At 41.8% G+C, this 122,940-nt stretch overlaps 1 protein-coding gene across 1 annotated transcript; it reads right to left on the bottom strand.

The window, feature by feature from the left end:
• Positions 1–19,523: 19,523 nt before the first annotated feature.
• Positions 19,524–101,108, bottom strand: SCEL (sciellin). The gene is made up of 21 exons (XM_043534320.1): positions 100,944–101,108; positions 78,556–78,628; positions 73,385–73,505; positions 72,613–72,675; positions 72,176–72,244; positions 68,492–68,560; positions 66,535–66,597; positions 65,055–65,120; positions 62,961–63,014; positions 58,071–58,106; positions 56,439–56,510; positions 44,301–44,369; positions 40,768–40,824; positions 34,920–34,976; positions 34,366–34,425; positions 31,393–31,476; positions 29,425–29,517; positions 27,592–27,666; positions 25,326–25,434; positions 24,063–24,165; positions 19,524–23,343 (listed from the first exon to the last, which is right to left on the bottom strand). The coding sequence occupies exons 2-21, from the start codon at positions 78,596–78,598 to the stop codon at positions 23,327–23,329; spliced, it is 1,380 nt and encodes a 459-aa protein (XP_043390255.1). The 5' UTR covers positions 78,599–78,628; positions 100,944–101,108; the 3' UTR covers positions 19,524–23,326.
• Positions 101,109–122,940: the final 21,832 nt, after the last annotated feature.

The raw sequence follows: 122,940 nt of genomic DNA, 5'->3' as shown, positions 1-122,940 counted from the left end.
ATTTTAATCTGCATGTTCACAGTGCCAACTCCCTACCTGGGATTTGACCTGAAGAGAAGATTAACCCTAATTTCCCTGTCCAGAATCCAAGTAGACTTTGGACTCATTCAGTCCAGCACCATTTTGTCTTGTCTATTTAGATTCTTTGGAGCCAGACTGTCTTAATTTATGCTTGTACAGCGCCTAGCACAGTTGGCCTCAGATCTTGTTTTGGGCTCCTAGGCACAATTGTTATTTGCATCACAATAACAGTAACTGTAATTGAGTGGAAGGGAAGATATGACAGGTTCTGAATGTTTTTGACTTCCAGATACTGTAAGTTTTCTCATTGTAGGATTAATACAATGCCCAATGTAGGGGATAGTACCAAGATCCCCTTTAAAAAAAGCAAATGAAAAGGGTTTTTTTTCCCTGTACTCTCTACCCATTACATAAAGGACATTTCAAAATATTAATAGAATAAAAAATTACTGAGGCCCCAATTCTGCCATCTTTACTCACAGTGAATAATACATTCCAGTTTTCTCAGCTACTGATAGGTACAATCATTATTCCAGTTAGGTGAAGAAGAATAAGCTCCTACATATCTGCCTATGCATAGATGCAAGCCCTAGGCAAATTGCTGATCTCTCATTATACTGCAATAGATTTTATCTTTGATTTTCTCATTTATCTTCAAGTAATCTATCCACCGGTTGCTATCTAATTCTAAAAGGCAAATTGTATATTGTTTCTATTTTTTCTGAAATCTCACATATGACGGTCTTTCATTCTCATCCACTTTATACTGTCATGAACTTTGCTCCTAACTTTTAGATACTTTTGAACTGGTCTGACAGTTAACAAATTTCATCATCTTAAAGCTTGAGGTTGGAGAGGTAGGGAGTTTAAACCAATTCTTCAAAGACTGAATTGCTTTAATAAAATCCCTGCAGCATTTAGGGTCCAAATCATAAAATCAACATCAGTGAAAACACAATCCTATCTGGAAAAGCAGGTGTTAATATTACTAAGGCCAGAATGTCAAAGTAATTTACTAAATTACTAAGAAATTATCAACACATTTTCATAAATTTGCTAAAAGTGTTAACTAGCCATTTTTAGTATGAGAACCAAAGCAAGCACCTCTTTGTTTATAATACTTGCTATTATTCTTTGTTCTACACTAGCTCAAAAAGTAACATTAAAATTGTTCAGTTATGCATGCACTTCTATGAGAAGCAGAAATGGAAATATATTCAAGGACAAAGGAACGCACCAATTGCCATTAGGTATTTAACCACTAACAAAAGCAGTAAGCACTAACATTCAGAAATATGCATGTGTTAACCTAGTAGGATTTATCACAAGACAACCAGAAGTGTATGTGAGTCAATGGCGAACACTAAATGTCAGTGTTAACATCAGCGGTGCACACACAGGAAGGTGTGTGTGTGTGGATAGAGATACTGAAATAGAAAATGAACTTTGCTCCTTGAACCAGACAACGAAAGCAATTTAGTCAATTAGTGAGAATAGGTTATTGGATACCTGACTACCTTAGCTCTTTTCTGCATTAGACGTTTTCTAAATTTTCCAACCATTTTTACCACTAGTTCAGCTACAAGGAGAGGTACTAGTATGGACATGACACCAATTGTCCCCCTTGGACTGGACTAATGCTGTCACCATTGCAGACAGAGCCTCGAAGATGCCTTCTCATGTGACACCACAGCGAGAGGCAATGGAGGTAAAAGCCCCCAAGTTTAAACAGAAGGAGCGTTGTGGCAGGTTCTTTTCCAGGAAGGGTCCTCAAGTTTGGAATTCATTGTCCTACCCTTTCCCCTTGCTTGGACGGAGCTTGAATTTGTTGACCATTAAGGAATATTACTGAGCCAGCCTATTTATTTTCCCAGGCATTCCTTAAAGGGGTGCATTGAGTAAGGAAGAGGTTCTTCTCTTTTGTGACCATTCTTTTAAATTTGCCTGTATTTTTAATAATATTGTACATGCGCTCAGAGCTCTGGATGGGCACATTTTTATTAACAAAAATAAATGCATGTGCTAGAGCAGGGGTTATGGTGGCTTCAGTGCTTGTCTATGCATGTCCTTGTCTACACTCATGACAAAATCATATTTACCGTCATGTTTTTTAACAGTGCAGTTAACACATTTTCTACCCTGACACATTTTTTCAGTGTTGACGTGACTAATGTCTCAACAGGGATCAACAGCTTTGGTCATCGACTCAATATTTGCCAACAAGGTTGGGCAACAGAAAAAACGTTACCAGCTAGTTACATACCACAATGAAGTCCTTGTCATTTCATATTTCCTCCCTTTTTATTTATTGATCAATCTGTCTGATTCAAACTTATAATATTGTAACATGTGCTTGCCACCTGCTACTCCCAATCCTGAAAGAGTAAGCTAGCCCAAAGGGTGTCAAAACATTGGTCGAGTTAAACTACTTAGGTCTTCATGTAGTATTGTACAAATCTTTAAATCAAAACACATGCCAATAGACACCCACTGCAGAGAACAAAGCAGCAGGGGGACTGAATCCCATCTGCCCATCCCTGATAATAAGCATGTTGCTCTCTTCCGTAATAGCTGCAGGCTGAAGCTGCTTCTTAGGCAACCCAAGATAGAAGGCACAGCAGTAATCCAGCCTTAATTACACAAAGGGATGTGTTGCATTAAAGACAGAACATAGAAGGTAAGACCAAGGTCTGCTGATATTCTTAAAGTACAGTTCCACTGTGAAAAGTTATTGCAATAATGGATTATTGGGAGTTCTAGTTTGTCTCATCAATTCCATATCAAATTTTAAAATAATTTCTTTAACCTCCCACCCGCCCCCTAAATGCTACAACTGAAAACTAAAATTCTAAAATTCACAGAGGGTTGTTTCCTTCTCATGCATCATCGTCATCACCACCAATAATAAAGACTGTACAAGCCAAATTACGCTCTCAGGGCCACTTGTGCAGCTGCATTTTCCTTCATGTACACCTGTAAATGAGGGCATAATTTGACCCACAGAGCCTGTATCACAGATGCATGAAAAGTAAAGAACACAATCCTCCAGGTGTGCCTTTTGGGGACAGATGGGTTTACAGCTTATCATTAATGACCTGATACTGTTAGAGTATCCATGTTTAAGATTATGCATGATCTATCATGACAATGAACCAACCCATACAGCCTACCTCTGGAGAGAGAGACTTAAAGAGAGAGATTTAAAGCCCAGGCATTTTGCCTTTAAACCAGATTTCAGCCTGACTTAACCCTACACCACAGCCTCTGCTTAACCAAAAGACGTGCTCATCATGATGTAAAATATCACTACATACAACTCACGGTGATAGTTTTTCTTCCCTGTTTTCTCCTTTTCTGTCTTCCTTTTTATTTCTTTGTCTGTGTTTGGTTAGGAAAGCTGATTTAATAAAATCAACATATTTGTTATTAAGCTGAGAACAATTTTGATAGCAACTATGTCAGCACCTCCTCCATTCAGATAAATATACCTAGTTTTATAATTTGCAGTTTTCCTGTGAATTTAGGGTAATAGAATTGAATGCTAACTAACCTTCATGTATTTAGAAATTAAAACTTAGACTGTGAAGAAGAACCCAGTATTTAGCATTGGCCACATGATGCATCAAGATGTGACGAGTTCCTTCTGGGGTGCCATCTGGAACTGGTTTACCACTGAGGCCCCCCCCCCAACCCACCAGGTTGGGCTCCCTTTACACTCTATTGCTCTGACGAACTCTCTCCAGGCTCCAGCCTGCATTTTCACCAGCACCCATACAGGCAGGTGTATACCCAGCTGCAGTTACATGCAGACACTGTGATCAGCCCTGCATGGGAAGGCTCCAACTAGGGAACTTCCCAGCTACTCAGGCACGCACCCTATCTGGAATGTAAACCCAAAATTATACCGTCTTGTGCTGCACAGGGAACTGCACAGTGTAATGAAATGTGCCTCCTCCCTCAATGTGAAGAGGAATATACAACAGCTTTTTATCCCAAGTTATGACTCCCACACACTGGTTTTAGACAAAACAAAAACAAATTTCTTAACTACAAAAGATAGATTTTAAGTGATTATAAGGAATAGCAAACAGATCAAAGCAGATTATCTAGCAAATAAACAAAACACAGAGACTAAGCTTAATATATAGATCAGATATGAATAGCAAAGTCTCACCCTAAGTGATGATACAAGCAGGCTGCAGATTCTTAAGGGGCAAGCTGCACTTGCTTACAGCTTGGAATCCCCAGGTGTTCCATTCACAGACTCAAAATACTTTTAGCCTGGGTCTAGTATTTCCCCCAATTCTGTCTTTGTTCCCCAGGTGCTTCCAGGAGTCTCTTTGGGTGGGGAGTCAGTGAAGAATCAAGATGATGTCACTCCCCTGCCTTATATAGCTTTTGCATATGGCAGGAACCCTTTGTTTCAAAGCTTGGCTCCCATGCCAGTCAGTGGAAAAATATTGGATATCCCAAGATGGAGTCCAGCACCAGGTGACCTGGTCACATGTCTCTGTAGTGTCACAGCAGCCATTACTCAGAGGCTGTTTGTAGCCTCCTCAGAAAGGCCCCCGGGTAGGAGATAAGCTTCTTCTAAGGTCTATTGTTTTCTCTAATGGCCCTTCCCCACCCAGATTTTCAGAATGAAAGCATCTTGTTTGGTGGGCGTGCCCCATGTATAAACACATTTGTAATACAGATACATAGTCAATATTCCTAACTTCAGATACAAAAATCATATATGCATACAAATAGGATATCATATTCAGTAAATCATAATCTTTTCAATGATATCTCACATGACCTATCTTGCATAAAATACATCATAACTATGTCATAATCATATCATGATATCACTGTGAAGAATATGGGGTGCAGTGTCACACAAGGAACATCTGAATAATTCACACATCACATCAGTCCCTATAGTAGATTTGTTTCCTGAGAAGGAAAAGATTGAAGGACAAGGTGAAAAAACAGGATACTGTGATTGAATAAAACCCCAAAGAACATCGTATGTTAGGTTGGATGTCCTTTTCTTGCTGTAAAACTGTATAAGCATATTATTGGGAATTGTTTAAGACTACTTTACTAGGCGCCCCAAAAGCCACAATTCTACAGTCAAGGAAGAAGGCCATACTGGTTTAAAGATGACGTGATTTAAAAGGGGAGTGAAGGTAGCTATAAAAATATATATATAACAAGTGGAAGAAAGTAGAAGTTAATAGTAATTAATATAAATCAGAATCTAGCAATGGTAGAAAATAGATAAGAGAAGCAAAGGGGCACACGGAGAAATCTATGGCCAGCACAGTTAAGAGCAATAAGAAGGCATTTTCAAGTATATTAGGAACAAAAAGAATCCTAATAATGGTATTGGTCCATTACTAGATGGAAATGGTGGAATTATCCATAATAATGCAGAAAAGGCAGAAGTGTTCAACAAATCTGTTCTGTATTTGTGAAAGAACAGATGATGTAGTCATTCATATGATGGTGACAATGCTCTTTCCACTCCACTAGTATCTCTGGAGGATGTTAATCAGAAGCTACTAAGTTAGACATTTTAAAATCAGCAGGTCCAGTTAACTTGCATCCAAGAGTTTTAAAAGAGATGGCTGAGGAGTTCACTGGACCATTAATGTTGAATGTCAGTAAGTCTTGGAACACTGGGGAAGTTCCAGGAGACTGGAAGAAAGTTAATTTATGCCAATAGTGTAAAAAGAATGAACCAGGTAATTATAGTCAGTCTTATATTGAGCCTGGACAACGTAATGGAATGGCTGATATGGGACTTGATTAATAAAGAACTAAAGGAGAGTAATATAGAATGCCAATCAACATGGGTTTATGGCAAATAGAACCTGTCAAACTAATTTAATTTTTTTAATGAGATTACAAGTTTGGTTGATAAAAGCAATAGCGTAGCTAAAATACAGTTAGACTTCAGTATGGCATTTAAATTGACACCACAGGTATATAATTAACATGGCACACATGAAATGGCTTAAAAACTGCCTACCTGATAGGTCCCATAATACAACTGAAAAACAAGGAATCAACCATACAAGGCCTAAGGCCTTTGTCTGCAACCATATTAGGAGAGCAGCAGCCATTAGCCAAGAAGCAGAAAGTCACAACCTCACATTCCATTTAAATTACATTAAAACAATGTAATATCAGGCTGTTAAGAAGGTGATCCTGTCCTAATAGCATCCATCATCACCAGATAAAGAAACAGATCTTAAGATGGTTAAAGAAAACTTAGTTTGATAGCATTCTGTCTGGCAAGAAATCACTTATCAATAGTTGTGTTGTGAAATCCTCATTTCTTTATTGTTTTGTCTTTATGGTCCCCACTTCTTTATTGTTTATCTGTATGGTCTCTGTCTGGTTCTTGATTCTTTCTGTCTGTTACATAATTAATTTTTCTGGTGTAAATCAATTAAGGTGATGGGGTATAATTGGTTAAAGGATTGTTTTACAGTCTGTTAGGATTGGTTAGAAAATTGTTTAGTAATATTTTAGTAAAATGATTTGTTAAGGTACAGCTAAGGAAGACTTAAGTTTCACTATATAAACTGGGGTCCAAAAGGAAGTGCTTGGGAACCAACTCCAGGACACAGCCTCAAGATCAGAGCTGCCAGATCTCAACATCCTACCAACCACACTGTGAAGAAGTGCCTGGGATCTACCTGAGAGGAGGGCTGCATTAGGGAGGCTGTGTTGGTAAGTATCTGAGTGTCTGTTGTGGGGACAGTTTGACCGTGTGCTTGACTGGTTGTTTGAAAAGTGTGAATTGGGAGTGCTTTGTTCCGGGTGAGCCTTGAGTGGGCCTGACTGTTATAAAAAGCCAGTCAGCTGCGAACCAGCTGAGCAGCGAACAGCAGAGAGGCTAACAGAGGGAGTTTGCCTGGGGAGAGCCCACTGAGGCTTACATCTTGCCAGCTTCTCTGAGTCGTCACTACAACTCCTGAGGAAGCTCATAGGAGGATGGTAATATGGATGGGGAGTGTTCAGCTGTTGTGACCTGCACTGGATGTGCCATGTTTGTCTTTCTTCCACAGGACAGAAGCGACTTTGTCTGTACAAAGTGCAAGCTGGTCTCCATATTGGACGAGAATGTTCAAGGTCTGGAGAAACAAATATCGACCCTGCATTGCATAAGAGAAACTGAAAATTTCCTGGACAGATGTCAGGATATGCTTCTACTGTCACAATGTTCTGAAGATTCAGAGCAGGCTGCACTGCGGGGACAGGAGGATGGTGAAGAAATTTGGCAGCATGTGACCTCCAGAAGAAGAAAGGGGAGCGTCCATGTACCAGCAATGCAGATACAGGTAAGCAACCATTTTCATGTTCTCTCCACAGGTACTAATGCGGAGAGTGAACTAGATGATACATCTGAGGGAAGGGAACAGAAGGAGACTCCACCGATTGGAAGGCATGAAATGCACTGTCCTAGGGATGGGGGTTCCACGACCACTGCTCCCAAGAGAAGGAGGCGGGTGGTGTTGGTCGGGGACTCTCTCCTCAGGGGGACTGAGTCATCTATCTGCTGCTCCGACCGGGAAAACCGAGAAGTCTGCTGCTTGCCAGGAGCTAGGATACACAATGTGACGGAGAGACTGCCGAGACTCATCAAGCCCTCAGATCGCTACCCCTTCCTGCTTCTCCACGTGGGCACCAATGATACTGCCAAGAATGACCTTGAGCGGATCACTGCAGACTACGTGGCTCTGGGAAGAAGGATAAAGGAGTTTGAGGTGCAAGTGGTGTTCTCGTCCATCCTCCCCGTGGAAGGAAAAGGCCTGCGTAGAGACTGTCGAATCGTGGAAGTCAATGAACGGCTATGCAGGTGGTGTTGGAGAGAAGGCTTTGGATTCTTTGACCATGGGATGGTGTTCCAAGAAGGAGGAGTGCTAGGCAGAGTCAGGCTCCACCTAACGAAGAGAGGGAAGAGCATCTTCGCAAGCAGGCTGGCTAACCTAATGAGGAGGGCTTTAAACTAGGTTCACCAGGGGAAGGAGACCAAAGCCCTGAGGTAAGTGGGGAAGTGGGATACCAGGAGGAAGCGCGAGCAGGAGAGCGCAAGAGGGATAGCTCCTGCCTCATACTGAGAAAGCGGGACGATCAGCAAGTTATCTCAAGTGCCTATACACAAATGCACGAAGCCTGGGAAACAAGCAGGGAGAACTGGAAGTCTTGGCACAGTCAAGGAGTTATGATGTGATTGGAATAACAGAGACTTGGTGGGATAACTCACATGACTGGAGTACTGTCATGGATGGATATAAGCTGTTCAGGAAGGACAGGCAGGGCAGAAAAGGTGGGGGAGTTGCACTGTATGTAAGAGAGCAGTATGACTGCTCAGAGCTCCGGTATGAAACTGCAGAAAAACCTGAGAGTCTCTGGATTAAGTTTAGAAGTGTGAGCAACAAGGGTGATGTTGTGGTGGGAGTCTGCTATCGACCACCAGACCAGGGGGATGAGGTGGACGAGGCTTTCTTCCGGCAACTAATGGAAGTTATTAGATCGCAGGCCCTGGTTCTCATGGGAGACTTCAATCACCCTGATATCTGCTGGGAGAGCAATACAGAGGTGCACAGACAATCCAGGAAGTTTTTGGAAAATGTAGGGGACAATTTCCTGGTGCAAGCACTGGAGGAACCAACTAGGGGCAGAGCTCTTCTTGACCTGCTGATCACAAACCAAGAAGAATTCATAGGGGAAGCAAAAGTGGATGGGAACCTGGGAGGCAGTGACCATGAGAGTTCAGGATCCTGACACAAGGAAGAAAGGAGAGCAGCAGAATACAGACCCTGGACTTCAGAAAAGCAGACTTTGACACCCTCAGGGAACTAATGGGCAGGATCCCCTGGGAGAATAACATGAGGCAGAAAAGAGTCCAGGAGAGCTGGCTGTATTTTAAAGAATCCTTATTGAGGTTACAGGGTCAAAACATCCTGATGTGTAGAAAGAATAGTAAATATGGCAGGCGACCAGCTTGGCTTAACAGTGAAATCCTTGCTGATCTTAAACACAAAAAAGAAACTTAAAAGAAGAGGAAGATTGGACAAATGACCAGGGAAGAGTATAAAAATATTGCTCGGGCATGCAGGAGTGAAATCAGGATGGCCAAATCACACTTGGAGTTGCAGCTAGCAAGAGATGTTAAGAGTAACAAGAAGGGTTTCTTCAGGTATGTCAGCAACAAGAAGAAAGTCAAGGAAAGAGTGGGCCCCTTACTGAATGAGGGAGGCAACCTAGTGACAGAGGATGTGGAAATAGCTAAGGTACTCAATGCTTTTTTTGCCTCTGTCTTCACAAACAAGCTCAGCTCCCAGACTACTGCACTGGGCAGCACAGCATGGGGAGGAGGTGACCTGCCCTCTGTGGAGAAAGAAGTGGTTCGAGACTATTTAGAAAAGCTGGACGAGCACAAGTCCATGGGGCTGAATGCGCTGCATCCGAGAGTGCTAAAGGAGTTGGCAGTTGTGATTGCAGAGCCATTGGCCATTATCTTTGAAAACTCATGGCAATTGGGGGAGGTCCCGGACTACTGGAAAAAGGCTAATGTAATGCCCATCTCTAAAAAAGGGAAGAAGGAGGATCCTGGGAACTACAGGCCAGAAAGCCTCACCTCAGTCCCTGGAAAAATCATGGAGCAGGTCCTCAAGGAATCAATTCTGAAGCACTTAGAGGAGAGGAAAGTGATCAGGAACAGTCAGCATGGATTCACCAAGGGCAAGTCATGCCTGACTAATCTAACTGCCTTCTATGACGAGATAACTGGCTTTGTGGATGAGGGGAAAGCAGTGGACGTGTTGTTCCTTGACTTTAACAAAGCTTTTGACACACTCTTCCACAGTATTCTTGCCAGCAAGTTAAAGAAGTATGGGCTGGATGAATGGACTATAAGGTGGATAGAAAGCTGGCTAAACTGTCGGGCTCAACGGGTAGTGATCAATGGCTCCATGTTTAGTTGGCAGCCGGTATCAAGTGGAGTGCCCCAACGGTCACTCCTCGGGCCCCTCGGTTTTGTTCAATATCTTCGTTAATGATCTGGAGGATGGCGTGGATTGCACCCTCAGCAAGTTTGCAGATGACTCTAAACTGGGAGGAGAGGTAGATACACTGGAGGGTAGAGATAGGATACAGAGGGACCTAGACAAATTAGAGGATTGGGCCAAAAGAAATCTGATGAGGTTCAACAAGGACAAGTGCAGAGTCCTGCACTTAGGATGGAAGAATCCCATGCACCGCTACAGACTAGGGACCAAATGGCTCGGCAGCAGTTCTGCAGAAAAGGACCTAGGGGTTACAGTGGACGAGAAGCTGGATATGAGTCAACAGTGTGCCCTTGTTACCAAGAAGGCCAATGGCATTTTGGGATGTATAAGTAGGGGCATTGCCAGCAGATCGAGGGACGTGATCGTTCCCCTCTATTCGACATTGGTGAGGCCTCATCTGGAGTACTGTGTCCAGTTTTGGGCCCCACACTACAAGAAGGATGTGGAAAAATTGGAAAACGTCCAGCAGAGGGCAACAAAAATGATTAGGGGACTGGAACACATGACTTATGAGGAGAGACTGAGGGAACTGGGATTGTTTAGTCTGCGGAAGAGAAGAATGAGGGGGGATTTGATAGCTGCTTTCAACTACCTGAAAGGGGGTTCCAAAGAGGATGGCTCTAGACTGTTCTCAGTGGTAGCAGATGACAGAACAAGGAGTAATGGTCTCAAGTTGCAGTGGGGGAGGTTTAGGTTGGATATTAGGAAAAAAAAATTTCACTAGGAGGGTGGTGAAGCACTGGAATGTGTTACCTAGGGAGGTGGTGGAATCTCCTTCCTTAGAAGTTTTTAAGGTCAGGCTTGACAAAGCCCTGGCTGGGATGATTTAGTTGGGGATTGGTCCTGCTTTGAGCAGGGGGTTGGACTAGATTACCTCATAAGGTCCCTTCCAACCCTGATATTCTATGATTCTATGAAGCTGGAGTCTCCCAGATGACCTGATCCTGATTGGCCCTCAAGAAAAGTTCATCTGCCTTACTGCAGTGAGCATTGTATGTTTAGCATGTGCATTCTGTTTTGCTAATTGTTAATAAATAGAGGTTAGGTAGGATATTACTGTGTAAGGCTCTTTCACTGGTAAAAGACCCTGCAAACTCGCAGAGCATAAGGTCATGCCTGAGCCCGAGGAATGGGGTAAGGGTGAGTGCCCCTAGAGTGTGTGTGTGAAATATAATTTTGTGCGGGTAACTGCAGGTGTATTTCCGGCAGCAACGGGCAGGGATTGGTTCTTTGGTCTTATGCTATTTATCATCTTTATTAATAACATGGAAGAAAACATCACTGATAAAGTTTGCAGAGAACACAAGTATTGGGGGAGTGATAAATAATGTAAAGGATAAATCAATGATACAGAGCGATCTGAATCACTTCGTACGATGGACAAAAGCAAATTATATGAGTTTCAGTATGGCTATATTTAAATGAATACATCTAGGAACAAAGAATGTACGCCATACTTACAGGATGGGGACTCTATCCTGTGAAGCAGTGACTCTGAAAAACATGTGGGAGTGGATTATCACTGAACAAGAGCTCCCAGTCCAATGCTGAGGCCAAAAGGGGCTAACACAATCCTGCGATGCATAAACGAGAATCTCGAGTAGGTTATTTTATCTCTGTATTTGGCACTGGTATGACCGCTGCTGGAATATTGCATCCAGTTCTGGTGTCCAAAAATTAGAAAGGATGTTGATAAATCGAAGAGGATTCAAAGAAGAGCCACAAGAATTGGATTAAGAAACATGCCTTATAGTAATAGACTCAAGGAGCTCAATGTATTTAGCTTAACAAAAATGAGGTTACAAGGTGACTTGACTACTTGACTACCTATATGAGGAACAAATATTTGATAACGGGCTTTTCAGTCTAGCAGAGAAAGGTATAACATAATCCAATGGGTGGCATAAATGGGAATAAAACATAAACGAATATATAAATTCAGACTGGACATAAGATATACATTTTTAACAGTGAAGGTAATTAACCACTGGAACAATTGACCAAGGGTTGTGGTGGCAATTTTTAAATCAAAATTGTATGTTTTTCTAAAAGGAATTATTTTGGGAAAGTTATATGGTCTGAGTTATACAGGAGATCAGACTAGATGATCACAATGGTCTCTTCTGGCCTTCGAATCTATGAGTCTATATTAAGGGACCGATGGTTAAAAAATAAACCACATAAACTTTCTTTCAAAATTCAAATTGGACCAGGCACAAAACTTTTCTGAATTTCCAGAAATGTTTGTGTAATGTATTTTTATGAACCACTACACTTCCTGAATCTAGATGGGATTAGAACAGGAACTACCACACAAATAACTCTTCCTGCACCATTTCCGACCCATCTTTGTGAGAATTCCCATACACTTTCTCAACAGAGATTTAGATAAGGATGCAACAATTTGAATTCTTATGTAAACCAAGCATCTCACCTTTAAAGTTTTTTGCTCATCACTAGATGTATTATAATCAAAGACTGAATTACCAAAAAAAAGAAAAAAAAAGTGACGGTCAGTCTATGGAAACTCAAAAAGATAGGGTGTCTCAACCATCGTTCCAGTGCTGCTCTCTCAAGGGACACCAGACTGTTGTGATGGGCTCCAACTTCTGAATTCCACATTCTGCTAAGCCCCCTAGGTCTGGGTTGTGACTGATCACTGAGCCTCGCTCAGGGTCTCTCAGGTGCACAACACGGGTGCAGACCCTCTGTCTGACACCACTCGTGAGCAGTAGGATCACACAGTCTGGCCACCTAGACCCCAGAACCAGTGCCTCAGCCCACCCAAGCCCCCAGTTTGTTCAGACACCTTCCTCCCAGAGATCACCTAGCTATGGGGAGTGCTGTTTTCTAGTTAACACCTTCAGGCACAACATAACAGTACAGCAAGGAACACAGTCTTATCAAAAAAAGAAAAGAATTACTTGTGGCACCTTAGAGACTAACCAATGCCACAAGTACTCCTTTTCTTTTTGCGAATACAGACTAACACGGCTGTTACTCTGAAACCAGTCTTATCAAAGGAACTTCTTAAACAAACACACTTTGCTCCTAAAAAGCACAGGATTGTTACAGATCTATGGAAAACAACAAACTCCTGAACGTAACCTCCTTAGTCAGACCTTACACCCTTTTGTGAGTGCTGAGTTTGATCCAAGTCCTTTAGGGGAGGCAAAAATCTCTCCTGCTTCCAGTCACTCCAGTTGTGTCTACTGTTCTTGGCTATGAAAGGGATTCCCTGGCTTAGAAAGCAGCTACCTTTTGAAACTGTCCCTTGCCATCTTTGGATAGGTGGTCAAGCAGAGAAACTGTCAGTGTCCCAGCCATGTATTTAAACTTGGGAGAAGCAGGGGCAAATGCAGCTCTCTCCAACTCCCTTCTACCCTAACAGGCTACAGTGAAGAGTCCATTCAAAGGCCAAGGCTCTGCCAACAGAAACTCCATTGTTCAAGCAAAGGAGAGTGGTTCAATGTTGTTCACCTGTGATTGCTCTATAACAGCTTTCCAGATATAGTCTCCTCACTCCATATTAAATCACTGTTATAAAATGGATGGTGTAATCCATAATGATGGCTGCAATTACAAATGACATTAATAAAACCAGATGAAATGCTTTACTGGGCACATACATGTTCCCCAAACTATCACAGTGGGGGTAAGAGGCTTGACTGAATGAGAAGTGTAAACTAAGGCTGTCAAATGATTTAAAAAAGTAATCGTGATAAAAAAAATTAATCACGATTAATCACACTGTTAAACAATAATAGAATACCATTTATTTAAATCTTTTTAAACATATTGATTTGAACTGCAACACAGAATACAAAATACAACACAGAATACACAGTGCTCACTTTATATTATTATTTTTGATTACCAGTATTTGCTCTGTGAAAAAACAAAAGAAATAGTATTCTTCAATTCACCTAGTACAAGTACTGTAGTGCAATCTCTTTATCATGAAAGTTGAACTTACAAATGTAGAATTACGTACAAAAATAACTGCATTCAAAAATAAAACAACATAAAACTTTAGAGCCCACAAGTCCATTCAGTCCTACTTCTTGTTCAGCCAATCACTCAGACAAACAAGTTTGTTTACATTTGCAGGAGATAATGCTGCCTGTTTCTTGTTTACAATATTACCTGAAAGTGAGAACAGGCGTTCGCATGGCACTGTTGTAGCCATTGTCGCAAGATATTTATGTGCCAGATGCACTAAAGATTCATATGTCCCTTCATGCTTCAACCACCATTCCAGGGGACATGCGTCCATGCTGATAACGGGTTCTGCTCAATAACCATCCAAAGCAGTGCAGACTGAAGCGAGTTCATTTTCATTATCTGAGTCAGAAGCCACCAGCAGAAGGTTGATTTTCTTTTTTGGTGTTTCGGGTTCTGTAGTTTCCGCATCAGACTGTTGCTCTTTTAAGACTTCTGAAAGCATGCTCCACACCTCATCCCCCTCAGATTTTGGAAGGCACTTCAGATTCTTAAACCTTGAGTTGAGTGATGTAGCTATCTTTAGAAATCTCACATTGGTACCTTCTTTGTTTTTTTGTGAAGTCTGCAGTGAAAGTGTTCTTAGAGTGAACAACATGTGTTGGATCATCATCTGAGACTGTTATAACGAAATATATGGCAGAATGTGGGTAAAATAAAGTAGGAGACATACAATTCTCCCCCAAGGAGTTAAGTCACAATTTTATTTATGCATCATTTTTTTAACAAGCATCATCAGCATGGAAGCATGTCCTCTGGAAGGGTGGCCAAAGCATGAAGGGACATACAAATGTTTAGCATATCTGGTACATAAATACCTTGCAATGCTGGCTACAAAAGTGCCATGCAAATGCCAGTTCTCACTTTCAGGTGACATTGTAAATAAGCGAGCAGCATTATCTCCCGGAAATGTAAACAAACTTGTTTGTCTTAGCGATTGGCTGAACAAGAAGTAGGACTGAGTGGACTTGTAGGCTCTAAAGTTTTACATTGTTTTGTTTTTGAGTGCAGATATGTAAGAAAAAAATCTACGATAAAGAGATTGCACTACAGCACTTGTATGAGGTGAATTGAAAAATACTATTTCTTTTGTTTGCCATTTTTACAGTGCAAATATTTGTAATAAAAATAATAATATAAAGTGAGCACTGTCCACTTTGTATACTGTGTTGTAATTGAAATCAGTATATTTTAAAATGCAGAAAAACAGCCAAAATATTTAATAAATTTCAATTGCTTTTCTATTGTTTAACAGTGCAATTAAAACGGTGACTAATTGTGATTAATTTTTTAATCGCAATTAATTTTTTAAAGTTAATTGCGAGTTAACTTTTTAAATTGCGATTAATCGACAGCCCTAGTGTAAACTGCTATAACTACACCAATGTAAACACATGGGCACAAAACCCTAATCTAGACACACTTGCCAATGCAGAATAGGGCTTGAACCTGTAAGCACCATGTAATATGGGAATATACACATTGCTAACATAGGAGTATGAATACACACCACCTTCACTTGTAAATAGCTTTATCTCCTAACTCCCTGCAGTAAAGTAAAATGCAAGCACCAATTACACTACTTTGTACACCTTCAAAACACTTTATAATTCAAAATATTTGATGGTTTTAAATCATAATAATAGAACTTCAGTACAGCTAGTTGTTTCCTAGCCTCAGTTCTTGATTCCAAAACTTGGGCCATGCACAGAAAGGGAATAGATTGAAATTCAATAGATGCCAGCTCCCTACAGAGACAATGGTATAGAATGGGGTGGGCAAATTTTTTGGTTTGAGGGCCACATTTGGGTATAGAAATTGTATGGCAGGCCGTGAATGCTTACGAAATTGGGAGTTGGGGTGTGGGAGGGGATGAGGGCTCTGGCTGGGGGTGCGGACTCTGGGGTGGGTCCAAAAATGAGAAGTTCAGGGTGCAGGAGGGGACTCCGGACTGGGGCAGGGGGTTGGGGTGCGGGTGGGGGGAATGAGGGCTCCGGCTCAGGGTGCAGGCTCTGGGGTGCAGGAGGGTGGGACCGAGGGGTTCGGAGGGCAGGAGGGGGATCAGGGCTGGGGCAAAGGAGGGGGTCAGGGGTGCAGGCTCTGGGCAGCACTTACCTCAAGCATCTCCCAGAAGCAGCAGCATGTCCCCGCTCTGGCTCCTACATGGAGGTGTGGCCAGGCAGCTCTGCGCACTGCCCTGTCCGCAGGCGCCACCCCTGCACTTCCCATTGGCCCCTTTTGCTGGCCAATGGGAGCTACGGGGGCAGCGCTTGGGGCGGGGCAGCATACAGAGCCCCCTGGCTGCCCCTACATGTAGGAGCCAGAGGGGGGATGTGCCACTGCTTTTGGGAGCCACGCAGAGCAAGCCCTTGACCCCACTCCCTGGCAGGACCTTGAGGGCCAGATTAAAACGTCTGAAGGACCAGATGTGGCCCCCGGGCTGTACTTTGCCCACAAGGATAAAACAAATGTTTGCAAGGACCCCAGTTTTAAACACAAAAGATTGGAGCCTGCTTCTGTTGAAATCACTGGAAGTTTTACCATTAACTTCAGTGGCAACAGAATATATGCCAACACTCCATGAATGGACATGTCCTGAGATTGTATGCTTATTATTGCTTTCCAAATTCTCATCCTCCACTTTTAAAAGCTCTGCGTCTACTTGTCCTTAACCTTTTTCTTTAAAGTTCTGCCTCTAATCTGTCGCCTCCTCCTGTCTCTTTTGTGCTTCTTTTGAATATTTTGGTATAAAAGTACTTTCATGAACATCAGTTGCAGATTAGCAAAAATTCCTTGTTCCACATTAGGAGATATATTGGCTTGAACTTTTTCTCAGAAACAATTCAGATCTTGTGTTGTTGTCTTGGTAGGTGATTTTAAGTTCTGGATGCCCTTTTTTTAAACTCACTAACTGGCTGATTACTTTGAAAATAGGTGTCCGTTGAATGCATAATAGTGTCATGACTGACCCATGGGTTGTCTGCATGATTTAAACTCTGATATTGACTTTTATAGCACAAAACCAAGTAATTGCAAGTCTTGGTGTAGAGAATGAGAATGTAGCTGTTAATGTATAATTGTGATACGGCACTGAAGCTCCTAGCCAGTTATTAAAACTACAAGGTAGTTAGTTTGAGGAAGATGTTCTGCTTTTGTCATGATCCATACACATAGTTATGAATTATGTTTTGATATGGTAGTAGTGCAGAGAGGCCCCAATCAGAATTGGGGCCCCATTGTGCTAGGCACTGCACCAAGATGTACAAGATAAAGTCCCTGCCCTAAATAGCTCACAGTCTAGGAAGACAAGTGCATATTAAGGTTGAGAAAAGAGAAATTCAGTCAAATTAGTACAATTGTTACATATATTTGTATTTCAATAGTTGTAAATATTTATTATATTATTAATAATGATGAATTATCTATAAATAAAGTGCTAACTAAACTGCCTGTGCCCTGAAAACCATCACTGGCTGAGTTCTTAAAGGCACCACAACAGACGTGGGTCTTAAAGAGAGATCTTAAGAACAACACAGTGGCCTTACGAATCATGTAAGAGTTAGCATTAAAAGAGGCATGCAGGTGATTGTCAGAGAAACAGATGATTGGGTTAGCAGGGCTGGCACTGCTGGCAAGAGGGAGGGAGGCAGCAGGGATGATGAGGCAAGGAATAAGAGCAGACCAGTAAGGAGAGGGGTTGCAAAGAGTCTCGAAGGTTAGAATGAGAAGTGGGATCTCAATGTGGTGCCATTGCTATTAATCTTTGGTTTTGTTACAAAAAAGTCAACAAAAACCTCCGTTTTAGTCCTGAGCCACTTGTCACTGTCCTTTTAGCAGTAGAGATAAAAGGAGAGAGGGGGAATTTACACAGAAAAGAACCACAAGGCCAAGAACTGACCCTGGGGGAGGCCCACAGAAAAGAGGGCTCAGATATCACATTGATGTCCAGGAGAATGAGGAGGGAAGAGCCTGTGCTTGGTGCAGCTGAAGAGTGGGCAATATGGTGCTACCTTTCCATTCTCCTGACCTTGCACCAAAACAACCCCTGGTGTAACTTACAGCAGCTTTAAGATTTCTCTAAATGATGCTGCCTGCAGACAGTGCCTGAGGCAGCAGTATCAGAGTATCACTCTATCCCACCCACCCTGCTTCTGGCACATATCATAAGGCACATGCTAGGGATGAGTGGTGAGACAGGTAACATAGGAGGCTTTGCATATATTGATATAGGAATGATTATTCACGGCTCTGCACCTTGTGTAGTCATTGACATCTATGCAGATTGGGGTAAAATGCGACCGTTCCAATTTGGTATGTTCCATACCCACTTTGCATTCAGCTTTGAATCGCTGTAAATGATTTCACAAGGTGCAGGGAAATGGGGAATCCGCTTTCTTCTCCACTCACACCTTTATAAATCAGGAGTCACTCCACGGATGTCAATAGATTTACACTGATTTTACATCACGGTAAGTAAGAGCAAAATCAGACCTGTGGTGGGGGGTATATAGAGATTTAATAAGTAAGCAGAAAAATGATATATATTAGAGAGTGAGAAAAGTTAGCCTCCGGTGCCTCCCCTTGTGCCCAGTCCTGCCCCTTCCCATCTGCCCCCCCCACGCCTGCAGGAGCCAATATCACCCCCACCCTGGCCCCCGGCCTCAGCGCTGGGCAGCCAGGGGGTGAGGCCTCAGCCCTGATGTGCCAGGCAGCAGTGCTCCTGGCCCCGGTGCTCCGGGAGGCGTGCCCAGCCCCCATGCTCCAGGCGGCATGGCCCCAGCACCAGCCGCCCTGACTTCATGTAGGAAGCAGGCCAGCCAGCCCCAGCCAGCCTGGGCCAGCCAAGCAGTGCACTTTGGAAACCGCAGAAGGGGACCTGGCCTGGGGGTGGAGCATGGGCAGGGCCATGCTAGGTTGTTTGGGAAGGTACAGCCTACCCTTGCCTTTGATACCTGCCGCCCAAGCACACAACGTAGGGAGCCAAGAACAAATCACTGGGGAGGGAAGAGGCCTAAGAAGCAGGTAAAGTGACCAGATTATGTTAGAAGTGTCAGGAGAGCAAGGATGAGGGAGCAGAGACTAAAGAACCAGATCCAGATATCTATATAGAGTCCAAGTAAATGGGCTGCGCACAAGGGAACTACTCAGTCTATGAAAGGTGTAATAAAGTGGCCATGACATTTTGCTATGGCTCAGAGGTCTGACTACAAGCATAAGGTTTCACCCTGGCTTTCTTCAGCCAAGTTACTCCTTGCAGAGTGCCCTCAACAACACCTTCTGGTCCCAAGTCTCCCCAAATCTGTGTCCCAGAATTCTTAACTACCAGACACTTGGGCTTTTCCCCTCTGGTTCATCACCCCAATGGCATGAAACCTGCCCCAAATATCAGTTCTCTTTGGCCCACACACAGTCTGCACACTAGAGACCTGCTTGGGGTAAAAATAAACAAAAAGTTTATTTAATAGAAAAATCACAGATTCAAAGATGGAAATAGTAAGGAAAAGCGAAAACACACAAGTTACTCAGAAAATAACCATAAAGACGCATCATCAGGCATTGTACGTCTATATTAGCTAAATTCCCTTTTCTAATACAAATTAACCACTGCCTCTGAACAGTTTCCCAGCATGCCCTCTGTCTGAAAGGGGATCCAGTGTTTCACAGACAGCATCCCACTTAGATGTTGGCCCTCTGTTTCGATACACGTCACTTCAAAATCCTCCCTTCCTTTGTAACAGGGTTTGCAGGGTTTTATCCTCTTTCTTTCAGACAATAGTAACACAGAGCAGGGGAAGCTTCCTCCTCCTTAGTCTTCTAAGGCCAGGTCTATACTACAAATTGAACCTTATGTCGACTTAACGCTGTGTCTACACTACAGCACAATGCAGCCACTATAAGTCCCCCACTACACTGACCTAATAACTCTACCTCCACAAGAGGAGTAGTGCTTAGGTTGATGTAGTTAGGACAATGCAGTGTCTATGTAGACCCTGCATTATTTACATTGCCTGTCAGTGCCATGCAGGCTGTCAGCACTGGTCAGCGGGGCTTTGTGCAGAGCCAACAGCCCAAGCTGTCAGCACCAGGCAGTGGGGCTCTGCAGAGAGCCGACAGCCCGGGCTATCAGCATCCAACAGTGGAACTCCCAGCTGAGGGATTCATGCAGAGTCTACAGAACTGGGCTGTCAGCGCCTCACACTGCCACACTTAAGTCGGTGCAAGCGCTTGTGGTGAGGATTAGCACCACTGGCAGGGGAACTGTAGTGTGGACATGAAAAACCAAAGTAATTAGTGCGATGGCTGTACGTCTGTTATGTCAACTTAATTGTGTAGTGTAGACAAGGCCTTAGAATGGTGTTTCCTTTTCAGTGTCAATGTCTTTCCATTAACATTAATGGTCCATCATTGATTTTTTCTGGGTTGTAAAATGCTAGGTGCTGGGAGTTTTGTGTAAACAACTAGCCTGGAAGGTCCCCCAATTGCAATTGCCATTTTCTACACACATATATATGCATACATTCATAAACATAACCTGCATACATATCTCCTAATGACTCTTAAGTTCAGAACATTACAAGCTTTCAGCAGAGACTTTACGAGACATATTTATACATAACATTATATACAAGCTGTTGATTCAGTTGCTTGTTCTTTGGGGTTTCAGACACCCTTTTCTCCATTTGGGGTGTCTGGACCCTGATTGTCACACCTGTGTTATTCAGTAAGTGAGTAATCCTCAAGTAAACTACATCTTTGAAACATATTAATATCTACTTTCCCATTCTATAAAGATTATTTCTCTCTCCATGCTTGTATTATTTTTTCCTTATTGCTTGATTCCTCCCCTTCTTTGGAGCTGTGCCCCTGCTTTGTAAAATGAAGTATCCATTACATGTCGAGAAAATGGTCTTGATGAATCACAAAAACCCACATAATTTACTATAGCATCCCTCAATGCAGCTTTTCAGTCTAATTTAAGGCATTATTGAAGATAAAGGATTCATTAAAACAGCTGCCTGCAAAACTGTTCCTTTGGATGTTTCCATGAAGCACCAGTCAAAGAAAAATTAAACATTATACGCTAATGATATGCAAAAAGGATGCAAAAGAGATTTAGTTTTGCTACATGAGCATTGAGATGTTAATATGATATTTTTAAATAGATACTGCTGTCCAGTCCTTTTATGTGCTAAACTTCAAGCGCCAAAAAACTGTTATTACTTTTCAGCACATATATACATATAATAAAAACAACAATAAAACATATGGCACAATTACCATGACTGCTTATCAAGTATGAATTCATGAGCACAGAATTATGTATTATTATTTTTATATTGCTGCTTCCCAGCCACTAAACATTTTTATTATGGATGGGCCTGAATCAAATCCCCAGATCTAAATGCCTCCACATTTGTTTAGATTTTCTACTGGCCCCTAACCTTTGCAATGGACTGAAACAAAATATCAGATGTGGACAACCCTGGCCTCTAGATCCCAGTGCTATGTTTCTAATTCATAGTTTCTTCTGTAATCACACACAGCCAATCTCAGTTGGCCCAGGTGCAGGCTTCCACCAGGACTGAATATGTATCCTCTAGTGTTAAATATTTTGGACCAACTCTCTCCACGTCATTGTGGACATTGTTCCCTTATGAAGCAGAGAAGTCCCAGCACTCTTTAACTGGAAAGTATTTGTCAGCAGTTGGCTCAAACCAGGATTCATATTTACAATAACATGTTTATTAAAGTTGCTTTAATTAATTCACAAGAAGGTTTCATAAAAACCAGTAGGCCAAATCATCTTTTATGTAAGGGCTGCCTTGCCCCACACAATCTGCCTGTGAAGCCATCTTAACTAGCCCCTGGAAGAGGGTAGAGCTGAGGGACTTTCATGCCTATTACCCCTACTGCTACAGATTTGACAGGAAAGACAGGGGCGGGCATGTCTGAAGGAAGGAAGTATGGACAGGACACCCTGCACTATGCTAATCTTCTCTGTTTTTAGCCCCTTGTGACCATTGCAACTCTGCTTAAATTGCAGCAGCCCTCACACTGCAGGGGGACTGAACTGCACAGAATAGTAGCAAGATCATAGGACTGGAAAGGTGAACTTTAAGCCACACCCCTGCACAGACTATACATGACGTGCACTCCATGCTGCTTGACCACATTGCAAGATCTAGCCCATTAAGTTTAACATTTCTTCAAATAAATTGTTTTAATCTGCGTTACCCAGTTGTCTTCTAAGTAACAGCAGAGAAGGAATAAGAAATACCCAGGTAGTTCTTTCAACTAAACACTCCTTTCACCGGTAGGTTTTTGTCTGGGAATCAGTTGATTTCCACATGCATTTTTTTTTTTTTACCCCTTTGAAAAAAAAGTATTCTTTCATAGTCACACTTGATCAATGATTTTTTGCTGAGATACAAAGGAGAAAAAATTAATGTTAATAATGTCAAATAATGTTAATGATGTAAAAGATCAAGCAAAGATCCCAAGACAGAATGCAGGAGCCAAAACCTATCACTGTAGCTCAATAAATCACTGAACTACTTTATGACTCTCAGTGAATAATGCAGAATATTGCTGACTCTTTGTGAACAGATGCATTGTGACAAATAATGAACAGTTCTTTTCATTTCTTTAATATATTTTCTATGCCAAGAAAAGTGCTTTTTATGTTCTTTATAATTAGCAGTCACAAGGTGTTTGCATAACCACCTTGCAAAAGTGTATACTGTATATAAGAAAGTAATGTCATGTAGAGTATACATTTTATAACTGTACTGGATAACCATAAGACCACTGGTTTTCAAAAACACATTGATTACAAATGTATCAATGTTAAAAACATAGCATATAAAGATAACAACTCTTTATTTGTTACCAGGCATATTTTGGATAAACAGAAAACAGGTCCTTCAAAACTCACAGGCAGAGATATGTCCTTCCATATGATACATTTCTACTTTTGCTAAATCACATGTAGAAATAACTTTCACACATCTGATGGACATACTGAACCATACATTCTGTTGTTTTCTGGAAGTATTTATAGTCATTTTAAGTCTCATAGACTATGTTCCTATAGTGACTATTTAGTAATATTATATTTAGAATATGTCAGTCTTAACAAAAAAAAATTAAACATTTTACATAGGTTTAATTATTAGGAAGATGTATTTAACTAAATACTGGTGTATCTTTATCCTAGTTTCTGGAAGCCAAAACTAGTAGATCCATTTTTCTGCAAGACAAAGAAAAGACTGAGTAGAAGCATCACAGCAAATAGACAATCAACACTTTCTAAACACACAAAAATGAAGGCAATTGAATTGTTGTAAAGAGATATTGGGACCAGATACTTAGTGGTCAGATACTATGGGTAGGCATCCCCGTGCTAGGGTTGGGCTTCCTATGGGTAGGCATCCCCACCCCAGCATTAGAGTTCTTATGGGTAGGCATCTCCTCCCTAGCATTAGGGTTTCTATGGGTAGGGGACTTTGGGCTAGGCTTACCGTTCCTATGGGTAGCAGTCCTGGCCCAAGTTTTAGGGTAACGTAAGATCGAAACAATGTTAAGTGAGAGGATGTTAAGTGGAGAGTTACTGTATCACTAAGTCCAGCTTGCATGGGTGGCAAGATAGACTGGACTGCCCAACAGGACTGTCTGTGACTCCATGGTAAGATTGTTCTAATGCTTAGAAATTCACACTTGTTACTGGGTTGTTGCAATCTCATTATAGAACATATAACTAGTTTGGGGTCTCTGCCCTGCTTCTTGACAGTCTGCCCTGATGTTAGCACTCACGGCTGTGAGCCACTCTAGACAGTGTGACAGATGTCACCAGAAACCGTCACTGAAACAAAAATGGTATTGCATTTTGTGAAAGATACTTTGGAAATTTGAGAGAGAAAACAGAGCATTTAATCCAATCTGCTACAGTGTAATCTTCCTGCAACTTACCTTTAATTTTGAAATAGCAGGGTTCACAATGCACAGTATTTCTGTAAATCCAAATGCTGTCTCCTGCTTTCAGATCTTCCAGAGGTCTTTTGCACACTTCACACTTTAACACATAATTATATGCACAGTCTTATGTAAAAACACATCCAAAAATCTGTCTAATATTTATTTAAGTTTCAGCATGTAAGCATCCAAGGACAGAATTGTGGCCAGTAGTATTTCAGTGTCACTGAACACAATCTGTCCAAGGAATAGCAATCCTAATCAGCATAGTCAAATTATTATTTTCATGCGGTGCCCAAGGTTCAGTACCTTCTTCCTTGCAAACTGTAGATTTTCCTCCCCAATATTCTTAATTCCCTTTTCCACTAAGGTGGTTCAGATAAGTGTGCTGTTTAACAATCTTGACCTTTATGAAATAGATAGCTGAAACAACAGGATTCACTTCCCAAAACACAGGCCATGCAAGACTGGTACAGAAACTGAGCTCTGAGTGCGAGAGCGAGGGTGAAGGTGCATTCAGAAACACCACAAAAGGAGACCAAAAAAGGCAGCAAGGAAGAACCAGACACAGAAGCACTGATAGTTTGCCACTGAGAAAAAACTAAAAGCATTGACTAGAAAAGAGCTTGGAACTGTGAGCAGTGAAATTGTCTCTTGCTTGATTCTTACTGTATTCAATGAAATGGGACTTCACATACATTCTAAATAAACATGATTACGTGAAAGAAATATCTGATTCCACCATCAATTTCTCTCCTAATAGAGACAACCCACAAGATTCTACATTTTGGCTAACTGTTCACATCCAAAGGGGTAACTTTACCTATGCTGTACTGCCCAGCCTCACTAACTCCTACTAGTCCCTGGAAAATACAGCTCCTTCATCAGATTTCCAGAGCATCCTAACAATTAATGTCCCCTGAACTCCTCCTAGAAAGGAGTGCTAGGAGGGTTCTGTGACATGTAGGGGATAAGACTGCAAGTCAATACAACTGAAGGCTTCTCTTGCAGGATTAGTGGGTGGGAAAATCTGAAGCAGCCCTGCTGGTTCCCTCACCACCCACAGGACCGGAAGAGGGGAAAAAGAGGTGCATGGTGCCAAGGCAAAAACTTCCCTCTCCCAGTGCAGGCTCTGTTCTGCTCCTGGAGGGAGAGGTGCTAAGGCCTACACATTGTTTTATGATATATGTAATATAATTCATGTTGTTCAGGATATATTTTTATTTATATTTCATGGCAGGAAGTGAAACCCCTTCTTACCTTGAAGCAAGTTGAGTGACAGCAAATCTGTAAGGCATCTAAGATCATTTTGGAATCTATGCCCAATGGCTTCCGGCAGTATGTACACATATCTTTTTCAATTATACTCCTGTGTGTACATAATATAACATCAACTGTCAGAAAAGCAGCCCCCATTGAAATCAAGCGGGAGAACTGATTAATTTAGTGTATTACTGTGGAAGGCCATTAGTATACAGCACATCAGTCAGGAATGCAATAATGATGCATCGATATTCCATGTTCTAATTAATGGTAGTGATGTATGCACTGCAGGGATGGGCAACCTGATTAATACATTTACCAGGTAGCAAGAATACTGGCCTTATTTGGTGAGCTGAATGATTTTAAATAGCAGTCAGAACGTATTAAGTTGCTGGCTACCTGGGAGTGTACACAGTAAGGTACGCTAGCGTACCCAGTAGCTGGGAGGGTGTTGCTCAGCACAGGTAGACAGTATCTCTGCTCCAGATAGCACACTAAAATAGCAGTGTGGCTGCAACAGCATGGGTGGTGGGTCAGGCTAGCTGCCTGAATATGTACCTGGAGGGGTCACACAAACGAGATGGTACTCGGATAGCTGGCCTGAGCCACCATCCATGCCACTACAGCCACACGGCTATTTTTAGCACACTGGCTCAAGAAGTTGCTGTACAGACATACCTTAAGTGGAGGGAGCAGGGATGGAAGCTAGTGATTAGGAGAACTTAATGTCTCAGAGAAGCATTCCCAGCAACTTGATGGTTGGATTTAGACTCTCAGTCAAGTGCCCAATCTTGCACTGAGTTTTGGTGCAGAAGCAGCCGGAAGCAGTTTCCTGCTCTCATTGCCGTCAAATTAACATGTGTACTGTTTGGATCATAGATTCATAGATATTACGGTCAGAAGGGACCATTATGATCATCTAGTCTGACCTCCTGCACAATGCAGGCCACAGAATCTCACCCACCCACTCCTGCGATAAACCTCTCACCTATGTCTGAGCTATCGAAGTCCTCAAATTGTGGTTTAAAGACTTCAAGGAGCAGAGAATCCTCCAGCAAGTGACCTGTGCCCCATGCTACAGAGGAAGGCGAAAAACCTCCAGGGCCTCTTCCAATCTGCCCTGGAGGAAAACTCCTTCCCGACCCCAAATATGGCAATCAGCTAAACCCTGAGCATATGGGCAAGATTCACCAGCCAGATACCCAGGAAAGAATTTTCTGTAGTAACTCATCCTCTCAGTTCTCTCGACCTTTTTTTGTCATATTGTCCCCAATCTTTTCTCTAGACATCCTCATCTGCTGCTGCTGTGCTGGCTGCATAAATTGAACTAATTTTGCTCACACCCACACACTGTTATGCTCCTGTATCCATTCCCATTTACTGCTGCTGCTTGCTCTATAAGACTATCCATACCTACACCCCTAAACATTCACATTTTAGCCCTATTTTCATTATGAGTTTTTCTGAATGTGATTATTCCCAAATAATGGGAATGTGAATATTATCTGAATTTAAAATAGTGGGCACAGTTAAAAAATTATTTTTATTGATAGGTGAGGTATTACTGATTTAACCAGGTATTCCCTCTGTACTTGGAAATATCTTACCTACTGTTACAAATAAAACTTTTAAGTGCACACCACCTCCCACCCCCCACATCAGCCTATTTATCCATCTCTGTGGTCTAAACATTTATTCATTACAGACTCTGTCTCCACTATAGCAAAGAGAATTGTCCAAAACCAACATCTGCCAAAAGTAGATATATACAGAAGCTCAGAGCCAACTCTATCACCTAAAGCACTGGCCATTGTTTTATTAAAGATTGTAAATGTCAGCACTGGCAATACTAAGGGCATGGCTATATGAACAGTTAGTGCATGGCAGGCTGGGGTATAAATCTACTTCGTGTTTGTCTGCCGCGCACTAACTGTCTGTGTGGATCTGTTGATCAAAGGGCACTAGGGAACATTTAGTGCATGGCAGGAGGATCTACACAAACAGTTAGTTTGAGGTAGATTTGCACCCCAGCTTGTCGCAAACTGACTGTTTGTACAGACAAGCCCTAACGTAATGTAACTTATAATGCAGAGCACAAGGCCATGGAAATGGCAAGCTTCCATTGAAAGGCAGGCCTGTCTGACTAGACAGTCTGATCATGATTGTGGTGGCTTCCACTCTGCTTGTTTGTCTGTAGATATGGGTGCTACTGTAAAATGTCAGTGTTCCTCGATAGCACACTGCACTATTCATAGATACTTACCGATCAGAAGTAGAGTAAACAGTTTTGATAGACTTTCCAGCGACATTTTCTTCATATGCATCATTGGGTGATTTGCTGTAATGTAGTGAATGATTCGTAGTTAGCAAGCAATACTTTTGGCTTTTCAAGGCTTTCCTGAAATAAGGAAAATGTGCACTTCATAAATGCTAACATATACCCGAACCAGTGGTCACATGGTAAAAATAAATTGAGAGATGAGTTTTGTCATTTTTTGTTTTAACACTCAATTGAGAAAATAAATCTCAGTTTAATGTAAATTAAAACTAAATGCCAAGTTTTATGCTGTGCTGTTTTATAATTCCTTAGCATTTCAAACTGAAATCACAAACCCATCAAGGAAAATCTGAAAAATGATATTCTTACTGCATGTGATCTAAATGTTATAGATTGATCAGTTATAAGGTCAGAAGAGATCACTATGATCATCTAGTCTGACCTCCTGTATTACCCAGGCCAGAGGACTCCCCTGAATTAATTCCTGTTTGAACTGAAGCATATCTGTTAGAAAAAGCATCAGGACCCAGAGAAACGCCATGTTTTTCTACCAGCTAGAAGAGCTGCCCTTTGAGTACTGGCCAATCATTTTTTGCTAAAATTGTGATGTATCCCTAGAAGTACAGTGAGCACCATTAAAATATAAAGTTGTTTATTACAGAATGGTATGTCTAGTTACCACAGTAATTGTAAAGCTCCTTATACTGAGAACAGGAAATACGGTAGTAAATTTAACTATTTGGGGAGCTAAATGTTCAGTTTTTTAACAGAGCTTGTTCTGGCTACTTTATTGTCAAGAATAATTTCATTGAGCACACCAATAACCATCAGTTGGGAGGCAGGTAAGAAAGTCAACCTGCCAAGGAAATTCACAGCTTTTGAACTTTTCTGAACTTATTTAATAACCCTATTTCCTTAGGACTACATTGGTATTACCATAAAGTAATAATTACATAGTTTGTATCACCATTTTATAATACAGTTAAAAATAAGTTTACAGTAGTGGTTACTTGTCTTAGATGCCTTCTTTCAGAGAGTGTAAGGGTGGTTTTGTGATTAAGGAACTAATTGGGACTCAGGAAATCCTGATTCCATGCCTAGCTGTGCCACAGACTTCCAGACTCTCATGGGAGTTCCACCATGGCAGGACATCTCTAATTTTCACTAGAAAACTCCACAGTAGTCCAGGTGGCAGAGGCTGCCCCACAGGGATACAATGAACTGCATCCCACAGTCTGCATGACCATAACACTTCACGCATCTAGTGCTACCTACTTTTCAGGTTGTGTTGGCTTTTGAGGGGAGGCTGTGGTCGCATTGCATCATTGCAACCTCTTTCCAGTGAGTGTCCCTCTGCTGAGAAACCTGTACCCTGGCTTTACACCAAGCCACCACAAACCAGTTCTGAATTTAGCTTGCCATGGTCTTTACTTTAATCACAAGTGGCCAAGTCAGAGAGGTTGCTATGCATGTGTAAACATCCATATAAGTCAGAGTCTCCTGTTCATCTCTGCATTTTTATATCTGTATTTTTCAGTTGTACCTGGCCTCTCTGAACTTCTCTTTGCTGTTCCAATTGTTTCTCTCCAGTCTGCTCTCCAACTGCCTTACATTAAGCTGCCCTATCTGATATTGGGATGTTATGATAGTTCAAACTTTAAAACTAAATCAGGGATGGAGATGTCATTATATGTACTATGCATCCAGCACTCAACATAATTTTCATATTGGGTGCACTATGCCTGAAAATAACATTGTTCGTGCTTAAACTAATATTTTCAGAACTATTGCATAAATAAAAACTATAGAGAAAAATACCTGGACGAATCTTTCCCGTACCTAGTTTCCTCGTATGTCCTTGTGTACACAACTTTATTCTTTGGACTTGAGTAACTGGTTGAAGTATTATTTCTGAAATACACAAACACATGTATAACTACATCTTTAAAAAAAGATTAATTATACTATATACAAAACAATTATGAGAGGCTGTAAATAATAACAAGGATAATTCCTAAACCTGAATTTCACTGATTATTTTAGGCTCCAATCTTGCCCTCACAAAGTTCCGGGGAGCCTGGGCCCTCAGTCAGCAACTGAGTGCATGTTGTTTCATATGATAGCAGGAAACTATTCACTACATATAATAGAGATGTACAAAAATAATTAACATTGGGATGAAATCTAATCCTCCTTCCCCTGGAAATTCCATATTCTGAAGAATTGTTTTTAATTTCAATCCTGCCACTCTCCCCTTAATTTGCCATGTTGCTACCTAGTCTAGTACCTATAGCAAAGTACTTAGCACTCTTCTGATGAATTAACTATGTAAAAATAGATAGAACAACATATGAGGACATTTCATTTCATTTCAATACTTTTAATGAATTAATCTGGTTTTCTAGGCCCAGTAAAGGGTACATATTCTGTCAAGCTTAAAGGGAACACTACATGCTGCAGCTCACTCTTTGCCTGCTTATTATGGTTTTATTTCCATTACACTACTCAAAGCTAGTCACAATGTTACAAAAGCCATGACAACTGAGAAACCGTACGCCGGCTGCAAAATGTTGATGAATGTGTGTGTTGAATATTTATTCTGAGTCCTGAAGTTATGTTTCCTTTCACTCTTGGCCAAATTGTCGCCCAGGCCTATGTGGCAATGCACAAGTGTAAGAGTAAGCAAGAACCCTCAGCATCCTGTTGCAGATGTAGGAAGAAGAGCAGGGATTGTACACCTGGTTCTTTCTTCCCCTCTAAGCAAGAGGCAGGGAGTGGGTGGAGAGGGCAGGGATGGGTGGAGCCTTGGCTCCAGCTGACACAATGCACGTCCCATTCCTCAGGACTGAATGGCATCTTGAACTGCTTTGGATAAAGGTCAGTAGCAGAATTCTTCCACGCTCCTCCCTGACAAGGAGCAAGTGAGGAGGAGTGAAGGAATTATGGTTCAAAGTCACAGTTTCTTCCCTTTACTCCTCCTAGGTACGTGAAGTTATGGACTGCCACTTACACAGGACTGTGCTTAAAGGCACAGTCTAGCCCTGTGTTAGTAATATGGTTGTGCTGTTTGCTCTTGAAGAGTGACTATACTCATTTTCATGTTTAAACAGAAATGTCACTGAGGCTTTCAATTCCTCATCCAGAATGTTCTTTCATTCAGGCAGAATGATATACTGTTTATTTGTTGTCAAAAGGTTTTTAATCATTTGATAATACTGTTATGACTTTGTGCAGAAAAACATATTATTTCTTATTTTCACCTGCTTTCCTGCTACCCGTCAATAAGTGGCAAGTTGGTACTTTTTCCAGGCATCCAGCATATAAATTTGGTCAATTTTCACTGAGATTTACAATATAAGTGTCTGTAGTTACAGATTCTAGCTAAAGGAAGAGACTCCAGCACTGAAAGGGAAGCATCTTTTAAAAAAATCTATTTTGCTTCAGTCTGTGCATGGCCTGTAAGGCAGAAAACTCAGTACAGTTCTGCTGAGAAAGGTGAGAGATGACACACGGTGTCTCTGCCCACCATATGCCTTGGAGCAGTGTGACCTGGAGGTTCTGTCCATAGCAGCATGGAAGGAGGTTTCTGGGTGGGGCAGAGAGTGTAAGGGCACAACCCCAGTAAATATATCCTTTGTTTTCCTTGCCACTCCACAGGCTGGTGGGAGGATTCCAGTCTCTATGGAACTTCTGCACATAAAGCCTGTTCACCTGGATTTTGTGTAAGGAAGAGTGCTTGAGGCATTATTTATTTATTTAAACTTTGTAACTCATTGACTACAGCACCTGGATCCTCTGTTGTCATAAAAGTAGTTTGTGTCAGATCGGTTATTTGGAGCATTAGCAGAATCAGAGGGTTGCTCAGTTGTCCTCAAATAAACCAAGGACAAGACAAAGATTTATGACACAAAGTATATTTTTAAATCATGCACAGTTAGACCACTTTCAGTGACGCCTGAATGTGGCCCTGTGTTACTAACATTAGAAAGTGAACAGGAGACGTTTTCTCTTTCCTTTTTTTTAAAAAAGGGTGTGAATTTAGAAGCCATGAAATATGGCAGATTGGCAGTCCAGCAGACTAAATCATTCTACGTGCCCCCAGACATCTCAAGCTGTGGGGGCAGCAACCATGCAAGTTTTCTCATATAGCTTCTATGGTGACCTGGAGGGACCATCTCTAGGTTGTGAGCCAATTGTTCAGTGTCCATCCCCAAACAGTCCCTGGCAACTCTAATGAGAGTGGTGACAAGGTTGCCAATTAGTGCCTTGTGGTGGTGGTTTTGTGATGTGGACATTTACCAATTGGCAACTGGACCAAGACCTCCAAATAAAGGATGGTCAAAACAAGAACCATTTTATTCAACTCCTAAACTTTGGAAAGAGCTATTCAGCTGAAGACGACCCACATCCAAACTGATCTTAGTAGTTCGGGTCTAATTTCTGTCTGGAGCTAGTACTGGCTCTAGTTTGGTCATCACACACCTCCATCCTTTTGTCCAAGCCCACTCCCTGGCACATCCACTCTCGCCACCTGTCCAACGCCCAGTGATGTCACTTACCTGGGGAAGGAGCTTGGTGGCTTTTACCAACTGCTCCTCCTTGATAACTTCAGGGAGTCCTTATCAGCCATTTCAGGTGGCTCACTGAATGCTCCCTAATCCTTGAAGAAGCTAATAAGGAGCTACTACCTAGCCCTCTTGCCCTGAAGACACCAGGAGGGTGAAAGCTATAAAGACCACTACCCACACAAAAACAAGACATCTGCAGGTATGCGGTCAGCAAGTATAGGGGCAAGAAGAATCCCTTGTGGGTCTGTGAATGAGGATAACAGGGAAAGAGGGAGAGAGCTGGGGAGGGTGGGGGGATAAAGAGGCTGTGCTTCCACCAGACAGGGTGCACAAATACACACACAGAATCTGAAAATGAGGCCACTAAAGACACCAAAAGGCCATAGAACCTCATGCCAAGATGACAACAGCAGCTAGTTTGATATGGAGATGTTGAAAAGGAAGGTTTATCACAAGACCTGTTCTGGCAAGGGGATTGTGTGGGGATACAAGGCTATGGGTCTTGTTGGGGACCTCTGTAGACTTGGATACATGTCCAAATTTTAAATGTTTTTCTCATTAATTGAATGCCAAACTCTGTAAGGTTCCCATTAATAGTTTTCATTTCTACTGTCAAATTGCTGTGTTGATTGTGGGGTTTTTATATGTTACCTGTATTTTTGCAATGTTGGCAATGGATTTTTGGATACATATTACATTTTAAATGGGGACTTTAAAAATACCAGCACAGAACAGATACACAGATTTTTAACAACAAAAAATAAGGAATCAATATTGGGGTTAATTTTTTTTAAAACTAGAGTTTTATTTCAGTTCAGGAACAAGCCACATGGAAAATAGGGTCCAAAGAACATGTTTTGGTGTAATACGGTGATGGGTGCATTAGAAATGACTAGCTAGCTGCTAGATAGACACACAAAGCAGCACCAGGATTCCTGTATACATATCCCAGTTTCCTAGAGTTTTCATGGCTGTAAACAGGACATTCTACAGAGCATAAACTTAACCTCATCAACCTAATGCAGTGATTTAAATAGGAAATACTAACAATATTCGTGATTTTTTTTAAACAGTGAAGCTCAAACAAAAGGCGACTATAACTGTATGTCAAAAGCTACAGCTCTGCCAAAAGTTAAATTCAGAGAGAAAGTGATAACCAGGAGCCTGAACACTGGTTATTTTGCCTGCTGTTTGATTTGTTGCAGTGAGATTGCCAAGGTCTGGATTCTCCACTAAATGAATCTTCCTCCATTTCAGTGTTTTACATGCACAGCATGTAGCATGAAGCAGTACCCTCCATTGTGCCTCAACCTTGATGTGGCAGAACTACTTTAAGAGCTGAGAGAGAAGTTGATTCTCTATATACTTTCAGTCTTTGCCTCTCTGATGAGACTGCTAGCCAGGGTAGTATCTTGATAGGGACTTTTGTGATGTGAACACCTCTATTTTAAGAAAAGGATTGAAATTATTAATTTACTGAAATGACTAATTCTTCTTAAATATTTAGAGTGGGAGGGGGTTCCATTCAGATATAAAGTTTAATGAAGGATTCTCTCTAAATGAAGACAAAGTACCATGAATGTTTTCCCTGAAAGACTGACTGCTAAATTTAGTTACATTAAATGAATCAAGCATCAGAGGGGTCGCCGTGTTAGTCTGGATCTGTAAAAGCGGCAAAGAGTCCTGTGGCACCTTATAGACTAACAGACATATTGGAGCATAAGCTTTCGTGGGTGAATACCCACTTCGTTGGATGCACACCCACGAAAGCTTATGCTCCAATATGACTGTTAGTCTATAAGGTGCCACAGGACTCTTTGCCGCTTTTAAATGAATCAAGACTTCAACAGCTCAAGTGACCAGGAACCCTAGAAGCACTGATGTATGCTTTAAACTATCAAACACCTTAATACACCTACAAGTACTTCTTTGTGACACCAAGACATTTGCATGCACTAAGGGAGTAATGTGTTCTGACTTTTAAAAAAAATAAATAAATACAGCTATATATTAATTATATTAGGCAAATTTATAAATAAATTCATATGTCTTTCTAAAGATCTGAAACTTTGACATGCTTACATTGGTAAGGAACATTCCCATGCAGAATACTGCACAGGAAAATGCTCCACCACTACAAACCATTTTAATTTTCAAGGACTGTAAGACCACGCTATGAATTAAGTCTTACCGATTTTTATTTTGCTCCACAGGAGCCTTTACTTCAATGCAATCGTCAAGATCTTGGCCTCTGTGAAAATGAAATATACCTCAGTGTTAGTCAAAATTTTCAATTCAACTATAAATTAGCTATAAGGATGGACTTGCATTTTAAAAAGGAAAAAGCATAGAATTTTTCCACAAGTAAGAGATTGCTGACTACACTGCACCATTGTCCTGGTTGCCTGACAAACACTGCTTTCCAGGAGAGAGTCCCCCATCTTTATTATTTATTAAAGTAGATGTATGCTGAGCAGTTTGAGTTTCAATAATAGAAAATAAAATCCTCTGTAATATTTACATTGAATTATTTCCGTTTACTATCTTGTATTTATTTGGAAGTTAAAAAGAAATTAACATGGGTTTTACTTTAATAACCTAGACCAAGTCAATTAATTGTTGTTAGTTTTGACGCCTGTAACCACATTTACTGAAATAAACCCTCAGTAACAAGACTCACACTTAAGCAGCTACCCAACTACAAACCCTTTTACAATATGCGAGAAACCTCACTACAGGCCTTGCCTCTTATTTTTCTGTGCAGCAGTATTTACAGCAGTGAGATCATCAAGGTCTTTTCCTCTGTGAAACAACAAAAATAGAGTGATGTTAAAATATTCTGCTTGATTATAAAATTGGATATAAGTAGGATTTCTGTTTAAAAAATGAAGAAAAACATGCACATTCCCCAGGAAATAATGCATACTGAATAAGTTTGTTAATAGTTCACAAATAGTTATGCCAAATTGTTACTGATAGTCACAAAAATATGCTTAATTTTCCATTTGCAAGAGGAAAAATTCTGATGCTTCCCACAGAAGTGTTCCCTTTTGTGGATCTAAATATATAAAAACTACCAAATGATTTAGATTCCTACTCTACATTATATGTGCCAGTGAAAAAAGAAATGAAGTTTCTGAAGAATTCTGACATTAATTCACAATCTTCTAGGGCATAGATTTCTGTTTCTAGCATTAGTTCACAAAGATGAGAAATATTATGAACACTAAAACTAAGGAAGCTTGCATTCTGCTAAGGAACTTCTGAATAAATATACATTTGTCCAGTTAGTGTGTTTTTTGGAATGACAGAAGTGATCTACTGTCATATATGATGACTGAGGCTTTATTTAAATTTCCATCCTTGGACTAAAAATGTAAGCATTTAAATACTAACAAAAATAGAATTAAAAACATTAATTTTTTCCACTTATTCTACTAAATTATTATACCAATAAATTATGGTAGATTTAAAGCTGTGCTAATCATCTTATGTTGTGAAGTATTTTAATACCACCTTCCTTAAATTAATATGAAGAATTAAGCGATAACACATGACTGTATTACAAATACAACACAATTACAGTTTAAATATAGAGAAACACTTTCACTTTTACAAGTAAGATTAAACAAGTAGCTGAATTTTAATACAGAACTTTATTTTGACTTTAAATAACTCTCTCTTTCTCTACTGACTTGAAAAAAATGGAACAATGTGTAATCAGTTGTAACCTGTACAACAAAAGGATAGATCCTTTCTAGGGTTGCAGGTGGGGAGTAAAACCATAAAGTTAACTTCACTCCAACTAGCCAGTTAGCTCTGACTACAAACTTCTTTTTTAGCTTGTTTTTTAAAGTTGTTCTTTGTGGACCAAGAAGATGCTAGTATGGATTTCACTTTGATGTGGAGGTCTCTCACACAGTTCAGCCTGCAAAGGGGAACATAGTTAACTGAGTCTACTCATAGTAGTTTAATCCTACAAAAAGATGGATGCTTCCTAAGAGTCACTGAGCACCTCAACTTCCAGTTGTGTCAGTGACATGCAGGCCCAGATCCACAAAGGGACTTAGGTATTGTGATGCTGTGGATATTCACTGTGAACAAATAATTAGTTACTGGTCCAGAGACAGAATGTCCAGTAGTTGTTGGGGCACCCACCTGGGAGACAGGAGACCTAGTGTCCAGTCCTCCTGCTCCAATGACTTTTTACCCACAGAGGAACAGCTTCAACTGGAGAGACTGAGGGAACCCCACATCAGAATATCCCACCTCTCAGTGGTTAGAGCACTCACCTGAGAGGTGGGAGATCCCTGTTCAAATCCTGTGTCTCCCTCTGCTGGGCAGGAGAGGGGGAATTAAACCGGGGCCTCCCACATCCTAGGTGAGTGCTCTAACCACTAAGCTAAACATTATAAGGTGAGCATCATGACCTCCATCTCCTTCTAGATTTTGAATGGGACTTGATCCAGTAGGCAGCCTCTGAGCACACCTACCAGATTGGGCCCTGCACACAAATTAGGTGGAGGATGCCTATCTTTCCCCAGTTCGTGGATCGCTCTGAGGCTTAGGTGGGCGATGGTATCTGGGTACCTAGAGAGAAGTGGCAGTGTGCATGCCAAAAGGCAGAAATCTTCTACCCTGAAAATTTAGGCACTGAGCAAGTTTAGGCATCTACAGGGTTCAGCAGGAGTTTTGTGGATCACTGTGGAGCTTAAAACTGGAATTTAAACACTTAAGTACCTTTGTAGTTCCAGGCCTCAGTGTCTCTCAGACTCTGGCTCAATGTGAAAGCTACATTTCCCTTTAAATTAAAATTTGGACTGGATATGGTAGCACTGATGCTCAGGGAGTTATAACTATGCCCAGACTGTGGGGGAAGGGGAGTAAAATAATGGGAGTGGTATGGAATGGAAATCTATCAACTTCATGAAAAAACTCATACAGATACAGACAGACATCTTCCTCTCCAAATGCAAACAGATGGACATCACACCAAAAGGACTGAAGGTAAAAAATCCATTACAATCTACATACCACACAGACTATTCTGACAGCTTGTGCCACACGCTCTCAAAGAAACTACGGAATCACTTGATCAACATCCTCTACAGCAAACAGGGAAAGATTAAAAATGAGCTCTCAAAACTGGATACTCTCATAAAAAACCAACCTTCCACACAAACTTCCTCGTGGCTGGACTTTACAAAAACTAGACAAGCCATTTACAACACACACTTTGCTTCTCTACAAAAGAAAAAGGACACTAAATTATCTAAACTACTACATGCCACAAGAGGCCACAACAGTGGTTCTCTTAACCCACCCAGCAATATTGTTAATCTATCCAACTATCTTAACCCAGCAGAAGAATCTGTCCTATCTCGGGGCCTCTCCTTCTGCCCCTCCACCCCCATGAACATGATACAGTTCTGTGGTGACCTAGAATCCTATTTTCGACGTCTCCGACTCAAGGAGTATTTCCAACACACCTCTGAACAACATACTAATCCACAGAGACCTTCCTACCAAGACTACAAAAAGAAGGATTCTGGGTGGACTCCTCCTGAAGGTCAAAACAACAGACTGGACTTCTACATAGAGTGCTTCCGCCGACGTGCACGGGCTGAAATTGTGGAAAAGCAGCATCACTTGCCCCATAACCTCAGCCATGCAGAACACAATGCCATTCACAGCCTCAGAAACAACATCATAATCAAAAAGGCTGACAAAGGAGGTGGCGTCGTCATCATGAATAGGTCGGAATATGAACAAGAGGCTGCTAGGCAGCTCTCCAATACCACTTTCTACAAGCCATTACCCTCTGATCCCACTGAGAGTTCCAAAAGAAACTACAGCATTTGCTCAAGAAACTCCCTGAAAAAGCACAAGAACAAATCCGCACAGACACACCCCTGGAACCCCGACCTGGGGTATTCTATCTGCTACCCAAGATCCATAAACCTGGAAATCCTGGAAGCCCCATCATCTCAGGCATTGGCACCCTGACAGCAGGATTGTCTGGCTACATAGACTCCCTCCTCAGGCCCTACGCTACCAGCACGCCCAGCTATCTTCGAGATGCCACTGACTTCCTGAGGAAACTACAATCCATCGGTGATCTTCCTGAAAACACCATCCTGACCACTATGGATGTAGAAGTCCTCTACACCAACATTCCACACAAAGATGGACTACAAGCCGTCAGGAACAGTATCCCCGACAATGTCACGGCAAACCTGGTGGCTGAACTTGTGACTTTGTCCTCACCCATAACTATTTCACATTTGGGGACAATGTATACCTTCAAATCAGCGGCACTGCTATGGGTACCCACATGGCCCCACAGTATGCCAACGTTTTTATGGTTGACTTAGAACAATGCTTCCCCAGCTCTTGTCCCCTAATGCCCCTACTCTACTTGCACTACATTGATGACATCTTCATCATCTGGACCCATGGAAAAGAAGCCCTTGAGGAATTCCACCATGATTTCAACAATTTCCATCCCACCATCAACCTCAGCCTGGACCAGTCCACGCAAGAGATCCACTTCCTGGACACTACCGTGCTAATAAGCGATGGTCACATAAACACCACCCTATACCGGAAACCTACTGACCGCTATTCCTACCTACATGCCTCCAGCTTACATCCAGATCACACCACATGATCCATTGTCTACAGCCAAGCTCTACGATACAACCGCATTTGCTCCCACCCCTCAGACAGAGACAAACACCTACAAGATCTCTATCAAGCATTCTTACAACTACAATACCCACCTGCTGAAGTGAAGAAACAGATTGACAGAGCCAGAAGAGTACCCAGAAGTCACCTACTACAGGACAGGCCCAAAAAAGAAAATAACAGAACGCCACTAGCCATCACCTTCAGCCCCCAACTAAAACCTCTCCAACTCATCCTCAAGGCTCTACAACCTATCCTGAAGGACGACCCATCACTCTCACAGAACTTGGGAGACAGGCCAGTCCTTGCTTACAGACAGCCCCCCAACCTGAAGCAAATACTCACCAGCAACCACACACCACACAACAGAACCACTAACCCAGGAACCTATCCTAGCAACAAAGCCCGTTGCCAACTGTGTCCACATATCTATTCAGGGAACACCACCATAGGGCCTAATCACATCAGCCACACTATCAGAGGCTCATTCACCTGCACATCCACCAATGGGATATATGCCATCATGTGCCAGCAATGCCCCTCTGCCATATACATTGGCCAAACTGGACAGTCTCTACGTAAAAGAATAAATGGACACAAATCAGACGTCAAGAATTATAACATTCAAAAACCAGTCGGAGAACACTTCAATCTCTCTGGTCACTCGATTAGAGACCTAAAAGTGACAATTCTTCAACAAAAAAACTTCAAAAACAGACTCCAACGAGAAACTGCTGAATTGGAATTAATTTGCAAACTGGATACAATTAACTTAGGCTTGAATAGAGACTGGGAGTGGATGCGTCATTACAGAAAGTAAAACTATTTCCCCGTGTTTATTTCACACACCCCCGCCCCCACCGTTCCTTAGACGTTCTTGTCAACTGCTGGAAATGGCCCACCTTGATTATCACTGCAAAAGGCTCCAGCTCCCACCCCACCCCCTGCTCTCCTGCTGGTATTAGCTCATCTTAAATGATCACCCTCCTTACAGTGTGTATGGTAATACCCATTGTTTCATGTTCTCTGTGTAAATAAATCTCCTCACTGTATTTTCCACTGAATGCATCCGATGAAGTGAGCTGTAGCTCATGAAAGCTTATGCTCAAATAAATTTGTTAGTCTCTAAGGTGCCACAAGTACTCCTTTTCTTTTTGCGAATACAGACTAACACGGCTGCTACTCTGAAACTGGTCCTAAGTGTGGAGATCATTGTGTAGCTCCTACTAGCAAAGTAGTGTGGCAGCTTCCTGCTTTAGCTCATTCCTAAAACGGTTTATGGACAACAAGGACCTTGGTCTGAATCTCTCTCTATTGACATTGAGGTCCAACACACAAGTCAGTCCCTTTAGAATGTGGGGCAATTTAGTAACTGCTTAACTCTGCTGTGTCTCTGGCAAACACAGCTATTCTGAGTTCTTCAAAATTTTGTTTAATCCCCTACAAAATATATTTAAAGTTACATAGGAAGTTGTACTGGACACTGATGAACTCTGAGGCAGCTATAAATGTGCATGGAGATTGCCAATGATTCTCACACACACACACACACACACAGCCTCCTGGGCTGGGGTGCTGGAAAAATTTGTGTAGTGAGGGTGCTGAGAGCCATTGAACCAAACTGTAAACCCTATATATAATGGAAACCACTTCAAGCCGGGGATACGGCAGAACCCCCATCATCCCTAGTTCCAGCACCTGGGTGCTGACTGATTAGTTAATAGTGGATAAGTGTTATTTCATCATTGCTATTATTTTCATTCTAATGCCATCCTGTACTTCTGAACAGCCGGTGCTACTTTTTAGTCCTTTAAGGACTTTAATATTAGTCTTTTTTCAAACTCCAGTAGTTATACACTACCACCTGCATCAGAAAAATAGAAACCGAGATGCTTCCAAGACTTACCCCTTGTCATCTGTGTGAGTTGTGGGATTTTTTTTTAGATTATCAAGATCTTGGCTCCTATAAAAGATAAAGCAAAACCAGAGCAGGTCACAGTCAGTACATACAACTGTCCATTAGCTAAAATTAAGGACTTGCTTAAAGTAAAGAGGTTATTGACACGTTTTTCAAGAAAGATGGAGTTAAATTGATGGCAAAGTTGAAAGCCTACATTGCTAATTCAATGATATACAACCTGTAAATATATACCCATTCAGGTATTTCCATTTGACCCAAGCAACACCTGATTATGTTTTAGAAACAACCAACTACACCTAACATATGCGACAAAAGGGTAAATGCCTTCTTAGCATTCATAATCATGATTTTAAAACCCCTACTTCAATAACTTTAAAAAAAATTGCATGCCTTTTAGCCAGCAATGAACTTTAAACCATGAGATTACTGAATCATAAAATCAGCAGAATATTACTATGATGTATGAAGAATGAGTCCCCACTGAGAAAAAAAAACATCGCACAAACTAGAAGAAGCTAATCAGCAGGAAGAATCTTCTTGGCTTGTATTGACCAGTCACCCCTCTGGACCACCAGGATTCTGATTTAATTCTCACTGTGTTGGTGGGACAGCATGCCCAGCTATGAACTGGGAGGCATGTTTCTTGGATAAACCCACTCATTCTAGACCCTCTAGTCTCTAGCTGGCAGACAACACTTCCATTGTCTGACATTTCACAATTTAAGTTTGCTCTCCATAAAATTACAGCTGGTTGGAAAACAGAATTTCTGTTCCATGGAAAATTGTCACTTGTCAAAATGTATTTTCATTCCAAATCAGAAAGAAAAGCTGAAAATTTTAATATTTATTGCAGAATGAAAATTCCAAACAAATTCTGATTACAGAGCTATTCAAATATTTAGTTTCAGTAGCACTGAATCACTTCATTTCAAAAATGTTGAAGCAATATAAAATAATGTAATATATGATAATAATAAATTATGGTAATAATAAATGTTGAAATGAAATGAGTCAAAATGAAACATTTTTACCTTATTATAATTTCCTATTTCAACATGTGTTTGCAAAAATGTTTCCATTTCAGTAAACTGCATTTTCTAATGTAAAATTTTTGGTCAAAAACTTTTTCAACCAGCTCTACCTAAAAATCAGTCCTAACATTGCCTGTACACTTTAATTAGGTTAATATCTTGTATCATTGATTTGTGAAGTAAATGAGAGTTGGGTTGGAAGTATAAAGCTGTTCTTAAATAGAGGACAACAAGAAAACAGCAATTCCCACTACAGTACCACTCTGACTACCTGTAGAGCGCAGTCTCATTCTCCTAGTGCACAGTGTTGCATGTGTCTTATTACTTGAAATTCCAATAGCTGCACATTAAACAGTTCTATCTTCAAACACACATTTAGTGAAAGATAAAGACAAAGGGCTCTGCAAGATTTCCCCTTGTCATTTGTCAGCTGTGGGATTCACTTTGGGATTACCAAGATCTTCTCTTCTCTAAGGATCAAACAAAATTAGCATGAGGGAGTCAGAGGACATTCAACATCAATTGTCTAACATTACGTAAGAGCTATTAATAAATATGTAGTCTACATATTCTTCTAAAATCACGGATAAGTTTAAATTTGTTATGTTTGTAATTCTGATATATTTGTGGCCACTAACACAGTGTTGCCAACTCTCACTATGTTATCACAAGTCTCATGGTATTTAATGTTTTTCTTAAAGCTCCAGATCCTGGATTCATTTGATTATGTGAGAATCTCAGCTTTCATTAAAAGAAAAGTAAGTTTCTAGCCCCTGGTTGTAGAGAAATGCTTGAAAACAAACCTTAAGGCTCAAAAAAGAAGGCGGATTAAAAGAATCCAAAATTTATTATTTTTAAGCCTATCTCATGATGATGCTCTCCCGCCCACATAGCTGCCGCTGCTCATTTGAGATGGTTTAATTACGCTGATAGCGTGCCGCTGTAAGTCTCCAGTGTACACATAGCCCTAGTTGTTTCTAACTCACCTGGGGCCTGATCCAAAGCCTATTGCAGTCAATGGGAGTCAGGCACCTGTTACATCTTGTCTTAATTAAACCCTGATCCTGGAATTGAAGACATGTCAAGTGTCACAGATCTCATGTGACACTAATGTATGTAGGCAGACCTTCACACATTCCTGCATCCCAGAATGAATGTTACACATTCACTTGGGCTCTAGAAAGCAGGAGGGCTTGGACTGCTGCCACTACAGGGGCTGCTGTGGTGCCTGATGAAGCATGCAGGTGCAAGATGAAGACCTCTCTGCCTTCCCCTTTGGCTGCTTTCAAATTGCCCTGCAGTTTCTCAGACACAAGGAGCAACAGAAAGGGGAAGAGGTAGCATTGGTGACATGACATGAGTGCTCCACAGGCAGGAAAGGTGAGGGGCTTCTGGGGATGTGTGAAGTGACAGGAATCATGGGGGCAGTTGGGAAACAAGGCAGGACCTACTGGAGGGTGGGGAGATAGGGGACAGGGTACTGGGGAGGACAAGGGAGACCAGAACTACAAGGGGACAGGAAGTAAGGGAGGAGCAGGAGCTGCTGAAGGGAGGAAGAGCAAATGGGGAAACAGAGTGGGTGGACAGAATAGGGACGGGAGCCTGCAGGAGGAAAGCAGCTAATAGTGCTAGTGCCGCCAGGTTGCCAACTCATGATTCTATCTGCATCTCCTGATATTTGGTGTTTTTCTTAAAGCTGCAGCTCCTGGAGTCATGAGATTACACATGAAACTCAGTTTATCCTCACCATTGCTTTGTGACGTAATCCCTAAAGACAGAGCATTGGATGGTGGGGTTTTGGGTTTTTTTTTTTAAAGTATTCAAGAATATAGTGTGGTGGGGTGGGGGGGCAGGGAATAGGATATATATGACTATTATTTTCCATATAGCAGTGATTCTTAAACTATTCTCCAGGAAGAGCTTGCTGGTCACATGATTCCAACTCTCCTGCTTGTTTCAAAAGGCTAAGTAACATAAAAAGCCATCTAAAAGCAAGATTAAATACTTTCTATTACTTTTCCATGTAATTACTTTAGTTGCCACACAAATGTTATTTGCTCATCAGTAAGAGACAAGTTGGTCTGAGCAATCAGGGATGTTCCAAGAGACAGTCTCACTATTAAGATGAAAGATAAAGTTTTCAATAGTGCCTAAGTAACTTAGGATCCTAAGTCCCGTTGACTTTTAAAGAGACTTAGAGCTTGTCTACACAGTGCTGCGGAGTGCTCTACAAGGGGTATGAACTGCAAAGTGCTCTACCATGTTGTGCTCTAACTGCCCTATATAGACCTGGCTGGCATATCCTACTGTTAATTGGCGCCAACTAAAAAGGTGCCTAGTTCACGTTGGTGTGATCCCATTCGGAGCCTCACTCACTTAGAGGTTTTTGAAAAATTGTACCCAAAGTCTGCAATAAAAAAAATTTTGGCCACTCCTGCCTTATAAAAATTGTGTCACAATTTACAATTAACGGTATGTCGGCCCTACCTTGTTGTTCTTTCTGTTGTGATTCTTCTTTCAGCAACAAATATGCCAGGTTTTGTTGGAGATACCTGTCTATAAAAAAATTAAATGCTATTAATATAGTTATATGTTTTTATATAAATATATACAAGCACCTGCTCCAACAAAGTTCAATCTAACACCCAAACTGCTACAGCTCTTCCTGTGTTAAATTAGAGTCAAATGTTAAAAAGAATCCAGTGTTTTCCTACCAAATATTGCATAATAGGTACGGAAGTTAAAAATACAAACAAAATAGATTGAAATATTAAATTAATACATATTCAAGAAATCTCTATCTTAGGTACTTATAGAGCTCAAATTGCTATATTGTCTGAGTATCATAATGCAGTATTTAAGAATAGCACAAAAGTATAATCAAAGTGGGCTTTGTTGTTGCTATTCTAAGGGCTGGCCATGTATAAACTGAGGGGGGGTTTTCTTGAAGTCACAGCTTTTCTATCTTTGAGTGTTTTCCCTAGTGGCTGACATTTCTCTGTTAATGGGGAAGAAAGAAACTGCATTAAAAACACTTCCGATTTTCAACCCTGGTTTAGGTAAATTTCAATATGTATTTTAAAATTCTTTCCAGGTAAACAGTTTATTTTAGCTAACTTGTACTCCCAGACAGTGTCCAGAAATTTCAGATAAAGAAGAATTCCTTCAGAAAAATCTATCCTTTATTCTTCACCAATGCTCCCTTAGAAATCTTCACCCTAGTATACTCAGAGCAGAGGGTAGGTGAGATCAGGCCGCAGGGTGAGGAGGAGGATGTTTGCAGGGGAATCGTAGTCTGGGCTAAGAAAAGAAACAGATCACAGATATGCCATTTCTCTGGCAGGGCGAGTTATTTATTTTCATCTGGAAATCATGACAATAAAATAAAACCCAAACTTATGGCAACTCTCAGACAACATCCAATGTTTTAAATTAATCTTAAATTTTCTCTGCTGTTCATATTTTAATTAATACCTCCTCAGCTAACTGCATTTTTTTCCTTATAAGCTATTCTCAGTACACTGGGGAATAGAGTGTTGATTGGCTTGGGGAGGAGGGTGTAATTTCATTGCCTGTCTAAAGGGACATGAACAAAAAAGAGATACTTCTTCTGTAATAAAATATGAGTTCTACACTGTATTTACCCACCCTGTCAATTACTCTGATTTATAGAACAAAGTTGAATAATCCTAATAAATTATATATGTTGTGATCTACATTCTGATGTGACTGATCTGTTTGGCTATGCTTTATGGTTCTCCCGGAACAAACACTTCTTCCATAAAATGTAACCTGGATGATATATTAAAGTTTACACAGGTAACACTTCCTTAGTTCTCTCTCTCTCTCTCACATGCAGCATCTGCTTGGCAGGATTAAAGTAAGTGATCAAGACTGACGTGTTGCAAATTCCTTCAGTTAGGGCAACTGGCTGGCTGAAGGGAGTGGTAATAGGCTATAGATCCTTTAGGTCACTGGTTCAAATACCGCTCAGGTTAAAAACAACTACAGTTAAGATTTGATGGTTATTTATAAAGACACATAGCATAATGACTTCAATGGGATTACCTGCAGGACTAGTTAGATGAATCAGCATTTGCAAGACCCAGTCTGTCTGCAGTGAGCTTTCTCTTAAAAACGCCTACAGTTGCCTGATGAAGCTACACCTATGGTAGCAAAAATGTACTGTAAAGTATCTGCCAGTGTTCATGCCACTGTCTAATCTAATCTCTCTCAGAACAGGTCTGGCAGCTATTTACTGTAGTGCTTTCACCATTTCTACCACCAGTGTAGCTCCAGCAGTGGTGTATAACAGTGAGAGACTGAGAAAAACCTCAGTGTAAACACTGCTTAAATTAAGATGTAACTTGCTGAGTGATGATTGCAAGAGCTGAGGCATTCCCTTCCTGAAGTTCCCAGCCAGCTTTGCTCTTCTTCTGAGCTGTCTCTGCTCTAGGACTCTAGACACTCAGGACTCTGAACTTTCTATCCTTTGGGCTCTCTCCCATTACTAACTCCCAATGGCAGTTCCTCTGTCCTAATTACACCATACTAGGGCACCCCTGGACTGGAACAAGAGAGCCAGCCCGACTTTAATTTAATAAGTCAGCTACCCTCTTAAACCCACAAAGAGAGCAGGAGTGTTTGTGGCCAGAGCTCCCAACCCCCTCTGTATCAGTTCATGGGGGACAACGACTGCACCTGTAGAAGTCTGGCAGAACCCATCCAAATGGTGTGTGCTGCTGCATAGTTCCCAAAGGCATTCTCACGGAGTTACCCAGAAGGCCACCATGAATTCTTATGGCTGCACAGCCCTTTTGCACAACACCCGCAAATAGGCTGTGGCTTTAAATATTACAGTACTATTTTTTTTTACCGCTTCCACAGTGGGAAAGCTCTGCTTGTGTTTGCACATCCATTAATACAAAGGTGAAAACTATTCTACAAGAGATATGGCTTTCCGGTCCAGCAAGCCAACAGCCACAATAATTTTAGAAGACTTGCGGTCATTCTATTTAAATAATGACTTGCGGTCATTAAGAGATAAGCCCCTCAGGTCTTAAGTCAGTCACTATACAACCAAGAAAAGGTTGACAAAACCCTTGAATACACTGACACTTCAATAATGAAGTTGAACTAAAACCTCAAAAGACATCTCAGTCCTAATAACATCAGCATTGACAAGGGCAGTTTCAGGTTACAAAAACAATTACAAATTGCCAGCTGGAACATCCAAATTCTGGATCAAAAGGAACCGCACCCTGAAACGTAGTAAGTAATTCAGGATTTTCATGAGACAAAGATTGACATAACAGGCCTTTCTGAGCATTGATTGACTGTCTAGGGCCCCTTCAACACTCCTGTAACAGACTTTGTGATGTGTAAATGAGAAAGAAAAAGTAAGTCGAGAAAGGAACAGCATTTATTCTGAATTAGCCTGCGTTTTCATTCCTGTTGCGATCCAGACTAATCAATGCCAGGTTTCTTTCAAAGGAGCCCTCATTTAAGCCTTGCACCAACAGAAGCCAAGGATGATGAAATTGAAGAGGTCTGCAGCCGACTGTGAAAACCCATTTATACAGTGCCAAAACACAATGTGCTGCATAGCACAGAGAATTTCAGAGCTAAATGCAGAGGAAAAGTTGTTTAGAATGTTTTGAGGGGATGTGGACTGGGAAAGATCACTGAATAAAGGACAGCAATTCATTCAGTTCTGCTTTGAGGAGAAGTATGACCTTGTAAACACTACAAGAAATAATGCATTTGTATCTCTTCACAGCAGCTCTGCAATGGTAAATCATTTATATCATTGAACAGAAGAGATGCAAACCAGCACTTCTAACTTTAAAACTATCGGGTGCCATGTATACTAGAAATGAGGTGCAGAATCTCTCACTCAGTATAAAGGCAGTTAACATGGGGCCTTTTTCGTATTTTGCTTTGGTGCAAAAATTGGTGCACCAGAAATTTGTGTGTTAATTTTCAGAAGAAAAAGCAGTCTTGAAAGTCAAAAGCTACTTTTTATAACAACAATCAGCTTTTTCAGCCAAGCCCAGATGTGACAGCAGTTATTAGCACCATACACTCTACACCTGCTCCAAGATCAATCCTACTTTTTTAGTAACTAGGTACCCAACAGTCTTGTGGGTGAGTGAGTGGTGTCCCATGTCACATTCTAGTAGTCTGCCCAAATATATTACCTAGAAAGGGAAGAAAAATTAGGAAGACATCAAAGTGAGGCAGCCAGAAAGGAAGACCTAGTGATGTGTAAGTGGGGTACTTAAGCAGGGTGAGAGGCTAGATTAGACACAACTGAAAGATTCTTATTTATATATAGGAATAGAGTTTACTAAAGGCTTCAGGCCAGGGATAATTACCATCAAGTACAAATACTAGGAAAAAAGCAGACGAGCACAAGAAATAGCTAACTTTTTTATAGAGGATCTCAGTGTAAGTATTTGTATTGTACATATGTCAGAGATAGGTGTGGGGTTTTTTTGTTTGACCAAAAATAGTGATACAACTTTTCATATGGAAGCAGTTATGCCAGTATAAGACACACTTATACCAGGATAGTTTATTCCTTTTCCCATATGAGTATAAGCTACACCAGTATTAGCATTTTTATACCAACATAATTGCACCCACATTAGGAAAGTTGTACCACCTTAACTATACCAGTATATTTGAAGCAGTACAACTTGTATGTTTAGACAAGACCATAGACTCTCAATTCCATCAGCTTGGAAGAACTCCAAGCTATTGTTGATTTCATAATAATCATTTGAAAAATTAGGGTGTCTGACTTTGCAGAAAGGTTAAAAAAATTCCTATTGTCAAAGTTGTGGCATGTTGGTAATATTCCATATATTATATGTTCTCACAAAATACACCACCATTACAAGAGGGAGTGAATGTGTTGTTCTTTTTATGAATTACTTTTATTTTTTTAAATGAAAGTTGGCAATGCATCTTAATTCCCAAACAAGAATATTACAAAAATGCAATATATAGATATACACAGGTACCATCTAAATTTGTTATTGCCTGACAGGAGTATTTACCTCACGTTCCCTGAAGGAGACCCCAATGCCCCTCCAGAAGTACTAACATTCAGGTGACCATATGTCAGTATTAATGGAGAAAGAAATTCTCAATATGATTCAGCCTATGTTGAAAGTGAAAAGGTTAATCTCTCATCTACCTGAGGCCCACATTTAAATCAGGCAAAGAGCTCTCACCACGTACTATTAACTAAAATGTAACTACGCAAATTTAGGCCACTTACTCAAAAACATAGCTCAGAACCATAAGTCACTATCTAAGTACATGTGCTGTTATAAATAGACAGTGGGAAGGACACATACATCAGTGTGGAAAAGCTACACTTTTGCGTTGTAAGAACTGAGGCATAGGTCATAATGGTATCCACTCTCCATATATGCTGTTTGCATGTAATTGGAACATCACCCTTTGCAAACATATTTTGCGTAGCAGCACATCCCTGCCCAAGTATTGCCCTATCCAGGGCAGCTTCAACCTCCACCTTAAAAACAGCAGAAGGCTCTAGAAATGGCAGCAGTCAATGAAAAAGCAGAAAGTCACTTTTACATTTTTTCATTGTTTCACTGGATTTTTTTTAAATTACAACTTTCATCTCATATTAAATGGGATGACTATGGGAATGATCATTAGCTAGACAGAATCAAACCCCATGATTTCTGAAATTGTGGCATTTCATTTCCTTTTGAAAAGCAGTGGTTAGGGCAGCTTGAACAATGAAGGATGCTGAAAACACCTGCATAAAATAGACAATGGAAAGCTGGAGCTTGGTCTCTTCCCCTCCACCCCCATCTCCTTCCAAGACAAAAGTTACTTAGTAAGACTACTCTTTGTAGACTTGCTCTCAAAGTACCCCCCTTCATTCACATACACACCACTGAAACATCTTACTCAACCCGCGTTTACTACACAGCCTGCAAAAAAGACAGGCTTAACACCTCTGCAGTGTTTACAGTACTCCTACAGTCTGACATTAAAGTTCAAGGCAGCAGCCAGCAGGACTAGAGGCAATTTGGCAGCTGAGTAAGATCTCTATCCAAGTTTTATAAGGCTCTCATGACCATAGTGTCTGAGCGCCTTCTCAAATACTCCAAAACAGCTTGTGAATTTTAGAACTGATTAATAATTGAAGTTATTCTGTTATTGATTCATTATATTCTATTTAAATTCTTTGTGGCAATCCCTTCATTAATTATTTTAAACATACTGGCACAAATTCGTTCCTGGTGTAATTCAGATTAAGTCAGCGGAGGTGCATTAGAGTTGCATCTGGCCCAGTGTATCCAATACGGACAGATGCTTTTAGATAGGTTTCACTGTGTGTGGACTTTACGTATAGTCTTTACCTAACCTAAGACACCTACGTTGCTTGCCTATTGAAGGAGATCATTAATAGACAGTTGAATAAAATTATACTGGGAACCTTAAGGATGATTTATAATGGACAAACTGTATTACCTGTGGAACTTACTGGTTAATGCAGGTTTTGAGATATTTGCAATGAACAAAAAAGTAACTATTATCATAGGTACTACAATTATCTAATATCATAAAGTTATTGCTCAAGGCAAAGGGCAAAATAACCCTCTCAGCGCATCATTGAAAGGGGAACATCACATAACAAACAGGCACAGGATAGTGATAACACAGCATGAATAAGATCCATCACACAGATCTGAAGGAAAAAGTGTGTCTATATATATTTCCTTTAATATTTATATACCATCATATGGGTATAAGATGGTAAGGCCCCTGCCCTGAGGAGCCTACTGTCTAAATTATACATAATACACACAAATAAGTTTTAGACACAATGAGGGAAAATAAAGGTGGGGAAGAAATGCAACATAAAAGAATATATGACTAGAAAGGTTAGTTTTCAGTTTTAATTTTTCAGTGTTAAAATATATATAATTTTAAAATGATATATCTAAATTGAAATTACTTACTTTAGTCATGTCAAGCACACGCTGAATGAATGTGAGAGTTAAGGAAATGTTACTAATGTGCCAGATGCTTCAGAGGAAACTCCCTGAAAAAGCACAAGAACAAATCCGCACAGACACACCCCTGGAACCCAGACCAGGGGTATTCTATCTGCTATCCAAGATCCATAAACCTGGAAATCCTGGACGCCCCATCATCTCAGGCATTGGCACCCTGACAGAAGGATGGTCTGGCTATATAGACTCCCTCCTCAGGCCCTACGCTACCAGCATGCCCAGCTATCTTTGAGGCACCACTGATTTCTTGAGGAAACTACAATCTATCGGTGATCTTCCTGAAAACACCATCCTATCCACTATTGATGTAGAAGCCCTCTACACCAACATTCCAAACAAAGATGGACTACAAGCCATCAGGAACAGTATCCCCGATAATGTCACGGCAAACCTGGTGGCTGAACTTTGTGACTTTGTCCTCACCCATAACTATTTCACATTTGCGGACAATGTATACCTTCAAATCAGCGGCACTGCTATGGGTACCCGCATGGCCCCACAGTATGCCAACATTTTTATGGCTGACTTAGAACAATGTTTCCTCAGCTCTCGTCCCCTAATGCCCCTACTCTGCTTGTGCTACATTGATGACATCTTCATCATCTAGACCCATGGAAAAGAAGCCCTTGAGGAATTCCACCATGATTTCAACAATTTCCATCCCATCATCAACCTCAGCCTGGTCCAGTCCACACAAGAGATCCACTTCCTGGACACTAAAGTGCTAATAAACGATGGTCACATAAACACCACCCTATACCGGAAACCTACTGACCGCTATGCCTACCTACATGCCTCCAGCTTTCACCCAGATCACACCACACGATCCATCGTCTACAGCCAAGCTCTGCGATACAACCGCATTTGCTCCAACCCCTCAGACAGAGATAAACACCTACAAGATCTCTACCAAGCATTCTTACAACTACAATACCCACCTGCTGAAGTGAAGAAACAGATTGACAGAGCCAGAAGAGTACCTAGAAGTTACCTACTACAGGACAGGCCCAACAAAGAAAAGAACATAACGCCACTAGCCATCACCTTCAGCCCCCAACTAAAACCTCTCCAACGCATCCTCAAGGATCTACAACCTATCCTGAAGGACGACCCATCACTCTCACAGATCTTGGGAGACAGGCCAGTCCTTGCTTACAGACAGCCCCCCAACCTGAAGCAAATACTCACCAGCAACCACACACCACACTACAGAACCACTAACCCAGGAACCTATCCTTGCAACAAAGCCCGTTGCCAACTGTGTCCACATATCTATTCAGGGAACACCATCATAGGGCCTAATTACATCAGCCACACTGTCAGAGGCTCATTCACTTGCACACCTACCAATGTGATATATGCCATCATGTGCCAGCAATGCCCCTCTGCCATGTACATTGACCAAACTGGACAGTCTCTACGTAAAAGAATAAATGGACACAAATCAGACGTCAAGAATTATAACATTCAAAAACCAGTCGGAGAACACTTCAATCTCTTTTGTCACTCGACTACAGACCTAAAAGTGACAATTCTTCAACAAAAAAACTTCAAAAACAGACTCCAACGAGAGACTGCTGAATTGGAATTAATTTGCAAACTGGATACAATTAATTTAGGCTTGAATAGAGACTGGGAGAGGATGGGTCATTACACAAAGTAAAACTATTTCCCCATATTTATTTCCCCCCACCCCCCACTGTTCCTCAGACATTCTTGTTAACTGCTGGAAATGGCCCACCTTGATTATCACTACAAAAGGTTTTCTTCCCCCTTCCCCCCCGCCCCCGGCTCTCCTGCTGGTAATAGCTCACCTTACCTAATCACTCTCATTACAGTGTATATGGTAACACCCATTGTTTCATGTTCTCTGTGTATATAAATCTCCCCACTGTATTTTCCACCAAATGCATCCAATGAAGTGAGCTGTAGCTCACAAAAGCTTATGCTCAAATAAATTTGTTAGTCTCTAAGGTGCCACAAGTCCTCCTTTTCTTTTTTTAGGGAGATTAATGAAACCCCAGGACTCTGCATGTCCTTTCCAAGAAATAGAGGGGCCAACATACACACAAGCCCAGTGACGAACTCATTTCCAACTATACCAAAAAGTCATGTTTGGCCCTTTGGCCCAGATCCACAAAGGGACTTAAGTCCCAATTTTAGGCACCACTGTGATCCACAAAAACCCAACTCAGCTGCTGCCTAACCGTGTAGGTGCCTACATTTTTGCTGCAAAAGTTTCCTAAACTGTGGCCTCTGAGCATGGGCACTGCTGCCCCACTCTAGAGATCTGGATGCCGAAGCCCCAATGCAATACTCAAACTGGGGGGAGATAGGTGGAGGAGCGCCTATCTTGCATGCAGGGCCCAATTCAGTACCCTCAGTGCATGCCTACTAGATCAGGACCCATTCAAAATCATCCTTCTGCTCCAAGTGACCAGAAACTTTTAGCATAGTGGTTAGTGCACTCATCTGGGATGTGGGAAACTCGGATTCAATTCTCCTCTCTGTCTGACAGGGAGAAATTATTTGGACAGAGGTCTCCCACCTCTCAGGAGAGTGCCCTAACCACTGAGCTATGCAATATTCTGAAGGAGGAGGATGGGTGTCTCTCTCAGTCTCTCCTGTTGACACTGTTTCACTTTGAACAACTGCTTCAAACAGTCACTGAACCAGAGAGAGAGAATGACTCTGTAGCCTGGGAGCTCCAGATTCCAGTCCCCCTGCTCCAAAGACTCTTGCATGATAAACTGCCCTGTGGACTTAACATTCTTTGCACCTTACAGCCATCTCAGCTAATCTCCCTCCAAATGATGCTCCTGCTAGCAATGACAGCTTCCACAGTGAGTCAGTTACAGTTCTCCTCAAAAGGGGTGATTTACCACAACTTGGATCCTATGGGGATGGCAAAGAAAATCAAGGATTGATTTGCCATAAAATGTAAACTGTAGTATCCAATAGCATACTTGTCTGTTCCAGTTATATGTTTTTGCTCGCTAATACAGCCCTCTCAAAATGAAGAGGATTTGATAGCTATCGTGCCCTCATAAATATTAATAAGAATCCATATTTAACCCAATCACATAAGAATGAATAGAATGCTGTACTTTTGTACCCTACAGAAGACAAGGCAGGTGAATTAAGTATCATGGTCCGGTCATTTTAAATGGGGATTAATTCATTAATACTTTCACATCTCTCCAGAGAAAAAACAAAATCCAAATAAATATGTATCTTTAAAAATGCATTTAAATGTTACAGTTCTGAGTAAAATTACATGACAGTAAAGTATTTCACACTGAAGCTAAAATATTACCTTAATATTATTTTAGTGAACTTCATCATTATTAGACAATAGATTTACTGTTAATTTTCCTTGGTGTGGAATAAATATTTTTTGCCAAAATTATAGCATTAATGTAGCATTTTTAACAGAAAATGATGTTTCTGTTGAGCACTATTGGATATGTACATTTAGCAGAATTTGTAGGTTCATGAAACTGTAGGATTGGTTACATCAGGGATAAAGGGATAAATTTAGCCCTCTGTTTTCCAGGCTACTTATAGTTTACATAGTGACACAAATAACTACAGAGCAAGGTTACCATAGTAACATAGTAGATCAGTCAAATACTGTTCCTACAGCTCTCCTCCAATGGAGGAACTGGAATATAAAGCTTGATATGTTAATGAGAACCACTAGGGGAGGATGGATCTGAACTGAATCAGAATGGGGATTAAGGAAGACTTTAAGAAGCCTTTATAGTGGGGAATAGCTGTAACATCCCTAGTTAATGAACTGGTATATTTTATTCTGCAAAATCTCCAAGATTTGTGGGTAGGAATGTTTCACTGAAGCATTGCTTTCTTCCTGGAGAATTACACTGCCAGACATCTTTGGTGTGTTTTCCTTGATTTTGTACTGTTCTAATGTACTGTAGAATTTATTGGAGAATACAAGGTAACATATGCTATGGCTCCAGATCTCCAAAAATTATACTTTGTTAATCAAATCAATTAAATTGAGCTAATTTAAACTGACTTAAAATCTGTAGCCTTTCCTATTAAAAATAGCAAATTGTGAGCTACTATAATTCTCAGTACATCTCTAAAAGTATCTTTATTTTAATGAATTCACAGTTTTAACCATGTAGCTGAATTGCATAGTCAGGGCACTATATTACAGGCAAGGGCACAGAGTCAATGTTAGTGCACAGTTATTACTGAATACATTGAAAAAATTTACCATTTCCATACTGACAAGCCTCCCAATTTGCCTGGATTTTAAATAATCAACATTTTCACATTCTTCATTGACAACTTTTATAATTGATTAATATTATCTATGTGTATTTCAAAATACAGTACCACATACACTAACTCTTAAAAACACATTTTAATATTTGTCACATTAAATTGTGTTTACATTTTTCTCTCTAACACTAACATGGCTCTTTTACCCACATAGCACTGTGCAGACATTAACTATATGCTGCCTGTGAGTTGTGTTAAGCAGGTATAAACTACTATCATCCAGCCTCTTGCCCTTTAATGTGCCCCCTTGTGGCCAAACCTTTGAAAAAAAGGCAGCCCGTGCCCCAGTTTCCTTTTTGGTATCCGCTCCAAAATGTGGCCTGTAGTGCTCAGCCTCTTTTAATAACTCCACCCTGTGGCTGGGTCATTTGAGTCCCTCCCCTTTCAAGGCAGTAAGGGGTCTCACCCCAAGATCCTAAAGGTCCTGTGATGGGCTTCCAACCACCAGCCCTGACACCCAATATCCCTATCTCTCTTCTTCATCAGGGAGGAACAAAGAAAGTTAAAACAGGAACAAATATAAAGTCCAATAGTCTTAAGTTAGGGCTGCCAGCCTGAATCTGGAGCTTCAGCAGTCCCTTCCTCCTTCTGTCCAGAAGGCTGTAGGAGGACCCAAGCTCACCTCTCCTCTGGGTCTCAGCATTAGGCAGGCAAGGACTGTTTGTTTAGGTCCCCTGCTGCCACCCTGGGCTGCTTATTACATACAGCCTTTGCAGTCATTTTCCATATGAACCTTTTCCTGGATCCTTCTGCCCGGAAGTTGCTCTCTCTAGATAGCTTTCCCCCATCTGATACTGTAGAACTTCTCCCTGGTGGCTCCCAACTTCTCCAGCAGCCACCCTGCTCTGTCTGGGTTGCAAATTTTTATCCCAGCTGTTACAAACTAGCCATTCAGCAGCACCTGGGGAGTGATTGCTCTCTTCATTAACCCTTTAGTATCTGCTGCTGCCTGTGGGGGGGGGGGGGGGTCTTTACTTCCCACCACACTACTCCCATTTGACAGCTGTGGAAATTGAAGCACAAAAGGTGTAATGACTTCTCCAAGATAATGCAGCAAATCACTGACAGAACCAAGGTTAGCACTCATGGAGTTCCTGGCTTCTAGTCCTAAACTTGGTCCACACTGCTTCCCCTCATCCACAGAACCCACGTAACCCATCAAATATTGAGGTCTAATAAATCTATTACAGTATATTTCTCTATCCCATTCTGTACAAATCATTCTGATTATGTCTATTTGTAATACCTTGTTCTGGTTTGATTGTCTACAGCAGTTTTTGATCTCTCAGGTGTAGTTTGTTCTGATGAATAAATAGTCCTGCAATACAATGTTAAATATATATTTAATCCATGAGTAACATGCCTGAGTTATATAAATCTCATTCCATATATATAAGTTATAATAGTACCCATCATTGTATCTCTTATGTTTATAATATAGTAATGAGTCAGGGTTTTTTTGAGAAAGGACAACTACTTTCCACAGATTTTTTATAATTACATATATACCCACACATACAACACTTCTTTGCACATCAGTGCTGTGACCCATTCAGCTTTGTGAAAAACTGGTGTTTCCGGATTGGTTGTTTTAACATTATGGATTTAGTAATAAATTGTGGTTTGTTTAAGGTTTGAAAATACTTGTAGTAAAAAAATCCCTGAAGATCTGATATGAACTTTTGCATATGAAGAGTAATGTGAGCAGAGTACTGGTTGATTTTTCTTAATTTTTTAAGATTATTTTTCTCTCTCACCAAAATAATAATTGCAACACCTTTAGCAGACTAAGGCCTTGATACTGCAAACACTTATGCACTTGAATAACTTTCCCATGAGTCAACAGGGCTACTTGTGAAAGTAAAGTTAAGCATGTGCAAAAGTGTTAGTAGGATCAAGAACTAACTAGACATTTTATTGTGCAGCAATGAATAGATGTAATGTGAATGTCAAAAAGATCTGAGACCAGTGACTCTCAAACTGCTGTGTGGAACTTTTGTAATTAGTCCAAAGAGAGCAGGCTGTATATAGATCTAAGGGCTAAATCACATTAAAAGACAGCTAAAATACCTTAAATCATGCATAATATTAATTATTAATCATAATAATTAATATTATTGTTAATAAGTGGGGTTGTCTCTACAGGGATGTTATAAGATCATAAATGAGAGGGAAGGTGAGCTATCGGATTGGGAATAGGAGTGTGTGGTCAAAGAGACAATCTGTCTATTAAAATGGAATCTATACTATAACAAAGTTTGAGAACTGCTGTAGTAGGTAGACCCAATCCATGAAATTACAGGTCAGTTAAGTGTTCTCTATGTGTGAATATTTTACTTATTTAACTAATAGGTTTAGAAACTGATTTAGTTAAATTGGCACAGGTCCTCTGTGTGGGCGCTCTTAAATTGGTCAGAGGGCCTTATATGGATTTAGCTTAAGTTAAGTCTTTACCTTAAATAATACCTTCATTTACCATTTCCCCTCCCATTATTTTGCTCTTTCCCTCATTTACTCTTCTTCCATTTATTGATTGCCTCCAAAGAGTCAGTTCAACATTGAGGGACATTAGTTGTGGTAATAACGACAACTGTGGAATTAAAATCAGGGAACAGTTTGGGGGTGTGGGGGAGAGGGGTTGTTTGTTTTTTAAATGCTGAGCTCTGTACACTGAAATGCTCTAAACTATTTGAAGGATAAGGAGATTTATACTGGGTGGGATGTCCTCTTTGCTTGCTCCTGTGTGATCAGGAAAATCTCAGATAAATTATATATTCATTCTGTTATAAGCAAGTACACAACAATACGCACAGAACTGTGCTGTATTTCCAAGCTTAAGAGCTTTACAAGCGTAATATTTAAAATACCACAAACTTACATCTTTGGTCCTTCTGAATTTTCTGAAGAAGCAATTCTGTAGAAAGAGAACCATAAGCGCTTCAGATGTGAAGCAGCAAACACTAGTATTGGAGCACCTCACAAGTATTTAAAAATCTAACAGTCCATCTTACTTTTCCTTCCTTATAAGACAATGTTTTCTTAGTGTATGAATAAAGCATAAATCAATATAGATAACATACTGAAAATAAAATACTAAGACATTTCTATCATATTTTTACATACTGTTTTTACTTTAGACAATCATGCCTCAATTAACTATTCTCCAAAGTACATACTCAGATCAATGCATCTTTGATTTCAGCACTCAATTGACAGCCAAAAGCTCAATTATAGTGGAACTGATAAGATACTTAACATGGATTGCACGTTTCTTTTAAGTGTCCTGTAATTAGTGCTTAACTAACATGGAATTGAAATGGGACACCATAGAAATTCATGTCATGCTTGGACATAGTGAGTTCAAAAAAATTCAGAGCAGTTCTTTGGCTCATAAGACTACCTGAAAACTAGTGACAGCTTTCTTTGAAGTCAGACCATGTTTGGTTAACTCCCTTCCTGAAGATATCAGGACAACCTTGTATCTCACTGCTTTCAGATCCAAAGGAATGATTCATCTCTACGCTCTAGCTTTCTCTTAATAGCAATAATACAAATTTTAATTTTAAAAATCTGATGTCTAGCAAATTACCCTTTGCTACCACAGCAATGGGCCACCTGCTTATTATCTGAATGACTTCCAAGAAACCATAGTAATGAACATGGGATAGACAGACAGGGTCTTTTTCCTAGAATTAAGCTAGTGGTGCTCTGACTCTCCACTCTTGGCCATGTTATGATAGTCCTGCTTACGTAGTTTCCACATCTCTCTGTTTGCTTCTGATTTTAATCTTATTGCAACTCTGCTCAACACGCCACTTCATGGCCTTCGTGCTTCAAGCAAAGTGGGAAGCTCTCCTTTGATTGGTGGCTATTATTAGCTATAATAATACTGAGCACTGAAAAATAGCATGTACATCTTCAAAGCGTTTTACAAATATGAACAACTGATCACTTCACTCCCATCTTTGATGGCGAAGTACAGGGTGGCAACACCAATCAGAGGTAGGGTGACCATATTTCCCAAAGGGAAATCAGAACGCCGCGTGGGGCTGGCCTGAGCCACTCACCTGAGCCCTGCCTCCCTCCCTCCCCCTCCCCCGCTACATGTGGAGCTGGCCCCTTCCCTCCTCCCGCCACACATGGGGCTAGCCCCAGCCCTGCCCCCCTCGCTCCCCATGTAAGCCCTCATCCAAGCCCAGCCTGCTCCCCATGTGGGGCTGGTGTCACTCATTGTTCGAGCCCTGCTGCCCCCCACACCCTGTGTGGGTCTGGCATTGCCTAAGCCTGGGCTGTCCCCCTGCTTGGCTGGTGTTGCTGCTCGCCAAAACCCTGTCTCCCCACAGATTGCCGGAGCCCTTTCTCTTCCCCCCGGCCCCAAGAGCTGGCATTGCCACTCCCCCGCTCCTGCATGTTCCTCTGCGCCCACCTAAGGATGTGTGCCCCACTTTTTTTTGGCAAAAGTGGGCATTTGTCCTGTTTGTTCTTGCCAACTGATGATCAATTGGCAAAAGCAAATGGGACAAATGCCCACTTTTGCCAAAAAAGTTAGGACAGCCAGGACAGGTCTTAATAAAGGGACAGTCCTGGCCAAAACAGGACATATGGTCACCATAATCAGAGGTGCTCCAGGAATGAATTGTGTCACGAAAGTCTCATGAGGACAATGCCTGCCTTGCGGGGCAATTGTGTGTGTATGGGGTATGCACTGTGGGAGAAGAGAAGTAATGAAGGCAGGGGAATATACTAGCAGTGGGAAGGCCAGCACAAGGGGGAAAGAAGAAAGGAGGCCAAGGAATAGAATCATATCAATTTTGTCCAAAACAGGTTGTTATAAACATACAGCTATGGGTAGCATAAAATCCCTCCTTTACCTGTAAGGGGTTAAAAAGCTCACATAACCTGGTTGGCACCTTACCAAAAGAACCAATAAGGAAAAAAGATACTTTCAAATCTGGGGGTTGCGGGGGAAGGTTTTGTTTGTGCTCTCTTTGTTGTTCCCTCTCAGGACAAAGAGAAAGACCAAGCAGGTAACCCAGCTCCTACTGAAATGATACAGTTAAAATTACAAAACTTGTAAGTAATAGCAAAAAAATGCGTTAGATTATCTTTTGTTTTAGCTTGTAAATTTTCCCTATGCTAAAAGGGAGGTTTATTCCTGTTTTTGTAACTTTAAAGTTAAGCCTAGAGGGAAATCTTCTGTGTTTTAAATCTTTTTATTACCCTGTAAAATTACCTTCCATCCTAATTTTACAGAGGTGCTTCTTTTACTTTTTTCTTTACAATAAAGTTCTTCTTTTAAAAACCTGATTGGTTTTTAGTGTCCTAAAAACCCAAGAGTATGGTCTGTGCTCACTTTGTTAACCTATTCGTTGGTCTATTATTCTCAAGCCTCCCCAGGAAAGGGGGTGAAGGGGTTTGGGGTGATATTTTGGGGAAATAGCAACTCCAAGTGGTCCTTTTCCTAAATCTTTGTCTAAATCACTTGGTGGTGACAGCAATGCCGTCCAAGGACAAGGAAAGAATTTGTGCTTTGGGGAAGTTTTTAACCTAAGATGGTAGAAATAAGCTTAAGGGGTCTTTCATATGGGTCCCCACATCTGTACCCCAAAGTTCAGAGTGGGAAGGAACCCTAACACAGGTAAAACTCTCTACTCCTCCCTTGCTCAATACTTGGTGGTTGTCTGCTGGGAAGACATTACCAGTCATTCTGCAGTTCTCTTACTTGGGATACTTCTACAATTGCCATGACAGTAGTGAGATATTGAAATTAATCCAAAATAAATGCATTATGATCAGCATTTCTAAAAAAAATCCATCATTTTGATGAGAATGGGGGCAGCAAGCAATGATGTAACAGAAACTAAACTTCGGCATCAGGTGCCGTACTTCTATTGAGCAGTGATTTTGAATCTTGGTTAAACAGATAGACGGTAGCAAACTAAGAAGGTTAAAATAATTGCAATGCTTACATCTTTATTTGACTCAAAACAGTCCTTGTATAGCAGGTTGGATAAAACCATAAAAGAAATATTATATGCTATGTGTATACAGTAGAAATACCTCTCACCATCTTTAAAAATTAAAATATGTTATGGTAAAACAAACAAAAAAAGAGTTGGAGTAATAAGAAGTGTCATAGTTCAACTCCTCTTTTTGCCAGTAGGCATAGCTGCAGTCATCTAAAATTATATAGTGGGCTAGATCATATGAAAATGACAGTGGCAGAAGATTAAATCAGCATAAAAACCCATATAGACAAAGACAGAAATTTCCTTATAAAATGCCATAAGCTGTTTGTTGGGGGCGGAGGGGGAGGGCGATGGTTTATGCAGTATGTGTTTGTGTATTTGGTTGTTGGGTTTTGTAGTTGTTATTGTTGTTTTTTGCTTTCTTGTTTGCAACTTTCTATGGGCACAATCGTGCCATCTCCACTGTAAAAGGAGGGAAAAGTGGGGAGCCTTTCCTCCCACAAAGCAAATAGCAGGGCATGATTAATACATTGCACACAGATGTGGACTGCTGTGAGATCAAAACAGCTAATGCTCATGTCTATGCATCATATCCCCAAGAGGACTTAATCTGCTGCGTACAGAACAGGACTCTTCCACCTATGTTGGCTGGTGCATGTCCTCTCTCAACAGCAAGCACTAGATGGCAGATGACGGGATGCAGGTTGCTTCCACTCACAGGAGCAGCAAAATGCACCCCACATCATGGAGCTGCAGCCCTCTGATGGAATCCTGCCCTGCCAGGATAACTATAGCAGACAACACCCCAGATTCCATTTCTGCTCTCCCCACAATTACACTAGCCAGGGTATGAGTTAGTCATAAATCTTAGATACATACCCTACACTACAGCAAGAAAACAGTTTTGTATAGAAGGGTATGAAATTGGCTGTAAGGTAATTTCCAGAAAAGCCCTAAAAGTCTTATGCATATAGACAGTTACTGAAGCTACATTAATCGCATCCATGCTGAATTCTAACTTCCTGCAACTGCTGACTCTATGAACAGGGATCTGGTGGGTGAGGTAATATCTTTTATTGAATCAACTTCTGTTAGTGAAAGAAGTTTTTGAGCTCCACAGAACTCCCTGTCTCTTTCATATCTTGAGATCAACACAGCTACAACAACTCTATGGATACACACATAGTAAAGAAAATGAAAGGGGGAAAAAGAAAAAGAGCACAAGTGTTCAGGAAAATGCCAGGATACAAATTGCTTTTGAAATCAAAAGCAAAAGGAAGCAGAAGTATTGCATCTCCTTATCCATTTGGAAGTTTATCCATTGGCAAAAGACCTCCAGAGAATACTCAGGATTATCACAGAGTTACTACTCTGTAGTGCAGTGGTTCCCAAACTTGTTCCACCGCTTGTGCAGGCCAGTTTGTTTACCCGCGTCCACAGGTTCGGCCGATCGCGGCTCCCAGTGGCCGCGGTTCGCTGCTCCAGGCCAATGGGAGCTGCTGGAAGCGGCGCAGCCCGAGGGACGTACTGGCCGCCGCTTCCAGCAGCTCCCATTGGCCTGGAGCAGCGAACCGCAGCCAATGGGAGTCACGATCAGCCAAACCTGCGGACATGGCAGGTAAACAAATCAGCCCGGCCCACCAGGGGCTTTTCCCGCACAAGCGGCGCAATAAGTTTGGGAAGCACTGCTGTAGTGAGCTAAATGGCTTGAAAGGAACTGTACTGCAGCACAGAAAAAAACTCACTTCTACAGTATGTTTCAGAATTAATTATAATATAAACAGTGTGTTCATTCTTACCGTTTAGTATCATCTATGGTTGTGGTGGTTGTGTCTGGTAGGGTTCTGGACTGCCTGTATTAAAATATGCAATGAAAAGAATCTAAGCATTTTTCTTTAAGAAGAAAATTTATTTGCTAATTTACCATTTAGAAAGAGGTTCGAGAGGTGCAATAGAATACTGAGAATGGTGAAATTAGTGTGCTCCTTCACAAAAAGCTATACATTCATTTGATATTACAGAAATATGCATAGCCACTCCACAGTAAAATTGGAAAGAGCATTCCAATGAAAGGCCAGTTTTCAGACTTCCACCCCCACAACTCCCAACAACTTAGTAAAAACAAAACAAAAGCAGTTGAAATTTGTCCGTATTGCATCCTACCATAAGAGAGTTAGTGGGTTTGTTTGTTTGTTTCTTTGACTGTTTGTTTCTTTGTTTGTTTGTGGCTTTTTGTTTTAATAAATTTTTGGGTAAATCAGATATCACATTTCAAGTTATGTAGGTATAAATTTTTTGACAGGCTGAAGATTTATTCAGCCTTATACATATAAAACTCCACATTTTATATACATACTTTTTATGCATAATTTGTATGTGCAAAGTTTTTCTTTTTACTGAGAAAAGTGCACTTGCTCAATATATGCAAGAATATATTTAAACAATTATAAGCAGTTCAACAATGGGCCCATGTGGTCATATAACCTTTCTCGTTTGGATACAACTTGGCCAAGTTTGGGTGGATTTTCATAGGAAAAAGGCTTATCCCTGACATAGGGCAACCCCCTATCAAATTTCAATGCCTTGCTCCAAAGCATAGACTTGCGAGAACGTCTCAGCAAAACATCTGTAGGAATTTTTTACATGAGCTAAGCAACATTTTCCCCCTAATTTTTTGTTTGTTTTAATTCTGCAGTCTGAGGCAGAACCTGACATAGGAAGTTTCAGCCCAGATGGTTAAAAGTTTGCAAACTGAAAACAGAGTCTTATAGTGGAAAGTGTCGGAAAGCACCGCCTATAACATATAAACAGATATCTACAAATAAAGCTTATGTACACATTTCTAACCACCATACTATCCTTCCTCATTCACTTCCCTGCAACAAAAGTCATGCTCTGTGTCACTAAGAGGTAATGCTTTTAGGCCTCAGTGGGGCCCGCAGGCATCACAAGTGAATTAGTGGCTAGCTCACTACAGCTTCAGAGGAGGTAGTGTAATCTGTCATTAGTCACCCACAGGTGGAAGCTGTGAAGAAAAAGACCAGGGCCCAAAAATTAAGAGACTGTGAAACCTTCTCTCTTGAACCACTCTAAGCTTTCAATAAATCAGTCCTTATGATGCTTCAGAAAATGGAGTGAGTGAAAGCCACCAATATACTCCTGACTAGTACATCCACCCCTGTCCTTATTTCACTGGGGAAGAAGAGAGAGGGAAATGTAATCTTTACTAGACTACCCGCAGTATCGCAATGCAATAATTCTCCAACACTGTTGAAATTCATTGTAGTCTTTTTGCTTGTTTGTGTTTTTCCTCTCATAACTTTTTTAAATTGTATTTCTTTTTCAAAACAAACATTCTGGGCCAAATTCCCCACCACTTGTACAGCTACACACACTTCAGGGAGAATTTTACACACATAGCTGAGAGCAGAACTGCCATTTAGGCCCCAATCCTGCAAATATGTATGCACCTGCTTAAATTTATACATGTGAGTAGTCCAACTAAGTTCAATTAATATAATTTTGCTTCTGTAAATACAATTTCACTTAGAAACACTGAGATCACAAAGCAATTTTTCACTAGTATGAATAATAAAGATAACACCCACATCTTATGTGTGCATATATACACATTTTCAATAATTCATCCATATTTAACATTGAGATGTGAGCAGTTTCATTATTCATCAGACAGAAAGCAGATGCAGCTGTAGCATTAAAAACTAAACATTCACTTCTTACATAACTGCAGCTAATTTTAGCACAAGTTTTTCTGAATTTCCTAAACATCTGTTACTGAGAGCTGATTCAGTGGAAATTAAGGGTCCTCAGCACCTTGCAGGATCAGGTATAATAATAATAATAAACACCTAAATGCTATTTTTAGTTCTTACCCTTTGTTTTCCACAGTAACTGTGGTGTTCTTATAACCAGAGACTGGTGGTGGCATCCAAGACTGCCTGTTAAGTATTAATGAATAATTCAATTATAGAGTATGAGCATGTAGCATTTAGTGGATGAACAGCAATTTAATTCTATTTATCTCTACAATATTTGGAAAGGAGAATATTAGAATATCAGAGGTAACATAGAAAATGCTTATAACATTTCCTAAATTATTTTTCTTCTCTTAAACTTATTTTCCAGTGCCTTCATAGCAACCACCATCTTGACACACCATTCTGTTCACTCTGTTAGAGCATTTTTATGGAAATTTAATGCAAGTGGACATAAAGCGAAACCTTTAATTATAATGGTGCCACCAATGTACAAAATACAATCTTTGGTCCAAGGTCTTCTTTGATGCAGGCCAAGTGAAGTAAGAATTTAGCCCCTTGTGCCAATAAAACAGGTCTCATGAGGGACAACCGGATGGGTGAAACACCCAAGCCCAGCTGACAGATCTGGACAGCTTGATGTATTTATGTGGCCTCCATAACACATTCAGATTCTGCAGAATCTAAGTTTTCATTTGAACAAAAGTAAGTTTGTAGCCATCATTGCTGTGAAGAGAAACCTTCCAAATGTGAACCAAGTATAATTCATGCAGTGGTGTCTTCCCAAGTCTGCAGACAGCCTAAGGAAAATGACTGAGGGGAGTAAACTGTCTGCCCTCCATTAATCTCATTAGGGATGTTAATGCTAGCGCAACAACAATACTTTAATTTCAATGGCAACAATTTAATTGCTGATCATGTTAATATATGGAATGGAGATGGAACCGGAGCAAAGCCAGAAGGGACGGAATTTGGGAGCTGCTTCCAGGAAGGAAACGCACAAGAAAATGGGTATCCACCAGCAGCCTATTTTTAGTTAATAATTCAGTTCTCTGCTAGGGGTGCCCCCTGGGCAGCTTTTCCCAGAATCTCCCCTTTCTGAGGTAACTTTCCTGGGAAATCTGTAAGGGTACTCAGTACACACTGCCAGTTGTCCAGTTTTATCGACTCAGGATCCAACTGGGTGTCCCGGTGTTCTGAACCTTACAGGTGGCAACTCTGTTCTCTATTCCATAGCCAATTCTCTCCATCTCCCAGCTAATGCCATTGAAATCAAACAAGTTTCTAATCCTCGTTTTTATCCATTATAGAAGACAGTACCATTATTGTTCATTGGTAGTGCAGTAGTGTGTAGCGGCTCTAATCAAGAATCAGTGGTAGACCGCACCCAAATAGGCAGTAAAAAGAATGTCCCTGCCCTCACAGTGGTCCAGTGGGGAATAGCCAGATAATGATAATTTTCAGGAGCAGAATTCTTTTTAAAAGAATTCAAAACTTGTTAGAGGAAGTCATTGTTCCAATATATCTTAACACATTACTGATGCACAACAGTACTGTATATATCCTTGGAGAGCAAAACAAAGGTGACCTTGAATACCTTTTGTGCTTCACAGGAGATGTAGTGGTGGTGGCTGATGTATTAGAAGGAGTGCAGGACTGTCTGTTAACGAAAGAGACTTAGTTTGCTCATTGTTCTTCAGTGAAGTTATGATTTTAATTGATAAACTAAGGAATGGGATCTTTACTATCACAGCACTCTTTAAAGAATGGAATTATAAACACCAATTGGTACAATTATAGCTACATATGTTGGCTAAGATTTTCAAAAGTGATTAGTGATTTCAGGAGCCTCAGTTTTGGATGCCCAATTTAAGATACCTTGAAAGGTCCTTATATTCAGAGAGTATTCTGAAAAATCAGAGTACTTTAAAGTGTCTCAAATTGGGCACCCAAAATCATCAGCCACTTGTAACAATCTTGACCATTATATCCATCCATGTCACCACACTACATTTTATAGCCACCAAAACATTTAAAAAATCTCTTGTTTTCACATTTTGAATTGTATGTTTCTTAATCAGATATTATTATTGTGGCAATGCTGTACATTCTCGATTCCCTTCATCTTCATCTGTAACCAAAGCCAGCAACCACCTCCATGAGCACTGGTTTCGTTTCAGCTGCTTTCTTAGTACAGTCTTATTATTAGGATGGAAGTTCAACAAAGTTCAACATTTACTGAGGAATGCCGCTCTAGGGTCAGCGATCACGTAGTCACCAAAAGCTTTGGAGCTGTAATAAGATCACCAATGATGGCCATGGGCTGAACATCCAGCCAGACCATCTTAAGAACCTAACTAGAGATCAATCTGGGTGGCGCATGATTTACAAGGAGACTACATCCCTTTGGGAGTTGCCATGATGGATGATGATGGATGATGAATGGTGTATATTTAAGTACATGCCTACAAGATTATTTGACATTCTACCCTATAGTGATTTCCTCATAAGAGTTTTGCATTTCATAAGTCCTATTGTCCTACTGTCTCAACTTTTGAACTAGTGAGGATAAATATAGTATGGAATCTATCACAATTCTTGTTATGAACACTCATCAGGGGAACATGGGTAGAGGGCTAGTGCAAATCCTATGTACCATTTAAGTTCCACATGAGTCCTCTTTTGAATTTTCCTCTAGGCATATTCAGAATTATCTTCAGCCACAATGTAAAACCCAGTTTATATAATATTTCACATATCATTACCATACTGATTTACAACAAAGTTGTGAGAAATCTTAATACGAAAGCACAGTCTCACTTGTACGTGTCATAGTCACTCAGTTTCACTTTAGAGTTATCTCACCACTTCCCAGGGTTACACTTACGTGTACTGTTTGGTTATCATAACCAACTATATTGGACATAATTTAGCACTGATATAACTGACTTCGATGAAGTTGGACCAGCAGGGAATTTAACCAATTGCATTTATAAATATAATAGCTGAGCTTTTATGACCTTTATCTTCTTAAATGGAGACTTAAATTACTCATGTGCCAACAGTAATATAGAAGGTATGTTTTCAGTATTGTTCAGTCATCCCAGTATATATTTAATGTGGTCATCCCTGACTCAACAAAAAACCTAGAACAGGTCAAAACTTTTTGGAATGGAAAATTGGGTTTGACGAAATGAAAATTTTCACAGAAAGTGTCTGGTTTCCTCAAAACTTTTCGATATATTTCTCTGAAAAACTAAAAACCTCCAACCCATTTTTTTTTAGTTTTTTTTTTAGTTTTCAGCTGCCAAAAATGCTTTCAGTTTTTCAGTTTTCATTTGTTCAACAAAGTCAAAGTTTTCTGCTGAAAAGTTTCATGAAAAAGTTTTTCACCCAAATTAAAAAAAAATTCTGACCAACTCTGAAATCTTTGTCACTTCACACACCATTGTTTATGTTCTCTATTCGTCCTTGATATATGCATCACTAATAAAATAAAAGCAATAAGAATGTATAAGGATCTTTTTAAGGGTTAGCAGGTCTCAGGCCCTTACCTGTCAGTTGTCCTATTTTCTGAGCGTGGGGAATTATTTGCTTTATCAGCATCTCTTGTGTCTGAAATTCTGTACAGAAATACAGAACAAAATACATTTTCATAAAACTTTAGATTAGAATCAAGTCTTTAAAAATACACTAAGAATAAAATGGCAACATCAACTATTACCTGGTGAGGCTGCATAGCTTATGACAGCCAGTACATCAGATGTTGATGAGTAAGAACAGTATATATAGCATATAATTTCAATGCATACATGTGTCTGAAAAAAAGGTTATAAACTGTGTCCAAATTCTGAATGGTTAAATATTCTGTAACTACCACAGTCGTCATTAAAATGAAATGATTAGAATTTTTCCTTTAAAGTGGCTGTGACTACTATTAAGATCAAACTGTTAGAAAGTCTTTTGATGAGGCAGTACTGTATATTTACAATCAAACCCCTCTTTCAGTGTCCCATGAGAGGTACAATATTCTTTCATGATGGCTTTTAGAGATCAATGTGATTTGAAGAAACTCTAGTACAAAATCAGTGATGGAACAGACGTGAGACCTTCAGGGGTAACATCAGCCAAAAAGGTTAGATCAGTGGTTCCAAACTTGTTCCACCGCTTGTGGGGGGAAAGCCCCTGGTGGGCTGGGCCAGATTGTTTACCAGCCAGCTCCTCAGGTTCAGCCGATCGCGGCTCCCACTGGCCGCGGTTCACTGCTCCAGGCCAATGGGAGCTGCTGGAAGTGGCGACCAGTAAGTCCCTCAGCCCGCGCCGCTTCCAGCCGCTCCCATTGGCCTGGAGCAGAGAACCGCGGCCACTGGGAGCCGCGATCGGCCGAACCTGCGGAAGCAGCAGGTAAACAAACCAGCCCAGCCCACCAGGGGCTTTCCCTGCACAAGCGGCGGAACAAGTTTGGAAACCACTGGGTTAGATTATTTGTACTTAATATTGATTTTATTCAGCCATTAGATTTGCATTAAGGATCAAGCACATGACTTTTCATGCCTTTTATCAATTTTATAGTCATTGCCTAAAACTTTTCCAAACTGTTAGTGAATTTTCACTATTAGGATAAGATAGCATTTTTATCTTTCATTAAAGTCTGAGTATCACAAATATTCTAGCAGAACTGGTAACACTTACCCAGTTCTATCCTCGTTCCATGTGTGGAACTCCCATTGGTATCAATAGGAGTTCTGCACAAAGATCAAGTGTACAATATATACTTTAAGGTTGATTATGACTACTAAGTTGGGGTTGTTTATCTTAAATGTGCTTAAATAACTGAAAGCATTTGAAGAGCTCTGAAGAAAAAAAAAATACCTGAAGAAGAGCTATGTGGCACACAAAAGCTTCTTTCTTTCACCCACAGAAGTTGGTCCAATAAAACAAGGGTTCCCAACTTTTCCTTTCTGAAGCCCCCCCCAAAATATTATTAAAAACGCCACGGCCCACCTGTGTCACAATAACTGGTTTTCTGCATCTAAAAGCCAGGGCCGGCATTACAGGGTAGCAAGCAGGGCAATTGCCTGGGGCCTTACGTCACAGGAGCCCCCACAGAGCTACATTGCTCTGCTTCAAGCTCGGGTGGGGGAGCTTAGGGCCCGGGCTTCAGCCCCATATGGCAAGGCTTTGGCTTTCTGCCCTGGGCCCCAGCAAGTCTCATGCTGGCCCTGGTTGGTGGCCTCCCTGAATCCTGCTCGTGGGCCCCCAGGACGCCTTGGACCCCTGGTGAGAATCACTGCAATAAAAGATATTATCTCACCCACTTGTCTCTGAAAAATGGTTGTCAGTCAAGACCCATTTATTTAAATACAAAAATGAGAATAATTCCAGTATTTTTTTTTATAAAAGGGTGCCTATCCAGTGCAATAGACACAGAACAATAATTAGCCATAGGACCACTAATCAGATGTCACTGACTGAAACAAAGAATTACATATTCTGCCTTCAGATACGCACGTATGCATAGCCATTCCAGGGCTCAGTTTGTGCAATGTGTTTTCTAGATTTTTTTTTTTTTGAATTCTTAAAATTAGATATGTAAGCAGTTCAAGTTGCTCATGCCCCAGGCAGTTTGTGACTGTAGCCAGCAGTTATTCAGCAGACCACTAGAGGTCTCACTAAGCTTGCTCACATTACAGGGGCCACAGGGATGAAAATTTCTTGAAGTACCGATAATTCTCAACCAGCGGTTATTCACTATCAGACTTCAACACTTGTCCTTCATTCTGCTTTTTATTGAGGACATTGCAGAAAAATCCAATTCTACATCTTTAATTTCCCTAGTGTTACTGTCCCAGCACCTCAGCCTCTCATGCCAACAATGGAGTGGAAGACTGAGGTTGGCGTGAGTGTTCTTTTTATTTACTTCAGTCGCCTTTTTCAAGACTCAGATATCATAGAAGGCAATTGTTAGTGTTTATTCTTCACCGCATCAGTTTTGGAGTCAGTAATATTTTGTACAAAGAAATAAAAGCATAAAGATCATCATGATGACTAGCTCATTTTAAGGCATGTCTTCCACCTCTTCCCCACATATCTAATTAGCTCTCAGTAAGAAGGGAGAAAAAATCTGGGTTAAAATAAGACACGTCCCCTTCCCCTACACTTCTCATAAATAAAGTAGGGGTTTATGATCCATTGTGGGAGGGAAGTGTAGGGACTTGGAAGGAATGAGAAACTTGGGTGAGGCTTCCTCAATGTGAACGTTTTGAGGTTGGCCACATACATGACAGAGACTGTATTTGCTGGCAGAAATGTTGTATATATTTATATTATATACAGAGGACCCAATTCACCACTCACTTACATGAGAGTAAATCTGAAGGAATTCCATTTACAATACTACTTTTTATAGGAGAACCTATTCAGTGCTACAGACACAGAATAATAAAAATAGGAACTCCCTTTTGAACGTGCATACAAGTCTAAGCATCAACATAAGCTCATGTGCAAACTGGGTACACCATTCTGCTATCTGAATGCTTTCTGGACACAGAACTATGCAACCAATATATCCCTCCTCACAAAGGCGCTGATTCCATGGGAGCTCTGGGGCTGGAGAAAATGGAAAAAATATAGAGGGTGCTCAGCACCCACCGGCAGTCCCGCTGATCAGCGCCTCCCTCCCCCCTCCCCCCACGCCTCCCATATGCCACAAATCAGCTGTTCAGCAGCATGCAGGAGGTGCTGGGAGGGAAGGGGAGGAGCAGGGCAGGAAGAGGTGGGGGACGGAGTGGAAAGAGGCAGGGCAGGGGCGGAGTGGAGGCGGGAAGGGGTGGGGCAGGGGTGAGGGCTTGGGGGACGGGTGGAGTGGGGGCAGGACCCAGGGCAGAGCAAGGGTGGGGCCTGGGGAAGAGCGGGGGCGGGAAGAGGTGAGGCAGGGGTGGGGCTTGAGGGAAGAGGTGGAGTCGGGGTGCGGGCTGGGGCGGAGCAGGGGTTGAGTGCCCCCCAGGAACAGAGGAAGTCAGCGCCTATGCCTCCTCAAGACAAAAGATCTTGGAGGGAAAAATACATGTACAGTATTTTTAAAAAATAAATAAATCAAACTACCGTGGTATAAATGCAAAAGTTAATATGCCACTTACGTCATTTTACTTGTTAATACTTTTCCTTTTGCAGACAAAACAGATACAAAACACCACTTGCATGACAATGACAAAATACTGTATATAAGAATATGCTACCTGTTTAAAATAGTATCAGATCTGTATCGGCCAAGTAAAACTTTCTGATCTTCCTTTTCATTCAAGTTACTGGTATAAAGAAAAATTAGTTAGACGTAATTAAAAACAGACTATTTTTAAAGTTTGCATTTGTTTGCAAAAATGACATTTTATTCTAAATAAGCATATATACATTTTTATTCATTTGATTAAAATGAAAACAATATGCAAATATTGATATACGACATTATGCAGTACTCCAATATATTCAGAGTTAAAGGCCAGATCCTGTTCCCATTGAAGTCGATAGGAGGTAAGTAATTAATGATAATGGGAGAAAGAGCACTGTCAAATTGAACAAAACAGGTTCTTTGCATAAACAGGACTTTAGTGTGTGTATTTTCCTTTATCTGTGGCAATACCATTTGACAGACGTAAAGACATACTGCTTACTGTACCTGTTTAAGCTATCTTGAGATTTGTATTGGTTAAGCACAACTCTGCCATAGTTTTCATTAGTACTGCAATTAAAAAAAAGTCAGATCTTTGGTGAAAATCAAATTAGTTAAACAAAGACCAATTTCTTGACAAAAATGTATATCTTGACTCAGATCTAACACCAGTTTTAAACTATTTTAACTCCACTGACAGCAGCTCTTGTCTGTAAGCTCTTTGGAACGGGGACTATCTCTTACTATGTATTTGTTTGGTGCTTAGCACAATGGATGCCTGAACTTGGTTGGGGTTTCTAGGCATTATTGTATCACCAATCATAATAATAGGGCACCATAATAGGTTAAAGTATTGGTCCTGACGCAATTAAGTTCCTTAAATGAATGTGTCAATATTAAATGATTGGCATTTTTTCAGACATGAAAAATTAGGTATTCCAGTAATCAAAGCATAAGGGAATGTCATCTTGAGCCCATCCTGTGAGGTGCTGAGCATATCTGGCAAGATGCTGTGCACCCCAAGCTCCCACTGAGGTAACAGCTGAAGTTAAGGATGTTCACAGCTTGCAGGAGGCGTTCAGCAGCACCTCAGGGTTGGGCCAATAGAGATCTTACAGTGAAATAAATGCAAACCCACTTGCTAAAGAATTACTCTTGCAAAAAATTAGATAATAGAACAAATTTTTAAAAAAAACGGAAGAGTATGTTAACCTGCAGTCAGGGAAAATATGCTGCATATGATCTTTACTGCCTGAACTGAAATCAATTCTTTCCTTACCTCTCCTCCTCAGGTCTTTTCTTTATCCAGCTGCTATCCTGCAACAGGGTCCTTCGCTTGCTGTTGTCATCATGAACAACCTGTTGTCTGTTTTTCCCTGTAAGAGTGGGACTCTTTGTATCTATCAATGCAGAAACACAGCTATTGAAAATAATATGCGATAAAGGTCTAAAACTTAGAGTAGCATTAGAAATCCTTGTTTTTCTGAGAAAGTTTGCAATATACCTAGATATATTTATGGCACAAACTGAATCTTTAGATATTATACCCAAGATCAAGACTTCTGTAATACCAGTCTGTTAAGCCACACCTGCGATCATTCAGCAGGGTCATCTGGGTGTTAGAAATTACCTTCCTACGGGTCCCGTGTTTTACCGATAAATAACCTGCAGTGCAGCAACCCGTGTACAAGTCCCTGAATCCCACTTTACCAGTTTGAATTCACAATTTCAGCTTAAATATCAACAGCTTGATTTACTTTTGAACGAACACAAGGAGAGTAGATTTGATGAGCGAATTAGAAAATGTCCAGGAATGTGTTGCAAACATGCAAAATAACCTTAACAAACAGTCTTAATGCCTGGTACACTGAAGAATATTATTTCACATGATCCATGAGAACATATTTTCAGTGCACGAGACAGCTGGTGAATAATTGTGCTTTTAGTGGTAGTTTGGCCCCATGAGCAAAGCCTCCCCGTTCATTCTTAAGCCTATTACGGCTCTACCCTTTTCTCCCCATCTGAGCTCCCTACCATCACTTTGTTTTCTACCATTACTGCACCTTTCCTTTAATTGTGTGTTCAGCTGCAGTGGAGGCTCAATCCTGCAGTCATGACACATGGAAACTCCTTTTGAAGCCAAGTTGGAGGTGACAAATTAGACATATGACATTTACATATGAGACCCTCATTAAGGACATCCACTTACTCAATAAATTGGAGTGCTAAGAAACAATGGGTTCGGCACCCTTTCTTTTGGGAAGCCTATTGGATTATCTCTATAATGTGCCTAGCCTCTGAGCACCACAGAAAAAAACTTCAAACTCCTTGCTTCACTCAAAATGGATTTGAGCAGATAGAACTAAATGTCATTCAGATAGAAAGTATATGGTTATGCTCTTCGTGTTTGGAAAGACATATCACTTCATAAACAGAGTATACACAGTCAGTATTGTGTTCATTTGTCACACTGGTACTTTGGTCTGACTCATAAAAAGAGGAAACCAAGTTCCTTTTATCCATGAAATTCACGTGTAGTGACAAGTATGAAGAACCACAAATACATAGGCCAGATAGAGGAAGGGAAACACAGCAAAGGGGCTGATAGTTTGTTTTAAGGGAGAGTGCCTAGAGTACATTCTTCAGAAATATTTTCTTTCGTAAAAAAACAATGTCAGAGTACAAAGATGGAATTCTGTATTACATTTAAAATCAGTAAAAGACTGCAAGCCATAACGTGTCCTCTACCATTTTCTGTGGTTCCCTGTGGGACGACTGGGATGTTCACATGCAGACCAAGTACAGATTTTTGTCACTGGACCAGTGATGTTACCAATATTTTAATATGAGCTTCCAAAAATGTCTCCCTAATTTCTCCTTCTCTTAAGCTGTGATATAGCCTTTGTACCAGGCACATGCGCACATAGATTTTTAAGGCCAGAAGGAGTCATTATAATCATCTAGTCTGACTGCCTCCTAACCCAAGCCAAAGAACCTTGCCCAATAATTTCTGCAGCAAGCCCATAACTTCTGTTTGAGCTATAGCATATCTTTTAGTAAGATCGCCACTTTTCATTTAAAAACTTCAAGTGATAGAGAATCCAGTGCATTCCTACATAAGTTGTTCCAATGGTTAACTACCCTCACTGTTAAAAATCTACACCTTAATTCTTGCAGACTGGAGGGGTGAAGGAGTGGGAAAAGTATTCATTTCTCTTTCCATTTAAACATTTTTTTTCTTGTAGTTACAGTCAAAGATGGAGAGAGCACCAATTAGCAAACAAACCTATATTAAATGCACTTGCTATAAAATGTATACTTTGCTCAGTGTATTGATAATATATCACAGTATTCAATAGTATAGTAATGGACATGGAATAACAATAACAATAGGCAGGCAGACAAATAGAACTTCCAACATTTGACAACTGAGGATGGAGGTTTGAAGACTTTGTAAAGGGAACTGTACGCTCCCCCCGAGTAATTTTGTTTAATACCTTACATCTGGTGCAAAATGTTTGCTCTTCAAAATTACTTTTATGAGCCCCAAGCATAAAAGCCATCTTCAGCAAGAATGGTTTAGCAGTATCCAAAAGGAAGAACTCCATCGGAAGCAAGGAAATCTTCCCAGCACTCACTTCATATTGATAACATCTTCTTAAGCAAAGAACTCCTGCAAACCCTTTCCAACACATTTAAGGTTCTGCTCTAAAGTCAGTTACATTCTCGCACGTCTCTAAAAATCTGCTATTATGCATAAGCACAAGCATAGATGTGGTGTTTTCAAGATGCACATCAATATATACCCAAGAGTACATCAAGCCTATTGTGGGGAACATTCATTTCTCCCCAATGGCATATCATGAAAGTGAAATCACTCCAAAAGTCCATTTTGGATTTTTTAATCATAATCATAATTCTTAATTTAAATAATCCAATTAACTTGAAATGAAGCCCCATCTAGAGGCAGCAGCTAAACAATATGCATTTAATGTTTGCTTGTAATTCTGTAGTTCAAAGAGTTTACTGTTAATGTGCGTTTCTACTTTATGTGTGGCCCTGTCTGCAACAAACAGTATCTGTACTGATTAAGTCAAGGATGAAATATATTAATGTGCTTATACAGATTTAATGTATATATTTTGCTGCAGCTTGTCCTTAGTCCTCGAACAAGTAGAAAAGGGAGGAGAGGGAAACAAGGAGCAACCTTTAATGCATGGGCAAAACTGAGCTGTAAGCTTTACATGGCACCGAGCACATGCAGCCATTTCAAGGGTGTAACGGTGGCTTTGCTCCACAAGAATTCCTGCTTGAGACATTCTCCTTTGTGTAGTGAGGTTCCTTGCTATGGCTGCTCTGTGGTAATGAAACAACTAACAAAGCCTCATATTACTGTCATTAAAAATGGCAATATAAATATATTTGCTTAAAACCAAGGAAAACATTTTAATTAGGGTTGTCAATTGATCGCAGTTAACTCAAAGCAAATTAACGTGATTAAAAAAATTAATCGTGATTAATTGCAGTTTTAAGTGCACTTTTAAACAATAATAGAATGCCAATTGAAATTTATTATAAATAGTTTTGGATGTTTTTCTACACTTTCCAATATGTTGATTTCAATTAGAACACAGAATACAAAGTGTACATTGTTACATTGTTTTGTTTTTGAGTGCAGTTATGTAACAAAAACAATCTACATTTGTAAATTACACTTTCACAATAAAGAGATTGCACTACGGTACTTTTAAGAGGTGAAGTGAAAAACACTACTTCTTTTCTTTATCTTTTTTACAGTGCAAATATTTGTAATAAAAATAATAATATAAAGTGAGCACTGTACACTTTGTATTCTGTACTGTAACTGAAATAATTATACTTGAAAATGTAGAAAAACATACAAAATATTTAAACGAATGGTATTCTATTACTGTTTAACAGTTTGATTAAAACTGTGATTAACCATGATTTTTTTTATCTCACGATTAATCATGATTAATTTTTTTAACCATTTGACAGTCCTAATTTTAATAGATCAGGTGAAGTAAGAAGCCCGTTTAGCCTTTTCTTGTTTTGGAGCTGGTGTTGAACGAAGCCTTTTCTGAGGTTCTCTAATGTTCAGCTATGAGTCTTTCCATAGCTGGGTCCTGATCCTGCTTTCAATGTAGTCAGTGGTAAAATTGTAACTGACTTTCATTTTCGTAGGAGAGGACTCTTGGTGTCCAGCCAAAACCAGAACCTGAAAGGCTTGAAATCTTTTAAGATTTTTAACACACTTGTGTCAAATGCAGATGAATAGGTGTCATTAGGCTTCTAATAAACATCTGGACATTTATCCAAGCAGAACCCAAACTCCCAACCTTTTGCCATCAGTCTTTTCCTAATCACCATCCATATTTCTCCTTTCTAAGGCATTGTTACAGACAGGGTTGACAGTAACAAAAATCTTGCCTGATAACCACCAATCAGTTACATTTTCTTTCCCTGTGTCCTGTCTTCCCAAGTCCTCTTTCCCCAGTCTCTCCCTCTCCAACAATCTCAAATTACAGGGTGTATTGGGGAGAGGACAATGTTGCAGGGAATAAGCCCGCCCCTTCCTTTCTCTCTCTGCAAAGCCTTAGCCTGCTCTGCTCATGCTGCCTGTTCTCTCTGCTTCCCTCAACAGCTGCTGGCCATGTCCCCCACTAGTCTCCAGGCTAACCACAGGCACTAATGCGAGCAGAAGCCATGCTCTATCCCCGCTGTTTCCCTCCCCCACTCCTCCCTTGTGTGGTGCTGGCATTCCCAGTGCTTCAGCCAGAATGAAAATGCTGATAAGGATCAAGCAGTACTGCTGCCTCTGCCTCCCAAACCGGTCCTTACATGCATTGCCTAGACAAATAACTAGTCCGCCATTGTTCCAGGGTGGGCAGCATGCAGTCTGATTTGAAACTGTGTTAAAACAAGAATATGGAGGCAGAGGTGAAAGTAAGCCGGTATACCGTACCAGACCGGCTTCTCCAAGCAGCAATTTAAAGGGCCTGGGGCTCCACTGCGGCAGCAGCGGCTGGGAGCCCCTGGCCCTTTAAATCACCGCCAGAGCCCCGCCGCCACTACCCCAGGGCTCTGGCAGCAGGGCTCAGGTGGCAATTTAAAGGGCCCGGGGCTCCGGCCACCGCTACCGCCCCAGGCCCTTTAAAATTGCTGCTGGAGCCCCACCGCCACTACCCCACGGCTCCGGCAGCATGGCTCAGACGGCGATTTAAAGGTTGAGGCCACACCCCTTCCGTTTAGGCCCCACCCCCTGCTCAGGACTCCAGCGTACCGGTAAGTCCTTTAAATTACTTTCGCCCCTGTATGGAGGGCACAATGGCACCTGGATTAGGTTCACATACTGCACACATGCAATGAAAAGGGCTTGTTGTTTCCCCCTATGCTTTAAATACCCTGAAAGTAACAGCATCAACATACCACTTTGATTAGGGGATGATTTTCCTACAGTGAAAGTCGACATTTTATTCAGGGATGTATCCTCCTTTGGGATCTAAAAGAAAAAAACATTAAAGAACAACACTGTGGTGAGATTAAGAATTAGCCACAAAGACAGTTAGAAATGTGAAACATTCTGTCTCTTGGAGAGTTTTAGCAGGTTGTAGTATTAATAGCTAGATTTCAGAATTTAAAAGCATCTTAATAAATACTCACTACAAATCAGAACCTGACCAAGAAATACTTGAGGTCTTCAAGGAGTCATGAAAGCCTCTCGAAGTCAATGATATCAGTAGAATGTGAACTGTCCAAATCTTAATACAACAGTCTGATACATGAATTCACACAAACAAAAAAAATCAAATCCAAAATATTGGGCTGCTGCAATACTTCAAATTGTTTAATACTTTGAGACGTAATTTATTTAAAACTAAGCTAGCTTTCTAGAGCAACCAGCTGTAGAGTGAAGAAAATAAGATGCTTGTCCAAAAGGAGAAGGGTTCACAGGATTCACAGGATATTAGGATTCACAGGATATTTTATTAGTAAGTGGGGCCGGGTCAGGGTAGTTTGTGCAGGAGGATTTGGATGCTGGAGAAGAGAGAAAAACTACCATTCCCTTCTGTTACATGTTCTATGTTTTAAGATTTTGGCTTGTTTTTCTTCCCCTTTCTCCTCTCCTTTTCCCTTTGCTTCAGCCTTCACTTTCTTTCCTCTTCCCTCTCCAGCTCTCACCTTTATAGCCTTTCCTCATTCTCTCTATCACATTCATACACTCTCTCAGTCCTTTGTCTTCCCCTTGATCCCTTCCGCTCTGTGTACCTGATCCATCACTCGCTTATGCCGGTTTTACACTGATGTAAGCAAGTAGTGAATCAGGGCCTATATTTGGAGGGGATGTTTGCTGGAGGACTTTATTAGAGGTCTGGTGGCAACATTTTTGTTCTTCAACATATTCATTAATGATCTGGATGATGGGGTGGATTGCACTGCTAAGGCTAGGGACCAACTGGCTAAGTGGCAGTTCTGCAGAAAAGGACCTGGGGAGTACAGTGGATGAGAAGCTGGATATGAGTCAGCAGTGTGCCCTTCTTGCCAACTAACTAACGGCATATTGGGCTGCGTTAGTAGGAGCATTGCCAGCAGATCGAGGGAAGTGATTATTCTCCTCTATTCAGCACTGGTGAGGCCACATCTGGAGTATTGTGTCCAGTTTTGGGCCCCCTACTACAGAAAGGATGTGGACAAATTGGAGAGAGTCCAACGGAGGGCAACAAAAATGATTAGGGGTCTGGGGCACATGACTTATGAGGAGAGGCTGAGGGAACTGGGGTTATTTAGTCTGCAGAAGAGAAGAGTGAGGGGCAATTTGATAGCCGCCTTCAACTACCTGAAGGGGGGTTCCAAAGAGGATGGTGCTAGGCTGTTCTCAGTGGTGGCAGATGACAGAACAAGGAGTAATGGTCTCAAGTTTCAGTGGGGAAGGTCTAGGTTGGATATTAGGAAAAACTTTTTCACTAGGAGGGTGGTGAAACACAGGAATGCGTTAACGAGGGAGGTGGTGGAATCTCCATCCTTAGAGGTTTTTAAGGCCCAGCTTGACAAAGCCCTGGCTGGGATGATTTAGTTGGGGTTGGTCCTGCTTTGAGCAAAGGGTTGGACTAGATGACCTCCTGAGGTCTCTTCCAACCCTAATCATCTATGATTCTATGAACATTATATTAGAACATTCTCTGGGATGACCCCCAAGGGTATGCCTACACAGTTGTTGGGAGCGTGTCTCGCAGCTCCGGTCGACAGACTTGCACTAGCGGGGCTCGGGTTAGTGCGCTAAAAATAGCTGTGTAGATGTTGCTTAGACATTTGGACTCGGGCTGGAGCTCAAGCTCTGAAGCTCACCCCACTCCTTAGGCTTCAGAGTCCTAGCTCCAGCCCAAGCCGGAATGCCCACATTGCTATTTTCAGTGCTGTAGCACAAGTCTGTCCATCCAGGCTGGAAGACTCACTCCCAATAGCTGTGTAGACATGCCCCCTGGAGCTCATCAGCAGGCCTGCAGTTACTTCAGGTGTCCAGTCTGCTAGAGCTTACAAAAACCAGGGCAAAACAGTTGTCTGTAAGAATGACAAAGAAATTCCCTGAAAATAGTGACATATGGTTACCCTATTTATTTATACTATTTGAAATTGATGTGATTGAACAATATAAGGCAGAGTGATGTGAGAATGACAGGCAAGAGTCTGGGCCAGGGGAAGGAACAGACTTTGCGGGGAGGTGGTGGGTGACAAAAAGTTCCTCAATCTTGGAAAAAAATACTAAGGGCAGCCCTGCCAGTGTATTATCTAAAATTCACGAAAACTAGCACTGACAAGAAATTGCATTTTTACTGCATTTTTACTTATTTAATTGAGCTTTGCAAAGTCATTCAGTGAAAACGCTTAAGATTCCTGACATCATCATAATAATTGAAACAGCCAAGACTCTGATTAAAGCAAATGGGAATATTTAACAAGGTATTTCTAAAGACAAAAATCAGGTCTGAGTCAGAAAATCTTTAAAACTTTCCTACACCCTTAATATCTCACAGTTTAATAAGGAATCTAAATTCCAACATGTTGATATTAAATCACTAACAACACCCTTTCCCTGTTGACTTGTCTATTGGTACAAAGCACGCACTGGCACTGTGTAATGTACAAAACATGTGATTGCATTATTTAGTTCCCACCCAATAAAAATATGTTCAAGGCTCTGGTAAACCTATCTGACTCTGTAATAACACATAAACTACCCTTTAAAAATTCTGCCAACACATTAAGCAGAGATATCTGAATTATTCCAAAGACATTCAGTGTAAGTTATCATACAGGCATCTCTAGTTAGCAATGAGTTTTGTCGCATAATTTAGGGTACCTAAATTGCTATAATCACATGAAAAGCAAGAAGACCAGACAGTCTCTGATCTAAAAAAAACCACAACAGCACACCATGGCAACAGCTGACCATCTAGTTGCTCTTCATTTCATCCAGTACTTGAATAATAGTAGGAAGTTTGACATTTTGACAAGTTTAACAAGCAATCAACTCTGGCACTGCTTCATCTGCGATAGCCCCATTGTTTCTACAGAAAGGGATTGGGTTTATTTTCCAGTAAAGACTTTGATTTTTTTTTTAAAGGGCAGTTTTCTTAGGGAAGTGATTCCCAAACATTTGAAAGCTGAGCACCTCTTTAGGAAAATGAAATCAGCTATGGCCCCAACAATCTCAACATGATTTTGGAAAGGCCTACCCTTCTTAATTTTATAGATCTTCTATGATGTCAGGGTAATGCTGATGTAGGTCTTCATAATATCATACCCTTTCCTTTCCTACATGCTTTATAAGCAGTGAAATAGTTAACAATGTTGACTCTTAGAGTAGCATTATTGTTATCTGTATAGAATGAATGGGGCTATTCATTTCAGAACTGTTGTTTCAAGCTCTCTGCAAACTCAGACAGACACCACTGCATTGGCTATTTACATTTTATGTTTTGAACGTTTTCTTTGCAAAAGTAACAGCTACAAATAATTTTTTTAAAATGAAAGCTGAGATTCTGGAGAACAATTTAAAGATCTGGTTGCAGTCTTTCCCGTGGATAGGCCTCCACTTTAAGAAACCTGCTTTAGGATTAGCACCTTCAGCATGCTCCAAAAGGCCAAGTATTGCGAAATTACAATTCCAAGATATTTTTCTAGTGTTTCAGTCTTACAGTGTATGATCACATTGTCCTTAAAGTTCCATTTAAGTTTTGGTATACTCAAAGGTATATCCATTAAAGCAGTTGTGGGCAACCTGTGGCCCGCAGGCGGCCCATCAGGGTAATCTGACTGCGGGCCGCGAGATATTTTGTTGACGTTGACCGTCTCCAGGCACGGCCTCCCACAGCTCCCAGTGGCTGCGGTTTGCCGTTCCCAGCAATGGGAGCTGTGGGAAGCAGCAGCCAGCACATCCCTGTGGCAAACCGAGGCCACTGGGAGCTGCAGGAGGCCATGCCTGCAGGTGGTCAGCATCAGCAAAATGTCTCGCGGCCCACAATCAGATTACCCTGATGGGCCACATGTGGCCTGCAGACTTCAGGTTGCCCACCACTGCATTAAAGGTTTAAATGCAATATAAGATTTCCTGCTCTGCTCTCCAGCATAGTCAATCAGGAACACAGGAGTCAGTTATTGGGTACAGCTACATTTCAAGTAGAAGGTGTAGTTTCCAGCTCCATACCATGCTAGCTTTGATCGAGCTAGTGCACTAAAAACAAAAGTGTAGTTGTGGCAGCATGGGTGGTGGCATGGGCTAGTTGCCCAAGAAAGTACCTATGGTGCTGGGAGGAATTATACTCAGGAGGCTAGCCCAAGCTGCAGCCCACGCTGCCACAGCTACACTCCTATTTTTAGCACCCTAGCTCCATCAAAGCTAATGTACATACACCTACTCTGTTTCATTCCCAACAAGTGAAGAGGAATGCAAATTAATTTGAACAAGTGAACCTTTATTAGACCCTGTGGACTACTCTGCCCATGTGGCTGAGTTCCTCCCAGCATTACTCTTTGGTGTTCCCTTTTCCATTCGTGTCTGTCAATAACCATCTCTCCAGGGAACATTGACCCTCTGACTTCATGACACACCTTCCCTCTTTCAAAACATTTTAACATAAACACTAAAAACAAATAATTGATGCCCAGGCTCCACCCCATGTCCCTTCAGTGAGATGTTGCTAGCACACTGCCAAGTTGGTGTCTTGTCTTTACCACAGACTCAGCTGGTTACAGAGTCTTTAAGATAGCTTGGTCTCCTCAACAGACAACCCCACTGGAAGAGAGCTATCTCTGTCTTTGTCACCTGTCTCCGAGTCTGGCCAACTCTATCTCTCTGAGGAGTCTCCTCCCTCCTTGTGGGATTGGCTTCGGGATGGTTCTCTGTCTCTCCATTCAGTGACGATCTCTGTATCTCTGCAGGCTCTCTCTGGGTGTTGTATCTGCTGACTTATAAGAGTCTTCTGTTCCTTGAGATCACCTATCCCTCTTGCATAGTTGCCTCATATGACCTGGGTGCCTCTGCAGTCCTCACAACTTCTTTAGTCCACTCCTTCTGGTGTCTCTCTAATGGTTAGATCTTCACAGGAGTCTCTGGGGCCAGTAGGTCCTTGGCTGACCTGCCATACTCTACTGCCAGCTTTAATTGATTATTGGTCATCTACTCTCTGAGGTATATCCATCCTTCTGGCTGCAATAGGTAGCAGGGTTTTGGTCCTTCATCCCATCAGTGCTTGTGCAGGACTTTTTTGGCCATCTTGCCATTCCTCTGTGGGTATTTTAGGGAAGAATTGTGGTGGTCAAACTCCCGTATGAGCACAAACTCCATGAATTCTTCCAAGGCAAATTGGGGTCTGGTATCAATGACTACAGTGTCTGGAATGCCATATCTTTCAAAGTGGGCCTTCAGTTTGCCAATCACTGACTTGCTTCTTTTATCAGGCAGTGCACTGATCTCCGAGAAGTTTGAGTAGAATCTACTGTAATCAAGTACTGGTTTTCTTTGAAGGTAAATAAGTCCACTCCCACCTTCTCCTATGGTCAGGTGGGCAGCTCACATGGTCTCTTTCTACTGGTGGTTATCACACAGCTGATAGGTATCATACCCTACTAACAAGGAGTTCAGTTGTGTATTCATTAATGGCCAGTAAATATGCTTTCATGCCCATCTAAAATAGCTGTCAGTGTCCAGGTGTGAGATATGAATTTTTTCCACAACACCCTTTTGTAATGAGGCAAGAAAAACAACTCTCTGCCCTCGAAATATGATTCCATTCTGCTCACTCAGCACATCTTTATTTTGAAAATATGGTTCTGCTCTGAGAATAAATTGAGCAACTGTCTTGTCAAGCTTGAACGAAATAGAAGTATTGCAAATGTTAGGCCTCAAACTTCCGTATACTTCAAAATGTAAGCCTTGCAAAAACAAAGCTTAAGCTTGTGGCCAGGACGCACTGCAACCAAATAACAATTTATGCTAACTCTTATGTACTTATCAACCCCAAATTACCCACATTCAAGATCTAATTGGCTACAGAAAATAAATAGGCCTAAATTATACGAACAACTAACAATTGGACATAAAAATTAAATACGCATCAATTATACAACTAGGGCAACCACATAAACAATGTGGCCCACCCTGATTGGTTGGTCTGTTCTAAAACACTGCCATCAGACCAGATAGAAAGAACGAAGGCACGGGACTCTGTGTGTGTGTGTTTTTGGTAAACCTGACCCACACCCCCTGAACCGAAGGGACATGCACTTCTCAACTGTTTGTACCTGGCCAGTGCGGAAAGTGGCCAACTGAAGGGTAACGTATTTTCGGACGAATGCAGGGTAAGTCTATGGAGTAAAGAAGTTTGGTCGCTCGAGCCAAATTGATCATAGTTATATCGATACTGTAGCATAAAATCAATAGTAGATGGCTGATGCATAATAGCTTTGCATGTATTTGTGCTTGTCTTTTAAGTAGTCCAAGCGGATGCATGTCGTGCTGTCATTCATCAGCTTTATGTTGCCTTTGAAATAGTTTGTCACCAGGAATATAGAGCTGGTGAATAATAGCTTTACTTATGCTTGTCTTTGGGGCTTTTATTATGACTTGCCAGGCCCAGCATATTAGAGTCACTGTTCAGGAACTCGCAAATGGTCCACAATATTACCTGTACTTGCGCTTGTCTTCAATATGATCTGCCTTTTGTATTAATCCTTATTCAGTGCTGGTCTTTGGTTTTCCTTTTCTTGTTTTGTTTATGCTGTTATTGTAGTCGGAAATCATTAAAAGCCTTTCTTGAGGAATAATTAGTAATTCTTACTTATTCTATACGGACACCACTTCACCTCATTACATCTGTGTTGGGTGGTGGGAAGTAGCAAACACCCCAGGGTGAAATAGGGCCCCAACGCGTGCCTCCTTCTTCCTTTATCTCCCCATGCTCCTACCAGTACTTGACTTTTGTCTTCTGGCCAGCCTCATAATATTGCTTTCTTGACTGCCTGTACTCATAGATGTCCTTTCCCATAGCTTCTTTGATTCCCATCAGCTTTGCCATTGAAATTGGGCATTAGTGGGAGCTAGAATATTAATGGATTCAGTACCCTCATCCCTTTCCCCCCAACTCACTCGTGCTGGGTATATATGCACTGCTCAAGGTGTCAGCTAATGTCAATAATTGTCCTGGACAATATCTGATCTCTACCTGGCAGCGCTACAGGTGCCTCAACATGCACTGCAATCTCTATGGAGCACTGAGAAGGGGCTTTGTGATGATTGTCTCTAGGAGTTTGTAGTTTGATTGCACTATTACTAGCTGACCACAGAAGTACTGATATAATCGCTCCACCAAATACCACAGCCAGAAGCTCTTTTTCTATTTGGGTGTGCCCCTATTCAGTCTCACAGGGCTCTGCTGGCAAAAGAGACTGGCTTCTCCTGCAAAGGAGCTACATCCAAAACTTTCTCCGATACATCACTGTGGTGCGGTGGGGTTCTAGCCAGTCCAGTAATCGCCTGCCCTGTAGCTCTGGCTGTTTGTTCTGGGCAGCTGTGGCTCAGAGTCCTGATACCAGCAGCCTGCTCACAGCACAATGGCCTCACCCTGGCTTCCACCAGCCTGGTTACTCCTTTGCAGGGTTACACAAACAGCCCCTCCAGCCCCGAGTTTCCCCAGAACCATCTCCCCTGTAGTGTCCAGTCCTCTCACTGGAACACACCAAACCTTACCAGTTCACTGCTCCTTTAAAGAGACAGTACACAGTACCAGTCTGTTAATTTGGCTTCACTTTTCCATTTGAAACACTAAACTGAGGTAGTTACTGAGATGAAGTTTATTAACAAAGAACAGATATGTAAGTAATACCAAGTAGAAGTAATTTGGATAGAAATAGTTACAAACAAAAGTAAAAATATGCTTCTAAGACTAAAACCTCACTTAGCAAACTGGAGTCTTTTGTTTACAGCAATTTTCTCACCACAGTCCTTCTCCCAGTATGGCTGGCCAGTCCTTAGCCAGGATCCAACATGCAGAGCACAAAGCAGTTGGTTTCTTTGTCTCCTCACATGAAGGATGCCAAAATTGCTCTCTCTCTCTCCTTATATCTACCACAGTTCAATGACCTTGTTTCAGGAGGCAGGAAGGTTTCCTGGAGCTGCAGCTTCCATTCCGCGCCCCCCTTCCCCGCTCCCCCCCCCCCCCGCCTCCTTGAGAGTGTTAAGTGGCCCTCCCCCACCCTGGTTTGCCAGATGGCTTTGTCTACCTTGCATATAAATGTAATTTCGTTGTCTCTTCTTGCTTAATTTACATTGGAGACACATTCAAGCAGGCAGAACCACATTCCTTCGTCTAGGATGGGTAACTTAAGACCACCCTGCCTTACACCTTTTAAGAACATGTGAAAAATTATAAATGTGTGCTGGAAACTTCACCCATACATACACTACACAATAATATTAATAACCAGCCAGATTGCCTATGATATCTTAACATGACAGAGGATAGCAGTGAGTTGGGGTACACTGAGCTGATCTGGCCAGCTGTGGCTCACTACTACATACCGAAGAGCCCCTTCCCCTCTGGCATTGGGATGCTATTAGGGTCAGAAGTACACTGGAGTATCAGTGGCTCTCCCGGCTGGTAGTAGTTCTGGACAGGGACATCCATTATCATTTGTTTCAGCGTGCCAAATGCTTCCTGTTGGGGACCTACTCAGTCCCTCTCAACATCCTGCCTTGTGAGCTGACGTATGGGTTCTGTTACTGCAGCCACATGTGGACAGAACTTGGACAGAAAATTTATCATTTCCATAAAGTGCTGTATCTCTTTCACATCCACTGGAGCTGGCATGTCTCTGACTGCCTTGATCTTGTTGGGATCTGTTTTCACTTCCTCCGCTGTGAGCACATGTCCAATGTATGCCACCTCATGCTGTTTGAGTTGCATTATTTCTGTATTGAATTTTATGCTCTTGTCCCTGTATCAGTCTAGAAAACCTTGTAATTTTCTGTCTTTTCAATGCCTGGTTCAGTGACTCAGGGTCTGTGCAGATGGATAATTTGCCCGACTGTCATCTCCAGGTGCTATGATACCCCTGCTGTGCAAACTTTTGAGCTTTTTGTGTACTGGTTTTCATAGTACCACTGGAATTTCCTTAGTGGTAAGCACATAGGTTTGACTGTCGGGTTGACTTCCCATCACAGCTTTCCTTTGAGGCACCTGTCACCTTTGAAAACATCCCCATATGCTTTTAAAAAATGGTCTCCATTGTCCATGGAACTCCCTTTTGGTTCTTGCACTACAGCATCCTGATCAGATCCATGGCACGTATGGCCAAGAGGGATCTGTGGTGCTTACTATCCACCACCACAAACTTCAGTCAGTACTGCCTGTTATTTTTCAAGTTAGTTACTATGAGGTCACATTTTCCTATGGACTGCATTATGCTCTCATTGTACATTATTAGATTGTGCCTGAGCAATCACATTGCAGGAGGCCCTGCTGTCCAGCTGAAATCACATGGGGGATTTCCCTATTAATATTGTTGCAAGCACAATAGTGTTGTCCCTTGTTGCTTCCCTGTTCCATTAGTCTGAACCTGTTATACTCTCAGACTCAAGATGTCATCACCACTGTCTAATGTGCCATCCCTATCTTGTACAAGTCTGACTGAATCATGCTGGGACCTTCCTCTGCTTTTAAACACACTGCTAAAATGGTTCAACTTTCCACATTCCTTCCAATGCTGTCCTTCCCCAATGGAACTTCCTATGGATATGGAACCGTGGCTCCTCTCCTTTGCTGTCATCTCCCTGCATGCATTTCTGGGCTTTCATCCTCTCTCTTGAGGCTTCCGCTGTATGCCCCACGTCTAGGCATCTGTCTAATGTGAGATCGCCTTCCCGGAGTAGCTGCTCCTTAAGGTGGTGATCCCACGTGCCACAGACTACCTTGCCCCAAATCAGGGAGTCTGTCAAGTTCCCAAAATGGTATGTAGCAGCCAGTGTCCATAAAGCAGTAGCACAGAGGTGTATGCCTTCCTCTTCAGATTGGTGTCTAGTGAAAAACCAGTGTCACTCCATAGTTTCCTTCTGCTTTGGGGAGCAATATTTCCTCATGGCTCCTAGCACTATTGTGAGGCTTGAGACTATGGTGAGCTTCAAAGTGCTGCAGATCTCTCTGCCTTTTTTCCCAATAAGGTAAAGTAAGAGTTTTATTTTCCTGCTGTTGCCATCCTCTTGTACGGCCAGATGTAGATCCCACCTTGTTCCACCAGGTCCATTGCTGGGCTAGGTTTCTGTCTTAAAAATCAAGCATTCCAGGGGGCTTCAGACAAAGTTCCATGACTTATGCTGCCAGCTGCTGCACTTCAGAAAACTCCCAGCTCAGATACTGCCACCATGTTTCATTTGCAATGAGTGAAGCTAAATGCAGGTTAAGTTGAACAAGTGAAACTTTAATAAATCCTGTGGATTATTCTATTCATGTCATAAGTTGCTCCCAGCCTAACTCTCTGCATTCCCTGTTCCATTGATGTCTCATCAATAACAGTTCCTCCAGGGAACATCGACCCTCTGACTTCAATTCCACTGATCATGATACATACCCAAGCTGGAAATTACACCTCCAGCTCCAGGATAGAATCCAGACTCTTAATAGTGTGGAGGAGATCGAGCCTAAAGAGACAGTGTATGCCACAGAGAGACTATTCTACTTGTCCTTCACCAATGTGAACCATAGATGGTGCAAGTGAGGGACGCTAAAGTCCCCCTTTAGTCTCCCACTTCCAGGGCTGAAAAATTGGAGACATCACATTACTCTGAAGTAATTCTATGAGTCTTCTGAGCATTGTTTAGAGAACTGCTCAAGATAGTTAAGACCAAAGCAGACTGTGAAGAACTTCAAAAAGATCTCACAAAACTAAGTGATTGGGCAACAAAACGGCAAATGAAATTTAATGTGGATAAATGTAAAGTAATGCACACTGGAAAAAATAACCCCAACTATACATAGAATATGATGGGACTAATTTAGCTACAACTAATCAGGAGAAAGATCTTGGCGTCATCGTGGATAGTTCTCTGAAGACGTCCCCGCAGTGTGCAGCGGCAGTCAAAAAAGCAAACAGGATGTTAGGAATCATTAAAAAAGGGATCGAGAATAAGACAGAATATCTTATTGCCCTTATATAAATCCATGGTACGCCCACATCTTGAATACTGCATACAAATGTGGTCCCTTCATCTCAAAAAAGATATACTGGTATTAGAAAAGGTTCAGAAAAAAGGCAAGTAAAATGATTAGGGGTTTGGAATGGGTCCCATATGAGGAAAGATTAAAGAGGCTAGGACTTTTCAGCTTGGAAAAGAGGAGACTAAGGGGGGATATGATAGAGATATATAAAGTCATGAGTGGTGTGGAAAAAGTGAATAAGGAAAAGTTATTTACTTAAATCTATAATATAAGAACTAGGGGCCACCAAATGAAATTAATAGGTAGCAGTTTAAAACAAATAAAAGGAAGTTCTTCTTTACTCAGCGCACAGTCAACCTGTGGAACTCCTTGCCTGATGAGGTTGTGAAGGCTAGGACTATAACAGGGTTTAAAAGAGAACTGGATAAATTCATGGAGGTTAAGTCCATTAATGGCTATTAGCCAGGATGGGTAAGGAATGGTGTCCCTAGCCTCTGTTTGTCAGAGGGTAGAGATGGATGGCAGGAGAGAGATTACTAGATCATTACCTATTAGGTTCACTCCCTCTGGGGCACCTGGGCCACTGTCGGTAGACAGGATACTGGGCTGGATGGATCTTTGGTCTGACCCATTATGGCCATTCTTATGTTCTTGACATCAGAAAGAATTTTTGAAAAACTAAGTTAAAGTGAGAAAAAGAAGTTTGGCTCAATTTCAGTGTAGCAGTAAATTAAGTATCAGATGTTCACAATAAGATTTCAACCAGCAGAGCAGAACTACTCAAACAGGAAAAACACCAGCACTACACAAACAAACTGGAATGCTGTTCCAATGAAATTCAAGCTTAAAAACAACTCCAGGATACTTTAAATGAAAATGAAAACAGCCCCAGACAGGCCAATGAGCAGCCTCCAACAAATTTTTAAAAAAAGGTACTGCTGGACTCAGAAACCCTCAAAATACTTAGAAATATCTCTCTCTTCCTCCTCACCCCCCAATAAAATCCCAAAGAAATGCAGGCAAAACTTCAAAATGACCCCACCTAGTACAAAATCAGCCATAGCAAAGCCCAAAAGCCACTCCAAGCTGCTAAGTGATCACTCTCAGACCAGGGGCAACAAACTGCCCTCTGCTGCAACCCTTCAGGCAGCATAGAGGCCCTGATACTTCCACATCTGCTCCCCACGGAGGGTGGAATCTGCCCTAGTGCAGACAGCCAATAGAAGGCTTGTGCACCACTTTAGCCCTCAAAATAGGGCTTAAGCGATTCCTAGGCCTCCTCTACACACAGGGCTGAATTTCAGCTGGTGTGAACAAAGCCAGCTTCCAATTCAGAATATGGATAGTCAAGTTTTCTTGCACATAAACAAATGTAACCATACATCATGTGTATGCAACACTTATCCAAATCCCACATTTGAAAATATTCATAATACAAGTAATCTAAATCAGGTTCACATTTCTCCATGTCAAATTGTACTTACTCACAAGAAAGTTTCTCTATTCTTTAGCATCTAGATATGACAATGATTAAGTGCTTATTTATAAATACTTAGATTAGAGATACTTTTTTTTTTTTTTTTGCTTTTAATGGACAAGTTTTCAATTTCCATCTTTAAGGTACTGCACATCAATACACCATGTCATGAGCTTGTCACCGTACACAAAGCGGGGAGGAGGAAATATGGCTTCTTACTAAAGGCTGAATGTGGGGTACACACTCAGCACATAAAAAGCGGAGGTCAGCTGTGTTTATGCTGCAGATTCCAGTTTGCAGAGGATAGTTGTTGCCTTGTTAAAAAAAGATTCAGGGCCTCTCCTGTCATCTTTCTTCTCATGTGACTATGGGCTTGTCTACACATGAAAGTTAATTCAGAATAAGATTATGTGAATTTAAAATGGATTAAATAGTCTTGATTAACTTCCTCTATGGACACTCTTTATTCTGAAATAAATTGGGAATAGTTCACCAGGATCAGTTCCCTGTGTAGACAAGTCCTCCCTAAAGTTGTACAGTAAACTTTAACTTCGGTATTTCCTCCTTTAGAGTCCCATATGAAATAAAGCAGACTCCTTCTACACACCATAAAACTATACAGAATTCTGGGATAAACTGCTTTATTATTCACCTGTATTCTCTCCTGCAATCTGTCTCCCAGGAACTATTGTACTTCTAATATTCCAGCCTTCTCAATAGCTTTAAAACTTTGCTGTTAAAAAGAATAAAGCAGACAGATAATTATTTCCTGCTTTGTCCAGAATGTGGAATTTCCCCACAAAATTATACTTCCCTGAGGTGATATTCAGCCCTAGACTAGGTTGTCTCTCCAAAGCTTTGTGACCAATCAGAGTAGAAACTGGACATTTATTCCATTAGAAATCCAAGAAATCCTATTCTCGCATTGTGGTATAAGAATTTTGGTTGCTCTCTTTTTTCCCTCTTTTCCTCTCCATACTTACTGTTTCTAAAGTATGTAACATTCCAATATTATTTGTTATCAGATATATTTAGAACTGTTTAGGCTAGGGATCGGCAACATTTGGCACGCTGGTTGTTTAACTGCCATGTTTGCAGGTTCGGCCGATCGCGGCTCCCACTGGCCAGGGTTCGCCGCTGCAGGCCAATAAAGGCTGCAGGAAGCTGCGGCCAGCACATCAATCAGCCCATGCCGCTTCCCGCAGCCCCCATTGGCCTGGAGCGGCAAACCGCGGCCAGTGGAAGCCACAATCAGCTGAACCTGCAGACATGGCAAGTAAACAAATCAGCCTGGCCCGCCAAGGAGCTTACCCTGGCGGGCCGCATGCCAAACATTGCCAATCCCTGGTTTAGGCCATTATATTTAGCCATAACCTTGTGCCACAGCAAAATGAAAATACCTTCAGTTTGATCTTCCCAATAAAGTAGGGTTTTTTCAAATTCTGTTACAACATGAGTATGCTATCTTTGCATCTTTTTTAATCAAACGGTCAGGCCACAGTGTCACCTAATAAAACTCTCCATATTGTAGACACAATAAGCAGTAGATTAAGCCAAATACAGAACTAGCAATGCAGAGCTGTGATTTATTCACTGCAATGATGAAATGACATGTGTGTGTGTACCAGATATCTTGAAAGTTGTAGCATTCAGTATTATACTGATGTTTTCTGATTTTCTTAAGAACAGAAAAAATGCGAGCTTTAACATCTGTGTCAACTTGCAGGCAAGGCTGCAAAGGAGCCAGTTGCAGCTCCTGACCCTGGTGCCAGCCCCTGTGGCAGCATAATTTAGCGTGGACTCAGGACTGCTCTAAAATACACTGGTTCAAAATGGCCCATGGAGGTCCATGCACAAGCTGAAAATAGCCAGATGCAGCAGCACCCCACACAGGCCTTTGATGGTTAGTGTAGGGGAGTGTCCTATGTCAGGGGAATCCCCAGATGGTGACATCCTCTGATTTTATAGCCCCTTTGCCCTTCCAGGACATCACAAAGGTGCCAGTCAAAGAACCTGTTTTCAGGAAAATGAATCTACTGCTTATTTTTTAAAACTGTAAGGAGAAAGCTCATACAAGTTTAATCAGTACAACTAAATACTATGATGAATTTCCCAGACATATAATATCTTAAAAGCCTAAGTTGTTTTGGTAGCTATTCGATACACAAACTAGAAAATAAAATTTAGTGACAATGAAACCCTTCTGTTTCTCTGTAGTGGCCCATCGTATTTGTGTATTTTAAATTTCCTCATCTGAAATCCACTCTTAATTTTTCAGTCGAAAAACTGCTTTTCGGAACGTGGTCTTAGGTTTCAATGTTACTTTTTTTCTCCTTTTATTTACAGTAAAAGCAGTGTTATCCAGCAGTTTACCAACTGGAAGGCTCTATAAACCAGCATTTCTGATCTTCATTGAAAGTCTGGTTTACAGTCTGGTTGGCGCGGGGCCGGCAGGCTCCCGACCTGGCTCCGCGTGGCTCCCTGGAAGTGGCGACACGTCCGTGTTGCTCCTAGGTGGAGGAACAGTCACAAGGGGTTCAGAGTGCAGCAGGGGGTGCGGGGCTCAGGCTCTGGGAGGGAGTTTGGGTGCGGTAGGGGATGTGGGGCTGGGGGTTGGAGCACGGGAGTGGGGGTGGGGTGCTGGCTCCAGCTGGTGCTCACCTCAGGCGGCTCCCCGCAAGAAGCGACATGTCCATGCTTCTTCTAGGCAGAGGCGCAGCTGGGTGACTCTGAGCACTGACCATGTCCCAAGTGCTGGCTCTGCAGCTCCCATTGGCGAGGAACCGCGGCCAATGGGAGCTGCGTGGGTGGTGCCTGCGGGTGGAGGTAGCATGCAGAGCCACCTGCCTGTGCCTTCTCCTAGGAGCAGGAGGGACATGTCACCTCTTGCAGGGAGCCACCCGAGGTAAACACCACCTGGATCCAGCACTCCGCACACAAACACACCCTTGCCCCAACCCTTTGCCCTGAGCCCCCTCCTGCACCCACATACCCTCCCTCTTAGTTAACCAGAATATTTTGCTTACCGGCACCCCCCATTTCCCCAACATGCTGGATAACAAAGCTTTTACTGTACAAAGTATACAATTCAGGGTTTCTCATAGATATACATTGTTCCACCTTCCTACTCCATAGAACAGAAATAAGCAACCAAAACAAAACAAAAAAGCACTAGATGCCTGTAAAGCATGGTGATTTAGGGACATCTGCTATGACAAGTTTTCTTCCCAGCTACCTCACAATTTATTTCAGAATCAGGATATTAAACCAGAAGAACAAGGGAAATCATATCTAGCAAAACTGAAGTAAGAGGAGAAATTCTGTGGGAATGCATCCGATGAAGTGAGCTGTAGCTCACGAAAGCTTATGCTCAAATAAATTTGTTAGTCTCTAAGGTACCACAAGTACTCCTTTTCTTTTTGTGGGACAGAAGTAATTCCACGAAAGCTTATGCTCAAATAAATTTGTTAGTCTTACAGTGCCACAAGTACTCCTTTTCTTTTTGCGGATACAGACTAACATGGCTGCTACTCTGAAAAGTGTTACAATGATTTGTGTTATCTTGTGTTAATATCTTTTTTTTTTTGCTATGTTTACTTATTTTTGGTTTTAGTTTTATAACATTACAATGGCAAGGCAAGGGAATGGCAGCTGTACCCACGTGGAGATTAGTGTTAGAATGCTAGGCTTATAGAAGGGATTTGAAGGAGGAAAGAAAAGTCACTGGGCACACAGGAGGAGTGAGATTGTTCTGAGTGTAGAAAGCAGCACAAAAAACACAAGATGGAAAAGGAGACAAAGCGGACAATAAGGTGAGAGCAATGGACAGAGTGTAGGACCCATGTGAGGGAGCAATAAGAAATAAGACAGGAGATGTAAGCTGGAATGGATTTGTAAAAAGCTGGGAGGATAAGGAGTTTGATTGTGATGGGGAAGCAGACAGCAAGCAAGTGATTGGAGTGGAAGCTTATTTTCATTGTAGCATGTTGAATAGAGTGGAAGCTTACAATACGAGAGGTGGGAAGACAGCGATGACTAGAATTTTTCTACAAATTTTCGACAAAATTTGTCTATTGAAGCGAAAGTGTTTTGCAGAAACCGATTGGTTTTGATTAATTTTTTCTCAGGAAGGTGTCTCAGATCCAGGATGGAATTTCTGGTCAAAATATAGATGAAATCCCACAATAGCCAGAAGCTGGTGGTTAAGACACTTGCCTATGAGGTGGGGAACCCAGGTTCAAGTCCTGCTCCAAATCTTATTAAAGGGGAAAAGGCAAAATGCCACATTTATTCTGAATACAGAAAGAATCATAGTAAGCAGTTAGTTATAGCTATAACATTCCATTCAATTTCATATTTATTCACACATTCATTCATACACACACACACACAGGTTCTGCAAGGTTGTTATCATAGTTACCAGCCTTAGAGTTGCTCATGCCAAGCCACTGGCCAGGTGGCCTGGACATGAGGAGGGAGCAGGGCCTTGTCAGATGCTCATCTGATGCTCCTGGAAGTTGGTTTGCAGAATCAGACCCCAAAGTTCTCACTTTCTACAGTCCATTTTTATAGGAATTTCTTCCTATTCCAGTCTATGGGAATTGCTTCATCATGCTGTTGCTGAATCAATCAGCAGATGGCACATTCCTGACGGCTCCGTGCTGCCAGATGTTATCTTGTTCTTTGGTTCTCCCATTCTTGAGGCTGTTGGGTGGATTCCAGTCTGCCCTCCGGGGGTCCTCTGGTTATTTCCACTTGACGCCTTCTTCAGCTGATGGACACTGGATTCTTAGGCTGGCACCTCCCTGATCATTCAGTTATTATCCACACCAAGCAGCCATCCAGATACATCCTCTATCTCTATTTTAATCACAATTGTTAACAAAGCGAGGTGAACACAACAAAAGGGCAGGGAGTCTCTGGGTGCTGTTTCTGTTACAGAGTATTTCTTTGAGTCTCTCTCTCTGTGTGAGTAGTTGTTGTTACAAAGAATTGCTTTGAGAACAGACTCTGTCTTAGAATGTACTCACACAATTAGCAGCTTGCAAGTTTCACACATAGAGGGAGAGAAACAGTACCAAAAACCAAGAGACCTCTTAATTAGTAATACCCTGGAATTTAAACTATGGGGAATCAAACTCATTTGTGATTTTAATACAGAACTTCTTTAATATGATCAAACAAAGACACTTGCCTATGAGGTGGGGAACCCAGGTTCAAGTCCCTGCTCCAAATCAGGCAGAATCTAGGTCTCCGATATCTCAAATGAGTGCCCTAGCTACCAGGCTATTGTGAGGTGGAGAGTGACACCAGGAAGTTTTTTCACAAAGTGGAATTGGTTTCCAGCCAGTCCTAGTTGTGATAGATTGTTATTTCACATGCAAAGGAATTTTAATAAAGCTTTTAGAAGTAGGGATCTATCTAGGTTCTTATACCACATCACAGTATCTAAGCAAGTAGAATGGAGAGGAAAGGATGAATTGCACATTTTCTAATGGATTGTGCATTGAAATGCCTCCAAAAATGGGGATTTCACAGCTTCACTTAATAAGTTATGCCACAGTCTAATTCACCTCCATGTTAGGAATGTTCCTAATTAATGTTCTACATTTTCCCTGTTTTAACTTATTGCATTGATTTTTGCTTAAGTTCAAGAGACATTTTGGCAGTAAGAATCTATTCTGGTAGATTATTAGAGTAAAGGGATCTCTCTGCTCTACTTTGTTTTGTTCTCTTGAAACAACTATTAATCCTCTTCTGCATGGCTTATTGTTTACTTGTAAAATATGGCCAGGGTATATCTGACATTTTAACTGAAAAATACATTTAGTCCTATTTAACTCCAATTTCAAAAGTAAGTTAACTACAGTATTTCCTTAAAAGTTGCCATCAGTTGATGACGTAGTTGGTCAGATCAGGTCAGACAATTTTATGTTCTCCCTTCTTTCCCATGAAAATAACAAGGCTTATGAGTATGTGTCAATGAACAGTAATTATCCACACAACTAAAAACTCATTTAAACCTAAACTGTATTTTTTGCCATGCTAACAATTATAAATCTCTTGTTTGAGATTTCCAGGTGTTAGAAAGTAAACATTATGGCCAACTAATCATCATTTGGAAATATCAGTCTAACATTTGAATCCATATTTAGGTAGTAATTAATTTCACCCTTATATTCCATAACATTTCTTCAGTTCAATATGTGTCAGTGCATGGGGTGAAATCCTGACTCTTTGGAAGTCAATGATAGCTTGCTATTGACTTCTATGAGTCCAGGATTCCACCCCTAGTCTAGACACCAAATTTGTACTACCCGGCAGTATATTCTTATTTATTATTTCATTGCAGTGGTGCCCAGATACCCCATCAAGACTGGCGTCCCTTGTGCTATTGGTCCTTACTGATGAAGCCTCAATTCAAATGTTTAGTTGTGTTTTCAGCCCTTGCTTTCCCTTCCTGATTGAAGGTAGGGCCTCTTCCTTCCTCTCCCACTAAAGCCAGCTTTATCTACCACAGCACAGTGGTGCCCCCCCGTCTCATTCCAAAGCTAATTCTTTTGGAAAGGGTAGGGTGATAAGAGGGGAAACATTTCTCCTTAACTGAGGCCTTGTCTACACTACAAAGTTTTGTTGACAAAACAGTGAACACGTACACATTACGATGCGATTTTTGGCAGCAAAAATGCCCTGTTTTGGCAACAAAATACAACCACGCTGATGGGAGACATAAGTCTTTTTCCTCTAAATGTTTGTTGACAACATGCCAGTGTAGGGTTAGGCTTGATTTTATCACTTTAATTGGCTTCCAGGAGGTGTCCCACAATGCCCATTGTGACCATTCCGGTCAGCAGTTTGAACTCCACTGTCCTGCAGCCAAGTAAACAACCATCTGCCCTTCCCTCTTAGAAGCTCCAGGAATTTTTGAAATCCATCTCCTGTTAGCTCAGCATGGAGAGGTCTCATCACATCTTTCCAGGTGAGCTTGGCAGGTTATTGCAGCAAACACTGTCCCGCTTGGACCACTGTGGAGCTGCTGGAGCTGCTCAGTATATTGGGAGAGGAGGCTCTGCAGTCCCAGCTGTGCTTGAGCCGTAGAAACTGGGATACCTAGGGGCACATTTCTTGAGGCTTGTGCGAAAAGGGCTGTGATCGGGACACACTGCAGTGCAGAGCGAAGATAAAGGAGCTGAGGCAGGTGTACCATAAGGCTAGGGAGGCAAACCGTCGCTCCGGTGCTGCTCCTAAGACCTGCCAGTTCTCTAAGGAGCTGGTTGCTATCCTCTGTGGTGACCCCACTTGCATCGCCAAGAGCCCCGTGGATACTTTGGAGGGCACAGAGGCGGCGGAAAGAGGACCTAATTTGGAGGATGAAGTTATTGATGAAGAGGTGGAGTTAGATGAGGATGTGGCCGGGGGGGGGGGGGGCAGGCAGCCAGGAACTGTTCTCCACTTCAGAGGTGTTTAGCCAGGTGAGCAAGCAGCAGGCGATGAGACTCCTGATAAGTAGCTGTGGCTTGTGTAGTCCGGAGGTGGGTTCAGGGCATAGAAATGTGGGAGGCTGGCAGTGATTCTGTGAGCTGGACATTTCCCTGCATAGCTAATCAGTACGGTGGAACAGGGAGTTGATGAGCGCCGAGCTCTCACAGGAATCCTCCAGAGAGATCTCCAGGAAAGTTTCCTGGAGGTACTCGGCAATCACTTGTGCAGGGAGCAAAGCAGCACACAGGCGAGCAGCATAGGGAGCAGGGCAGGAGCCACAAGCATGTAGTAGATGTATTCATTTCCCTGCTTACCCTTAGCAGTGAGATATCTGCTTGAATGACCCCTGCCTATGGAAAAGTGTGGGAGAATTTTAGAATTTTTCCCCAAGTTGGCTGCACCACAACCCTTGCAGAGTGAGTGCTCTCTTCCCCATGTGGAGCACCCCCTGCCCGCGCCAACACTCAGCATGCTTTGAGTGTTCGCAGAGATGTGTTCTTGCCGAGGGTCAGTGAGAAAGTGATTGTTATGTTACCAGAGGTGTATTTTACTGAAATGTTTCAATGCTGTGCATGAATTTAACAATCATGCTTCTGTGCATTGTTTCTTGTGCTTCTGCAGATGTGGCCTTCAGGAACACCCCCCACACATAGGCTGAGCCTCTCTGCCAAATAAAAAAGCGCCCAAGATGGAGCAAAGAAGACATGTTCCGGGAGGTACTGCACTACTCCAATGTAGAGAAAAGGGAATGTCAAGGAGTGGTGGGAAGCTGAAAGGCAGGGCAGAAAAGAAAATAGTTTGTTAAGGACGCAACTGAGTGGATGGAGTAAACACAGATGCTAAAGTCCTTAATAATGCTGCAGACTGAGCAGATCTGTGCCCACCCTCCCCTGCAGCACATTCAGAATTCTTTTCCAGGCTCCCCCCCCAAAACTCCACCCACACAGTCCTTTCCACTTTCCGGGATTTCTTGGTTTCCCTTTCACTCCACCCCCTCGGACAACTTTCACAATGATAGCAGGACCTACACACAGCTTTGAAAGTCTGTCCTTTCCTGGTACCTCCTTTCCCAGCAGGCATCTGTGTGTGTGTGTGTGTGTGTGTGTGTGTGTGTGTGTGTGTGTGTTGCTTCTTGTGCAATAAAAGCAACGTTTTTGAAGGGTAACTCAGCTTTATTCGTTTCCTACGAATTGAGATTGCAGGCGCTATCAGTGCATGCACAGGCAGTTTATTCCTGTGCTTGCTGGCCTGTAGAGCCCCCAATGTCACCATTCCTTCCTCGGAACACTACATGTGATGTAACATTGCAGCACCAATCAGAGATACAGTACTGGTTCTCATTTTCAAAGTGTTGCTTCAAAGCCTCCACGATTCAAATTGCCCCCCTCTGGGCTCCTCTGATAGCCCTGGTATCTGGCTGCTCAAAATCAGCAGCCAAGTGGTCTGCCTCAACACTCCACCCCTGAGCAAACCTTTCACCCTTCGCTGCACAAAGATGATGCGACATACTACACGCGGCTATGACCATGGGAATATTATCCACATTCAGGTCTAACCTGCCATAAAGGCATTGCCAGCGTGCCTTTAATCTACCAAAGGTACATTCCACTGTCATCCGGCACCTACTCAGCCTGTTGTTGAACTGCTTCTTATTGCTATCCAGGTGTCCCGTGTAAGGTTTCATGAGCCACGGCTGTAAGGGGTAAGCCGGGTCTTCCAGGATCACTATGGGCATTTCAATATCCCGCACTGTAATCTTCTGGTTTGCAAAGAAAGTCCCTGCTTGTAGCTTTCTATACAGGCTGGTGTTCTTGAAGATGTGTGTGTCATGAACCTTCCCAGACCACCCCATGCTGATGTCAGTGAAATGCCCTCAGTGATCCACAAGTGCCTGCAACACCATGGAGAAGTATCCCTTCCTATTCATGTACTCTGTTGCAAGGTGGTCTGGTGCCAAAATTGAAACATGTGTGCCATCTATCACCCCACCACAGTTAGGGAAACCCATTTCTGCAAAGCCATCCACTATTTCCGGCACATTTCCCAGAGTCATGGTCCTTCGTAGCAGGATGTGATTAATTGCCCTGCACACTTGCATTAACACAGCCCCAATGGTTGACTTCACCACTCCCAATTGATTTGCAACTGACCGGTAGCAATCTGGAGTCGCCAGCTTCTACACAGCATTTGCCACATGCTTCTCTACCAATAGGGCAGCTCTCATTCTGGTGTCCTTGCACCACAGATCTGGGGCAAGCTCCGCACGCAGTTGCAGGACGGTGGTTTTCTGCATCCGAAAGCTCTGTAGCCACTGCTCATCCTCCCACACCTGCATGACGATACAATCCCACCATTCAGTGCTTGTTTCCTGAGCCCAAAAGCAACATCTGTCCTATGCAGCTGTTTTGTGAATGCCAAAAGCAATCTAAAGTTGCTCCTATCCATATCATGCAGCGTGTGGAGCAACTGGGAGTCTTCTTCAATTAGGAACTTCATGATTAATTGCATTGCTATCCACGATGTCTTCATGACAGTTATCAGATCATAGGAGAGCAGAGTGGGATCCATCTCTTCTCACAAAGATGCCGGGGTGCACAGCAAAGAAGGACCATTGAAAAATGCCATGAAAGATAGCTAGAAGCCCATGGAGTGCTGGGACAGAAAGCAATGCATCATGGGACATTGAGCCCGGTCCCAAGATGCACCGCGATCCACTCCGCCTTCCCACAACACCAAGCGACAGAAGATGTCGACCTGGACTGTGGGATAGGTACCCGCTCTGCCAACAGAGGGAGCGAGTATAAACATGACATTCCTGTGACGTTGCACCCCATAATGCTTTATGGAAATATGCTTATGGATGTATATATGACATAACTGGAATATGTCTTACGCTACATTTGCCATGTAACATATCTCTGTAAACATACATATGATCTACTGAATATATTCATCCTATTTGTATACATGTATCACTTTTGTATTCAAAGTTATGAATGTTGACTGTGTACTTGTTTGATTTTAAGTAGCCCTAGTAAGGCATTTGGTCAGCTTCTTAAGAACTGAATTTGCAAGTTAAGTGCCCAATCAAGAAACACTTAATGGACAATGGAACCTTGGAAGACTCCAATCCACATAAGAAGTCTACCTGGGGACATTCAAGGTAGCATGTGAACAATGACTGCCACCTGTAAAGTTCTGAGTCATGCATAGAAATGTGACTTGCCGATGTGACTCCAAAACTCCAGCTTGCAGGTGGATTCTGCATAGGAGAGAGGAGGGGGTCTCCACCCACAAGAGAAAGTTTATTTAAGCCCCTGGGAGACCCCTCCATTTTATCTTCAGCTGGTTCAAGAGATAGCCTCTCCACTCCCAAAGGATACCCGAAAGAAACTGGAACAAAGGACAGTAACCACAGGGGTGTGAGTGATTGCTGGACTCAGACTAGAAGGAGAGATTTCATCTGTAATCACTTGCATACCGTATTAGGTTTAGACTTGGGTGTTTTATTTTATTTTGCTTCGTAATTCACTTTGTTCTGTCTTTTATTACTTGGAACCACTTAAATCCCACTTTTTGTATTTAATAAAATCACTTTTTACTTATTAATTAACCCAGAGTATGTATTAATACCTTGGGGGGAGGGCAAACAGCTTTGCATATTTCTCTGTCAGTGTTATAGAGGGTGAACAGTTTATGAGTTTGCCCTGCTTAAGCTTTACACAGGGTTGTCAAGGTTCCTTCCCCACTCTGAACTCTAGTGTACAGATGTGGGGAACTGCATGAAAACCTCCTAAGCTTACTTTTACCAGCTTAGGTTAAAAATTCCCCAAGGTACAAACTATTTTACCTTTTGCCCTTGGACTTTATCGCTGCCACTACCAAAGGTCTAACCGGTATATTACTGGGAAAGAGTCCATTTGGAAACGTCTTTCCCCCCAAAATCCTCCCAAACCTTACACCCCCTTTCCTGGGGAAGGTTTGATAAAAATCCTCACCAATTTGCATAGGTGAACACAAACCCAAACCCTTGGATCTTAAGAACAATGAAAAAGCATTCAGATTCTTAAAAGAAGAATTTTAATAGAAGAAAAAGTAAAAAGAATCACCTCTGTAAAATCAGGACGGTAAATACCTTACAGGGTAATCAGATTCAAAACATAGAGAATCCCTCTAGGCAAAACCTTAAGTTACAAAAAGACACAAAACCAGGAATAGCCATTCCATTCTGCACAGCTTATTTTCTCAGCCATTTAAAGAAATCAGAATCTAACGCATATCTAGCTAGATTACTTACTAAATTCTAAGACTCCATTCCTGTTCTGTCCCCGGCAAAACCATCACACAGACCGAGAGAGAGAGGCTTTGTTTCTCCCTCCCCCCAGCTTTTGAAAGTATCTTGTCTCCTCATTGGTCATTTTGGTCAGGTGCCAGAGAGGTTATCCTAGCTTCTTAACCCTTTACAGGTGAAAGGGTTTTTCCTCTGGCCAGGAGGGATTTTAAAGGTGTTTACCCTTCCCTTTATATTTATGACAAGGGTAAAACAAATTTATTTGGGGTTTGGACCACATTGGGAGCTGGGTACCTGAGTCTTGGAGACAGGAACACTTCTTAAGCTGTTTTCAGTTAAGCCTGCAGCGTTTGGGGGACGTGGTTCAGACCTGGGTAGTCTCAGCACATCACTTGGCAATTCCCAAGGGGATTTCTGTGATCCAAGCCATCACAATTCTGATTTTTATTATGCCAATTTTTGAGTGTCGACATCACTTTTGTCAACCAAACTTGGTAGTGTAGACAAGGCCTGAGTCAGAGTTCCAGCTTTTCAGCTGGGATCCTGCACAAGGGGGGCTGATCAGGTGCTATTTTACCTAATCTATTACCAGAGCAGAACCTTGCCTTCAATTCTGAAGTGGAGACAAGGAGACTAAAAGTAGGGAAATTCAGTTGCTAAGTAAACACAATACCTAGCACATTGTTGTGCCTAGCAAATAAATACACACAGTTAAATTCCACCCTTATTTACACCCTTGAGAAGTTGACTCACAATTTTTTTAATCCCAAATTGGAGTTTACCTAGCAAGGGCTGACTATTTCAAGTGCCCTTATTGTTGAGAGCCACACTTCCAAGTAGCCACACACATTTTACACAAATTTAAATAGAAAATGACTCCCAGGCTCAAAATTTCTTCTCAAGACTCAGGCTTTAGCAAGATTGTTACAGCACAGTTCAAAAAACAGGTCCGTGTACTTTACAGGATATTTTAACATTTAGATTGGGCTGAGGGGTTGCTCATAACTTTAAGAGCGGTCATTAATATCCCATATATCTGAAATACAGGAAAATTTACAAGTTAAAAAGGAAAAAGTTTACCAAAAGAGCAGATGAGTGTAAGACAGAAATAAGTTGTCAATCCACAGCACAGAGAGCTACCAAAACTGGTTTTTCAGGACATGGGTGGAGAAGATTCTGTTTTGAAAGAAATTAAGCTTTGAAATTGTAACTAGTAGAAAAATCACCCTACAAGGTCAGAACACTGAGTTTTATGCACCTTGTTTTCACTAAGAAATATATGAAAGATGAATTTTAAAATTTTACATACAGTGCAGCAGGGTTTTTTTTTTCAACTGTATAACTTTTATTGCAACCTGAATATCTCTGAAATATTTTCAGTGAAGAAACTAAATGCCTTGTTATCCATAAGCATATGTTTCATTTCATGATGCACTAAAATGACTGTCTTGCATCTAAACAGCTATTTTACTACTTTATACACACTTTGCAAGTGTGTTAGTATCTTCTAGATACTTTACTGATAATTTACCCCTAAAAGGCTAACTACTGATGGTGTTTTCAGCATTTACCATAAGTTCAAGTAAAATGAGATCTATTTATTTTATCACCTCTATTTCCTGTGATATTTTCATTTTAAAGAAGAAATGCCATAGAAATTATAAAGAAGCATCAAAACAAAGGGAAAATACCAGTAAAACACCTCTCATTGAAAGCTGGGTGAGCAGCCAGTTTGTCAATTGAGAAATAAAAAATATAATTAAATAAAATCAGTCACAAACGCAAGATAACAAATGATAATATATAATGTAATGCACACACTGTGGCCAAGATTTCTAAAAGTGTGCAGTGATTTTGGGTTTCCAGCTTGAGACACCATGAAGTTGCTTGACTTTCACAGGGCGTGCAGTCCTTTCTGAAAAATCAGGCCCTTTTAAGGGGCACAAATTGAGCATCCTAAATTACTGCACACTTCTTAAAATCTTGCACTTTAAACATATGGTATATTTTAAAAAGTAAAGCTTACCTCTATATGATAAATAAGTCCTCTGTAGCTGGCCCACTCCAATGATTGTGTTGGTGGTCACCTGGAACTGACGTGTAATTAAAGTTCACAGAGAGCAGTATCACACTCCATCTGACTGTCTGAAAGGCTCAGAGGTTTCTCCTTCAGAGGCTGAGTCACTTATGGAGGAGGTGGGAGGTGTGGAAAAGGGTGTCACCCAGTACAAATACTAATTCAATTAAAAATACCTATGAGATTACTATAGTCCTGTACTTCTGTATTCTTTACATAAAGCAGGGCTGGGTTCACAAAGTAAAAATGCTTTCATGGATCCAGAAATAGCCCACAGGCTGTTGATACCTATACTATACATGATTTAGTCTGGATTCTCCACGCAAATAAAAGCTCACTGGGCAATGGACCTGCCTCTCAAATAGAGGTTTTAATGAATGTAATACACATATTTACATGCAAAAAGTATGTGAGGAAGCACCGTCTTTCATAAAGGAAAGGTCTCCAGAAGTGTTATGCGAGGAATGTACACTGGAATCTGACACCCATTAAATAGTTGTCTCATTTTGTTATGTTAAAAGAGAAAAACCACCAGCCAAGAAAAAAAAATCTCACGCCAGAACCTGCTGCAAATCCCTGCCATTTGTGTTTCGTTTTATTACTGCTAATATTAACAGGGCAAAGGCAAAAGATTGCCTCCATTTTCCTCTGCTGTTGCAATTCATTACTCTGTACGTTAAGAAGAGGCTCTATCCATGAGCAAGGGACAAAGGAACACAGGATTCTATAGCACTGAAACAGCCACGCTCAAGATCTAGGGGCGACAAAAAGTGCATATTGAACAGGCCCACACTGGTTCTATAATTTGGGGACGTTTTTATAGTAACAAACGTAAGACCGGATCTTGCAAGCTGACTTCACGGGGAGTTGACATTGCTCAGCCCCTCATAAGATCAGGCGTGTAGATGTATTAACATAGCAAATGTGCCTTTAGAGCAAAATTTTGTAACCTCTGTTCTTGGTAAAGGGTACTTCATGTCAGAAAAGTAAGCTCCGTACTTTGCTGAATGAAGATATATTCTGCACATGTCTTATATTTTACAAAACACAGTTGATTAAAATAATTCTGCCAGCGGGGCAGCTCTTGAAGAATAAAAGTAGTATATAAGTTGCCAACCACCACAAACTTCAGAATTAATTAATGGAAGCTAATGGGCCTTTCTATACCTCTGAATTACCTGGTTTCTAGAAGTGAAATATTTACAGGAGATAGGGCATGTTCAGGGAAACTATTCAGTATGTTTATCTTTTCAATATCAAACAAACTGCTGAGTGAATCCATCCTTCTAAATAAATGTTAGATATGAGGAAAACCTTTGGGCTTGGCTACACTTGCGAGTTAGGGCGCATTAAAGGAGCCCCGGGCGCACTAGCTCACTATCCGTCCACACTGGCAAGGCACGTAGAGCGCTCTGACTCTGCAGCTAGAGTGCTCCTGGTACTCCACCTCGGCGAGTGGAATAAAGTTTTGTGCGCCCCCACTGGAGCGCCGCGGTGCCAGTGTGGACTCCCTGGTCTGCTAGTGCGCTCTGATTGGCCTCCAGAAGTGTCCCACAATGCCTGTTCTAGCCACTCTGGTCATCACTTTGAACTCTACTGCCCTGCCCTCAGACCCACCTTTTAAATTTTCTGGTAATTTTGAAAATCCCCTTCCTGTTTGCTCAGCCAGGCATGGAGTGCTCTCAGCGAATCTTTCCAGGTGCCCATGCCTCCACGCGCCAGGCAATCCCCAGTATGGAGCAATGGCGAGGTGCTGGACCTCATCAGTGTTTGGCGGGAGGAAGCTGTCCAGTCCCAGCTGCGCTCCAGCCATAGGAATTACGATACCTTCGGGCAGATATCAAGGGACAGGCTGGAAAGGGGCCATGACCGGGACGCTCTGCAGTGCAGGGTTAAAGTGAAGGAGCTGTGGAATGCCTACCGCAAAGCCCATGAGGTAAACAGCTGCTCTGGTGCTGCCCCGGAGACCTGCAGTTTCTACAAAGAGCTGGTTGCAATACTTGGGAGCGAACCCACCTCCACTCCGAGTACCACCATGGACACTTCAGAGCCCAGTCCAACAAGGAGGAAGGAGGGGGAGGAGAAACAAAGTGAGAGCAAGGGTGCTGAGGCGGAGGAAGACACGCCGGAAACCCTAGATGCATGCAGCCAGGAGCTGTTCTCAAGCCAGGAGAAAGGTAGCCAGTCGCGGCAGCCGGTGCTTGGGGAAGGACAAATACCAGAGCAGGTTCCCAGTAAGGGGCATTTATTTTGGGAAGGAAGTTATTCGGTGCGGGCTCTTGGGGCGAGGAGGGTTAGGGCTGCATGCATGCCTAGATGTGGAATAGGGCGTTGATGTGCTCTCTCACATCGCGGCAATCAGCCTCAGTGATCTCTTCAAAGGTCTCATCCAGAACTTGGGCAATGCGCTTGCACAGGTTTCTCAGGAGAGCCACTGTGGTCCTTGTCCCAGTAAGGCTAACTTGTCCGCGCCACTGTGCCGTGAGGGGCGGGGGGACCATTGCTGCACACAGGCAAGCTGCATATGGGCCAAGGCGGAATCCACATTGCAGTAGAAGACCCTCCCTTGCTTCCCAGGTCACCCTCAGCAGTGAGATATCTTCCAGGACGAACTCCTGTGGAAAATGTGGGGACAGTGTTCAGCATAGGGGGTCCCCTGCCGCTGTTGGCTCTCCCCAAGGCACAGAAACCCAGAGGACAGCACAGCCGTGAAACAGTCAGTCACGCTTGACCCTGTGCTTACTCACCATTTTGGGGCTCCTGTGGGTTATGTGCGCTCGCTTTGGGACGGGCAAATTATGCTGTTGTGTAGACTGTGCTTGCCCTTAAGTACAGGGGAATCATTGCTCTGTCTGGTGTGAACAATGCTGCCTTTGTTAAGTGTTGCATTTTGCCTTTACAGATGCAACCTTGAGATCGCAGCCGTCCGTGTTATCACTGGCCGAAAGACTCCAAAGAATCAGAAAGAGGCCACGTAGAAGCAAGGAAGACATGTTGCATGAAGTAATGCAGCATTCAAGTAATGAAAATCAAAAAGTGCAGGAGTGGAGGGAGAGTAAAAGGAGGATCCGCCAGCAGAATGAGGTGCACCGGCACAAAAGCGCAATGCTGCGGCAGCAAAGCACGGCTCGGCTGATAAGCATAATGGAGCGCCAAGCGGACTCTATCCAGGCGCTCGTAGCCATGCAGGCGGAGCACCACCACGCCCGCCCCCCCCCTGCAGCCCTTGTCCCAGAACTCTTTCCCTTGCACTCCCATGTCACCTCCAACCCACTTTCCCCAACATCCGGGTTCTTATCACCACCAGCTGCCTCCAACACCTGTAGCTTCACCACCCAGCCCTGAAAACCACGACCCTTACCCACTGCACTCAACCCCCATCACCATGCTGCATAGCCATCCTGAAATGCAGCACTCATTGCACAGCACTCCAGACAGGAGGGCTGAGTATGATAACAGGACATACGCAAATCTGTGATTGTACCGTTCCCCACCCCACCCCCTTGCCCTTTCTGTTTCCCAAGCAGTTGTGTTTCTTTTCAATAAATGAATTTTCTTTTCAATAAATGGATTTTTTGGCTTTAAAAACATTCTTTATTATTGCATAAAGTAAAAGATACCTTAGCCCAGGAAATAAACAGGCACTGCAAGTCAGCGTATCAAACACAGATTCCTACTAACATTGGAACCACTGCACTTCACTCCTGTGCAGGGCACCAGACATTTCAGCCTCAAATTGCTCCCTCAAGGCATCCCTAATCCTTGCAGCCCCGCACTGGGCCCCTCTAATAGCCCTGCTCTCTGGATGTTCAAATTCAGCCTCCAGGTGTTGAACCTCCGAGTTCCATGCCTGAGTGAATTGTTCACCCTTCCCTTCACAAATGTTATGGAGGGTACAGCACGTGGATATAACCGCGGGGATGCTGTCATCGGTCAGGTCCAGTTTCCCATACAGAGAGCACCAGCAGCCCTTTAAATGGCCAAAAGCACACTCCACCGTCCTTCTGCACCGGCTCAGCCTGTTGCTGAACTGCTCCTTGCTGCTGTCAAGGCTCCCTGTGTAGGGTTTCATGAGCCATGGCATTAAAGGGTAAGCGGGGTCTCCAAGGATCACAATGGGCATTTCGACTTCCCCTATGGTGATCTTCTGGTCTGGGAAAAAAGTCCTGGCTTGCAGCTTCCTGAACAGGCCCATGTTCCAAAAGATGCGTGAGTCATGCACCTTTCTGGGCCAGCCTGCATTAACGTCAATGAAATGCCCACGGTGATCCACAAGCGCCTGGAGAACCATAGAGAAATACCCCTTCTGATTAACGTACTCGGAGGCTACGTGGACTGGTGCCAGAATTGGAATACGTGTGCCATGTATCGCCCCTCCACAGTTAGGGAAACCCATTTGTGCAAAGCCAGCCACAATGTCATGCACTTTACCCAGAGTCATGGTTCTTCTGAGCAGGATGAGATTAACGGCCCTGCAGACTTGCATCAACACGATTCCAGCGGTCGACTTTCCCACTCCAAACTGGTTAGCGACCAATCGGTAGCTGTCTGGAGTTGCCATCTTCCAGATTGCAATAGCCACCTGCTTCTCCACCGTCAGGGCAGCTCTCAATCTCATGTCCTTGCGCCACAGGGTGGGGACGAGCTCCTCACACAGTCCCATGAAAGTGGCTTTTCTCATCCAAAAGTTCTGCAGCTACTGCTCATCATCCCAGACTTGCATGACGATGTGATCCCAGCACTCAGTGCTTGTTTCCCAAGCCCAAAAGCACCGTTCCTTGGTGGTGAGCATGTCCGTGAATGCCACAAGCAAACTCATGTCATATGCGTTACTAGAGTCGATATCATCGTCAGAGCCCTCACTGTCACTTTAGATCTTAAGAAATAACTCGACTGCCAAACGTGACGTGCTGGTGAGACTCGTCAGCATACTCCTCAGCAGTTCAGGCTCCATTCCCGCAGACCGAAAGGGCAGACAGAGCGCACAGTACAAAAAACGTTGAAAGATGGCGCCAAATGTGGATGGAGACACAGGGATTGCTGGGATGCGAACCGATGCATCACGGGCGTTGGGACAGGACCCAGAATGCCCCGCAGCCCCCGCCCCCTTCCCACAAGCCACAGCGCCAGAATGGGAAGAGGTGCTCTGTGGGATAACTGCCCATAATGCACCGCTCCCAATGCTGCTGCAAGTGCCGCAAATGTGGACATGCCAGTGCGCTTGGAGCTGTCAGTGTGGACAGACTGCAGCACTTTCCCGACTGCACTCTCCGAAGGCGGGTTTAACTCAAAGCGCTCTACACCTGCAAGTGTAGCCATGCCCTTTCTAACTGTAGGGGTAGTTAAGCTCTGGAATTGGCTTCCAAGGGAGGTTGTGGAATCCCCATCAATGGAGGTGTTTAAAAACAGGTTGGACAAAACCTGACTGGGATGGTCTAGGACCGGTTTACTTGGTCCTACCGCAGCACAGAGGGCTGGACTTGACAACTTCTCAAGGTCTCTTCCAGTCCTTCATGGCTATGATTCTAACTCAGAGTTCAGGTGCTGGGTATGATCCACTGGCCATCGTTCTACATTTGCTAGTCAAATGCTGCTCACAAAGCACATAGAGGCAACCTCCAACTGTCTTCCCGTGCTGCCCCATTTAGCCAAAAATTTCAGAAGACTGCTATCAGTTTCCGATAGAGTTTTGGAAAAATTAACATCCAGCTTCGAAAAGGTCACGCTCTGTATCACAGCTTTGAAATTCAGAGAAGAAACTGTGCCAGAGACAGACAGACAGACAGCATATAGAGCCCTGCAAATCTGCGGATATCCGCGGATGCGAATGAGGTTATTTGTTTCCCATCTTTGCGGATCACAGATTGGATGTGGATCTAATTTTTTTTCAATCTGTGCAGGGCTCTAGATTAGTAGATCTCAACGTGGGCTTCGATTCAAAGCCCAGAGCACTAGTGCCCACTGTGAGGCTGAAGCCCCGAGACCTGGCATCCCCAACAGGGCTAAAGCTTGGAGCCCTGCAGGAAGGGAGTGCCAAGGCTCGAAGCTCCAGGCTTGGGGGAGGGGGGCGCCAGCGGGCTCTGGGCTTTAGCCCCATGGGAGAGGAGGAGACACTGGGGCTCAGGCTCTACAGCAGCGGTTCTCAAGGGGGCCATGGTTTCAAGGGTCTGCCTGCAGGGCTGAAGCCTAGAGCACCAAGCTCTGGTGACGCTGTGGAGCTAAAGCCCCAAGCCCTGGTGGCCCATATGGTGGGTAGTGCTGAGGCTCCAGGCTCTCACCCCGTGGGGGGAGGACATTGCAGCTCCGGGCTTTAGCCCTGCGGGGATGGGGGAGCACCGGGGCTTGGAGCTTCAGCCCCGTGGGACCACGGACCCCCTGAAACCAGCTTACAGCCCCCCAGGGGGCTCAACAGACACCCAGTTGAGAACCACTGCTCTAGAGGATGCTGCTGTGGGTGCAGATGCGGATCTATATAAAAGGTGGAGTGCAGATCACGGGTTGGATACAATTTAATTACCAGGGATGCGGATCAGGTACAGATCCAAATTTTTGTATCCATGCAGGGCTCTATTCTTTAACCATAAGCAGAGCTTCCCTGAACAGGTGCTGATACAACAAGTGAAAGCTGTACATGAAAATGTTGATAAATATAAGATAAATATGGAATGATACTGGGTTTCCCTTAAGTACAGAGTAGACCTATCACAAAACAAATTACTCTTGTGCTGTCTGCAGATTCAATAAATGGAGGCTGTTTGATAAAGAGGAATGCTACAGAAGTTGACTGTGTGGCTTACCCGTATTTCAAGGCTGAAACTGGAAGAAGGAAAAGAGAGAAAACTTTTACACACTTCTACAGAGTACAGCAGCCCATCACACAGATTACAAGCCATTCTCCTCTATCTCTATTGCTGTCATGTGCAAGTGAACTATCTGGTCAACAAGAAATACCCACACAGTATGCCAAAAAATAAACATTTAAAAATATGTACACAATAAAAATGACCCAAATCCACCCTCAGAAACAAACATCCCCAAACTTTGAGGAAATTCAGATTAGGACACACACTTTATGTCTGGATCTCAATATGAGAGGTCAAACGAAGACCACAAATCCCCAGACATTTTGGACTGCTCACTCAGAGTTCTGAACTCTGCTTATTTCTAGTACACAGTGCTTCATAAATTATTTAATTATTATTTGTATAATCATATTATTTGTTCTACTGCTTTTTGAAACAGCAGTACACGAAGCGCACTACGGAACTTTTAGTGCATCGCAGGTAGCCCATGGTAGATTTAGCTCCCCGTTTGCCATGCACTAGGTCTCCTTGTAGACATGCCCAGCCTAAGTAGCTGTAAAAGGGAGAAGAAAACCCGTCCACATAACTATCATAGTGCATCCTCACTGCACAGGCAGCATCACCATCTCCTTCACCAAAGAACCATTCAAAATTGCTGCAGTTTTCCCAGAGTTAGGTAACCTTGCGGACAAAAACATGTTCTGTGTTCTTCCCAGAACAGCTTTACAGAGCAGCGCAACAAATGCAGAGGATCACATACCTAAATGTCACCCACCAATAGCTTTCTTCCCCAAAGGACATAATTTCTGATTCATCTCTTACCTAATACACTAGCTTAAGGCATGGGATCATGGTTTGCTCTGAGCGCCTGCTATTTTACTCAGAGCTAAGGAATTCTCCTTTAGCTCAAGCAGTAAACTCCTGTGGTTTGTTCATAACAGCCCCCGTTTGATCCCTATCTACTACTTTGGTGCCTTATGTAAACAGTCATGGTTCATTGTTCTTAGGAGATAATCAAATACCATTGGCTGGAGCATACTAAGGCATGCACTTAGCGTTAAATTGCTAGAGCATTACAAAAAATCTTAGAAAACAAAAGAGAAGCAGCCCCCAAAATAAGCATATGAATAAGGGGCCACGTGCTCACCTGGTGTAAACTGGTGCAGCTCTACTGAATTTAATAGTATTATGCCGATTTAGAATCTGGCCCAAAAAATTCATGGTATACCAAAAGCATAAGGCTTAAGGGAGGAATCAAGAAAAAGTCTTGAGAAGATCTGAGATGGGGTCTCTGATACAACCCATTTATCTGCAAACACTTTCCAAAATTTCCTAATGATAACCAGCAGAGAGAATTTATTAACAAGTAATCAAAGGTCAGCTTCCCTAACTGACCAGATGGTTAGGAAACCATGTAAATCAGCTTCAATTTAAATATCATTGATCAAAAGTGAACAGTTGATACTTATGCTTCAAAGAGCTGTTAAAATGGCTTCTGGGAAATTGCCAGTAATGGCTGTTGACTTTTAAAATTCAGTGGCATTAAGATAAAACTGTTCATAACCATAAGAACAGCCATCCTGGGTCAGACAAAAGGGTCCATCTAGCCCAGTGTCCTGTCCTCTGACATTGGCCAATGCTAGGTGCCCCAGAAGGCATGAACAGAACAGGCAATCATCAAGCAATCCATCCCCTATTGCCCATTCCCAGCTTCTGGCAAACAGAGGCTAGGGACACCATCCCTGCTCATCCTGGCAAATAACCATTGATGGACCTATCGTCCATGATTTTTTCTAGTTCTTTTTGGGACCCCTGTTATAGTCTTGGCCTTCACAACATCCTCTGGCAAAGAGTTCTACAGGTTGACTGTGCATTGTATGAAGAAATACTTCCTTTTGTTTGTTTTAAACCTGCTGCCTATTAATTTCATTTGGTGACCCCTAGTTCTTGTGTTATGAGAAGGAGTAAATAACACTTCCTTATTTACTTTTTCCACACCAATCATGATTTTATAGACCTCTATTATATCCCCCCTTAGTTGTCTCTTTTCCAAGCTGAAAAGTCCCAGATTTATTCATCTCTCCTCATATGGAAGCTGTTCCATACCCCTAATCATTTTTGTTGCCCATTTCTGAACCTTTTCCAATGCCAATATATCTTTTTTGAGATGGGGTGACCACATCTGCATGCAGTATTCAAGATGTGGGCAAACCATGGATTTATGGTAGAACCACAGAGTTATGGATACCTCAGGAATGGAGGTTGTCCATAACTTTGAAATGTTTGTAACTCTGAACAAAACGCAGCTCCGGCTCCAGCAGTTCACACTCTGGGCCAGGTTCCAGAGGCAACTAGGCAGCTTCTTTCCCAGCCTGAGCAAGCTTGTCCCTCTCACAACTCAGGGTAGAGAGTGGTGGTGAAAGCAGCGTGTCCCCCTCCAGCTGGTGGAGGGGAGTGAAAACAGCACACATGGCTTACAGAAAAGCAGCGCAGACCCCAATCCCGCTCCTGCTCCGCCTGCCTTGCAGGGCCTTGCAGCTTTGCCTGGGAATCTCAACATCTTCAACTCCTAGCTGTAAGTGGGTGCCTTGAGAGTGGGTATAGGGGTAGGGATAGAGACAGGCAGCCCAGATGAGCCTACCTTTAAGATACAATACAGGCACAGGACAGTATTTGCTTCTTTTTTTTTTGTCTCCACTGCTGCCTGATTGGTTACTTCTAATTCCATATGGTGCCCGGTTGACCAGTCAGTCCATAACTCTGGTGTTCGTATCTTTGAGGTTCTACTGTATATAGAGGCAACATGATATTTTCTGCAATTTCACATTTGAGTTTCTTCAGAACTCTTGGGTGAATACCATCTGGTCCTGGTGACTTATTACTGTTTAAGTTATCAATTTGTTCCAAAACCTCCTCTAATGACACCAGTATAGGAACATTAGGGTTTGCATAGAGATTGAACCCCACTGTAGTACTATTAGTGTAGGAAAAGATTTCACACCATACAGTGTTAATATGCTGTATTGCTTCCTGATTTCTATTTTACCCTGAGTTAACAAGATGGTATTGTGTTGTTTAGTTAGTTTTAACCTATCCTTTGCTGTGAGGTCACTGTGTCTTGATATTCAGCAAGATGTATTTTCTGTACTTGATTTACCTGTTGTGTTTTTAAATATAAAAACCTATTACAAATTCATGTTCCCACCCCATATTCTTGCTAAGGGTTTAGCAAGATAGCCATATGAAAACAACAGAATATAGTCTAGTGCAGTACAGCTGTTACACAAATGTATGAGAGAGAGAGAGAGAGAGAGAGAGAGAGAGAGGGTTGACAATTGATTCACCAGGTATATCCTGCAGCCAGGAATACTTAGGAGGAGTATCATTTGTGAAAATCCCAAAATAGGGAGTATGCAGCTACTTGTCTGATGTAATGTTTCCTTTCTGCAGTCTTCCAAGAAAGATTCCCATACTATTCAGAATCCTGCAGGTTGGATTTGTACATTATTTCCTCCAGGACCTATCATTATTATGGCCAAAATTTTCAGAAGTATCACCAATTTGTGGTGCCTCAGTTTAAGACACTGTGGACCTGATTTTTCAGAAGTGCTGCCATAACTGTTGCTGAAGTGAGTGTGCTAACCGAACCTCAATTCTCTAGAAATACATATAGCATCTCTGTTGTGTGTGCTAGCCAATGGCCAGACACTAGAACAGAGTTAACTAACTAGTGCAATCCCCATCTGGTGGCTGGACTCTGTTCATGCATGTGGCACATTTTTCTAATTGAAACCTGATCTTGAACCTACAAGGTCTGTAGGCAGCAGCTTTTCAAGTGAGTCATATGGGGGCAGGCAGTGAAAGTGAAAAACAACAAATACCAAACCACTAAAAAAACCATCTCTGCCAGAGAATCAGGATAAGACCTATTCACCATCTAAGTCCCAGTTAAGTCCTAAATACAGGGCTGGCTTTCATCCACAATGCCTAATTAACTTTGGCAACTCATTACCATCAAACATCAATGAGGCCAAGGGCTAAGTATGACTCAGAAAAGGATTGGACATTTATATGGATAATAGGAACATCCACAGTTACATTGGAGAGGAAAGGAAATAAACAATGGTTAAGGATACAATTTGGTCATGGAGGTCAAGGCTTCTGTGACTTTAATAGATCCCCATGTGCAACTTTCGCTTCAGACCCCCATAAGGGCCAGCGGGGCTCGGGCAATTAGTCCCCCACCCCTGTGCAGGGTTCAGCTTCAGCACTCCAGTTTCCATGATTTATGGTTTATTGCCTGCATCCTGCCTGTGAATTTTAATAAAAATTCCTGTGCCAAAATTTTAACCTTAACAATGGCTATAAATCTTCATGCTTCAGGGCATACATTGACAACTGACAGGATTAGGAAGAAATTTCTCTGTGGGCAGGTGTTCCATAATTGTCCACTATGGGTAGGGCCCTACCAAATTCACAGCCATGAAAAACGCATCATGGACCATGAAGTCTGGTTTCCCACCATGAAATCTGGTCTTTTGTGTGCTTTTACACTATACTATATAGATATCACAGCGGAGACAAGAGTTTCTGAAATCGGGGGTCCTGACCCAAAAGGGAATTGCAGGGGGGTCACAAGGTTATTTTAGGAAGGTCACAGTATTGCCACCCTTACTTCTGCGCTGCCTTCAGAGCTTGGCAGACGGAGAGCGGCAGCTGCTGGCCAGGCGCCCAGCTCTGAAGGCAGCACCCTGCCAGCAGCAGCACAGACATAAGGGTGACAATACCATACTACGCCACACTTACTTCTGCACTGTTGCCTTCAGAGCTGGGCAGCCAGAGAGTGGTGGCTGCTGACTGAGGGCCCAGCTCTGCAGGCAGTAGAGCAGAAGTAAGGGTGGCAATACCATATCTTGCCATCCTGACTTCTGCACTGCTGCTGGCGGCAGCTCTGCCTTCAGAGCTGGGTTCCCAGCCAGCAGCCACCACTCTTCAGCTGCCCAGCTCTGAACGCAGCGCCGCCATCAGCAACAGTGCAGAAGTAAGGGTAGCAGTAACCCCCCTACAATAACTTTGCGACACCACCTCCACCACACACACACACACACACACACACACAGCTCCTTTTTGGGTCAGGATCCCTACAATTACAACACCATGAAATTTCAGATTTAAATAGCTGACATCATGAAAGTTTACGGTTTTTATAATCCCTTGACCATGAAATTGACCAAAATGGGCCATGAATTTGGTAGGGCCCTAACTATGGAATTGCTTGAACTTTCCTCTAAAGTATCAGGCACCGCCACTGCTAGTGACAGAACACTGGACTAGATGGATTACTGGTCTGATCCAGTGTGGAAATTCTTATTGTCCAGTAGCGACCTTGGTCCTGACTACGGCCCAGATTTTTAAGATATTTAGGCATCACTTCATGCAGCATTGTCTAAATAACTTTAAAAATCTGGACCTAAATCAGTAGGAGCAGTGCTAAACTAGCCTCAGTTGGAAGCCAGCCTTTTCTCATATGTTATAACTACGTATATGTGTCTATGTAGAATGAAAAGTATGTTGTCCTCCAACCATGCAACTGGTTTGTCCTGAGAGCATTCCTTTCTTTAACTCTTCCCAAAAATCCTCTCTCTTCTCCTTCCTTTTCCAAGAAGGAAACTTCCAGCTACATAGAGACGCCACACTCTTCTGTGTCTTCCTCTGCAGTGGCATGTCCACTGGAGTGTTAACAAGGGTAGAGAGAGGAGCAATATCATGTGACAGGAGCTGTTATGCAGAGGCAAACAAGTTAAGGCTGTTTTCGATGTTTGCAGTTATCAAAATTAATATATTTCGGGGGGCCATAAATTGATAAGCAATGCACTCTGAAAAATGCACCAGTGGCTGTGCCTTGCCTCATTGATTAATTCTTGCAACATAAGTTGCATCAATCCTAGTAACCACTGTTATTGTACATAGCCTTTCTCAGGGAAGGCATTCCATTTCTGAAGTTTAAGGTATGTAGCATGATATCTGTGCCACACCTTTCTAAGCACAAGAAAGAGCACTGCCAGAGCTGTCAAAGCTTTGCAAATACATTTTTTAGATGCCAAGCAATCCTTCAGTGACAATGAAAAAGTATCGGGCAGGGTATTATTCTCCTACAAGGTGTGGCATGGAGAGAAGGTGTGGAGAAGTTCATACACCAGAGATAGTAAGGAGGAGCTGCTCTAAGAGAGATGCATAAAAATGCCTTAACGCCTTTATTGCTCATAGTTTCATCAGAAAACTGCTATACAGGCTCTTATTTTCCTTTTTAAAGCACGTTTCATGAAGGTATGTGATCTTCATTGCAAATGGGTTAAGTTAGGGTCAGCTTCTGCCACGCTGACACTGGATACTACCTTACTCCATGAATCAATGGGACTGCTCAGATGAGTAAGGTACTAATCAGCAAGGCAAGCTAGCTCATGCTCTGCTCCATTTGTATGTTTACATCTAGCATCACTATCATTGCTACACTAGATAAAAGGATACAAAGAGAGTTATTGATAAAACCATAGTTGTCCAAGGAAAAAGTGCTGAAAACTGGCAGAGACGAGACATCAGTTAGACAGCAGCTGAATGGGTAGAGCCTATTTGTAGCTTATGTTATTGATAAACAGCTTATATGTTTGTTTTATTGCCATCTGGTATAATGAACATCAAGCGTGTGGGAAGAGTGTGGCTAGAGAAAGGAAGGTTAGATAGGTTAAATTCTCAGGATTCTGGGTTCCAAACCAGGTAATAGTGGGGTGTGACAGAGTTATGACTGGATAAGGTATGTGTATGGAGGGCAAGCAGAACTTAGAATTTGCAGGTGTGTGTAATTGTTGTTGGTAGCCCTTGGGAAGAGCTAAAGCAAACAAGAGAGTGAAATTAATCAAATTTAAAATGTTAGACAAACAATCATAGAATTATAGAATCTCAGAAATGTAGAGCTGAAAAGATCTATCTGGCTTTAAGATTAAACTCGATAAGTTTATGGAGGAGATGCTAAGATGGGATAACATGATTTTGGTAATTAATTGATCTTTAAATATTCATGGTAAATAGGCCTAATGGCCTGTGATTGGATGGGATCTGAGTTACCCAGGAAAGAATTTTCTGTAGTATCTGGCTGATGAATCTTGCCCAGGGTTTAGCTGATTGCCATATTTGGGGTCGGGAAGGAATTTTCCTCCAGGGCAGATTGGAAGAGGCCCTGGAGGTTTTTCGCCTTCCTCTGTAGCATGGGGCATGGGTCACTTGCTGGAGGATTCTCTGCTCCTTGAAGTCTTTAAACCACGATTTGAGGACTTCAGTAGCTCAAACATAGGTGAGAGGTTTTTCGCAGGAGTGGGTGGGTGAGATTCTGTGGCCTGCGTTGTGCAGGAGGTCGGACTAGATGGTCATAATGGTCCCTTCTGATCTTAGTATCTATGAATCCAAGTTACCAAGTCCAGCCCTCTTGTGCTGTGCCAAGACCAAGTAAACCTATACTGTGCCTGACAGATGTTATTCCATTCCTCCCTTGGAAACCTATTCCAGAGTTTCACTACCCTTATCATTAAACTCTGGACTCTCTCCAGTTTATCCACATCTTTCGTAAAGTGTGGTGCCCAGATTTGGAACAAGTACTCCAGCCTCACCAGTGCTGAGTAGAGCAGGACAATTACCTCCTGTATCTTACATAAAACAACACTCATATTAACACACCACAGAAGGATATTAGCCTTTTTTGCCACTGCATCACATTATTGACTCGTGTTCAGTTTGTGAACCACTATAAGCCCCAGATCCTTTTCAGCAGTACTACCAGCTAGCCAGTTATTCCCCATTTTGTACTTATGCATTAGATTTTTCCTTCCTAAATGTAGTACTTTGCACTTCGTTTTTCTTCAGTTTAATCTTATTGATTTCAGACCTATTCTCCAATTTGTCAATGTCCTTTTGAATTCTAATCCTGTCCTCCAAAGCTCTTGCAACCCCTCCCGATTTGGTATCATACGCAAATGTTGTAAGCATACTCTTACTCCATTTTCCAACTCATCATGAAAATATTGAACCATACAAGGGGCATGAAAGTTGTTTTATGTATCTTTGTGCTTGAAAATATATACCCAGAGTCATGGAGTTTAAGGTCACAATGGATCACCAGATCATCTAGTCTGACCTCCTGTATATCCCACACATTAGACCCAACAACTGTAAATAGATCAACTTCTACATCTTCAATAATGCATCATGGCCAGGGACTCCAATCATGTGCTGGAGCAACACAAGCCAGAGAAGAGACTGTGCTACATCAGTGTAAACTGACCAGGGTGCCCAGCCCACAGAGGAGAATAGGGTATGGGGGAAAGATGAGGCATTCATACTGCAACTGCCCTAAGGTAGCAACATTTACAATCAGTTTTCAACCAAAAGTTTTTGCTTTTCAATGTTTTGCCAAAAAGTTGAAATTTGCTGCAGGGAACATTCCCCCTCTTCCATTCTCCAACCAGCTCTAATCTCTTTGGATACCAATTAATCTGAGTACTAATGTTCAATTTATATTGTTTACTATATACTCACAAACATATGGATAAATAATGAGTTGTACTGAAGTACATTACTACAGACAATTAGTAATCTCAATTAATTAGCTAATATTTGTACAGCACTAATATCAAGCAGTAGCTCATATATGTGTCAACTATAAATGGTGTTCTTTTGATTACTAGTTTTTCTGGATGCTGGTCAAAATTTTTAGAGATTCCAAAGCCAAAAGGGACCATTGTGATCATCTAGTCTGGCCCCCTGTAAAACACCAGCCACAGAACTTTCCAAAAGTAATTCTTAAAGCATATCTTTTAGAAAAAATCCAATCTTGATTTAAAAGTTGTCAGGGATGGAGACTCTCCCATGACACTTGCTAAATTGTTCCAATGCTTAATTACACTTATTGTTATAAATGTATGCCTTATATCCAGTCTGAATTTGTCTATCTTCAACTTCCACCAAATGGATTATGTTCCACTTTTCTCTGCTAGATTGAAGAGCCCATTATTAAATATTTGCTCCCCACATAGATATTTATAGACTGTAATGAACTCACTCCTTAACCTTCCCTTTGTTAAGATAAACAGATTGAGCCCCTTGGGTCTAAACTATAAGACAGGTTTTCTAAACTTTTAATTATTCTTGTGGCTCTTTTCTGAATCCTGTCCAATTTATCAACATCCTTCTTGAATTGTGGACACCAGAACTGAACACAATATTCCAGCAGTGGTCTCACCAGTGCCAAATATAGAGGTAAAATACCCTTTCGATTCCTATATGAGATTCTCCTGTTTATTCATCCAAAGATTGCGTTAGCCCTTTTGGCCACAGCGTTACCTTGGGAATTCATGTTCAGCTGATTATCCATTATGACCCCCAAATCTTTTTTTTTTCAGAGCCACTGTTTCCGAGGATAACATACCCCATTCTGCAAATATGGCCTACATTCTTCGTTTCTAGATGCATACATTTACTTTGAGCCATATTAAAACACATATTGTTTGCTTAAGACCAGCTTACCAAACAATTCAGATCACAACGTGTTATTGACTTGTTGTCTTCATTATTTACCACTCCCATAATTTTCGTGTCATTTGCAAACTTTATCAGTGATGATTTCATGTTTTTTTCCAGGTTAGTGTTAAAATAGCACAGGGCCAAAAACAGATCCCTGCAGGACTCCACAAAAAAACACATTCATTCGATGATGATTCCCCATTTACAATTACATTTTGAGACCTATCAATCGGTTAGCAAGTGTTTAGTTCATTTAATATGTGCCATTTTAATTTTATATTATTCTAGTTTTTTTAAATCAGAATATCAGGGGGTACTAAGTCAAAAACCTTACAGAAGCCTAAGTACATTACCTCACCACTATTACCTTTATCTACCATATCTGTAATCACATAAAAAAAGATATCAGCTCACTTTTACAGGATCTATTTTCCATAAACACCTTTTGATTGGCTTTAATTATATTACCCGACTTTAAATCTTTAAGAGTTGAGACCCATATCAGCTGCTCAATTTTCTTGCCTGGGATTGATATCAGGCTGACAGGCCTATAATTACCTGGTTCATCCCAGTCACCATTTTTAAATATTGGCACAGCATTAGCTTTCTTCTACACTTCTGGAACTTCCCCAGTTTTCCAAGACATACTGAAAATCAGTATTAATGGTCCAGTGAGCTTCTCAGCCAGCTCTTTTAAAACTCTTTGATGCAAGTTATCTGGACCTGCTGATTTTAAAATATCTAATTTTAGTAGCTGCTGTTAAACATCCTCCTGTGATACCAGTGAAATGGAAAGAGTGTTATCATTATAAGATAAGACCACATCATCTGTTTTTTCCCAGATATAGAACAGAAATATTTATTGACACTTCTGCCTTATTATTTATAGTTCTACTATTTCTTTCTAGTAATGAACCAATACTATTGTCAGGATTCTTTCTGTTCTTAATATACTTAAAAGACTCCTTATTATTGTCCCTAATTCTGCTGGCCATAGATTTCTTTTTGTGTCCCTTGATTTCCTCATCAGCTTTCTAGACTTTCTAGTTTCTGTTTTATATTCATTATTATCAACTTCCTCTTTGTTTCATTTGTTATTAAAATAATGTATGTAGCAGCCTTCATTTCCCCTCTAAACTTTTCAAACTTGTGAACTTGACATGAAGCACCCAAATCCAGATTTAGGCACCTAAATAAGTGGTCTGAATTCTCAGAGGTGTCAAGCATCCACAAGCAAAAGGAAGTCAGTGGGAGTTGAGCATGCATAGGTCAGGGAAGAATTGGGGGGTTTATATTGTTGTTTGTTTATATTTTTTTCCAGTATGCCCCTTCACTCACATATCTCAGAGGAAAGTGAAAGTCCTGGAGGGTAGCTGGCATGGGAACGTGAAGAGGAAGTGTGGTTG

This window comes from Chelonia mydas, chromosome 1 (assembly GCF_015237465.2).
Source record: "Chelonia mydas isolate rCheMyd1 chromosome 1, rCheMyd1.pri.v2, whole genome shotgun sequence".
Classification (NCBI taxonomy): Eukaryota; Metazoa; Chordata; order Testudines; family Cheloniidae; genus Chelonia; species Chelonia mydas.
This window is presented reverse-complemented; position numbering and strand designations above follow the sequence as displayed.

Bases quoted from the DNA above. Each gene is read 5' to 3' on its own strand.
- SCEL (XM_043534320.1), bottom strand. From the start codon at position 78,598: ATGTCGACTTTCACTGTAGGAAAATCATCCCCTAATCAAAGTG. The intron at 40,825-44,300 runs GTAGGGCCGACA...TATCTTTTATAG, and splicing joins ACAACAGAAAGAACAACAAG to GAGCCAAGATCTTGATAATC. The intron at 34,977-40,767 runs GTAAGTCTTGGA...GTTGTTTCACAG, and splicing joins ACTCACACAGATGACAAGGG to AGGAAAAGACCTTGATGATC.